The sequence below is a fragment of the Bos grunniens genome, chromosome 23 (genome assembly GCF_055505025.1).
Source record: "Bos grunniens cultivar Pamir isolate PY7600 chromosome 23, Bosgru_T2T1.0, whole genome shotgun sequence".
NCBI classification, from domain to species: Eukaryota; Metazoa; Chordata; class Mammalia; order Artiodactyla; family Bovidae; genus Bos; species Bos grunniens.
Window position 1 is genome coordinate 12,595,628 of NC_141187.1, and position 142,390 is coordinate 12,738,017.

Here is a 142,390-nt window from a genome sequence, read left to right on the forward strand (position 1 = left end):
TCTCAACCTGTGAACTGGGAATGGGATTTGAAGATGCTGGGCCCAGCAGAATCATGTTCTGTGGGAGAGGTGGCTGATAAGTCATTTCTAGAAGCAGTCGTGACAGTGGCGCTTGCAGGATGGTCCCTGGTCAAGGGCATCTGCCATATAAGCTCTGGTGTGTGTGCCCAGGCTGGGGGCAGTAGTGGCTATAGAACCACCAAACTGGCTCTGTGGCACAATTTTGGGTGTTACTACTAGCTGTAGCTGCTAAACCTCTTTCTGATACATCCTTGTAATCCTTTCAATATATTCTTTTTCTAATTACTGTACCCAGCAGTCATTTCTGTGGCATACACCTGAGTCAGAAGACTGGCACAGCCTGGTCCAGCCGTGCCTTAGTCCTGTGAGCTGGCCTGTATCCTTCCAAAACATTTTCTTTTGGTTTGAGTTGGCTGCATCAGGTTCTATTACTTGTGTAGGTGGCAGATGTGATGGGGAAGAGTCTGAGCTTCGAGTCTACCTTTTACTTGCTCTGTGACCGTTAGCCAGTTACCCAACTTCTGTGGGTCTCAGTTGTTGTTGTTCAATCGCTTAGTTGGGTCTGACTCTTTGCGACCCCCTGGACTGCAGCATGCCAGGCCTGCCTGTCCATCACCAACTCCCGGAGCCTGCTCAGACTGATGCCCATTAAGTTGGTGATGCTGTCTAACCATTTCATCCTCTGCTGCCCCCTTCTCTTGCCTTCAATCTTTCCCAGCATCAGGGTCTTTTCAAATGAGTCAGCTCTTTGCATCAGGTGGCCAAAGTACTGGAGCTTCAACTTCAGCATCTGTCCTTCCAGTGAATATTCAGGGTTGATTTCCTTTAGGATTGACTGGTTTGATCCCCTTGTTGGCCAAGGGACTCCCAAGAGTCTTCTCCAACACCACAGTTCTAAAGCATCAGTTCTTTGGCCTTCAGCCTTCTTTATGGTCCAACTCTCACATCCATACATGACCACTTAAAACCATAGCAGTGACTATGATGTCTCTGCTATGTGATGTCTCTGCTTTTTAATACACTAAGTTTGCCATAGCTTTTCTTACAAGGAGCAAGCATCTTTTAATTTCACAGCTGCACATGCCATCTGCAGTGATTTTGGAGCCAAAAAAAATAAGGTCTGTCACTGTTTCCATTGTTTCCCTATCTATTTGCCATGAAGTGATGGGACTGGATGCCATGATCTCCGTTTTTTGAATGCTGAGTTTTAAGCCAGCTTTTTCACTCTCCTATTTCACCTTCATCAAGAGGCTCTTTAGTTCCTCTTCACTTTCTGCCGTAAGTGTTGTGTCATCTGCGTATCTGAGGTTACTGATATTTCTCCCAGAAATCTTGATTCTAGCTTCTGCTTCATCCAGCCTGGCATTTCCCATGATGTACTCTGCATAGGAGTTAAATAAGCAGGGTGACAATATACAACCTTGATGTAGTCCTTTCCCAATTTGCAACCAGTCCATTGTTCCCTGTCTGATTCTAACTGTTGCTTCTTGACCTGCATACAGGTTTCTCAGGAGGCAGGTAAGGTGGTCTGGTATTCCCATCTCTTTAAGAATTTTCCACAGTTTGTTGTGATCCACACAGTTAAAGTCTTAGCATAGTCAATGAAGCGGAAGTCTCAGTTACTAGCTCTGAAAGATAAGAGGGCACTTCCTTCTGACCTGCTCTGATTATAGGATTTGGGTGACCTCTCCCTCAAAGGTCTGTGCTGAGTATGAGGGATAGCTTGAACTGCTCATTGTTGATGCCACCCCTCCCCCCTGCCTGTGGAAGGTTCTCTCTCTCTGTCTTTTCTTTTAAATTTTATCTTGGCTGTGCTGGGTCTCTGTTGTGGAACACAGGCTTTCTCTGGCATGATCAGGCTCAGGAGCTGTGGGTTATGGGCCTTGTTGCCTCCTGGCGTGTGGGATCTTAATTCCCTGACCAGGGATGGACCCCCATGTCCCCAACATTGAAAGGTGGATTCTTAACCACCGGACCACCAGGGAGATCCCTGGAAGCTTCTATTTTAAGTTCATAACCACTCTAACTTCCAGATGTTCAAGCTGGTTTTAGAAAAGGCAGAGGAACCAGAGATCAAATTGCCAGCATCTGCTGGATCATGGAAAAAGCAAGAAAGTTCCAGAAAAACATCTATTTCTGCTTTATTGACTATGACAAAGCCTTTGACTGTGTGGATCACAATAAACTGTGGAAAATTCTTCAAGAGATGGGAATACCAGACCACCTGACCTGCCTCTTGAGAAACCTATATGCAGGTCAGGAAGCAACAGTTAGAACTGGACATGGAACGACAGACTGGTTCCAAATAGGAAAAGGAGTACGTCAAGACTGTATATTGTCACCCTGCTTATTTAACTTATATGCAGAGTACATCATGAGAAATGCTGGGCTGGAAGAAGCACAAGCTGGAATCAAGATTGCCGAGAGAAATATCAATAACCTCAGATATGCAGATGACACCACCCTTATGGCAGAAAGTGAAGAGGAACTCAAAAGCCTCTTGATGAAAGTGGAAGAGGAGAGTGAAAAAGTTGGCTTAAAGCTCAACATTCAGAAAACTAAGATCATGGCATCCACTCCTATGGTAATGTTTGTGGCTGTGCTTGCTGTGTTGGCTTGTCAGCCAAGGCAGAAAAGGTTCATTGGGCCTATTTGCCTAATCCACCTTCTTTCCAGCCTGTTGATTGGATGAATGAGCCCATTCATATTTTTGTTAATGATGCTCTTCTTTTGGGCGGGGCTTCTATCTATCCTGATAATGTTAAAACAGTGGTCAGCACTCCCTTCAATTTTTAAGGCGTGTTCATTTATCCACCTATTTGCTTTGCCATACCTTCCTCCTTACAAGGATCATCTCCGGTTTTGAATGGACACGTTCAGATCAGATCAGATCAGTTGCTCAGGATGCGTTAGCACTTCTTTAAACATCATGGTTACTGATTCTCCGAGAGAGCGATGGCAAGAGAGACTTTTGGTCTTTACAGCTGCTGATGCCGGGAGCGCAAGAAAGACTATTTGATGCCTTAAAAAATGCAGCCCCTCATTTAAAGGACTATCTGAGCTGTGCACTCCCCACTCCGGAGTCTGATGAACAAGGACTCCAGGTCTGCGAAAGCATAAGCAGAACTTCTGGCTTTCCTCGTTGGAAAAAATGCTTGTATGCCCTAAGGTCACCTATTCCCATTGTTGCCACCAGACATTTTCTGACCGAATGGGGGTGCCCCTATCTTTCGAATCAATGATGGGGCTTGATTTATGTAGAACCTTATAGGTCCACATGGAATAATTCATTTCTCCCTATGCCTTTAGTAATTACTAGGTGGCATGCTAATGGATGGGTTCCTCCTTTAGTGAGCTTCAATGGAACGGGTCCCATGCAGTCTGAGTTATGGAAAGCATTGGCTGCTATGGCACCTGTGATTTTACATAGACCTTTAAAAGAACAAAGATACATTGTACGGGCCTGTGTACATTCTCCCTAAGCCTTTTTATTGGCCAAAAATCGGAGTGATTTGGAAGTTTCTGAAGGAGAAACTGTCTACAATGTTATATGTGTGAATTGTTCTATATCAAATTATGTTGATGGGAATGATTATAATAATTATAAGGCTGTGATGATTGTAAAACAACCACCATATTTGATGGTTCCTGTAAAATTAGAGGGATAATGGTTTGATGATTATGCATTGAAAATTTTATATGAAAAAAAAAGAAAGTTTTATATGAATTTAATGGCTTAATTTCTCGACCTAAGAGATTCATTGCAGCTCTGGTTGTGGGAATAACTGCCTTGATTGCCATAATTGCATCAGTCACGGTTTCTGCTGTTGTCCTGTCAAAAGAAGTACATAAGGCCTCATTTGTCGATCAGCTGTCCAAAAATGTCTCCGTAGCTCTTACTACACAGGAAATTATAGATAAGAAAATAGAAAATAAGGTCAGTGCTTTAGAAGAAGCAGTTCTACTTATGGGGCAAGAAATTACAAACTTAAAAATTAAATTATCCTTAAGATGCCATGCTGAATTTAAAATGGATGTGCGTTACCCCTCTACAAGTGAATGAGTCCATGCACTCTTGGGAATGCATTAGGAATCATATTTTAGGCATCTGGAATCATTCAGATTTTAGTATTATTTCTAAGTTACATCTTAGATATTTCTTAGATATTTCTAAGTTACATCAGGATATTCAGAATATGAAGCAGGCAGAGTCTGACTTTTCCTCTCAGTGGCTTTCTAATTCCCTCTTTGAAAATCTGAAGGGGTATCTTTCCCATGGATCCTTTTCTACAATAATGATTAATGCAGCCATGTGCTTATGCCTGTTAGTTCTGATTTGTGTAATAGCCCCGTGCCTTTTCAGAATACTCAACCGAAGAGTTTCTGCTCTATCTACTGAATTTCATACCTATGCTCTAAAAAATAAAAAAGGGGGAGATGTCGGGAGCCGCGTTAGGCATTACTGACAAAATGGAGGCACAGCCCCAGCCCCCTCTCCTCATTCCACAGGCACGGTCCTGGGATGAAGGAGTTAGGCCTTGTGATTCTGACTTGTTTTGTCCTTTCCTCGGCTGAGTTGACTGAAAAGAATATTAAGGTGCTTATTGTTTTTGAGAGGAGCTTAAGAAGGCACAAAGCCTTCTGCAGCTGTGCTCAGAGAATAATTCATAAAGTTAATCACTGACATTTGTTCAAGGACTGTTGCAAAAGACTGTTCCAGGGTAAGCACGCAGGCCGCAGCTTGAGGTCATGGGAGGGATTGCTATCTGAAGCTCATTTGTGAGAAAAGCATTTATGGCAAAGGAGTTTGCTGAATTTAGGGCTTAGGTATAATTAAAATAGATAGAAGCTAAAGATTTAAGGATTGCTGTAATGTTAGCATATTCTACTATCAGATCAGATCAGATCAGTCGCTCAGTCGTGTCCGACTCTTTGCAACCCCATGAATCGCAGCACACCAGGCCTCCCTGTCCATCATCAACTCCTGGAGTTCACTGAGACTCACGTCCATCAAGTCAGTGATGCCATCCAGCCATCTCATCCTCTGTCGTTCCCTTCTCCTCCTGCCCCCAATCCCTCCCACCATCAGAGTCTTTTCCAATGAGTCAACTCTTTGCATGAAGTGGCCAAAGTACTGGAGTTTCAGCTTTAGCATCATTCCTTCCAAAGAAATCCCAGGGCTGATCTCCTTCAGAATGGACTGGATGGATCTCCTTGCAGTCCAAGGGACTCTCAAGAGTCTTCTCCAACACCACAGTTCAAAAGCATCGATTCTTTGGCGCTCAGCCTTCTTCACAGTCCAACTCTCACATCCATACGTGACCACAGGAAAAACCATAGCCTTGACTAGACGAACCTTTGTTGGCAAAGTAATGTCTCTGCTTTTGAATATGCTATCTAGGTTGGTCATAACTTTCCTTCCAAGGAGTAAGCGTCTTTTAATTTCATGGCTGCAGTCACCATCTGTAGTGATTTTGGAGCCCCCAAAAAATAAAGTCTGACACTGTTTCCACTGTTTCCCCATCTATTTCCCATGAAGTGATGGGACCAGATGCCATGATCTTCGTTTTCTGAATGTTGAGCTTTAAGCCAACTTCTTCACTCTCCACTTTCACTTTCATCAAGAGGTTTTTAGTTCCTCTATCACTTTCTGCCATAAGGGTGGTGTCATCTGCATATCTGAGGTTATTGATATTTCTCTCGGCAATCTTGATTCCAGCTTGTGCTTCTTCCAGCCCAGCGTTTCTCATGATGTACTCTGCATATAAGTTAAATAAACAAGGTGACAATATACAGCCTTGATGAACTCCTTTTCCTATTTGGAACCAGTCTGTTGTTCTATGTCCAGTTCTAACTATTGCTTCCTGACCTGCATATAGGTTTCTCAAGAGGCAGGTCAGGTGGTCTGGTATTCCCATCTCTTGAATTTTCCACAGTTTATTGTGATCCACACAGTCAAAGGCTTTGTCATAGTCAATAAAGCAGAAGTAGATGTTTTTCTGGAACTCTCTTGCTTTTTCGATGATCCAGCAGATGTTGGCAATTTGATCTCTGGTTCCTCTGCCTTTTCTAAAACCAGCTTGAACATCAGGAAGTTCACGGTTCACATATTGCTGAAGCCTGGCTTGGAGAATTTTGAGCATTACTAGCGTGTGAGATGAGTGCAGTTGTGTGGTAGTTTGAGCATTCTTTGTCATTGCCTTTCTTTGGGATTGGAATGAAAACTGACCTTTTCCAGTCCTGTGGCCACTGCTGAGTTTTCCAAATTTGCTGGCATATTGAGGGCAGCACTTTCACAGCATCATCCTTTAGGATTTGAAACAGCTCAACTGGAATTCCATCACCTCCACTAGCTTAGTTCGTAGTGATGCTTTCTAAGGCCCACTTGACTTCACATTCCAGGATATCTGGCTCTAGGTCAGTGATCACACCATCGTGATTATCTGGGTCCTGAAGATCTTTTTTGTACAGCTCTTCTGTGTATTCTTGCCATCTCTTCTTAATATCTTCTGCTTCTGTTAGGTCCATACCATTTCTGTCCTTTATCGAGCTCATCTTTGCATGAAATGTTCCTTTGGTATCTCTGATTTTCTTGAAGAGATCCCTAGTCTTTCCCATTCTGTTGTTTTCCTCTATTTCTTTGCATTGATCGCTGAAGAAGGCTTTCTTATCTCTTCTTGCTATTCTTTGGAACTATGCATTATAGCTTATAGAAATTAGGGACTTTAGAGATATTATTAGCTAGAATCCCTTTCTAAGAAATAGTGAGCTTAGGATACTAGGGGCAAACAGGACTTAGAAAGATAAGAAATAAACTGAGGAATGTGGTATGCAGCCCAGACATTAGCATGAGTTACAGTGTATTCACAAGGACACATGAGAAAAAGTAGATAAGAAAATCGCTGAGGCAGAAACTCCTTTTGAGGGGCAACAATGATTTATGGAGACAACAAATCTGGGTCAGTGGGAACTGAAAATATCAAACCTCTGACCTAATGCTTTTGTAAAAGTATAAAAGAGGATCATAAGCTTGAAATAAAGAGGCAGTCCAAGGAAACTGAGAGGCTGCCTCAGTTTCTCGCTGACACCGCTCACCCCTTCAGGTTGAATCCCTGGCTGCTGGAGCTGGACTCCGGCAGGTCCCATCACTTCATGGGAAATAGATGGGGAAACAGTGGAAACAGTGTCAGACTTTATTTTGGGGGGCTCCAAAATCACTACAGATGGTGACTGCAGCCATGAAAATAAAAGATGCTTACTCCTTGGAAGGAAAGTTATGACCAACCTAGATAGCATATTCAAAAGCAGAGACATTACTTTGCCAACAAAGGTTCGTCTAGTCAAGGCTATGGTTTTTCCAGTGGTCACGTATGGATGTGAGAGTTGGACTGTGAAGAAGGCTGAGCGCCGAAGAATCGATGCTTTTGAACTGTGGTGTTGGAGAAGACTCTTGAGAGTCCCTTGGACTGCAAGGAGATCCATCCAGTCCATTCTGAAGGAGATCAGCCCTGGGATTTCTTTGGAAGGAATGATGCTAAAGCTGAAACTCCAGTACTTTGGCCACCTGATGCGAAGAGTTGACTCATTGGAAAAGACTCTGATGGTGGGAGGGATTGAGGGCAGGAGGAGAAGGGGACGACAGAGGATGAGATGGCTGGATGGCATCACCGACTCGATGGACGTGAGTTTGAGTGAACTCCGGGAGTTGATGATGGACAGGGAGGCCTGGTGTGCTGCGATTCATGGGGTCGCAAAGAGTCGGACACGACTGAGCGACTGAACTGAACTGAACATTATAAAGCAAATAGATTTATCACCTCTTCTCTTCCATTCATCATCTTCCCTTCAAAAACACTGGGTGAGACTGGGACAGTGGACATTCTGGAAGTTAAAGGCGATGAGAGACTAAGGGGAATGGAAGGAACTTCCTAAAAGTTCAAGAGGAGAGACATATGTGTCCTTAATGTTATCCTCTTGCATATGGCTTCTTACAAGGAGCTTCCTCAGCCAACATACTTCGCATCTTAAATGCCAGGTCCTGGGACAGAGTGCACCATGCTCAGCCCTTCCTCTTCGCTTCTCAAAATCCTTCGATGAGCTTTCTAAATAAGTGCCTAGTCTTTGCTCTTTTCTGTTCTAATCCATGCCCCATACCTTATCCCAAGGTGGCTTTCTAAAGTATACATGAGGTCATGTATTGGCCCCGTGTGTCTCTTTGAGTCATGGGCAAATGAATTACATTCTCCAAGCCTCAGTTTTCTCATCCATAAAATAAGGATGGTAATACCTATGTCATGGGGGTTGTTGTGAAGACTAAAAGAAATGGTAAGTATGTAGCCTGGAGCGTAGTGCCTGGAACACAGCAAGAGTTCCTGCGTTAGCTATTGCTATTACTACCGTTATTGCCCGGGGTACACAGCTGTCTGGTCCAGTGGTCGTGAGCGCTCACCAGGGAGTCAGACACAGCTGGCTTACTATTCATATGAGCTTGGGAAAGTCAGGTTACCTCTCCTCATTTCCTTTCCATGAAATGAGGATAATAAAAATCCTTCCACTCAGGGTTTCTGTGAGGGTGAAATGAGATAGTATATGCATTTCAGAATTAGGTTAGGCTAATAGAGGGCCCTAAACAAGCCATTACCCCTACCCCCATAAATGCTGAAGGGAGGCTCAGTTGTTACTAAGGACTCAAGTTCTTCCTATCTCTATCCTTCACCATCCTTGAGGGTTGCCTAGGAGCCCATGATAGCAAAAGTTTTAAGACTTCCTGGAATTTCCACCCAACAACTTCTAATTACACATCATTGGCCAGCATGTAGTATAAAGTCACATCTAGCTGCAAGGGAAACAAGCATTAAAGTTTTTCAGCTGGACAAATTGCCACTCAGAATGAAATAGTGTTCCTCAAGTCATTTTACCAACAACTATATAAATGAGCTTGGAGGTAGATCTTCCAGCCCAGTCAAGCCTTCAGATGGCCAATGGCTTGACTTCAACCTCATGAGAAACCTGTATTACTGAGCTAAGTTGGCTCCTAGATGCCTCACCCTCAGAAGTGGTGTGAGATTGTGTTGTTTTAAGCTACTAAACATTGGGGCAATTTGTTATGTAGCAATCAATAACTAATACAATTGACAACAAGCCACAGAATATTAGATTATCTTTGTCACCAATAGAAACCATAGCTGTTTAAATATATTTAAGTTGCTGTAGATATTTTAAAATATTATTTCTACTCATCCTTCCTTCAGAATTACAGTATTATTAGATATACTATTAGATAATACACCATTTCCTTTAGGAGTCATTCAATCGTAAAGGAAATCAACCTTGAATATTTACGGAAGGACTGATGCTGAAGCTTTAGCTCTAATACTTTGGCCACCTGATGCAAACAGCTGACTCACTGGACAAATACCCTAATGCTGGGAAAGACTGAGGGCAGGAGGAAAAGGGGGCAACAGAGGATGAGATGGTTGGATGGCATCATCTACTCAATGGACATGAGTTTGAGCAAGCTCCAGGAGATAGTAAAGAACATGGAAGTCTGGCATGTTGCAGTTTATGGGATCAGAAAGAGTTGGACACAACTTAGTGACTGAACAATGACAACAATACATGATTACGGTCTTGTGTTTTTGTGTTATGTAGTTGGCCAGCTACTGGGCAACTCTGGACCTAGGGATCAATGTGTTTCTCACACTGATAACTCTGATATCTTTGTTGCTTTTGAGGAATTTCTATCAAAAATTATTTGTTGATCAAACAAGATCAAACAGAGGAGGTAAGTTGTTTCCATTGTTGGTTCAGGTTTTGCAAACCAGATAGTCCAAATGAGAATCCTTCACCCCACTCCAGTGCTCTTGCCTGGAAAATCCCATGGACGGAGGAGCCTGGTAGGCTGCAGTCCACAGGGTCGCTAAGAGTCAGACACGACTGAGCGACTTCACTTGCACTTTTCACCTTCATGCATTGGAGAAGGAAATGGCAACCCACTCCAGTGTTCTTGCCTGGAGAATCCCAGGGACGGGGGAGCCTGGTGGGCTGCCGTCTATGGGGTCGCACAGAGTCGGACACGACTGAAGTGACGTAGCAGCAGCAACACTCCATAAGGCAGCTTGGCCTTTGGTAATGTGAGCAAGTGTGCAGTCAAGAAGTGTGTTGTTTTCAAACCTGTCTAATGGTTGAAGTAACTGCTACTGGATATTATGTAAGATAATTTAGTAGTGTTAACACAATATAGGCCACGTATAGAGTTACACATTCTGCAAGTAGCACAGGTGCTTTTTTGCACTGTAAACTCTCTTTGTACATTGTCTGTGTTTTGAAGTAAAGGTATAAACGAACACATAGTATTTGTACAGGCTGTATTTGCATATTAATTTTCCTTAGAAAATACTGAGAGGTCTTTTGTTTATTTGTTTGGCCTATCTGTGTGGCTTGTGGGATCTTAGTTCTCTGACCGTGGATCAAACCAGTGCCCCCCGTAGTGGAAGCTCAGAGTCCTAACCACTGGACCACCAAGGAATTTCCTTGAGCATTTAAGGAAACTGGAGGCAAGATGTTCAGGTATGGCCAAGTGAAGAGATCGGCATCTCATTTACCCCAAAAGAAACTGGGACAAAAGCAATAGTTGACATAAAGAAAAAAGTGACAAAACACCCATTTCATTTCCCCAGAAGCCAAACAAAATCATACAACAATCTGAGAAGCATTTATGCTTGAAAAACTGCTGAACTTCAGGTAAGAATAGTGGGAATCTGTGGTTTTCTGGCCTGAGGCTGCTCCATCACTCTCTCCCTCAGCTATTTGATACAGAGGTTCTGAATTTTAAGACAGTCAGGACCAGCACCTTCTCTGCTCTGGTCAGCGGGGACAGAGGATAGTGATCAAAAACACCCAACAGTGTTGTTGATGAAGGGACAGTCTCATCAGTGGCTCTACCAGTGGCTCTACCATCTTAAGGTTGTAGCCTTGGTTGGGGCAAGCTTCCAGGATGAAGCTGCATGCGTGCACAGAGATAAGAGAGGGCCCGATCAGCTACATGCTCCTGGCCAACCCTGAAGTTTTGTGTATGTGCAGAGGAAATATAGAAGGGCATAACAATAAGTAAAAGCTGGATAAGAGTGAAAGTTCAGTTCAGTTCAGTTGCTCAGTCGTATCCGACTCTTTGCAACCCCATGAATTGCAGCATGCCAGGCCTCCCTGTCCATCACCAACTCCTGGATTTCACCCAAACTCTTGTCCATCAAGTTGGTGATGCCATCCAGCCATCTCATCCTCTGTCGTCCCCTTCTCCTCCTGCCCCTAATCCCTCCCAGCATCAGAGTCTTTTCCAGTGAGTCAACTCTTCGCATCAGGTGGCCAAAGTATTGGAGTTTCAGCTTTAGCATCAGTCCTTCCAATGAACACCCAGGACTGATCTCCTTTAGGATGGACTGGTTGGATCTCCTTGCTGTCCAAGGGACTCTCAAGAGTCTTCTCCAACACCACACTTCAAAAGCATCAATTCTTTGGCACTCAGCTTTCTTCACAGTCCAACTCTCCCATCCATACATGACCACTGGAAAAACCATAGCCTTGACTAGACGGACTTTTGTTGGCAAAGTAATGTCTTTGCTTTTGAATATGCTATCTAGGTTGGTCATAATTTTAAGAGTGAAAATGGTGGCCTAAACTATGAATACACTCCCCCCCATACACAGACCTGTCAGTAGAGGACAGAAGATTGTTTAGTGGCTTGAGGTGGTTGGACAAAAGCTCTGTTTGATCAGTGGCTAGTCACTCAGTTGTGAAGTACATGAGGTAAGTACTTCAGGAAGACAGAAATAAAAATAACTAAAAAATGACAGAAGTTGTAGCTGTATTCTGCTGGAGAGACAGATTTCATGGATTTAGCCCAGACAAGTTACTAGTCAGAGAAACAATAAACAGATAAACAAATAGAAATAACAGTAACCTGCAGGGGGGAATTAGAATTCAGACTCACTACAAGATATCTAAAATGTCCAATTTACAACAAGAACAGCAACAACAAATTATAAGACACACAAAGAAATGGAAATGTATGACCCATACTTGGAAAAGAACAGTTAATATAAATTGACTCTGAGTGACTATTGATACTGAATTTAGCAGACAACGACTTCAAAGAGGCTATTATAAGGATGTTCAAAGAACTAAAGGAAATTATATTTAAAGAATTCAAAGCAATTATGATCACAATGAATCAATAATAGAGATTTTCAATAAGGAGATAGAAATAATAGAACCCAAGGATATTCTGGAGTTGAAGAATACAGTAACAGCTCAAAATAATCTATAAAACCAATGCAATCCCTATCCAAATGCCAACAACATTAATTTTTTTTTTTTGCAGAAACAGAAATATCTATCCTAAAATTCATATGGAATCTCTAGCAATCAAAACGGTGTGGTGCTGGCATAAAGACAGACATATCAACCAACGGAATAGAATAGAGCAGTGGTGTCTAACATTTTTGACACGAGGGATGAGTTTCATGAAAAACATTTTTTCCATGGAATGAGGGGGATATGGTTCAGGCGGTGATGTGAACTATGGGGAGTGGCAGATGAAGCTTTGTTCACTTGCCTGCCACTCACCTCCCACTGTGTGGTCCCGTTCCTAACAGACTTCAAAACAGTACTGGTCTGTGGCCCAGGGATTGGGGACCCCTGCAATAGAGAACCCAGAAATAAACCCATATGGTCAAGTGACTTAAAAAATTTTTTTTCTTTTAATTGTTGGCTGCATCGCACAGCATGTGGGATCTTAGTTTCCTGACCAGGGATTGAACCCCTGTCCCCCAAAGTGGAAGCATGGAGTCTTAACCATTGGATCACCAGGGAAGTCTCCATGGTCAAGTGATTGTAAATGATTTTTGACAAAGATGCAAGGACCTCAACGAGAAAAGGACAGTCTTCTGAACAAGTGGTGTTGGAAGGCTTCCCTGGTGGTCCAGTGATTAAGAATCTACCTTGCAATGCAAGGGACACCAATTTGATCCCTGGTCTGGGAAGACCCCACATGCCATGGGGCAACTAAGCCTGTGTGCCACAACTACTGAGCCTGTGCTTGGGAGCCCAGGAGCCACAGATACTGATCCCACGTGCTACAACTACTGAAGCCCACGCAGCTAGAGTCCGTGCTCCACTGAGAGAAGCCACTGCAATGAGAAGCCCACACACGTACCTAGAGAGTAGCCCCCACGTCCTGCAACTAGAGAAAGCCCACGTGCAGCAATAAGACTCACCACAGCCAAAAAAATAAAAATAAATAAATAAATCTTAAAAAAAAAACAAGTGGTGTTGGCAAAACTGAATATCCATACGCAAGAAGAGGAGGTTGGACCTTTACATCACCTACAACAAAGGACTCAAAATGGATTCAAGACCTAAGTGGAAGAGTAAAACTATAAAACTCAAAATATTACAATATAGGAGAGAATCTTCATGCCATTATACCTGGCAATAATTATTTGGATATGATGTCAGAAATACAGGCAACAAAAGAGAAAATAGATAAATTGGACTTCATCACAATTAAAAACTTGAGCTTTTTTACAACGGGTTTGCTGCCAGGACACATGTGTCGTGAAAACCACCATTAAACCTAAGCAAAAATGGGAAAGGAAAAGACCCATATCAACATCGTTGTCATTGGGCATGTAGATTCAGGAAAGTCCACCACGACTGGCCATCGGATCTACAAATGTGGCGGGATCGACAACAGAACAGTTGAAAAGTTCAAGAAGGAGGCTGCCGAGATGGGAAAGCGCTCCTTGAAATATGCCTGGGTCTTGGACAAACTTAAAGCCCAACGTGAGCATGGTATCACCACTGATATCTCCCTGTGGAAGTTTGAGACCAGCAAGTACTATGTTACCATCATTGATGCCCCAGGACACAGAGACTTCATCAAAAACATGATCACAGGCGCATCCCAGGCTGACTGTGCTGTCCTGATTGTTGCTGCTGGTGCTGGTGAATTTTAAGCCGGTATCTGCAAGAACGCACAGACCCGTGAGCATGCCCTTCTGGCTTACACTCTGGGTGTGAAACAACTAATTGTTGGAGTTAACAAAATGGATTCCACTGAGCCACCCTACAGCCAGAAGAGATACGAGGAAATTGTTAAGGAAGTCAGCACCTACATTAAGAAAATCGGCTACAACCCCGACACAGTAGCATCTGTGCCAGTTTCTGGATGGGGTGGTGACAACGTGCTGGAGCCAAGTGCTAACACGTCGTGGTTCAAGGGACGGAAAGCCACCCGAAAGGACGGCAGTGCCAGTGGAACCACCCTGCTTGAAGCTCTGGATTGCATCCTGCCAGCAACTCGCCCAGCTGACAAACCCTTGCATTTCCCCTTCCAGGATGTCTGTAAAATCAGTGGTATTGGTACTGTCCCTGTGGGTCGTGTGGAGACTGGTGTTCTCAAACCTGGCATGGTGGTCACCTTTGCTCCAGTCAATGTGGCAACTGAAGTGAAGTCTGTAGAAATGCACCATGAAGCACTGAGTGAAGCCCTTCCTGGGGATAATGTGGGCTTCAATGTCAAGAATGTGTCTGTCAAAGATGTTCGCTGTGGCAATGTGGCTGGTGGCAGCAACAATGACCCAGCAATGGAAGCAGCTGGCTTCACAGCTCGGGCGCTTATTTTGAACCATCCGGGCCAAATCAGTGCTGGATATGCACCTGTGCTGGATTGTCACACAGCTCACATTGCCTGCAAGTTTGCTGAGTTGAACGAGAAGACTGATCATCGTTCTGGGAGAAAGCTGGAAGATGGCCCTAAATTCTTGAAATCTGGTGATGCTGCCATCATTGATATGGTTCCTGGCAAGCCCATGTGTGTCGAGAGCTTCTCTGACTGTCCTCCCCTGGGCCATTTTGCTGTGCGTGATATGAGACAGACAGTCGCTGTGGTGTCAAAGCAGTGGACAAGAAGGCACCTGGAGCTGGCAAGGTCACCAAGTCTGCCCAGAAAGCTCAGAAGGCTAAATGAATACTATCCCCAATAACTGCCACCTCAGTCTTAATCAGCAGTGAAAGAACGATCTCAGACAGTTTGTCTCAATTGGCCATTTAAGTTTAATAGTAAAAGACCGGTTAATGACAACAATGCATCGTAAAACCTTCAGAAAGAAAGGAGAATGTTTTTGTGGACCCTATGTTTTGTGTGTGGCAGTTTAAGTTATTAGTTTTTAAAATCACTACTTTTTAATGAAAACAACTTGACCAAAAATCTGTTACAAACTTTGAGACCCATTAAAAAAAGTTCAGTGAGAAACCTGTGTCTTCTTTTGGTCAACATTGTAACTCCCTATAGTACTACTTTGGTAAGAGTTGCTCATAACCTATTTCTGGTGAAACAATTTTTGATTTATAGGTTTGTATTTCTAGGGTGGAGCTCAAGGTTTGTTAACCTTGTGTTGAGAACGCATCTGTTTTAATCACATCTTAAGCATTGGTGCAACACTTTCTAAGTTAGGACAGATGAGCAAAGAGTAACTGTGTTTTATATGTAAGCTAGTTTGTAAGGTCCGGAGAAGGCGATGGCACCCCACTCCAGTACTCTTGCCTGGAAAATCCCATGGACGGAGGAGCCTGTTAGGCTGCAATCCATGGGGTCGCTAAGAGTCAGACACGACTGAGAGACTTCACTTTCACTTTTCACTTTCATGCATTGGAGAAGGAAATGGCAGCCCACTCCAGTGTTCTTGCCTGGAGAATCCCAGGGACGGGGGAGCCTGGTGGGCTGCCGTCTATGGGGTCGCACAGAGTTGGACACGGCTGAGGTGACTTAGCTTAGCATAGCATAATTTATAAGGTCAGATTCTATGGTATAAGAGCTCCCATTGCATATAAAATTTTGTATGGTTACATAAATAATGAGTAAATCTATGTCATTTAGTTTCCCAGTTATGAGGATGTGCATTCACATTTATAATATTAAATAGTTAATCTAAAATGTGAGGCTTAAACAGTATTGAGTACTGCCCTGCTGGAGTTAATTGTATACAGATTCTAGGAAATTAAAAGATGCCAGAAGCTAAAAAAAAAAAAAAAAAAATTAAAAAATGTAATTCATCAAAGGATGAAAAGGTGGCCTGTGGAATGAGAGAAAATATTTGCAAATCATATATCTAATGAAGAATTAGTATCTGGAATATATAAAGAGCTCCCATAATTCAGTAAAACCCCCAAAGACCCACCGAAAAATGGGCAAAGGACTTCAATAGGCATTTCTCCAAAGAAGATATGTAAATGACTCATAAGCACATGAAAAGATGCTCAACATCACTAATCATTGTGAGTCACTCAGTCCCTCAGTCGTGGCCGACCCTTTGTTAGCCCATGCTCTGTAGCCCTCCAGGCTCCTCTGTCCATGGAATTCTCCAGGCAAGAACACTGGAGTGGGGAGCCATTCCCTTCTCCAAGGGATCTTCCTGACCAAGGGATCAAACCTGGATCTCCTGCATTGCAGGCAGATTCTTTTACTGTTTGAGCCACCAGGGAAGCCCCCAGTCATTAGGAAAATGCAAATAAAAACTATAATGAGATTGCAGTGTCACTTCATTATCACCCCCATTAAGATAGATATTATGAAAAAAAAAAAAAACCCACTAAAAATCCCCAGAAAATAACAAGTGTTGGTGGAGATGTGGAGAAATTGGAACCTTTGTGCATTGATAGTGGGGATGTAAAATGGTGCAGCTGCTATGGAAAATACTATGGCATTTTCTAAAAATATCAAGTATAGAATTAGCATATGATCCAGTAATTCCATTTCTGGATATATACCCAAGAGAATTGAAAGCAGGGACACAAGCAGATACTTGTATACTCATTTTCCAAGAAATCTATTCATGATAACCAAAAGGTAGAAGCAATGTAAGCACCCACTGATGGATTAATGAATAATCAAAATGTGATATATATATATATCACATTTTGATTATATATATATTTGATTATATATATATATAATGGAATATTATTCAACCTTAAAAAGGAAGGAAATTCTGACACATGCTACAACATGGATGAACTTTGAAGACATTATGCTAAGCAAAGAGAGTCACAAAAGGACAAATATTGTATGATTCCACTTATATGCAATACTTAGAATACAAGTTCATACAGATAGAAAGAAGTATGGTGGTTTCCAAGGACTAAGGGGAGAGGAGGAATAGGAGTTATTGTTTAATGATAACAATTTTGGGAGGATGAAAATGTTCTAGAGATGAATAGTGGTGAAGGTTGCACAACAATATGAATGTACTTAATGCCACTGAATTATATACCTTTAGAAATGGTAAATTATATGTAATATATGAGTTACCTGGAGAAGGCAATGGCACCCCACTCCAGTACTCTTGCCTGGAAAATCCCATGGATGGAGGAGCCTGGTAGGCTGCAGTCCATGGGGTCGCTAAGAGTCAGACACGACTGAGCGACTTCACTTTCACTTTTCACTTTCATGCATTGGAGAAGGACATGGCAACCCGCTCCAGTGCTCTTGCCTGGAGAATCCCAGGGATGGTGGAGCCTGATGGGCTGCCGTCTGTGGGGTAGCACAAGGTCAGACATGACTGAAGCAACTTAGCAACAGCAGCAGCAGATATGAGTTACCACAAAAAGTATAATAACCAAATGAAAAATTCATTAGAGGGGCTTAGCAGCAGATTCTAGATGGCAGGAAAAAGAATCATTGAACTCAAATATAAATTCATAGAAATTACCCAATCTGAAGTTTTTTTTTTTAACTGAAAACAATAATCGGTGGTCAAAGACCTGTGGGAGAACATCCTACAGACATTAGACATACAACATGTGTCTAATGGTTGTATCCAAAGGGGAGTTGAGAGAATAAGGGGCAGAACTTTTTTTAAATAATGGGCATAAACTTCCCAAATCTGATGAAAACATGAATCTATATATCCAAGAATGCAACAAACCTTAAGTAAGATTAATACAAAGAGATCCACTCTTAGACACATCCTAGTCTAGTGTTCAAAGACAAAGAGAAAATCTGAAAGTAGCAAGAGAAAAATGACCCCACATAAAGAGAGCATTAATTAATACAACTGTTGGCTGAATCTCATCCAAAACAAGGGAGAAAACAGTGGGTTGACATATGCAGCGTGCTGAATGAAGAATTCTATATCCAGCAAAACTGTCCTTCAAAAACGAAACCAAAATAAAGACAATACTAGGTAAAAACAGGAAGCATTGCTATGCTCTGTTATAAGATAGACTAAAGGAAATAATTTAGGCTGAAAGGAAATGATACCAGAAAATGACCCAAATCCATAGCTAAAAATGAGGAGCACCAGAATTTGTGCATACGTGGGTTAATATGAAAGACTGTATTTTTCCTTCTTTTCTTAACTATCCTAAAAACCACAAGATTATAACACTGTATTACTATGTGATATATATGATAAAAACTTTGTGAGAAAATTGTGAATGATGTAAAAAAAATAAGAACCAGTATTTCTAGGAAGGGACAGAAAACCGTTCAAGACAGTGTGCAACAATTATAATTTCACAACTACTAAATGCTCAAACTACCGCACAATTGCTCTTATCTCACACACTAGTAAAGTAATGCTCAAAATTCTCCAAGCCAGGCTTCAGCAATACGTGAACCGTGAACTTCCTGATGTTCAAGCTGGTTTTAGAAAAGGCAGAGGAACCAGAGATCAAATTGCCAATATCCACTGGATCATGGAAACAGCAAGAGAGTTCCAGAAAAACATCTATTTCTGCTTTACTGACTATGACAAAGCCTTTGACTATGTGGATCACAATAAACTGTGGAAAATTCTTCAAGAGCTGGGAATACCAGACCGCCTGACCTGCCTCTTGAGAAATCTGTATGCAGGTCAGGAAGCAACAGTTAGAACTGGACATGGAACAACAGACTGGTTCCAAATAGGAAAAGGAGTACGTCAAGGCTGTATATTGTCACCCTGCTTATTTAAGTTCTATGCAGAGTACATCATGAGAAACGCTGGACTGCAGGAAACACAAGCTGGAATCAAGATTGCCAGGAGAAATATCAATAACCTCAGATATGCAGATGACACCACCCTTATGGCAGAAAGTGAAGAGGAACTCAAAAGCCTCTTGATGAAAGTGAAAGTGGAGAGTGAAAAAGTTGGCTTAAAGCTCAACATTCAGAAAACGAAGATCATGGCATCCGGTCCCATCACTTCCTGGGAAATAGATGGGGAAACAGCGTCAGACTTTATTTTTTTGGGCTCCAAAATCACTGGAGATGGTGACTGCAGCCATGAAATTAAAAGACGCTTACTCCTTGGAAGGAAAGTTATGACCAACCTAGATAGCATATTCAAAAGCAGACATTACTTTGCCAACAAAGGTCCGTCTAGTCAAGGCTATGCTTTTTCCTGTGGTCATGTATGGATGTGAGAGTTGGACTGTGAAGAAGGCTGAGCGCCAAAGAATCGATGCTTTTGAACTGTGGTGTTGGAGAAGACTCTTGAGAGTCCCTTGGACTGCAAGGAGATCCAACCAGTCCATTCTGAAGGAGATCAGCCCTGGGATTTCTTTGGAAGGAATGATGCTGAAGCTGAAACTCCAGTACTTTGGCCACCTGATGCGAAGAGTTGACTCATTGGAAAAGACTCTGATGGTGGGAGGGATTGGGGGCAGGAGGAGAAGGGGACGACAGAGGATGAGATGGCTGGATGGCATCACTGACTCGATGGACATGAGTCTGAGTGAACTCCAGGAGTTGGTGATGGACAGGGAGGCCTGGTGTTCTGCGATTCATGGGGTCGCAAAGGGTCAGACACGGCTGAGCGACAGAACTGAACTGAACTGAAAGCCCTCATGCCCTAGAGCCTGTGCCCCTCAACAAGAATTGTTGTTGTTCACTCAGTCATGTCCAACTTTTGCTACCCGAGGGACTGCAGCACACCAGGTTTCCCTGTCCTTCACCATCTTCTGGAGTTGAAACCACCGTAATGAGAAGCCAGCACACTGAAACTAGAGAAGGCCTGTACACAGCAATGAAGACCCAGCTAAAAATAAATAAATATTTAATTAAAAAAAGATAGGGGCAGCCAAGAAACCACCCTAGTCAAGATTAAAGGACCAGAGAAGCGTATCAAGACTAGGAAATGACTACCTGAGATTGTTGCTGTTCACTTGCTCAGTCTTGTCCTACTCTGCGACCCCATGGACTGCAGCACACCAGGCTTCCCTGTTCTTCACCATCTCCAGGAGCTTACTCAAACTCATGTCCATTGATTTGGTGATGCCATCCAACCATCTCATCCTCTGTCATCCCCTTCTCCTTGTGCCTTCCATCTTTCCCAGCATCAGGGTCTTTTCCAATGAGTCGGCTCTTCACATCAGGTGGCCAAAGTATTGGAGCTTCAGGTTCAGCATCAGTCCTTCCAATGAATATTCAGGGTTGATTTCCTTTAGGACGGACTGTAGTCCATCTCCTTTTGATCTCCTTGTAGTCCAAGGGACTCTCTTAAAGGGACCAGAGAAGTTTATCAAGATTAGGAAATGGTCACCTGAGATTAATAAGGCTACGAGGCTCCTCCATCCATGGGATTGTAGATTGAGACTGTAAACCCTGCTTACACCCTAATCTTGTTACAGAGCCCACCTCCGAACCACTGTTATAAAACCCTTCATCATATCCTCTGGGGTTGAGACATAGCAGAAGCCTCCCTTGCCGGGCAAAGCAATGAAGTTATCCTTTTCTACTTCATCTAAAACTCTGTCTCCGGGATTTGATTCAGGACCAGTGATAGATAGGCCAAGCTTTCGGTAACAAAACCCTCTGACACTAGCAAGTAGGTCTGGCTCAGTCTCCTGTGGGGTCACTGCTCCTTTCCCCCGGGTCCTGGTGTGCACAGGAGTTTGTGTGTGCCCTCCAAGAGTGGAGTCTCTGTTTCCTCCAGTCCTGTGTAAGTCTTGTAATCAAATCCCACTGACCTTCAAAGTCACATTCTCTGGGGATTCCTACTCCTCCTGCCATCTCACTGTGGCTTCTCCTTTGTTTTTGGAAGTGTGGTATCTCTTTTGGTGGGTTCCAGCGTCTTCCTGTTAATGGTTGTTTAGCAGCTGTGATTTCACTGCTCCCATGAGAAGAGGTGGGTACGTGTCCTTCTACTCTGCCGTCTTGAACCAATCTCTCAATTTTTGAGCTACTACTGTATAATCTGTGTCCCAGGATTAAAAGTCATTAACGGTGATGAAACCAGATAAAGTGTAAAACTTGCCATCTTCTACAACTTACTACACATATTTCTTGAACATCATTTTACTTAACACACAAATTACTTGTTTATCTATAGTTCATAAAAGCAATTTATTTAAAAACCACACAAAAATTCTTTCAAAAAATGTCACTTGGAGCATTAAAATAAATAACAATAGTAATGTATAATGATCTAATGCTATTATAACCACATACATATATACATGCATACACTAGGGAGGAGGAAAACTTGCAATAGAATGCCGACCATTGAAGTCAGAAAGAATGATGGAGTTAGAAGGCTACCATTTAGTAGATTATACAGTGAAAATTGATTTGGGCAGGAGTCATCCTCAAAAGCTAAAACTTGTTGGTAAAGGTTTGATGAGGAACAGAACATGCAGATAGTTTCAAAATACTTGTTAATGGAAAATGAAGAAATAGTAATGTCATGGTACAGAAACTTAGACACCCCCTTAAACAGCTGAACAGGTGGTCAACATTACTGTCACTAGTAATGGTACAGAGAGACATCATGCCCCTCCCCTGCCATAAGAGGAACACAATATCATTTCTATACTCTCCTTGCCAAGAGTACCTGATTCCAGTTTAATCATGAGGAAACATTATATTCCAATTTGGGGGCATTTCACGAAACAGCTTTTAAAAAATGTCAAGGTTATAAACTAGAAACTTTTAGAAACTGTTCCAGATTAAAGAGAATTAAAGAGACATTACATAATTTGATGTATGATACTGGTTAGGTCCCTGGACCAGAAAAAAATTTCCAGCTTATTGAGGTATCATTGACAAATTAAATTTCAGCTATTTAAAGTGTGCAGTGTGATGATTTATGTGTGCATTGTGAATGAGTTGCCCTCCCCATGAAGTTAACACATCTGTCCCCTCATATATTTACCCTCTTATTTTTGGTGAAAAAATTTTAGTTTTACTGTTTTGGCAGATTTCAATTATACAATATAATATTATCAACTATAGTCACCATGTTATACATTAGATCCCCGGACCTTATCATATTAAAAATGGCAGTTTGCGTACACTTTTACCAACCTCTGCTTATATTCCCCACCCCACACCTCCCAGCCCCTGGCAATCACTTTTCTACTCTCTGTTTCCATGAGATAGACCGCCCCCCAACCCCCAGATTCCTGATATAAGTAATACCATATAGTATTTCTCTTTGTCTATCTGGCTTATTTCACTTAGCATGACGCCTTCTAGTTATACCTATGTTGCTGCAAATGACAGGATTTCTTTATCCCATTATGTAAGTAAATACCACATTTTCTATCTTTTTTTTTAAACTTTTTATTTTGATTTGGAGTACAGCTGATTAACAATGTTGTGATAGTTTCAGGTGAACAGCAAAGGGACTCAGCCATACACATACATGTATCCATTCTTCCCCAAACTCCCCTCCCATCCAGGCTGCTACATAACTTTGTACTCAGTTTCATGTTCTATATAGTAGGTGTTTGTTGGTTATCCATTTTAAATATAACAGTGTGTACATGTCCATCCCAAACTCCCTAACTATCCCTTCCCCCTAGCAATGATAAGTTTGTTCTCTAATATACCACATTTTCTTTACTCATTTATCCAAAAAATTATTTACTACAAAGTACATTATGGGACAATTGATGAAATATAAATAAGATCTGGAGATTAAAATATCGTATCAGTGTTAACTTCCTGATTTTGATAATTATACTATGGTTAAGGAAGAGACTATCCTTATTCTTGTGACATAAACACTTAAGTATTTAGGGATCAAGAGGTATCATGCCTATATAATTTACTTCAAATGGTTCATAAAAACAATGTGTTTATATTGTTTTCAATTGTTCAGTCACTAAGTCCTGTCCAACTATCCCACCCCATGGACTGCTGCATGCCAGACTTCCCTGTCCCTCACTATCTCCCGGAGTTTGCCCAAGTTCATGTCCATTGAATTAGTGATGCCATCCAGCCATCTCATCCTCTGTAACCCTCTTCTCCTTTTGCCTTCAGTCTTTCTCACAGAAAGGGTCAGGGTCTTTTCCAGTAAGTCGGCTCTTTGCATCAGTGGCCAACATATTGGAATTTAGTTTCAGAATCAGTCCTTCCAATGAATAGTCAGGGTTGATTTCCTGTAGGATTGACTGGTTTGATTTCCTTGCAGTCTAAGGGACTATCACATCTTCTCTAGCACCACAGTTCGAAAGCATCAGTTCTGCACTCAACCTTCCTTACACTCCGACTCTCACATCTGTACATGACTACTGGAAAAACCATAGCTTTGATTATAGGGACTTTTTTGGCAAAGTGCTGTCTCTGCTTTTTAATACGCTGTCTAGGTGTGGCATACCTTTCCTTTCAAGGAATAAGTGTCTTTTAATTTCATGGCTGCAGGCACCGTTAGCAGTGATTTTGGAGCCCAAGAAAATAAAATCTGCCACTGCTTCCACTTTTTTCCCTTATATTTGCCATGAAGTGATGGGACCAGATACCATGATCTTAGTCTTTTTATTGTTGAATTTCAAGCCAGCTATTTTTCACAAAGCCAGTTTAAAATGAAATGTCAAGGAAAAGTAATTGATGATGACAGCCTTGTATTATATTGTTTTACTTGAATTATCCAATGTGTTAGAACACAAATGGTGTGTGTGCATGTGTAAAAATGAATGTGAACTGAAGTGTAATGTAAGCAAAATTGAAAGAGCATCTTACATTTTCCCAGCCTAAAAGGGCATCTAAGCAAGATGCGGCTCTCAATGTCACCAGCTTCCTCTTTTTGTATCCTGTACTCATACTGATGTCATCAAGGAAGAATTCTTATCTTGTGAGTCCTTTTGGAAACTACAAAGGCTATGAACATTTTGAAAAAAGTAAACATATTGTTTACCAAATAAAACTTTTGGGAAGAAAACTTTGTATTCTGCACAGACGGAGCCCCTGAGATGCTTGGTAAAGCATCTCATTTTACTACTTTCATAAGAAGGGAAACTCTTCACATCACTCATTATCTTTCTACTTAGACAAGCACTGGCAAAAAAATTTTTCTAACAGCCCTCAAAAAGAGGTTTTGTCAATAGTCATAAATGCCATCAACTTTATCAGAGGCAGATCTTTGAGTCAAATGCATTTAAAATTTTTTTGTAAAGAGATGAGAGCAAAATATAAATTCCTTCTGTACCACATGGAAGTTTGCTGGTTTTCATAAAGATATGCCTTCAAGCACATTTTCAAACTAAGGGCAGAAGTTTTACTGGAACAGAAAGTTTAAAAACAAAGAAGGAAAAGAAAATCCACTCTTGGGACATTATGAGAGTTTTGCTTTTCATGTATGGCTTACCTGACATATACTTTTGATCATGTGAATGAGTTAAACCTTTCAATTCAATGTTATGAGGTCAATGTTATAAATGCTTCCTAAAAAATTAAAAAAACATTTTCAGTTAAGTGATTAATAAGGAAGAAACTGGAAGATATGCTTTTCTAAGACGGAGTTGTAATATACAATTCTGTCAAATTTCTTTGGAAAGAGAAATCTGCAAATTTCTAGAACACTTTAGAAGTCTTTCAAAAGTTATTTCTATCTTATGGCTTCTAAGTCGAACCACAGATATGCAGTCCATTTCTTTCTTAAATAAACTGAATCAAAGAGATTAAGATGTTGATCTAACCAAAGATGAATTCATTCATCTTAGAACAAAAAACTACAATTGAAGTTTTAACTCAAACATACTGGAAGAATTCTAGTATTCCTTGAAAAAGCATTATTCTTGCCTTGATTCAAAAAATTGTTGGTTTCATTCCATTTGCAAAAATAAATCTTTTAAAAAATATTTAATTTCATTTTTATTTATTTGGGTGCACCAGGTCTTAGTTGCGGCATGCAGATCTTTGGTCTTCACTGCATCACGCAGGAGTTTTCGTTGCAGTTTGTGAAGTCTTAGTTGCGGCTTGTGGGACCTAGTTCCCTGACCAGAAATGCAACTCAGGCCTCTTGCATTGGGAGCATGGAGTCTTAGCCAACTGGACCACCAGGGAAGTCCTTTCCCATTTTTTTTTTTTTAAATCTTTGGTCCGTTATCTCATTTCTTTTCCCACACTTGACCTGTTCTAGAACCCTCCCCAACATGCGTGCACAACTTTTTGCTAATATGGATTCCACCACAGAAACCTGTAGGGGGTTTGCCCACACTTACTATGGGGTGGCGCCCCCTCCCTTTTTGACCCCTAAGGAGCCTTACTGCCCATGTGCAGACAGGGAAGTCTTCCTTGATTTCAGGAGAGGTCATTTTATCTCCTTATTTCAGCACAGCTCAGCTTCTGTCCTTGGAGTGTCTGGGGAAAGCAAAACTTCAATTTTACTCCAGTTGAAAAACACCAGCTGTCCAGCCGAGGGGCCCATCCATCTCCTACCTCAGTGCCATTCACTGGAAAAAGAGCAGGCTTATGGGAGAACACATGCTAGTAAAGTAATGCTCAAAATTCTCCAAGCCAGGCTTCAGCAATACGTGAACCGTGAACTTCCTGATGTTCAAGCTGGTTTTAGAAAAGGCAGAGGAACCAGAGATCAAATTGCCAATATCCACTGGATCATGGAAACAGCAAGAGAGTTCCAGAAAAACATCTATTTCTGCTTTACTGACTATGACAAAGCCTTTGACTGTGTGGATCACAATAAACTGTGGAAAATTCTGAAAGAGATGGGAATACCAGACCACCTGACCTGCCTCTTGAGAAATCTGTATGCAGGTCAGGAAGCAACAGTTAGAACTGGACATGGAACAACAGACTGGTTCCAAATAGGAAAAGGAGTACGTCAAGGCTGTATATTGTCACCCTGCTTATTTAACTTCTATGCAGAGTACATCATGAGAAACGCTGGGCTGGAAGAAACACAAGCTGGAATCAAGATTGCTGGGAGAAATATCAATAACCTCAGATATGCAGATGACACCACCCTTATGGCAGAAAGTGAAGAGGAACTCAAAAGCCTCTTGATGAAAGTGAAAGTGGAGAGTGAAAAAGTTGGCTTAAAGCTCAACATTCAGAAAACAAAGATCATGGCATCCGGTCCCATCACTTCCTGGGAAATAGATGGGGAAAGAGTGGAAAGTGTCAGACTTTATTTTTTTGGGGCTCCAAAATCACTGCAAATGGTGACTGCAGCCATGAAATTAAAAGAATTACTCCTTGGAAGGAAAGTTATGACCAACCTAGATAGCATATTCAAAAGCAAACACATTACTTTGCCAACAAAAGTTCGTCTAGTCAAGGCTATGGTTTTTCCTGAGGTCATGTATGGATGTGAGAGTTGGACTGTGAAGAAGGTTGAGCGCCGAAGAACTGATGCTTTTGAACTGTGGTGTTGGAGAAGACTCTTGAGAGTCCCTTGGACTGCAAGGAGATCCAACCAGTCCATTCTGAAGGAGATCAGCCCTGGGATTTCTTTGGAAGGAATGATGCTGAAGCTGAAACTCCAGTACTTTGGCCACCTGATGCGAAGAGTTGACTCATTGGAAAAGACTCTGATGGTGGGAGGGATTGGGGGCAGGAGGAGAAGGGGACGACAGAGGATGAGATGGCTGGATGGCATCACTGACTCGATGGACGTGAGTCTGGGTGAACTCCGGGAGTTGGTGATGGACAGGGAGGCCTGGCGTGCTGCGATTCATGGGGTCGCGAAGTCGGACACGACTGAGCAACTGAACTGAACTGAAGGTCAGACTTGAGTTTATGGGTGTGAAGTTGTTGCAGGCCCATTCTGACTCCATGTTGGAGGTGTTTCTTAGACTTGCTTTTCATTGCTTTTGTTATTATAATCACTTGTAAGCCCTGCCTCAGAGAATCCTGCTCCTCTGCCTGACTGTTAAAGCGCCTTTGTTCAGAGCCCTGTCCACCTGTAGATGGCAAGATGTGAGAAATTAACACATCCCCTGCCTGAGACTCTGTATTCTAGGAGATCTTTGCAAGATCAATGGCCTTTTTACTTTGTTTTCCTCACATCCCCCCCCATAGCTGATCTATTAAAAAAAACCTGGCAAGATAGTTATTTTGAGATATAGTCTGTCAGCTTCTCAGTCAATCAGCTCTCAGAATGAAGTTGTATTCCTTGCCTCAAGCCCTGGTCTCCAGTCATTGGCCTGTCCCGGGAGAGCAGAACAAGCTTGGACTCCAGGAACAAGGTGACACCGAGGACGCTCAGCAAACTTCTGGCCCCATTGGTCTGAAGATCAGAAGAGGAGTTGGCAAGGGAAGCCCTATGTGTCCATACGGTAAGAGGCCATAGACAGCTCTCCTTCTTTCTTCCAGATTTTACTTCAGTATATGTAGAGGTTGCACTGTTTCTCTATGTTGGAGATAACAGCAGTGAACAACAAGGTTGGGTGTATGTGCCTTCAAACCATTTTATCTTTTACCTCTCTAAACTTGTTCTTAATCTGTAAAATTAAAACAATTGATTGAGAGAGGAGTTGATGTGATGCCACTTTGCCTTTTCTGTTTTCCACGTTTGTTTCTCGTCCTCTAGTGCCAGAAAACAAGAGACCTGGTTGCTCTCGATTTTATAGTCCTTCCGCGTCGGGTCTTCTGCGCAGGCGCCCTGGACAGGCCCGGGGCAGGGTGGGGCTGAGGCGGCCCCGAAGCCGAGCAGGTCTTCCCCGGGGCCAGGGCCCGCGAGGGGTGGGGGAAGCCGGCTGCCCTGACGTCATCAGGCTGCGCAGCCCGCAGGGCGGGACCCGAGCGCGACTAGGCGGCCCGCGGACCGGGGCGGGCTAGTGGGGAAGCGAAACTGAGGGAGGAGGCGGCGGCTCTGGCAGCGGCTGGGCCAGGCCTGGTGGCGGCGGCATCGGCGGCCTGACCGCCCCCCCTCTCCGCTCCTTGGCAGGTCGCCCTCTTCCCTCAGCGTGAGTGCCGACGCGCGGCCCCGGGTGGGGGGGCGGCGAGCGGGCGGGCACGCGGGGCTCAGCATCCTCACGTCCGCCGCCGCCGCCTCGGCCCCCGCGCTGGCGGTCGTGACCCCTGCCGCCCCTTCTCTCTCCCCTCCTCCCTTATATCCCCCATCTCTTCCCCCGCGCCCTGTCTCCAGTCCACCAGCCGCTGCTGACACACGTCTCTGCGCACATATTCTTCACACACTCACGTTGTCTACAAATGAGAAGGCTGGCCGGGAGGGACGCGAGCTCATCTCTTGCTTCTTGCTTCTTGTGGCGGTGCGAAACCCAGGCCTGGGGAGATAGAGAGGGGATCTGAACCCCTTCCCTGGGAGAGCAGCGAGTCGAAGAGTTCCCTGCCAGGGCACATTCTTTTGGATGTGTAGGTCACTTGAGCTGTGGTCGGTTGGCTGCGCGGCCTTCCCCTCTCGGGCCTCAGTTCCTTGCAGTGGCAAAGGAAAAGAGGGTTGGATGAGGTGGTTTGGAAGGTCCAGATCTAGGATGTGTAGGGGCGGAGCACCAGCATCTCCTGCCTTTCGCACACTATTTCCACTCCTTTTCCTGCATCCATCTCACACAGTTCTTGAGTTTCCTGTGCTTCCAGCCTCCCCCAGACGTGCTAGGAATCAGAGGGCCCTTTTTGCTTAGGTTATGGGCCTTGGAGGTGGTGGTGGTTGCGGGGGCGGGGAGGGGGCGGATTTTTAAGACCGTACTTTAAAGTTAAATGTAGCTCAGCCTGGTTTTGTTTTCTGTTTGTTCAGCTTCTCCTGTTCTTCCTTCTTAGGATAGCTCCTGCCTGTGCCTAGTTAAGAGGCTGCCGCCTTAGAAAGGAGGAGATTGTGTGTGGGGTTGGCTGGCTCATCCTTGAGCTAGAGAGAAGTGACACGTGATTCATGTTTGAATCATGAGGGATCAGTGATATCTTTGGATTTCAGCACTGCTGCCCTGGCCCATGCTGTTCGCCTGCTCTTGTGTCCCTGCAGCTCCCCTTCCCCAAGCAGTTGCAGGCCAGCTGAGCACCCAAGTGTTTGCTCTTATTTTTGAGTACTTTCTCTTTTCTGAGTCCTCTTATAGCCACTGTGTTTTCACCTACTCTTGTTTTTCAATTTAATCACTCCTTGAGGAATGATTTCAGGAATCTCATTATTACTTCATTCCATCTCATTTCCCCGCCTCATGTTTGCCTCTCATGCTTACCCATGGGCATGGATGATGGTGACACCGTGCCTCGCCTCCTTCCATTCTCTTTTTCTGGAGGCGGGTTCTTGCTCTTCAAATTTCTGCTTTGTGCCTGAGCCCTGTGATACGATGTCTGGCCCTGCTGACTTTCCCACTCTTCCATTTTTTCAGTCAAGTCAACCACTGCTTCCATTCCTTACTCCATTTAAAAGCTTTCCCAATCCCCCCATGTTTTCAAACATCCTGAAGTAAACCAAAAACCAGTTTTTGTATCATACTGTGTAATCTCTTAATTTTCCTGGTGAAATAATGCGATGGAGTAGCCTTTCTGGTGTAGTCTTTTCACCTTGAAAATATTTGTTGATATTCATTAGGTTTCATGATTAATTTCTAGTGTACCTTATCATCACACGTGTCCCTTGTTGCATCAAAACTATAGACTAGCAAGTACCTAACGCCTTTTTTTCCCTTGTGGCTTGTGGAGTTGATCCATGACTTTTTAGTATTTGACACCAGTGGCCCAGAGACCTCTGGGTCGGTGAGCACCACATTTTCCAGTCAAACTGACAGCTCTTATTGAAAACCAGAGCTTGGCTAGCCTTCCTGGGTATCATTCTGAGGAAGAAGCTGTTCAAGCACTGGCACTGGGAGCTGTTTGGAGTTGCCAGCTTTCATCCCATTAATGGTTTACTCTCTGGAATTCCCTGCTGTGATCCTAGTGTCTCTGACCAGGGCAGCTGACTATCTGGATTTATGGTTGCAGTAACAATGAAGAGGAGAAATGATTCAGAATGCACTGCCCCTCTCAAGAAACAGAAGAAAAGAGTTGCTGAGCTTGCCCTGAGCCTCAGCTCCACATCTGATGATGAGCCTCCTTCCTCTGTCAATCATGCAGCAAAAGGTAAGCCTGCCTCTGGTCAGAGACCACTGACCATCTGGCTGCTTGAATCCCTGATGCCTCAGTTGGGCAGAATACAGCCCACTGCCCCATGAGGAAAATTCGGCAAATTCTACCGAGATGTATCGGCTGTAGACTTTCTCTTTTGCCATTCTCCTGTTGGAGGTTGGGAATGTGTTATAACTAAAATGCTGGCCTTTCTACAGGCGTGCCTTGGTTCTGTTGTGGTCCTCCAGTGAGTGGCACTCTTTGCTGCCTTCAGCCAGGTAGACATAGTGGTGAGCCTTGAGTGCCCCTTGCTCTCAGCTGTTAGTGATCCTGGGGCTCTTTCACAGGGCTGGACTCTTTGCTGTGGTGATCTGGCTTAATTTCCCTCAGGTTTTTGCATTCTGTTTTCTCAGTTCCCTTGGCAGTTATGGTCAGAAACACCCGAAGGAATTGGAGCATCCCTGTGTTCGCTGTTTGCATTAAGCTTTAAGGATTTCACTGATCTGGTTGAACCTAGCATTTTACTTTGCTTATTTTCTAGGGTGACAGATGTTCACAGTTTCCACAGGTGCTTTCTGTGGAGCTTTCTGTCTTGGAGCTTGCCTGAAATACCAAACAATTAGAAGTAGCTCTGTTTGCATTTTCCTTGAATTGCCAGCTGTATTAATTTCCTAACAGTACCGTGAAGTACGTAGCTTAAAACAACAGAAATATATTCTCCAGACTTCTGGAAGCCAGAAGTGTAAAACGAAGGTTACGGCAGGGCCATGCTGCCTCCCAAGGCTTTAAGAAAGAATCCTGCCCTGCCTGTCTTCATTTCTGCTAGTTGCTGGCGATTCCTGGTGTTCTTGCAGCAGCGTAACTCCAGTCTTTGCCTCTGTGTGTGTCTGTGTTCAAATTTCCCTTTTCTTAGGAGGGATAGCAGTCATTGGATGAGGGCCCACCCTAATCCAGTATGACCTCATCTTAATTTGATTACATCTGCAGAGACCCTGTTTCCAAATGCCATGTTCCCAGTGCTGGGTGGATATGACGTTTTGGACACCCAATACCCCCAGCAGTCTTGCATTTTGTATCCTGTGCTGGATCAGTGGTAAATTGGAATGAAATTTGGTGACTGATTGGTGACTGAAATAGTGTAAAGCATTCCCTTGAGGGTGATAGAAAAAAATACAGTTTATTCTCAAGAGGCTGGCTAATTGAAGGGCGGTAACTCATCAGGTGTACTGAATTGCTGGTCCAGAAGGGAGGAACTTGACAGACCTTGCAGACAGCTAATGAAGCATTTGGTGTGGCCATGATCCCCGCTAGATAAGAGACTCTTCTTATAACCTTCTGTGTGGGGATAGGTGCGGCTTTAAAGTTGTCACAATGGATTTTAGGGTGGGTGGGAAAGGGTTTATGTCATTGAGGTTGCTAATTTGGGAAGGCAAAAATATATTGGGTGAGTCGGTTCTGGCAAGTGTTGAGGAAGGGAATTTTGCTTATCACCTGGGATTTGAGCAACTTGAAGGTAGAATCTTCAGTCTTGAGCAGGAGAAATGGCCTGCAAGGGAGAAGGGGAGTGTGTGCCTAGGGGAATACTTAGGTGGTGGAGATATCTGGTCCTAAGTGAATCTCAAGGGACATTTGCTCTCAAATGTCTCTTTATCTCCCAGGAGATAAAGGTGTATACTTAAGACTCTTTCAAGGGAACCAGTCTAATTTAAATTTCAAGCTTTTAAAAATGTAACTGTGGAGATTATCCCCCCTCCCTCCCATTCTCCCACAAACTCCCCTTAATTCTGGCAAATGGCTTTAACCTTTTCAGAAGTAGTACCATATGACTCAGTCAGGTTTGACTGTTCCTGTTGTGTGTACAGAATGGAAATCTAGAGGTGGCCAGTACATTGTATATGTCTGGCAATAGGCTGTTTGGTCCCTTTGACTGGCAGAAAAATGAAGCAGAAGCAAACACTGTTAACTTCCCGGGTCAGCTAGTTTTAGGGAGGGGCAGCTCCACAGAGGGAGAAGGCAATGGCACCCACTCCAGTACTCTTGCCTGGAGAATCCGGTGGACGGAGGAGCCTGGTGGGCTGCAGTCCATGCGGTCGCTAAGAGTCAGACACGACTGAGCGACTTCACTTTCACTTTTCACTTTCATGCATTGGAGGAGGAAATGGCAACCCACTCCAGTGTTCTTGCCTGAAGAATCCCAGGGACGGGGGAGCCTGGTGGGCTGCCATCTATGGGGTCGCACAGAGTCGGACACGACTGAAGGGACTTAGCAGCAGCAGCAGCTGCTCCACAGAAGGCTCTGAGGATGAGGGTCTGGTGTCTTCATCAGCAAGACTGCTGTCTGTGCCCCTCCCCCTGAAGCCCCATGCCTGGCATGGAATAAATGGCACAGTAAGTGGGGACGACAGAGGATGAGATGGTTGGATGGCATCACCGACTCAATGGACATGAATTTGAGTAAACTCCGGGAGTTGGTGATGGACAGGGAGGCCTGGCGTGCTGCAGTTCATGGGGTCACAAAGAGTCGGACATGACTGAGCGACTGAACTGAACTAAAATATTTACTGAATAGAACTGATGGAAGGCAACAGGGGTATCTTTTCTAAGAGCCTTAAAATGCTTCACCTCTTTGATTGTGCCACCCCTCCTCCAGTCTGCAGAGGATCATTTCATTAAGTGCCTTGCGTCTCTGTCATCTCCTTCTGTGGTGACTTCTCTCAGGCATCCCCTAGACAGTGTGCTCCGGTAGTTTTCTGTCTCCCCAGAAACTGCATATCTGCTGAGAGCTCTGTGTGACTTTGCTGCTCAGCACACTGCATTAAAGCAGATGTGTTTCCTCTCCAGCCACTGCTACCTGGACACACTGTTGAATAGATGATTGAAAAATGCTCTTTAGGGAGTGCAGATAGAAAAACAAAACATGAGTAGTTGCTGTGTCTGTCTGTCTGGGCCTTGTTTGTGCTTCCTTTGCTAGATCAATGTGGTGACTCATTAATAGGTCTATTTAGTTTAATCAGTTTGTTTATTTTGCATTATTGACAGGGTAGCTGCATTGCCAGTCTGAGACTGACATCTGACCAGACTAAAGAAGAAAAGGGATGTTGTCATGGCCACTGGGTCATCGTGTGTTCTTTTGAGTATTTTAAGAGGAGTTTGAAGGCATTTTCAAGCCTAAATATACTCTTGGAAATTAAGCAAGGAGCGGCAGATGGCAGTCATTTTGTTCTTTTTGGTTGTTTGTCACAGGATAGGTTGGTCTAGACCCCGAGACGATTTCCTTTTCTCCTCAGCTGCACATCCCGTGTGGGCTCCCAGCCCTCCCACAGCGTGTTGCTCTGGAAGTTGCCGGGCTCCTTCAGCCGAAAGTGCCTTCTCTCCACCAGGTTTTAATTCTTCCCTAAATAGGCTCTTTTCCCTGAAACACCATCGTTTTCCTGTCAGCCCAGATTCATGACCTTAATCAAAAACTTCCTTTATCGGTATCTGTTTAAATTGCTCTAACGAGTTACCATTTGTCCGGCATGAAGGAGAAATTGAGTCTCTAAACAGGAATGAGTGTGCTCCGCAGCAGTGGTTGGGCAGGATGTGGTGTTTATTGCATCTTGTAGTTTATTCTGCATCTGTGTGCTGCTCGCCGTGGCCGTTCGTGGTCAGCACTGCCCCGCCTTGTGTGTGGTCACTCTCGTTTTTAATCCTGATGTGTTTGACCTACTGTTCTATTGTGAACAATTCTGTCAGTAGCTGGGCTCTCCGGTAGGTTTTAGAAGGGAAGCTCCTGGGGTGTAAATGGGAATGCCACCCAGCTTTGGCAAGTTCTTAATGAAACTCATGATTTTAATAGACCAACCTTATTACTCCTGTTAATTTATATCCTCATTATAAGATTGTCTGCTCGATATTTGCTAATTCTTATCAGTCTTGGGAGGCTAAACTTCCTCTTTAGCTCTTGCTGCAGCAGAGACAGGTGTCTTCTTTTCATCTGAAAAGAGTGGCCGTGGCAGTCTGTGGCCATCAAGACTGTTCCAGGGCACTTGGCTTCAATGGTGTCAGGCTAAGAACAGGCTTTAAATAGCACATGAAATGGAGAAATAAGGCTTATGTGCTAATCCAGCACACTTCTCCATCTCACAAAGAAAAGCCTAGTCGGATATTTTAGCTCCCGTCAGCCTCATTCTCAGACCCTGGGCGGGACAGCTGTACTCTCGGTGACACCTTGGAAAGAGGAATGGAGTGGAAAGATCTTTGTGCAAGAGTCCAGTCCAGGAGTATTGCACCTGAGCCACCAAGGATTTGCCCAGTGAGCCTCGCACCCACATTTGGTTCTCTCTGTCATTTTGGTCCAAAAATGTTACGAAGACAAAACAAAAGATCTCTCTCTCTCTGGGATCTGATGGTGGCAGCAACCCTACATGCCCAGGAATGGTAATCATATTTTTGATGGGTGCCCACTGATGGATCCTTAAGCAAACCTAACAGCCTGGCAGCTCCCTAGAGCTGGATCAAGGGCACATTGTCCTGTGAGAAGGATACCAAGCTTTCCTAACCTTTGTATAGACAGATGTGTGAGTCTCCAGATAGCTGGTGAAAGAAATAACAACTGATGTAACATGCTAAGTTCTAGGCTAGTCCGGTGGCAGGATCCCTGGGCTTCCCTGAGAAACTTTAGGGCTGTGCCCAGGGAGCTGCCCCCTACTGAGCAGTACAGGTTAGAGTCAGGAGCAACTGAGGAGAAAGACGCTGCACCTTGGGAAGCACAGCTCTTCAGCGCGTGGGAGCTCTGTTGAGCGCACATCTCTCCTCTGCATGGGCGATGAGAGGCCCAGGCTTAGTCTTGAGCTACTCAGGTCTTTTCCCTCATATGTGCTGTCCTCTGAAGATTACTCTGGAAACAAATTCTGCACAAGGCTTATTGAATGAGACTTTATTTCTTTATCGTTTTTTTTTCTTTCTTAAACCCTAATTTTGAAACTAATATATTCTTATTTCTCACACAGAAAATGCAGGAAAGGCAAGACAGAAAATAAATATCACCATACCTCTCAGTTTCCATGGTTACTCATTGTTAACGTTCTGGGTCTGTCCTTCTGAGTAGCACTCTGTGATGTGTGCCACATTGGCCCATGTAAGCACATCGGCTCCTTGTTGAGGGAATTGGAGGGTCACCTTAAGAGGATGAAGGCCAATTTGGTGCCTCTCATTCAGGGATTGTCTCAGCCAACATTCCTCCTCAGAAGCCAGAATTTTGGTTTTAAGTTTATTCTGATTTTTTCACACATGCTGACCTGTTTTTCTTTTGCAGAACGTCATATATACTGAAAAACGCATATTTATCTTAGCTGTTGGATTTTTAAGCTCTCTGGGAGTAGGACTGATACTTTTGGATAGTACTCCATTGTATACAACATGGACCGTTTATAAAAACAGGTCCTGAACCAAAGTTGTTGCCTGATGTATTAAACAGTATAAGGTGTCCTTTTTTGGCCTTGGTACAGGGTGCTAAAGAGTAGTCCAAGGGGACACAGTTCTCTGTTAGGATATAGATCTTCCATCTTCATGCTTAAATTGTTTGTTGAACCTTAAAAAAATTTTTTAAGACTTCATTTTATTTTTTTTAGAGCGTTTGTTTCACAACAAAATTGAAAGTAGAAAGGGACCTCCTACACCCCTGCCCCTGTGTGTACAGCCTCCTCCATTAGCAACATCTGTCTCTGGAGTGCTGTATTTGTTAAAATTGATGAACCTATGCTGATACAACATTACGGTTCACTCTTGATGTTGCACACTCTGTGTATTTGGACAAATACTAGATTGGTGCAAACGTAATTGCAGTTTTTGTATTGTTGAAATTTGCCATTTGATACTGGAATACATTCTTAATGAATGTGATATTATACGTCATTTTAATGCACATTTCTCGCCTTTTTTTGTTTTTTTTTTCCTGCTAATGTCTTTTTACTTTCTGTTTATCTTTACTTTTTGGACTATGGAAATGATGTTAGATGAAAAGCAAATTTGAGCCATTTTCTTGAGCTTGAAGTCATAAAGCAGTGGCGCCAATTTGCAACATCAACAACTCATTTGGCCTAGAAACTGCTAGTGAACGTACAGTGCAGTGGTAGTTCAAGAAGTTGTGCAAAGGAGACGAGCTTTGAAGATGAGGATCATAGTGGCTGGCCATTGAAAATTGATAATGACATCTGAGAACAGTCATCAACGCTGATCCTCTTACAACTACACAAGTTGTCAAAGAACCTAGCGTCCACCATTCTATGGTCATTTGGTATTTGAAGCAAATTGGAAAGGTACAAAAGCTCGGTGAGTGAGTGCCTCATGAGCTGACAGCAAATCAAAAAAATTGTCATTTTGAAGTGTCATCTTCTCTTATTCTATGCAACAGCAATGAACCATTTCTTGATCAGATTGTGATGTATGATGAAAAATGGATTTTATATGACAGCGATAACCAACTCAGTGGTTGGACTGAGAAGCTCTAAAGCACTTCCCAAAGCCAAACTGCATCCAAAAAAATCTCATAGTCACTGTTAAGTGGTCTGCTGCCCATCTGATCTACTACAGCTTTCTGAATCCCAGTGAAACCATTATATCTGAGAAGTATGCTCAGCAAATCAATGAAATGCACTGAAAACTGCAACGCTTGCAATCAGTGTTGGTCAACAGAAGGGGCCCAGTGCTTCTCCATGACAACACCTGACCATATGTCACACAACCAACGATTCAAAAGTTGAACACATTGGGCTACCAAGTTTTGCCTCATCCACCATACCCCTTCTTCAAGCATCTCAATGACTTTTTGCAGGGAAAATGCTTCCACAACCAGTGGGAGGCAGAAAATGCTTTGCAAGAGTTTGTTGAACCCCAAACATGGATTTTTATGCTACAGGAATAAACCAACTTACTTCTTATTGGCAAAAATGTGTTGATTGTAATGGTTCGTATTTTGATGAATAAAGATGTGTCTGCAGATGGTGACTGCAGCCATGAAATTAAAAGACGCTTACTCCTTGGAAGGAAAGTTATGACCAACCTATATAGCATATTCAAAAGCAGACACATTACTTTGCCAACAAAGGTTCATCTAGTCAAGGCTATGGTTTTTCCTGTGGTCACATATGGATGTGAGAGTTGGACTGTGAAGAAAGCTGAGCGCTGAAGAATTGATGCTTTTGAACTGTGGTGTTGAACTGTCGTGTTGAACTCTTGAGAGTCCCTTGGACTGCAAGGAGATCCATCCAGTCCATTCCGAAGGAGATCAGCCCTGGGATTTCTTTGGAAGGAATGATGCTGAAGCTGAAACTCCAGTACTTTGGCCACCTCATGCAAAGAGTTGACTCATTGGAAAAGACTCTGACGCTGGGAGGGATTGGGGGCAGGAGGAGAAGGGGACGACAGAGGATGAGATGGCTGGATGGCATCACTGACTCGATGGACGTGAGTCTGGGTGAACTCCAGGAGTTGGTGATGGACAGGGAGGCCTGGTGTGCTGCGATTCATGGGGTCACAAAGAGTTGGACACGACTGAGCGACTGAACTGAACTGAGCCTAGTTAATAATGGTTTTAAAATTCACAATCCAATACCATAATCACTTTTGCCCCAACCTAATATGTAATGACATGTATCCTTCCCTGTATTTCTGGGGGCTGGATGTCTTACACCACATGTTTGAGGTATTGTAAGAGGGAATGTCCTAAGGAGTTGTACACTCACTAGATGCTTAGCAGAGATGACAACTGGGTGCCAGTTCTTTAAATTCACTACAGTGAGTACCTAGTTTATTTGTTTTAATGCAAAGCCTCAGTTCAAGTGTTAGAGATAGAAGGTTAATTGTGGCACAGTCTTTGCTCCCTAGGAGTGACTGTGTCCAGTGGGGTGGCATGTGGCAACTGTCTCTCAGGCAGTGTGATGAATGCTGTGCTAATGGTGTGAATACTGGTGCTGTTGGAGCTCTGTGGAAGGGAAAGTCAGGCCTTTGTGCTAGGGAAGACTTTGCTCTTCTCTGAATGTCAACCCTTTGCGAATCCGTGTTCTCACAAGGAGATGGATGGATCAGTGCAGACAGGCTTTAGAATTAGAATGTAATCCTCAAGTTATGAATATCTGTATAAAGCCCATTTTGAGTGTATAGAGAATTTTTTTTAAATGGCTGTCTTTTGTGCCTTTCCTCAAATGCTTCCCACAAGCAGCCAAACTTTGAGTCAACGTCTCTTCTCAAGGACCTCCTTTCTTTCTTAAAAGAATTGTGCTATGTTGCTAAGTTAGGGTTTTTTTTTTTAACATTTATTTAAAATTTTGATAGCTAATATATTCACATGGTTCATAAATCAAGAAATATAAAAAGATAGCCACTATAAACTCTAGTGATATAAAAATAGAAATCAGGCTTCACTTTTTCCACTTGTTCCAAGGAATCGTTTTGGTATTCTTCTCTCTGCCTCAACCGCACATGTATGGCTAATCACTTTTATTGGTCTTGTATATCTTGCCTTCCAAAAGCTCTTTTTGTAATTACAAGAAATAAAAATTTTATTCTATTTTATTCTTATTGTCCTTTTTGAGAACATTAAAGTTAGGATGCCATGCTCATGGATATGGTCTCAGTCTTCTGTTATCCAGTTGACAGTGTTTCTTGGTGGTCTCATCATTTCAATACATGGAGTGGAGGTTCCCAAGTTTTCTTGGTTCTTGACACTCTTAGTGTTGCCTTAACTTTTTTCACTATGCCTTTAAAATAACAAAAGAAATACCTAACAGGTTTGTTAGTATTTAGGTCTAAATAGCAAGCATTTATATCCTAATAACTACCAGATGTTTGCAAGAATAATATTCATAAATTGAAGAAACTAAAAAACTTCATTCTTTTAAAAAATTTTTATTGTGAGCTGCACTGGATCTTCGTTGCTGCTTGCAGGTTTTCTCTAGTTGTGACGTGTAGGAGCTACTCTTCCTTGCAGTGCAAGGGCTTTTCCCTGCAGTGGCTTCTCTCGTTGCAGAGCACAGGCTCTGGGATGAAGGGGCTTAGTTTTCCGGCACCATGTGGAATTTTCCCAGATCAGAAATTGAACCTGTGACCCTGCATTGGCAGAGGGAGTTTTAACTACTATTCCACCAAAGAACAAGCACAGTTGCCTATTAATGAGGTTTGTGTACTCCTGAGCACTGTACAGCTTCTTTAACCTTGGGATCAGGTTGAACACTGCCACTGTAATTTCCTGTTCTGCATTCCTCCTGGCTTGTGGTTTATACCATTTTCAGTGGTAATATGCAGAAATTGTTTTACCAGATTTTTTTTTCTTTGCTCACTCTGTGCACCATGGAAGATCTGCATTCCCTGATCAGGGATCGAACCCCCGCCCCCTGCAGTGGAAGCATGGAGTCTTAACCACTGGACCACCAAAGAAGCCCCCTGTTTAACTGATCTTTGAGATAGAATTTATTTCCAAATTTGCGTGGGTTTGCCTAAGAAACGACTTGAATAAAACTGTATTGGGTTGGGATATCTTATTCTTTTTTTTTGGCCATGCCATGCAGCTTGCTGGATCTTAGTTCCCTGACCAGGGATCTAAAGGACCTGGCAATGAAAGCACTGAGTCCTAACTACTAGATTGCCAGGGAATTCCTTAAAATCTAAGAGATTCACATATCTATCAAAGAGAAGGAAAGATGCAGTTATAGTGATTATCTAGACTGTGGCTTATCCCACCTTTGGCCGGGAGACAAGTAACCCACCACTTCTAGTAGCTGCTGAGGTGGGTCTTATTTGGAGTCTTTTGGCAACAAAATTGCTAACAAATGAGCTAATGGCTTGACTCCCCCAGGCCGGCAGCTCCCTCCTGGAGTCTTTAGTTGCAGCTCCTCTACTCCCCGCCTCAGTTCAGCTTGGACCCCGGTCTTCTCTCTCCTCCTCCTCTTCCTTTCCTGTCCCCACCTCCCCCTTCACTTCTTCCTTTCTCTTCACCCACTTTGAGTCTGTGAGCCAGCTCTTTGAGGCTGTGCTGTAGACACCCCCCTCTCAGCCACAAGTTTGAAGGGCCATGAAAACAGAAAGCTAGGTTAGACAATCGCAAACTAGTAGTCCCCATGATAGAATTGTTGAAAATGAAAACAGGTATCAGTGTTTAGAAAGGGATGTTCAACTAATAAATAGCAGCAGAAATAATAATCATATTGTTAATAAATTTTTTATTTGACACTGCACTCCCAAATATATTTTTTCACTTAATCTTCAAACAACTCTATGAGGAAGGTATCATCCCAGTTTTGTAAGAGATGGGAAAGGAAAACTGGATTTTGAACTCCCATTGTGTGTCAGATACCCTTAGGAGCCTTCAGTGGCCTTGCCCAAGATTACACAGTTTAGACGAGGGAGAGAATACATTTGACCTGGGTCACTTAATGAACTGTGTGTGTGCAATGCATATACCGAACACTAGTTGTATAAATGAAACTTGAACTTTTAGAGGCTATATTGTGCCATAAACACACTAAAACATTTTCTTTTTTTCTTTTCTAGCATCTGCCACCAGCCTTAGTGGGTCTGACAGCGAGACTGAGGGGAAGCAACGCAGCTCGGACTCTTTCGACGATGCATTCAAAGCAGACTCTCTTGTGGAGGGAACTTCCTCCCGCTACTCCATGTATAACAGTGTGTCCCAGAAGCTCATGGTATGTCAGCACTTGGGTTGGGTTTCTAAAGCTCTACCAGCAGAATGAGAGGAGGGAAACTGTTGGTAGGAGAAGCAGCAAAGCGAGGGCGTAAGTTTTCCCTCTGCTTCCCAGCTGCTGTAGTTCAGTAGAGAGGGCGTGACCCCTTCCTGATACATGTATCACATTGAATCATCCCTGGGAAGCGGCTGTTCAGGCCTGCTTCTCCTGTCCAGAGCTGGGGCAGCCTTTGGTCTCCTTAGTAGTGAGTTCTTATGAGCAGATGTGAGCACACAGATGTGTGTTGGTGGATAAGGGGGCTTCATGCTGAAATTTTTACTCTAGTGAGTGATCTTAAAAAAAAAAAAAAAAGACTAAAATCCTGCTCACTCCCAGGTTCCTAAATGGGAGTAGAGCTGTCTTCTGTGTTAACTTCCAAAGGAGGGCCCAGTTTTCCTTTCCAGCTTTGGTACCCTGTTGATATACCACAGGAGGAAGGTGGAAGAAAAGACTTGCATACTTCTCTTACCAGACTTTAGTATATGTGCAAAGGTCAGGGAAATCCAAGTTTGTCTTCTGTCTAGCTTCACAAATATAGTTGACGTCTCCATTTTCTGTTGGAGTCATTTGAGAATGAGAACTGCCACTTCTGAAGTCGTAGTCAGGATTCTGATTTGGGGGCCAAAAACTTTGGGAAAGTGGGAGATGGGAGGGTTGGTGACTCAGACTCCGACCTGGGGAAAGGTTTGTGGCTACTGTAGGAATTTCATCCAGCTGCTGAGCCTGCAGTGCCCCTTCCACAGGAAATACAGGCCTCTAGAGGAAACAGGTCTTTAGGGTTGGAGTTCTTTTATTAGACAAAGGTATGTGGGTTTGGGGTCTCTGGTTTTAGGGATATGTAACTGGGCCCAGGACTCTAGAGGTTAGTGTAAGCTTTTTAGTTAGTTGTGACGTTTAAAAAGATGTTTCTGTCCAGTCTTACAGTACCTTCCGTACCTCAGTTTTACATGAAGTGATTTTTCAATTAATCTCTTGATTAAGTGGGCTCCTACAAGCCCTCATTGTCCTTCCCTAGTAAGGCCATTTGACTGGTTAAGGGTAAGGTTTAGAAGTTGCCGCTGGAAGCAGTTCCATTTTAAATTATGTTCTCTTTATCAGCTCTGCTCTAGATTTACTTCTCACTTAATCAGACAAATTAGCTGGAAGGGTAGTTGTGCAAATGTCCAGTGAGATTCATTATGTACTCTTGGTGCCTTTAATTACAGCTATGAGGTCCTTCTCATTTATCCAACTTCTGGTTGCCCTAGACTTTCACCTCCAGAATAGACAGCCACGGGGCTCACAATCAAATTGCAGTTATTAGGCTAGAAGGAAAACTTTAGGCCTTACTCGTTTGTATTTCTCAATTTAATACAGTGTCTGACACAGTAGAAAGACTGAATAAATGTCTTATTTATGTAAGTGCTCCACTTCTGTTTGCTCATATAAATGCACCATTTACTTCTCTTTTTCAGGCCAAGATGGGCTTCAAGGAAGGTGAAGGATTGGGTAAATACAGCCAGGGTCGGAAGGACATCGTTGAGGCCTCTAATCAGAAAGGTCGACGAGGCTTGGGTCTGACACTGCAAGGCTTTGACCAAGAGCTGAATGTGAACTGGCGAGATGAGCCAGAGGTACCTGTGTAGCGAGGAGATGGAAGGCCATTTATGTCTTTATGAAACCATATTAACAAACCAGAAGTCCCCAGAGGCAGTATGATCAGGGTGGTTGGTGGGGATTGGAACTACTTACATGGAAGATATGGGGGTGTCCAAAATGGAAAAGAGGAGCCTGGGGGAGATACGGTGGGATATGGATTTGTTTCCTGTTGCTTCATATAAGACTGGGTCTAAGACCAGTGGGTAGAAGATACAGAAAGGCAGAGTGTGTCTCTCACAAAGAACTTGTATAAATAGATACAGCTTTTCACCAGTGATGAACATGCCTAAGGAGGTAGTGAGCGCCCTCTGCTGAAAGGATTCATGTGAGCCAAATGAGGGCCACTCTCCTACTGTGTGAGTAAAAGATCAGGTGCCCGCCAAGGTCCTTGCACCTCCTCAGGTTTATGATATCCTGATATTAAATAGGTGTTTGTTTATGCCAAATAGCTTTTCTCTTGTGGGTTTATTCTGCTTATCTCCTTGGGTGTGAGTTTGTTTTAATCCTGAATATCTAAAGAGATTCCCTTTTGATGGCATAGATAATGTTGAGATTTTATTTTTATTCATTTACTTATGCCCTACCTTAGTCCACAGAGGATTTGAAGTGGGTATAATAAAAGTACCTAAAAATAATGGTAAAATGTTACCATTATAGAGTTGAAACTAGAGAAGATAAAACACAAATGCCTAGCCTATACAGTTGGTGTAAGTTGAGCTTCAGATGTTGCTCTGAACTCTGTAAAATTGATATTTTATTTGTCTCCCTGGTGTTCCAGTTCAGCAAAGAAGTTCTGTGAACCTGTGCATGATAAAAGCCTAATAAAGTGTCAGAGTAAGACGCTAACAAACCAGGAGTTGCTGGATTCTGAGAGTGGTCCTGCTGTGTTGCCTTGTAGTTGTACGGAGACTCAACAATGCAAAATAGGCAAATATTTATAATTGGGGCTAGATGTAGGTTTCTACCTCCAAATTCCTTGGTACTTTCCATGTCCTCATTTATCTAAAGTGAGTGAAAAGTCCCTACCCTCTCAATGGGGCAGAATTAGAACTTTGCTAAACTTGGAATCTGAAATTGGCTCATAAAATCTGTTTTTAATAGAGACAGGCTGTTGAAGAAAAAGGGGGTTTTTTGGCCTTGTCACATAGCTTGTGAGATCTTAGTTCCCTGACTGGGGATTAAACCCTGGCCATGCCAATGAAAGCTCCAAGTCTTAACCACTAGACCACCAGGGAATTCCATGAATAATTTTTTTGAGGCAAGACTGACTTAATCACCATTTACCATAATTCACTTTTTTTCCTTAAAGATAATCTTTTGGTTAAGAGTTTGCCTCAACTATTTGTTGGTGGCCACTTCTTTGTGTGTGTGTGTGGTTGTGGTTGCTTTTTGTTTTTGTTTTAAAATTTAATTGTTTGCTTATTTTTGACCATGCCAGCTCATGTGGGATCTTAGTTTCCCAACTAGGAATTGAACCTGTGCCCCCTACAGTGGAAGCACAGCGTCTTAACCACCGGAGCATCAGGGAAGCCCCACCCCTTTAAGGTAGTTGGTCTGGGCGGCCTGAGGTGAACGTCCGACTCCTGGAGTCACCGCATGGAGAATGCTCCAGTGGCACCGCTGTCCAGGAATACGGAGTGTAAGGTGTGGAGCTTTAGACAGAGCTCACTTTGTAGGTAGCTGTGATGTTCACACTTCCGGGGGAGGTTGAATCTGCTGTTCCTCTCCAAAGGAGCATCCATATTGTGTATGAGCTTCTTTTTACAGGTTATAATTCACAACTTTTATACCTAAAGGGACTGGATTTGACCAGGAGGAGAAGCCATGATTCACTGCTAGATTCATTGACAAAGTTTTCAGTAATTTTTCTTTTAAACTTTTTCTCTGTTGATGGTAGTTGGCTTGCCCTCAAGACCTTGCATTGAGATACCATTTTATGCCTTTCAGAGCATGTAATATTACCTTTAATCTCATTGCTTCAATTCGCAATGCTGAATCTCTTCTCCACACTTGCTTGGAGGGAAAATGTGGAGCTGCCAATGCAGGTTAGCCACCTATTTAGGTTTTATAATCGTTGTCTCTTCAGCCCTGTGAACTTAGTTCTGGATGCACATTAGAATCACCTGGCGACCTCTAAAAAAATGTCCTTATACCCAATCCCTCTGAGACCAACAGAATCATATACTCTGAGGGTGGGGCCCAGGCATCAGTACTTTTTAAAAGGTCTACAGATAATCTTAGTGTGGCTAGGATGAAAACCACAGTTTTAGCTTGGTAAGGAAAGTGACTGAAAAATTAAGAGGAAGCAGCACTAGAGAAGCCAGTTTCTACTGTGTCTTGCAATAAAAGGCATCAGTAAGTGAGGCTTATTGCACTGTCTTCCTGATGTAATTACCTTATAGACTTATATTCTTCTCTCTGTCCCCACTGCTCTGACTATAGGCCACCTGAGTTAAAGACTATGTCTTTTTACCTCTGTGTACTGAGCTTTTAGTCCACAGTAGGTGTTCATCAAATAATACTGGAACAAATGAAAGAAACTTTGAAAGTTGGAGAAGTTTCTTAGAATTCAAACCAGAATTGGCCCTGGCCTTTAGAAGCTGAACTTCAGAAGTCTGGCTCCGTTTTTAGGTCTGACACTGCCGTTGGCCTCAGCTTCCTGGACACTTCTCACTCTGAGCCCCTCTTGATTGTTTTGGGGAAAGCCCTGGTGAGCTGGGGCTTGGCCCTGAGGGTCTGCCTTACCTGACTTGCTTGCCTCTCTTTTGTTTGTAGCCCAGTGCCTGTGAGCAGGTGTCATGGTTCCCAGAATGTACCACTGAAATTCCTGACACTCAGGAAATGAGCGATTGGATGGTTGTGGGGAAGGTAGGAGTTGCGGAAAATGTACTCTGAATTCTTGACACTTCTGACATTTCTCCTCCTCAAATCAGGTGTGTGTATCTGTATACTCACAGTTTAAGAAAAGTGTGAATTTGAGCTTTCTAGCAGGAATAAAGCTACGTCAAGAGGGTGTCAAGAGCTTCACGGATATGCCCCTGGAAGATGTGGCATGCTGGGCTTTTTTCCTCCTAGTCATTTACCTTGCAAGGCAGCACAAAATGCATAACTTCTGTCTTCCTCTTGGCTGCTTTTTAGAGTAGCTTATTATACACCTGTGTATATTCTGGTCACTACTGGGCACTGTTCCAGGTAGATAAAAAAGACTACCCCTGTCCTCAGAAAGGAATGAGAGAGTTGTTACAAAAGGAATTTGTTTATTCTCTTTCTGAAAAATTGTAAGAATTAAGTATATAGTTTTACCAGATCAGCATGTTCCAGAGAGCAGTTCTCAAAGTATAGGGACTTGAGGGATCTCCATGACCCTTTCAGAGGGTCTACAAGGTCAGTTATTTTCATAATTCTGAACAGTTATTTGCCTTTTTCATTCTCATTCTCTTGCAATTGTCCTGAGAAGTCTTCCAGAAGCTATGACACGTGACAGCACATGCTGAATGCACATGTGGGCAGGAGACTCTCTGTCTTGTGTAAGCTGGGTGCTGAGCTTTGCAAACAGGGAAAACAGTGCCACTCTTCCCAATCATTTTTTTCCGGAATATAGTTTCCGTACACATTTATTGATATTAATATAACATTTTAAACTTGGGCTTCCCTGGTGGCTCAGAGGTTAAAGCATCTGCCTGGAATGTCGGAGACCCGGGTTCAATCCCTGGGTTGGGAAGATCCCCTGGAGAAGGAAATGGCAACCCACTCCAGTACTCTTGCCTGGAGAATCCCATGGAGGGAGGAGCCTGGTAGGCTACAGTCCATGGGGTCGCAAAGAGTCGGACACGACTGAGTGTGTAAATATTTCTTACTAAATATTTAAACATCTCTGTTTTAATTTCTAATAATAAGGTATATAAATACACACACACACACATATACACGTCTATCTCCCACAGAAACAAAAGCTGTTCAGGATCCTCAGTGATCTTAAAGAGCGTAAAATCTGAGAATACCGAGTTTGAGCACCACTGATTTAGAGGCAGCCTCACTCGTACATGACGCTGAACTCAACATCCCCATGAGGCTCCCACGCCCTTGTTTTCTGTGACGCTGCCAAGTCAGTGCCTGAGGTCCTGCCTTCATACTCACCAAGGAGCAAGAGGCTTCCTGGCTAAAGGACAGCCTCTGTCATTTTGGGTGTTCCCAGATATCCCCCATCCTTCTGCCCCGCCACACTCTAGGGACAGACAGCTTGGGTGTCTCCTCCCTGTTTGCTTTTCTCAGCCTCAGCATTCACAAGTCTTGTATCCATATGGTGCTTTCGCGGGAGCCCCCAGGGGGCTGCTCCTTCTCGCAGCCGTCTGGAGCCGAGCCAGGGGGATTTAGGCTTTTCTCTTTCCCGTCCCTCAGGGGTTGATATTCTCTGGCAGGGACTCAAGCCCCCTTTTGCTCTGCTCACTCAGAACCCTAGATTCCCCCCAAATGCAGTCACATGTGGTCATTATGGATTGTTTTCTTCTTCCTGTAGAGAAAGATGATTATTGAAGATGAAACAGAGTTTTGTGGGGAAGGCCTGCTTCGCAGTGTGTTGAAGTGTAAGGTAAGGCCTCATGGCTAGAGCTGGCGCTGAAGATTTTGTGTGAGGGGCTGTGCTGGGTTTTTCTTATTCTTTTGAGTCGGTTGTGGGGAACCTGAAGTTTAGCTAAGATTTTTTTCCTGGAGAGCAGATGTCAGTTTGGCGTGTTTCTGTGAGCATCCTTTTTCCTGGTGACTCCCCTGCCCTGCAGTGTTGTTCTGTCCCTGTGGTCAGTAGCCAGGGAGGGAACCACTTAATTTCAGTGGGTGGGTTCATCGTAACCCTGAAGGGGGGCTGGCGTAGTGGAAGTTTTGGAATCATTGTTCAGTATCAGAGCTGAATTCAAATCCTAATTTTGCGGCTTTTTTTTCTTTGCTGAGTGACCTTGGACCATTTGCTTTAGCTTTTCTGAGTTTGAGTTTCCTTATCTTTAAATTGGGAAGAAAAAAATACTCCGTGTTGTTAGAGTTAAAAAAGATAGTCAGTGTTACTCTCCCCTTGACATCTTCTGACCTGACCTGACTTTGGTCAGGAGGTGCATTGCCTGGGGCAGGGTGAGCCGGGGAAACTGAGGAGAAAATGAGTGGGAGGAGAAGCAAGGCCTGAGACGAGCCTCACGGAGCTTATTTTTCTGGCAGGTAGAGAGTTGGAAATATCCTCAGGTAAAGTGGGGCTTTCTTTTTCCAGAGAGAATTAGAAGAAAGAGAAGGGTTCCTTGCTGGGAGGTAGGTGCCCTCAGAAAAGCCTGATCTTGGTTTGCCTACCCTCTTTCTGGGTACACCCTTCATAGCAAAACTCTGGTCCCTGCCGAGTTGCTGCTGGAGTGGAGAAGCAGGCTTGCAGCGAGGGTTAGCAGTGCCAGAAGGATTAATACCACTTACCATGTGGCAGGCACGTGCTTGCTTCCCTTCTATTTTGTGCCATTTTACAAGTGAGGTAGTTGAGAGGGAGAGTGATCGAGCTGCCTGTCTGGGGTCACACATCTGGTCATTTCAGAGCTGGGATGCAGCAGAGGCCTAGCTTTTCAGAGGGCTGTGAATCCGGCTCCTCAAGCTCCATCCTGAGGGTGATGCTGCTCACCTTGTGGTTCTGATTCTCTCCGGGCAGAGTGTGTTTGATGTTCTGGATGGGGAGGAGATGCGGCGAGCTCGGACCCGGGCCAATCCCTACGAGATGATCCGAGGAGTCTTCTTCCTCAACAGGTTTGCTGGCATTTCCCTCCCCTCCCCTCCCCCGATGCACACTGGTTGATGTTCCCATTTGAGCCTCAGCTCTCCCATCTGTCTGGTACTGAGTATGCTTTTCTGTCTTGCTTTGTTGCAGGGCAGCAATGAAGATGGCTAACATGGATTTTGTGTTCGATCGCATGTTTACAAATCCAAGGGACTCTTATGGGGTGAGAACAAGATTTTGCTTCTGAATTCATAGTGCTAAATAGGCTTCAGCTTCAGTGGCTCAGAAATTGCCATTTGTACAATGCTAGGAGAGTATTCCTGCTGGGTGATGGAGATGCATTTTGTGATGAGATATATTTTGTTTTGAGTTCTTCAGCTAGGGTTCCACAGTGCTTCCTGTGGTCCCAGGAGTGCCCTAGTAAGCAGTTATCTCTAGGGCTTCAGGCCCGGACTCCCAGCTCCCGACTCTGCAGAGCCTGCTCTTCACTCCAGGTGGAGGAGTGCAAGGCTTGCAGCAGTGGAGGAGGGGCATTCCTGACCAGATCAGCAGGTGTGGCCTGCATAGGCCAAGGGAGCAGGGAGGTGAGGGCACAAGTTAGTGCATAGGCCTCCCTGCTGCGCTGATTAAACATGTGTTTATCCAGCCCCTGCGTTGTGCCGGGCACAGTGCTACACACCAGGAATACATGGATGTGCTCCCTTTCCCCATGGTGCTAGGTTCTGGGCATTCTGGGGACCTGAGAGCAGGTAAGGGTGAGGGTTGGATGTGTGTAGAGCCTCTCCATGCTCGTTGACGTGTAGAGGCCAGTTGCCACCAGGAAGCTTGAGCCTGCCTCTTACAGGGTCGGGTGGAGTCTGAGTGCAGTCAGCCCTCTGTGTCTGTTGACTCTGCGATACAGAGGGCCGGCTGTACACCACCACTTTATGTAAAGGACTCAAGCATCTGCAGATTCTGGTATCTGTGGGGGGACCTGAAACCAATCCCCTGTCAATACTGAGGGACGACTGTGAGCAGTCCTTACAGTGAGTTAATGTTCCAGATTGAAACTTGTGACATCATCTGATTTGGTTGCTGCTGTTTCTGGTATGAGAGGGCAGTACTCTGGGAAATGTCTGAGTGTTGAATGAAATGTGGGCATCTGGGTTCTTTCACTGGTCTGTTTACAATCAGTATCATGTCTGAAGGTCGGGGGCAGGTAGGAAGTGCAGCATTTAGTCACAGGTGGTGTCACTCAGGGTCATACCTTCTTTGCATCTCAGCTACCTCATCTCTGAAATTAGCCCTACTAACCTGCCAGAGAACCAGGAGAACCAAGAGACTCTTAAGGTTTGTTCCAGCTCTAAAATCTGTGCCTTCAAATGTGGCCACTTTCCCTTTTTGCTTCTGTGAACAAGCTTCGTGTGGGATCCTAATTACAGGTGGTGGATCGGAATGATTTTCTACTTTACTACTCTCATTTTTCTGAACACAGACCCTCCATATGATAGAGAAAGAAAAAAGGACATTTCATTCTAGCTTTCCCTTCAGAGTTTCAAAGCATTTTCACCCTGTCCTAGAAGGTTCGTTCTCTGACAGTGCAGGGGCCAGGAGCCGGCTGTTCCCAGTCCAGTTTCTGCCTCACTCAGCCTCCTCCTGGTAGGCCCCGGATTATCCACTGCTTAAAGAAATTTGTTTTCCAAGTTCTTCACTGCTTCAGCTTCACCTGCCTGGTTGTCTCCTCCATGCTGGCAGAATGGCAGGTGGACCCCTCCAGCCTGTAGTTACTTCTCTCTCCCAGGTCTCCCTCCCACCTTACAGTACCAGCAAGCTGTACGAAACGGCTCTTGGAATTAGCATCTTGAGAAAATTACATTGATATAGTGTTGATTTAATTTTCTGAGCTCCGAATGATTTCCCTTAAATCCCTGCCTGGCAGAGGAACTCTGTCAGGTTGATGGGAAATCACAGCGTCATTTTGGGCTTTTGAATGTAAACGCCTCCAGCAGCTGGGATCTGGTTATTGTCTTTTGCTGTCAGGAAAATGAAGTAGGCATCAGGGTCGTACCATTCAGGTGGAGGGTGGAGATGTTACATAGGAAAAGGTGGCTGTGTTTGCGATGCTTCAGGCAGCTTCTTGACTTGCATTGATTGATAGTGGCCATGGAGAATTGTCCTTCCAGAGAAGTTCTTCTACGCTCCACTATAAAAGTGATTTCTCTTCAGCTCCTAGTGTTTGCTTCTGTCTGTTCACCCCTGTTTCCTCCCAAGGACTGGAGTGACCGCCAAGCCCAGCAGGCTTGTTGTGTTTAGAGCAGTCCTAGCAGACGTGGGAGTGGCAGAAGCCCCAGGCACACGCCCAGGTTTGCTAGAGTCTCAGTGGCTCTTGGATCAGGGAACTTAGAGTAAGAGTGCAGACAATGTGAAGCCTAGCAAAGTGTGAGGAGGTTGGAGATGGGAAGCTGGGGGGAGGCTCTTTGAGGTTTTTCAGCATGTTTCTGCTTCTACAGGTTGTGGTAAAAGGAAAAAAGAGGCTAGGGAAATAAAGAGATCATAAACAAGAATTGGAAGGGGCCAGGAAGAGAAGGGCGTTTAGATTCTTTGGGTATATGGAAGCGTATTATATATAAACGTTACATGAGGGACTTGTGTGCCTGCGGTTATCGTTGTGGTAAGAAAGCATTGGCTATGAAGCATAACAGGATACAAAAGCTGAATGTAGATCTTTAAGTTTCAGCGCTGTCTTAGAAGAAATTAGACAGCACTTACAAAGTCCCCGCTGCCTGTGGAGCACTGCGCCAGACTCTGCAGAGAGAAAAGGAGGGGAGGGACAAGGGCCTGCCTCTCAGGGAGCTGGCTGATCGAGTTGAACTTCGTGTCGTCTTAACATTTGTTCAGTATTGTACAGTTTTTAAGGGTCTTCGACATAAGGTACTTTGTTTAATCCTACAATAGCCTTAAGAAATAACCTACATTAGTTCCAGTTTGTCGTTGAGGAAGCTCAAGCTTAAAGACATAAATCGTGTTCTTGCCTTTGACTGCACAGTCAGTAAGTGGCAGAGGTGAGAACCCTGGCCGTCCTTTCTGTGAAAGGAGCGCTGGCCGCGGCCTGCGAGGGTGACACGTCTTGAAATTACAGAACAGATCATATTTATGCTGTCTTTTTGGAGGTGAGGTGCTTTCATTGATTCATTCTCCTTTCTTCTCACAGTCTTCTCACATGGAGAAGCTGGCGCCTGGGGCTAGGGCTTGGCCTGTGATGAGAAACAGTGTGTTCACTCTTTGCAGTGTGTGCAGGCCTTAAACTTGTGACGCCTGCCTCACTACCGCTTTGCAGCCTGGGAAGTGCTGCATAATATTCTTGGCGTATGCCATTAGGTCTTTTTTAGTGTGCAAATGAATACAATAAGAAAATATGAATAATTGATGGCTCAGGAACAAAGAATGTTAGGGTGGTGGAGCAGAGGGAAGGGAGAAGGAACTGATGTGGCCCAGCACACTGAGTGGGCTTGCCACAGGGTGATGAAGTGTATTTTTAGCTACAGTCCCTTTCTCCAGAGACTTTTTCTACTGTTGTGATCAAGCTAGATAACCATCATCAGATGCAGAGCCCTTGTCACCTCACAAGTGACTGGACTGTGAGCATTAGTATTTCCATTTCTTTCCTATAACTGTTTCCCCTGAAGCCTTCTGATCTTTATCTGGCAGTTAGAGAGCTCTGGACAAGCACCCAGCCGTGCCAGACTTTGAGGGAGAGAAGGCTGCGCTGTCGTAGCCCTTCCTGCTGGATGTTCATCAGGGTCCCCTGCGGTCACCCCTCTGGAGCTCAGCCTCTTGTCACCAGTGCAGATGGCACGTCTCTGCCCTGGAGGCTTGAGACAAGTGGAATTCACCCTTGAGGGCCCAGGTGTGTAGAAGAGAAGTGTAAACACAGTCTAGATCTGCATTCAGCATACATTAAATTTAATTAATTTGGCCAAGCTGTGCGGCTTGTGAGATCTCAGTTCAGGGATGGAACCTGGGCCACAGCAGTGAAAGCCCAGTATCCTAACCACTAGGCCGCCAGGGAACGCCCAGCGTTTTATATTAAGAATTTAAAGCCACTTAAGTGGCCAGAACTAATCATCAAATACAAATGATGATAGTGTAATTCAGTCATTCTTTAGGTGGCTGGGTGCTCTGATGGCTGCCTAGATCAGTGGCTCCTGTTCTCCCAATCTAACCAGCTTCCAGCTCTGCCCTGCGCAGGCCCTGGTCAGCAGAGGGGCAAAGGCAGGAGCGGGGGTGTGCAAAAAAGGAGGACGCACAGGGCACTGTGGGGTCTTGGATGGAGTCGTGGAACGAACGAGGGGTCTGGTGAGGTCTGAAGCATGTCTGGGCTGTAGTTCATAGAAATATACCCGTGATGTCAGTTTATTAATTTTTACAGCTGACCGTGTAAGATGTTACTAAAGCTGGGTGAAGGACATGTGCGAACGTTGTCCTCGCAACTTACCTGTACGTCTAAAATTATTCCATGATAAAAACTTAATTGGAGGGGAAAAAAAAGGTAGCGTCTAGGAGGAAGGGACAAAGGGACGCAGAGACTGTCATCTGGAAGGTGAGGCCCTGGGCTGGGAGGAAGTGATGTGAGAGCCCCTCAGACTCTGGTTGGACAGGAAGCCTGCGTCTCCTGCTCAGGCTGACGGGATGCTGACTAAGCAGTGCTGCAGACTGTGAACAGGTCGATTTGTGTCTCGGCGTTTCTCTTTCCCTGTCTGTCATGTGGGGGGCTAGAACATCTACCCCACTCGTTGGGACTTTCGTAAGGCAGGATATGGTGGGGAAAAGATGCTGAGAAATAAAACATGCACACTTGGGTGCCCATTAGGGTGTTTTATTAGGAGTCTGAGCTGGGTATGGTGGTGTGAAAGGCATCAGGGGTGTTTTGAGGTGGGGATGGGTGACTGAAGGCAGTGGTCTTAGAGGACACTTGCCTGGTGGTTGTGGCTCTGGCAGGAACTCTGCACTGTGCTTGCTGAAAGGCTTATTTTACTCCCCTGCTTTCTCTTTCCTGCTCCCCACTGAGGCATTTTTCCCCTCTTCCTCCCCTGGCTTCCACTTACCTCTGCAGAAGCCGCTGGTGAAGGACCGGGAAGCGGAGCTTCTGTACTTTGCCGACGTCTGTGCGGGCCCGGGCGGCTTCTCGGAGTACGTGCTGTGGAGGAAGAGGTGGCACGCCAAGGGCTTCGGGCTGACTCTGAAGGGCCCTCACGACTTCAAGCTGGAGGACTTCTACTCCGCTTCCAGCGAGCTCTTCGAGCCCTACTACGGTAGGGACACGGAGGAGGCCCCAGGGACCCAGAGGGACAAGTCTTATCAGGAGGAGTTACTGTCCACGTGCCATGTTTTCTGTCCCGGGGCTCTCAGCCTGGGGTTCCCAGCCCATGTCATGAGGTCTCAGTCTCCTTTTGACTATGCCTTTTACCCCAGGCCTGTGGGATCCAGGTTAACCCTCCAGTAGGCAAACTTGCAGCAGATCCATGTTAATTTCTCCTTCCTTCTCTGGTGGTGACAGGAGATAATAAAACTGTTTGATCTCTGGCTGAGAACTGGTAGGGTTATTAACAAATACAAACCCACACCCATCCCCAGCCTTGTATGCCAGATGCTCAGCAACCGCCTAGCAGTTCCCTCCACTCTGTCTTGCTTCTTGTGACTTGGCAGGAAATTCCAAGTCCTTTGTTAACAGAACTTACGAAGAAGTTGATATTGCTTCCTAAATGTAGGTGCTTTAAACACACGTTTGATCTTGAACATGAAGACCTGTTTCAGTTGATGGCTCACGGCTGGTTGACTCCTCTTGAGCTCTCCTCTACTGTAGCAGGGCCCTGTTTCTGCCTCCTGGCCCATCACTGCAGGGCAGCCTTGTGTGACGGGTCCTTCACTGAGCTGCTCCTCACAGAGCTCTTCTCCTGGGCCTTGAGGCCTGCCTGGTACCTGTGTTCACAGCCCTGGCGAGGTTGTGTCCCGCTGCCAGGGAGGCACAGGGCGGACGAGCTAAATGTGAACCTTGTGTCCTGTCTGTCAGGTGAGGGTGGGATCGATGGAGACGGAGACATCACCCGCCCGGAGAACATCAATGCTTTTAGGAATTTCGTCCTGGATAACACCGATCACAAGGGCGTCCACTTTCTGATGGCTGATGGGGTAGGTAACCTGCTCTTCATGGGGTGATGATGTATGTTTTTATTCTTTTTGTACATCTTTTCCATTTGTAACTTTGTCAAGGCTCTGCTGTTATGGTCATCTTTGCTTGGGGCAGGCGGATCTGCCCAGCTCACTTCCTCAACAGGCCTCTGGTGAGGGTGGAGGCCTGGTGAGGGGGCACCGTGACTAAGACGAACTCGGCAGAGCCGACAGGAAGGACGTTTCCATCGTTTGTCACCCAGGCGCTGCTCTTGGAGAGGCTGTCTGTACACGGCCACTCCTAAGCCTCAGGAGCAGCTGATAGGTGACCACGTAACCAAACGCAGCCACTCCATGTTAATTAAGACTCCATATTAAGACTCTGCAAGAGGCTGTGTCAGTGGCTGGGCTGAAGAAGATACTCAGGTTGCCCATTTCTTGGGCAGCTGCCTGAGGCGTAGAGGCACCCCTGCAGCTTTCTCCCCTAGTAATCTGACGCTGCCGGTAGTCTTCTCTGGACTACCAGAAAAGTTGTGAGCCACAGCTTCGTGTAGAGAGAGGTCAGAGAATGCGGCAGTTAATCCAGGGTCACATGGCCAGAGTTGCAAAAAGCTTCTGGAGCCCCCTGGGCAGCCTCTTAAGCAGTAGCTGTGTGGAGAGGGGAAGAAATGTTTAAGATGTCAGCACAGGAGCCGAGCGTGCCCTCAGTCCCCAAAGATTGGTGCCTAGCAGGGGACATCAGATAGGCTTGGGTGGAGGGAGGGGCCGCTTCCGCTGAGCCTGTCGGGGTCTGATACGCTGGGGAGGCAGCCGTGCAGGGCATCAGCTCGAGTGGCAAACTCAAGGATTGTCCCTCTGACTTAGCCAACATAGACTGGTGACCCACATGGGATTTTTTGTGTGTGTCTTTTTTCCCCTCTCCCTATAAACAGCTGTGCATTTTAAGAAGCATCTGTAAATCTGGAAGACATTACTGAACAGTTTTACTTCTGGAGACCAGGCTGGGGCCAGTTAAATGGAGGCCAGCCTCTTTGCTTCTCTTAATTATTGTGATAAAAATCACATAACATAAAATGTACTGTTGCAGCCATTTTTAAGTTTACAGTTCAGTTATGTTAATTATAATCATGCTTTCATGAAACAGATCTCCAAAACTTATTCCATTTTACAAAATTGAAATGCTATGCCCATTAAACAATAACTTGCCTCTTTTCCCATCATAGCCCCTGGCGTCCCTCACTCCCCTGTGAGCTTGGCTCTCTGCTCCTTGCTGGGATCTCACAGGGAGGGAGACCACTCCAAGAACAGCAACATACATTTTTCATACAAACAGCCTGCCCAGAGACTCTGCCAGCTGGAGGAAGAGGCTCCATGGTCCTGGGACAGGAGGGGGGGTTTTGTGAGTAAATCTGTGGTCAGCAGAGAAAGGAAGATTCTTGTGACTATCAGAGTTAGGCAGAGTTTCTCCTGTCACCAGACTGGGGCCTCTTCAGTGGTCAGCCCAGGACTGAGGGAGCCCATACAGATTTAGCCACACGTGCTCCCTGGGTCTCACTGGACTCACCAGGGCATTCAGTTTCCTGACTTGTAGTTGGCTTGTGACCAGCGTATTTTGCCTCTGTTCTGCCGTATCCTTCCCTTGGATTCCAGCATGAGTTTTAAAATTTTCTGGACCATCTCCTTGGAGGAGCAGATCCCCAGGAGCGATACAGCAGGAAAACAGCACTGGCTCAGTAGGCAGGCCTGGGTCCCAGGTGCTGTCTTTACCACAGGGAGCCATACGACCACGCCAGAGAATCTAAACACCAGACTGTATCTGTGTCAGTCAGCTGGTGGAGACCAGTGGAGACACCTGAAGAAGGTTCAGGGAAGATGAGGTCGGAGCACCCTTCAGTCCTCGTCACTTCTCTTTTCTGCTCTGATCCTTGCGTTCTCGTTTCAGGGTTTCTCAGTGGAGGGACAGGAGAACCTGCAGGAGATCCTCAGCAAACAGCTGCTGCTCTGTCAGTTCCTCATGGCGCTGTCTGTTGTCCGGACAGGTGACACTTTGCCGTCTCCCCACCCAGGACCCACCAGAGGCCCTGTTGTACAAGAACATGTGTTGGGGTTGGCTTGAAAGTTAGCTAATGGTCTGCTTGTATGAGATGACACATGGTGGAATGAGGACTTTAGGGGGGAAAGTGCTATGGAATCCCCAAAGTCCCCTCTACAACTCTTTCCCTTCTGTGGCCTGTGACTTTTAATGGGCCCAGGTATCTGGGCCCTGACTTTGTCATAGTCCCTGAGATGACACAACTCATTTCCTGGAGTGGAAGCTGCTGACTATCGTTGGTGTTTTCTCTTAACCTAGGAGGCCACTTTATCTGTAAAACCTTTGACCTCTTCACACCGTTCAGCGTGGGGCTCATCTACCTGCTGTACTGCTGCTTTGAACGAGTCTGTCTCTTTAAGCCGATTACCAGCCGTCCTGCCAACTCAGAGAGGTGAGGCTTTCCTCTCCCTTTGAATCGGACTAGTTGGCTAAATGTCAGAACAGGAAAACCTGGTGCATCTCTGGCATGAGCAACTCAAGCTACATTAAAAAACCCTGATTTAAAAAAGTGATTGGAGCCAAGAGGACTTGGATTTTCTTGGTTCTCTGACGTACTGTTCAGCCTCCGCCTCCTCCACCAACCTTGTTCACCACATTTTTGTGGGCGATCCTTGGCTTGGCCCAGGAGGGTGAAGGAGGCCAAGGAAGGGTTACCTGAAGGACAAGTGGGCCACAAACCAGAGTCACTGTGTGCATCCCAGATGGGACGCAGTGCCCGTGCATCTTGTGAGAGAAGAGGCAGCCAGTCCGAATTGCTAGGTGGCTTGTTAAAAACACAGATTTCTGGGCCCCATCCCTGGAGAGTCATTGCCCTTAGCAGACTTCCCCAGCTGATGGTGATTCAGCCAGCCTGGCACAGGGTAATTGGAAACTACTGCCATAGAGAGTAGAAACACAGCCCAACATAAGAAGGAAGGATTTGAGGTGAACTTTGCAGCACTCTGTTCTTGGTATGTAGACAGGGGTTTTGTGACTCAGCAGGAGGTTCAGGGAGGAGGAATTATACCGGGCAAGCTTGCTCAGTGGAGTGACAGGGTCTCTCCTCTCAGGTATGTGGTGTGCAAGGGCCTGAAGGTGGGCATAGACGAAGTGCGGGATTACCTCTTCTCAGTCAACATTAAACTCAACCAGCTGCGGAACACTGATTCTGACGTCAACCTTGTGGTCCCCTTGGAGGTGATCAAGGGAGACCATGAATTTACTGACTACATGATACGGTCCAACGAGGGGTAAGCAGACCAGTGTGTTTTTTCCTTCGTTTCTTTTTGTTGTTGTTGTTTGCTTGCATCCCCAGGGTATCAGGAAAGCCCTAGGGATGAAGAGAATGAAGAACTGAATGACTGGCTCTTGGTATCACTTTGTCCGTTTTGAAAAACTGGTAGCTGAGATCGGTTTGCTCGCTCCAGGGCTCCCTAGGACTTTGAGTACCTTGAGGACTTTCATCCTGCTCCCATGCCTTGTCAGAGGGCGGCTGGTGGGAGCCTGGCTGGCATAGCCCTGCCCGTGAGAGCCTGAGTATGATAGTGAAGCTAGAGGGCAGACTTGTTTTGTGTCCTTGGAGGAAGGAATAATCTCCCTTTAATTGTTTCCATTTGTAGAAGGCCATCATCGTTTGCTGTCCCATGAAGTCCCTTAGTTGGAAGCAAGAGATGGCTGGAAAGCAAGTATATAGCATGCTTTTGGAAGTTTCTGGTATCAAAACTTTTGCCAGACCATGAGCGTCTCAAATAGGCCATCTGAATGCTGGTTTTGTTTTTGTTTTAACCTTCATTAATTGTTTTCCCCTCCTTGTTAGTGGTGATAATTTAAAGTTGTGCCGGTTGGCTCAGTTTTCTAAGTGGGCAAACCTCATTGAACAGTTTTCTGAGGAAGCTTGGAGAGTTGTATAGTAGCAATGAATCAATAGAAGTGCTTGCTTAGGGGGCCAAACATGTACTGGAAAGGTAATTTCTAAGTGGAACCCCAAGTCTCCCAGAGAAGGTTGAATGTATGGGTGGCCCTAGGGAAACATAGGAGGAGAGGAAGTCTTTATCCATCTTCTCTCAGTATTTTAACTTTCCATTCTGTGGTACTGCTACATAAGCTCGCTCATCTTGATGTAAGAATTGGCACCAAGGTGGAGCCGGTACTAAGTTTCAGCGTGTTGTAGATGAGGAAGCAGGCCCAGGACCGGAAATCAGCAAAGCCAAGGCTTTGTCACAGTTCTGGACTTCTTTTTGTTGAGCCGTGCTGCAGTTTCATACGGGTGTGCGTGGATGCATGGCAGAACTGGTCTTCTCAGAGCTCCCAGTTGCAGAGTGTTTAAGCAGCCTGGTAAATTGATTTGTGTCTGGTATATTGGGGATGTTTTTCCCAATCTGTGGTTTGCCTATTCATTGTCTTAATGATGTCTTTTGATAAGCAGAAGTTAAAATTTTTTTGAGTCCATTTTTAAATTGTAAAATACACATAACAGAATTTATCATTTTAACTTTTTTTTTCATTTTAACCTTTTTTAAAATGTGAAATTTAGTGGCATTAAATATATTCACACTGTTCTGCAACCATCACCACAATGCATTTCCAGAGCTTTTTAATTATCCAAAGCGGAAACTCTCTACCCGGGAGATGACGACTCCTGTTCCCCCATCCCCAGCCACTGGCACCCTCTGTTATTTTCTCTCTGTGAACTTGCTTATTGCATGTACCTCATATAAGTGCATTCATACAGCATTTGTTCTTTTGCCTCTGGCTGTTTCACTTGGCATAATGCTTTTAAGATTCATCATGTTGTAGTATGTGTCAGGGTTTCATTCCTTTTTTAAGGCTAAGTAATAATCCATTATATGTGCATACTACATTTTGTTTATCCATTCAGCTGTTGAGAACATTTGGATCTTCCTCACGTTTCAGCTATTGAGAATAACGCTGCTGTGAATGTTGGTGTGAAAAGTAACTGTGTCCGTCCCTTCACTTCATCTGGGTATACATCTGGAAGTGGGATTGCTGCACTACTTTACATTCCGACCAGCAGTGCATCAGGGTTCCAACTTCTCCACGTCTTCACCAACACTTGTTATTTTTTGATTTTTTTTTTTCCCATAATAGCCATTCTAGTAGGTCTGAACTGGCTCTCATTGTAGTTTTGGTTTGCATTTCTCTAATGACTAATAATGTTGAATATATTTTCATATGCAAATTGGCTATTTGTATATCTTTTTTGAAGAAATATATTCAAGTCCTTGGCCCATTTTTTAAAAAATTTTATTTTTTATTGAAGATAATTGACTTACAGTATCATATTAGTTTTTGGTATACAGCATAATGATTTGATTTTTTTTTAAATTATTTATTTAGTTTCAGCTGTGCTGGGTCTTCATTGCTACACATGGGCTTTCCTCTAATTGCAGCGAGCAGAGGCTAATCGGGGTGCTCAGGCCTCTAGTTTCGGCGGCTTCTCTAGTTGTGGAGCACAGGCTCTAGGACTCTCAGGCCGCAATTGTGGCCCACAGGCTGAGTTGCCCCAAGGCATGTGGAATCTTCCCGGGCTGGGGATTGAACCCTTGTGCCCTGCATTGGCAGTTGGATTCTTAACCACTTGACTACCAGAAAGTCCGATTTGATATTTTTATACGTTAGAAAATGTTCACCAAAGTCTGCTTACCATCCATCACCATAAAAAGTTATTAAGATATTATTAACTGTATTCCCTGTACTGTACATTACATCCTGGTGACTTACCTATTTTATAACTTGAGGTCCGTACCTCTTAATCTCCCTCTGTCATTTCACTCATACTCCCCATTCCCCTCCCCTCTGGCAACCACCAGTTAGTTCTCTATATCCAAGAATCTGTTTCTTCTGTTAATGTTTGTTCATTTGTTTTGTTTTTAGATTCCACATATAAGTGAAGTTGTATAGTATGTATCTTTCTCCGACTTATTTTACTTAGCATAATACTGTCTAGGTCCATTCACATTGTTGTAAATGGCAAGATTTCATTCTTTTTTATAGCTCAGTAATATTCCTTTGTGTATATATATACTACATCTTCTTTGTTTATCTATTGATGGACACTTAGATTGCTTCCATATATTGGCTGTTGTAAACAATACTGAAGTGAACATTGGGATGCATATATCTTATTTTTGTCAGAAAAATAGCCAGAAATGGAATTGCTAGATCATATGGTAATTCTGGCTTCCTTGGTATACCGCTTAGCTGGTAAAGAATCCGCCTGCAATGCAGGAGACCCCAGTTTGATTCCTGGATTGGGAAGATCCCCTGGAGAAGGGATAGGCTGGTTACCCACTCCAGTATACTTTGGCTTCCCTTGTGGCTCAGACCTGCAAGGTTGGAGACCTGGATTCAATCCCTGGGTTGGGAAGATCCCCCGGAGGAGGGCATGGCAACCCACTGCAGGATTCTTGCCTGGAGAATCCCCATGGACAGAGGAGCCTGGTGGGCTGTAGTCCATAGGATTGCAAAGTCAGACATGACTGAAGTGACTAGCACATGGTAGTTCTATTTTTAATTTTTTGAGGAACCTTTATACTGTTTTCTATGGTAGCTGTACCAGTTTACATCCCTACCAACACTGCATGAGAGTTCCTTTTTCTCCATATCCTTGCCAACAGTTATTTGTTGTCTTTTTGGGATGGCTGGATGGCATCACCAACTCGATGGACATGAGTTTGAGTGAACTCCAGGAGTTGGTGATGGACAGGGAGGCCTGGCGTGCTGCGATTCATGGGGTCGCAAAGAGTCAGACATGACTGAGCGACTGAACTGAACTGATTCTGACAGGGGGAGGTGATATTGTGGTTTTGATTTGCATTTTCCTGATTAGATTAGTGATGTTGAACATCTTTTCATGTGTTTATTGACCATCTGTATGTCTTCCACAGAAAAATATTTAAATCCTCTGCCTATTCTTTAATCAGTTTTTTAAAACTATAGTTTAATCAAGTGTTTTTTAAGTTGAAATATAGTTGATTTCCAATGTTGTGTTAGTTTCTAGTGTACAGCAAAGTGATTCAGTTTATGTATGTATATGTTATTTTTCAGATTCTTTTCCGTTATTACAAGGTATTGAATATACTTGCCTGTGCTATAGAGTAGGACCTTATTGCTTATCTGTTTTATATGTAGCAGCTTGTATTTGGTAATCCCAAACTCCTGATTTATCACTCTCTGCCTCTTGCCCCTTGGTAACCATGTTTGTTTTCAGTGACTGTGAGTCAGTTTCTATTAGTCTATTTTGTAAATAAGTACCTGTGCATCATTTTTTTAGTTTCTACATCAAAGTAATATTGTGTGATATTTGTGTCTGTCTGACTTTCTTCACTTAGTATGATAATCTCTAGGTCCATTCATGTTGTTGCAAATAGCATTATTTCATTCTTCTTTAAAGTTGTCTACAGAGAATCCCTTGGTGTGGGAAGCCTCTCCCTTCCACGTGTTTTTTTTTTAATAATTAAAAAAATGTATTTATTTTTGGCTGTGCTAGGTCTTTGTTGTAGCGTGGGCTCTTCTCCTTGTGGTGAGGGGGGCTACTCTTCACTGCGGTGTGTGGGCTGCTTACTGCGGTGGCTACTCTTGTTGCAGAGCACAGGGCTCTGGGGCGTGCAGGCTTCCGTAGTTGCACAGGCTCCAGAGCACAGGCTTAGGAGCTGGGCGCATGGGCTTTGTTGCTCCGCAGGATTTGGGTTCTTCCTGGACCAGGGGTTGAATCCATATCTCCTGCATTGGTAGGCAGATTCTTTACTATTGAGCCACTGGGAAGCCCTATTGCATTCTTTTTTGTGACTGATACTGCATTATGTGTGTGTGTACGCACACACCACATCATCTTCATTTATCTATGTGTTTTTTTTATGTTGAGTTGTATGAGTTCTTTTTATGTTTTGTATTGTAACCCCTTATCAGATACATTGTTTGCAGCTATCTCCCTCCGGTTCAGTCTGCTGCCTTTTTGTTTTGTTGCTAGTCTCCTTTGCTGTGCAAAAGCTTTTTAGCTTTTGATGTAGTACCAACTGTTTAGTTTTTTGTTTCCCTTCTCTAAGGAAATATGTCCCCCCAAAATTGCTGAGACTGGTATCAAAGAGCATACTACCTGGGTTTTCTTCTGGAAGTTTTATGGTTTCAAGTATTACTTACATTTAAGCCTTAAATCCATTCTGGGTTTATTTTTGTATAAGGAGTGAGAAAGTAGGCCAGTTTTGATTCTTTCGCATGTAGCTCTCCGTTTTCCCAACGCCATTTATTGAAGAAGCTGTCTTTTCCCCGGTGTATATTCTTGCCTCCTTGGTCATAGCTTAATTGCCCATATTTCCTAGTTTGAAATTAGGGAGCATGACACTTCCAGCTTTGTTCTTCTTCTGAAGATTATTTTGGTTATTTGGGGTCTTTTATGGTTTCACACAGATTTTAGAATTATTTGTTCTAGTTCTGTAAAAATTGCCATTGGTATTTTGATAGGGTTTGCATTGACTGTAGATTGCCTTAGGTAGTGTGGTCATTTTAACAGTATTCTTCCGGTATCTTCCAGTATGTCTTTCCATTTGTTTTTGTTATCTTCAGTTTCTTGAATGAATCAGTGTCTTACAGTTTTATGAGTACATGTCTTTTACCTCTTGGTTTACCTCTTAAGTTAGATTTATTTGTAGGTATTTTATCTTTTTGATGCAGTTGTAAATGGTATTGTTTTCTTAATTTCTTTTTCTGATAGTTTGTTGTTAGTGTATGGAAATGCAGCAGATTTCAGTTTATTAATTTTGCCTTTTTTTTTTGCCGCACCTCATGGCATATGGGATCTTAGTTCCCCAACCATATGTCCCCAGGAGGAGCCCCAGTGGCCTCCTGTCTCAGGGAGGCTCTCTAATTTAAAGATCAGCGGGTGGGTCTCACCCAGACTCCTCTCAAATTACCATCTGAGTGCTGGGACTTGAGAGTATGTGAGAGTTTGCAGGTACCCCTTAGGGGTCTGTTTCCTACAGCCCTCCAGCTCTCTTCTGCGAAGTCCCTGGGTGGGGGTGTCCCATCCGGAGCTTGGATGCCTCAGTCCTTGGGGAGAACCCCTGCAGTTGTGGCTCTCTTTCCATTTGTGAGTTACCCACACAGGGTTTTGGGTGTTGTCTATACCTCATCTCTGCCCCTCCTACCCATCTCATGGTGATTTCTTCTTTATATCTGAAAAATCTTTTCTGCTAGTTTTCACATGGTTCTCATAGACAGCTGGTCCGTTCAGTTTAGTTCAGTCACTCAGTCATGTCCGACTCTTTGCAACCCCATGGACTGCAGCACACCAGGACTCCCTGTCTATCACCAACTCATGGATTTTACTCAAACTCATGCCCATTGAGTCCGTGATGCCATCCAGCCATCTCATCCTCTGTCATCCCCTTTTCCTCCTGCCTTCAATCTTTCCCAGCATCAGGGTCTTTTCAAATGAGTCAGCTCTTCACATCAGGTGGCCAACGTATTGGAGTTTTAGCTTCAGCATCAGTCCTTCCAATGAATACTAAGGACTGATTTCGTTTAGAATGGACTGGTTGGATCTCCTTGCAGTCCAAGGGACTCTCAAGAGTCTTTTCCAACACCATAGTTCAAAAGCATCAGTTCTTTGGCTCTCAGCTTTATTTATAGTCCAACTCTCACATCCATACGTGACTACTGGAAAAACCATAGCTTTGATGAGACGGACATATGTTGGCAAAGTAATGTCTCTGCTTTTTAATAAGCTGTCTAGGTTGGTCATAACTTTCCTTCCAAGGAGTAAGCATCTTTTAATTTTATGGCTGCAGTCACCATCTGTAGTGATTTTGGAGCCCAAAAACATAAAGTCTGCCACTGTTTCCCCATCTATTTGTCATGAAGTGATGGGACTGGATGCCATGATTTTTGTTTTCTGAATGTTGAGCTTTAAGCCAACTTTTTCACTCTCCTCTTTCACTTTCATCAAGAGGCTCTTTAGTTCTTCTTCACTTTCTGCCATAAGGGTGGTGTCATCTGCATATCTGAGGTTATTGATATTTCTCCTGGCAATCTTGATTCCAGCTTGTGCTTCTTCCAGCACAGCATCTCTCTTGATGTACTCTGCATAGAAGGTAAATAAGCAGGGTGACAATATACAGCCTTGACGTACTCCTTTTCCTATTTGGAACAGTCTGTTGTTCCATGTCCAGTTCTAACTGTTGCTTCCTGACCTGCATATAGGTTTCTCAAGAGGCAGGTCAGGTGGTCTGGTATTCCCATCTCTTGAAGAATTTTCCACAGTTTATTGTGATCCACACAGTCAAAGGCTTTGTCATAGTCAATAAAGCAGAAATAGATGCTTTTCTGGAACTCTCTTGCTTTTTCCATGACCCAGCGGATGTTGGCAATTTGATTTCTGGTTCCTCTGCCTTTTCTAAAACCAGCTTGAACATCTGAAAGTTCATGGTTCACATATTGCTGAAGCCTGGCTTGGAGAATTTTGAGCATTACTTTACTAGCATGTGAGATGAGTGCAATTGTGCAGTAGTTTGAGCATTCTTTGGCATTGCCTTTCTTTGGGATTGGAATGAAAACTGACCTTTTCCAGCCCTGTGGCTGCTGAGTTTTCCAAATGTGCTGGCATATTGAGTGCAGCACTTTCACCGCATCATCTTTTAGGATTTGAAAGAGCTCAACTGGAATTCCATCACCTCCACTAGCTTTGTTCGTAGTGATGCTTCCTAAGGTCTCCTGGACTTCACATTCCAGGATGTCTGGCTCTAGGTGAGTGATCACACCATCGTGATTATTTGGGTCGTGAAGATCTTTTTTGTACACTTCTTCTGTGTATTCTTGCCACCTCTTCTTAATATCTTCTGCTTCTGTTAGGTCCATACCATTTCTGTCCTTTATTGAGCCCATGTTTGCATGAAATGTTCCCTTGATATCTCTAATTTTCTTGTAAAAATCTCTAGTTTTTCCCATTCTATTGTTTTTCTCTATTTCTTTGCACTTACCTCTGAGGAAGCCTTTCTTATCTCTCCTTGCTCTTCTTTGGAACTCTGCATTCAAATGTGTGTCTTTCCTTTTCTCTTTGGCTTTTTGCTTCTCTTCTTTTCATAGCTATTTGTAAGGCCTCCTCAGATAGCCATTTTGCTTTTTTCATTTCTTTTCCATGGGGATGGTCTTGATCCCTGTCTCCTGTACAATGTCACGAACCTCTGTCCATAGTTCATCAGGAATTCTGTCTATCAGATCTAGTCCCTTAAATCTATTTCTCACTTCCACTGTATAATCATAAGGGATTAGATTTAAGTCATACCTGAATGGTCTAGTGGTTTTCCCTACTTTCTTCAATTTAAGTCTGAATTTGGCAATAAGGAGTTCATGATCTGTGCCATAGTCCTGGTCTTGTTTTTGTTGACTGTATAGAGCTTCTCCATCTTTGGCTGCAAAGAATATAATCAATCTGATTTTGGTGTTGACCATCTGGTGATGTCCATGTGTAGAGTCTTCTCTTGTATTGTTGGAAGAGGGTGTTTGCGATGATCAGTGTGTTCTCTTGGCAAAACTCTATGAGCCTTTGCCCTGCTTCATTCTGTACTCCAAGGCCAAATTTGCCTGTTACTCCAGGTGTTTCTTGACTTCCTACTTTTGCATTCCAGTCCCCTATAATGTAAAGGACATCTTTTTTGGGTGTTAGTTCTAAAAGATCTTGTAGGTCTTCATAGAACCGTTCAACTTCAGCTTCTTCAGCATTACTGGTTGGGGCATAGGCTTGGATCACCGTGTTATTGAATGGTTTGCCTTGGAAACGAACAGAGGTCATTCTGTCATTTTTGAGATTGCATCCAAGTACTGCATTTCGGACTCTTTTGTTGACCATGATGGCCACTCCATTTCTTCTGAGGGATTCCTGCCTGCAGTAGTAGATATAATGGTCATCTGAGTTAAATTCACCCATTCCAGTCCATCTTAGTTCGCTGATTCCTAGAATGTCGACATTCACTCTTGCCATCTCCTGTTTGACCACTTCCAATCTGCCTTGATTCGTGGACCTGACATTCTAGGCTCCTGTGCTGTAATTTTGGTGTCCCATGTGAAGAGGTGAGCTCAGGGTCTTACTGTGCCATCTTGACAGACCTGCCTTTGCCCATTGTTAAATTGATTTGCTTGATTTTTGTTGTTTAGTTATAGAAATTAATACATTCTGGGTATTAATTTCTTAATCAGATATATGATTAAAAATATCTTCTTGTATTCTGTGGGGTTTTGTTTTTTTTACTGTATTGATTATGCCCTTTGCACAGAAGTTTTATATTTTGATATAGTCCAGTTTATCTATTTTTTCTTTTATTGCCTGTGCTTCTGGTGTCATTCAAGAAATCCATCGCTAAATCCAGTGTGGTGAAGCTTTTCTCTGTGTTTTCTTTTGAGAGAAAGAAAAGTTTTATAGTTTTATTTCTTATGTTTAGGTCTTTGATCCATTTTGAATTGATTTTTGTAGGTAATGTGACGTAAGTGTCTAACTATTGTTTTGCATGTGGATATTGAGTTTTCCCAACATTTTTTGTTGAAGAGTATCTATATGCATTCCCCATGGAATAATCTTGGCACTCTTTTTGAAAATCATTTGATCATACATGTGAGGGTTTATTTCTGAGCTCTCTATTCTGTTCCATTGGTCTTGATGCCAGTACCATACTTTTTACTGTGGTGTTGTAGTAAGTTTTTTTGAACTCAGGATATGAGGCCCCCAGGTTTGTTCTTCATTTGCCGTATTGTTTTGGCTATTTGGGGTCCCCTGAGTTTCCATATGGTTTTTAGGATGAGTTTTTCTATTTCTGCAAAAAACTGCCATTGGGGTTTTGGTAGAGATTGCATTGAATCTGCAGATTGCTTTGGGGAGTGTTGTCATGTTAACAATATTAAGTGATCCAGTCCATGAACACAGCATGCCCTTCCATTCATTTATATCTCTTTTCATTTTTTTCAGCAGTGTTACACAGCTTTCAGTGTACAAGTCTTTCACTTCTTGATTTAATTTATTCCTCAGTATTTTATTCTTTTTGATGCTATTGTAGATGGAGTAGTTAACTTCATTTTCAGATTGTTGTTAGTGTGTAGAAATGTGACTGATTATTATAACAATTTTTTGTGAAATCTTTAGCATTTTTTGCATAAAAGATCATGTCATCTGCAAACTGAGATAATTTTACTTCTTCCTTTTCAGTTTGATTGCCAAGAAGTTTTAAATTTTGATGCTGAAATCCAATTTATCAATTTTTTATTTTTGTTGGTGATTCTTTCTCTAAAAAACTTTCACTGTACTAAAGTAATGAAAATACTCTGACTAGAGTATCAGTCAGAAGTTTCATCTAGAAGTTTTATTTAGGTTCTTTAATGTCTCTCAGCAGTTTAATAGTTTTCAGTATAGAGATGTTACACATCTTTTGTTAAATTTATTTCTAAGAATTTTATGGGTATGTAAATGGTGTTTTAAAATTTTCGTTTTCTAATTGTTCATTACTAGTTTATGGAAATACAATTGATTTTTGTATATGGACTACATATTTTGTGTGAATGCTTCATTTACTTATTAGTTCTAGTAGTTTGGTAGATTCCTTAAGATTTTTTACGTATATAACCATATCTTCTGCAAGTAAATAATTTTTTGCTTTCCTTTCCAATTTGAATGTCTTTTAATGTCCACTGACAGATGAATAGATAAATATATATGTTCCTTTATATATATATCTCTCTCTCTCTAAAGGAATTTAAAAAGGATTAATAAAGGGAAATTTATAGCATTTAAATATATATATTTGTTGTTGTTCATTCACTCGGTCATGTCTGACTCTGCAACCCCATGGACTGCAGCATGGCAGGCTTTCTTGTCCTTCACTGTCTCCCAGAGTTTGCTGAAACTCATGTCCATTGAGTTTGGATGCCATCCAACCATCTCACCAAAACTTCAAAAGACTGCACATTTATAGATTAATACCCCTCATGAGCCTATACAGAAAATCTTCCCTTCGTGTCTCGGTGGTAAAGAATCCACCTGCCAGTGGAGGAGACATAGGTTCAGGAAGAGCCCACAAGCCATGGAGCAACAGAGCAGGTGCACCCCAACTATAGAGCCTGTAGAGCCCAGGAGTCGCGACTGGAGGGCAGCCCCTGCTCTCCGGAGCCAGAGAGAAGCCTGCACAGCAGCAAAGACCCAGCACAACCAAAAATGTAAAGAAAACTGTTTAAAAATTAGTAAATCAAATATAGCAATGTATAAGAGTAATGCTTATGATCAACTGGAGTTTATCTAAAAATGCAAGATTTGTGTACCTTTTGAAAACTATTTTTTGTACTTCACTGTATTAAAGGAATAAAGAGGAAAAATAATATAATAATTTTGGTAGATACAGAAAGAATATTCAACAAAATTAAACATCTACTCATGATTAAAAACTCGCAAACTAGTCATGGGGATAAACTAGCCGTGGGGATAAACTAGCCATAGTGATAAACTAGTCATGGGGATAAACTAGCCGTGGGGGATAGACTAGTCATGGGGATAAACTAGCCGTGGGGGATAGACTAGTCATGGGGATAAACTAGCCGTGGGGGATAGACTAGTCATGGGGATAAACTAGCCATGGGGGATAAACTAGCCGTGGCGATAAACTTTGTCAGTGTGTCATGTGTCCTTTTTCCTCTGACTGCTTTCAAGATTTTCCCTTTATCTTTTGTCAGTTAATTTATGACACAGGAGGTAAGAATATACATTGGAGAAAAAAGAGTCTCTGTGTCTTTGTGTCTCTATGACAGCAAGTGATGCTGGAAAAACGGGTGGGTATATGTAAAAGAATGAAATTAAAACATTTTCTCATGCCATATACAAAAATAAACCCAAAATGGATTAAAGACCTACATGTAAGACCAGAAACCATAAATCTAGAAGAAAACAAGGGCAGAATACTCTGACATAGAGAGTAGAAATTTTAGAGGTGGAGAGATCAGGCCCTAAGGCAAAGAAAGCAAAAATAGAGAAATGAAACCTAATTAAAGTTAAAAACTTTTGCATAGCAAACGAAACCAACAGAATGAAGACAACCTACTGAATGGGAGGAAATATTTGCAAATGATAAGACTTATAAAGGGCTAATATGCAAAATATATAAATAATTCATATAATTCAATATCAATTAAAAAATGGGCAGAAGACGCGAATAGACATTTGTCCAAGGAAGACATATAGATGGCCAGCAGGTATATGAAAAAATGCTCAGCATCACTAATAATCACAGAAATGCAAATTAAATGTGATCACCTTGCACCTGTCAGAGTGGCCACCATCAAAAAGTCTACAGATAACACATATTGATGAGGAAGTGGAAGAAAGGAAACCCTAGTACACACTGAAATATTACAGTCATTAAAAAAAAAGAATGAAATTCTGCTATTTGCAACAATATGGATGGACCTAGAGCAGTGGATCTTAGTGAAATCAGTCAAACAGATAAGTTGTCATTATATGTGGAATCAAAAAAATGAATAATAAAACAAATTGCATGATAGATTTAGAGAACAAACTGTTGGGTTACCAGTGGGGAGAGGGAGGAGGGGAGGGGCGAGATGGGGGATTAAGAGGCACAAACTACTATGTGTGAAATATAAGCTACAGGGATACATAGCCAGTATTTTATAATACCTTTAAATAGAGTATAATATATAAAAATTTGATTTACTGTGTTGTATACCTGCAACTAACATTGTAAATCAACTATACTTCTGTCAATCAGCTAAATAAATAATACCATTTATTTCTAATATATTTTTAATTTCTAGAATTTTTGCTTTTGAAAAACACAGTTTTTATATATCTCTGCCAGTATTTTTCCATCTTTTAAAGTATATTATACCTTTTTCACTAGATGCTTTAACCTGTGTTTCAGTTATTTTCAAGGTCTGGTCTGATCATTTTAACATTTGGATCATCTCTTGGTCTTGTTCTATTGGACTATTTTCCCTCTCTTGTCAGTAGGTCACATTTTCTTGCTTTATCACATCTCACTTTTTAAATGAAAAAGCGTGTCTCTAACAGTCGTGGAGGCTAAGGTAGTAAGGGCGGCTCTTAGCGCAGGTGAGTCAGTTTAGTGTGTACTTGAACTAGGTCTGGTCTGTGTTGTTGCTTCATTCAGAATCAGTTCAGGGAGTTCCTGGTGGTCCCTCGGTTAGGACTCTAATTGAAAGGTTGCAGGTTTGGGGATCCCTGCTTGAGGAACTAAGATCCTACAAGCTGCACAGTGCAGCCAAAAAAATCATTTCACTACGGCTTTCAGGGTTTTTTTTTTTAAATAATTTATTTGGTTGCTCTGGGTCTTTGTTGCTGCTAGCGTGCTTTCTCTAGTTGTGGTGAGAGGGGGCTACTCTTTGTTGAGGTGCTCGGGCTTCTCATTGCGGCAGCTTCTCCTGTTGCAGAGCACGGCCTCTAGGCACATGGGTTTCCGTAGTTGCGACTCTGGAGGCTCTTCGGTGGTTATGGCGCAAGGTTTTAGCTGCTGTGTGGAATGTGGGATATTCCTGGGCTGGGGATCGAACCCATGTCCCCTGCATTGGCCAGTGGATTCTTATCCACTGTACCACAGGGAAGTGCTCAAATTTTTAAGAATGAGATCAGAACCTTCCTTTTGGCTGGGCTTGGGATCTGAGTGTCTGGAGGGTTTGACTCAGTTCTGCTTTACCCTAAGCCTTCATCAGATCCATGTAACTGTACCTTAAGGGTATGGTCGAAGGGGTTCTTTTTTGACTTTAACCCCTTCCCCAAACATAAGATGGCCACTGCTCTCTAAACTTCTCTGTCCTGATGACCATAAGCTGTCTTTTTTGGTAATCCTTCTGAGATAAAATCCTTTTCTTTTTTAATTCCAGCCACTGTAGTCTGCAGATCAAAGCTCTGGCCAAAATCCGTGCCTTTGTCCAAGACACGTGAGTGTTGCCCTTTCCAGAATCCACCTATTTCAACGGAAGATCTTTATGTTTTGTTCCCCACCCCCCAACCCCAAACCGAGCTCTTCACTTCATTTCTACGAACATTTAAAAATACCTACTTTTTTAATCTCATACTTTACCGTATCCTGTGAAGGATGCCAGAGAAGCATATGGCATGAACCTCGGCCTCAAAGGCTTTACTTTGTCTTTGGACAGATAAGAGTAACCCAGGCAAAGGATACGGGAAAAATTGTTACCAGTGCATCAGAGAATGTAGGGGGGCAGGTGTAGAAGATCTGATGTTCAGGGGACATAAAGAGTGATCAGGCTAGGAGAGGGAGGCCTGGTCAAGGAAAACCTCTGGTAGGGGGTGAGCGGGAGCTCGTCCAGCTTTCTCGGGCATGGCGACGTCCACGGGATGGACTTAATGTGGCCTGTGTCAGGGAAGGAACCAGTGTGTTCTGATGGGTACTTGGAAGAAGGGTGTTTGGGGACCCTGCCATCCAGGGTGGTCAGGAGGGTGGCTCCTCCCTTCCCTTTGTGGTTGAACAAGGAGATCATCTCGTTTCCCGTGCCCCTGTGCGCTCATCTCCCGGAGGCAGAGCCGTGTGAGTGTTACAAGCAGCTTGGGTAATGGCGGCTTGGCCTCATGTGCGCATGCACATGTTCCCTCACGCGACTCCCTCTCCCTGGGGTTCTGATGGGCGTGCAGGAGGTACACTCCTTGTTCAGAGGTTTCAGTCATTTACTGGCTTCATTTTCCCAGGACCCTGATCGAGCCTCGGCAGGCAGAGATCCGGAAAGAGTGCCTCCGGCTCTGGGGGGTGAGTGTCCCCCAACCCAGTTCTGCTCCAGGGCAGGGACGCTTTCGAGAAGACTGGGACCGACTCCCAGCCTGGCTGGCCCCCACAGCACTCAAGAGTTGGACGTCTCAGCACTGTTGGGAGTTACTTCCTTGGCTCTTTCACTCAAGTTTAGCCCCACAGACTGGTCACCAAGGACAAGGGTGGTGGGTAAACAGGCCTGTTTCCTGCTGGTGGTCCTGGGTAGCAGTATTGACCGCAGAGAGCCCCGAGAAAGGTAAATGGCTCTGAAGGAGTGTTACCACAAGGCCTGAAAGGGAGCAGTGACTGAATTGGCCACCTCAGCCCCCCTTTCCAGCTTCCTTGGGTGCCATTTCTTCTTGCCCAGTCTGAGCCTGTGTGTAGGCTCACACACAACCCTGATCAAAAGTGTGCTTGAAAACTGAAGTTCTTTGCTCTCTCGTTTCAGATCCCGGACCAGGCTCGAGTTGCTCCTTCTTCCACAGACCCAAAATCTAAGTTCTTCGAGCTCATCCAGGTAAGCTTGCTGTCTGGTGAAAATAAAGAGTTAGAGAGGCCTGGTAAGAGGTGGTATCACTGAGACCCCCAGGTGCCTGGCCTCCAGGGGGCTTGTGCAGGTACCACGTGGGCTTCAGGAGTGGGCTGAGACCTCCTACAGGCGGGACTTTTGGTGAGAGTGTTGAGTTCCCCCAGAGCCCACCAGGCTACCTGAAGATTCTTGGCCTGAGATGTGTTGTGATCAGCATTCCTGCTGCCCCAAGGGTGGTGCTGGCTCTTACTCCCCAGCAAGTTTAGGGTGCCATGTGCCTGCAGGGGAGGCATGAAGTGTGAGGTGATCTTAGGCCAGGAGCTGGTCAGAGGGGCAGGAGGGGCTGCCAGGAGAGCTCCATAATGGAGTGGCCCAGACCTAGGCTCTGTTTCTGGTGAGTGGTCTCTGGAATTCTGCCCTGTGTTTTCCTGCCACCTGAATTCTAGCTTTTCCCTGGGCTTCATTAAATCTGGCCCAAATCTTGAGTTGTTGTGCAAGTCAGGGACTGGAGAATGAGGTTCAAGATGGCCTCAAAAAAACAGCATGTGTAAATTTTTCTGAAACAGGTGGAGAGATCACCTAACTGCTTTCAAATCAACTGCTTGCAAGTCTTTGCTTTCAATTTTATTGAAGGGGAGGCTTTTATATTCGGGTGACATTTCCTTATAGCTCTGGTAAATCGATCTGTACTCAGGGACTCGGTGTTCTTTCCTTTTCCAGCCTCTTCTAATAGGTCCTAAAGGAACACTCCAAGTAGATGGAATTAGATCCCAGTTTGTTCCTGGTTAGGTAGAACAGGGGGCATGTTTCAGAGAGCAAGTGCTCCCTGTCCCCACCCGCCCCCCGCCCCCCAGCCTGCCCTAACCCTCTGCCCCCAATCCCCCAGGCGCCCGTACTGAGCGCCTGTCCCTTCCCCCAACCCAGCCATGTTTTCTCTGACCCGGGGCTGCAGGGCACTGAGATTGACATCTTCAGCTACAAGCCCACGCCGCTTACTGCCAAGACCCTGGAGAAGATCCGCCCAGTGCTCGACTACCGCTGCATGGTGTCTGGCAGCGAGCAGAAGTTCCTCATCGGCCTGGGGGTAAGTCTGCAGCTGGTTCCCTCCCCGGATTGGGTGGTGGAACCGTGCTGTCTGTGGGAATCTGGACAGCCGCCTGCCACACTTGGCGTGCGTTTGTTTGGCACTGAGGAGCTGGCGCTTTGACCCCAGGGAAGGTATTTCTTGAAACTTCCCTTCCTTTCCTCCTCTGAGTTACCCATGTGTCGTTCATTCTTGCACTTACTCGTGTGTTTGCTTGTTCACTTTGGTGCATTGCCGCCGGGAGCACTGCCTCCTCCTGGTGGCGTGGTGCCTCCTGGGCTAGGAAGACGGTCAGCAGGCTCGGCGGCTCCAGCCCTGGCAGCCGTGTCTTTGCAGCACTGCCCCGACCCCTGCCACCCCTGTCTCGCAGACACCACCTGTCCTTACTCTGGTGCCTTTGGAATCTAACATGAGGTGAGGGAAAGCCTCGGCAGTTCTGTATCTGAACTGGGTAGAGTCCTCACCGCTCTCCCCCCAACTCTGACTGGTCTTCCTGTGTAGTTTTCTCTCTTCCTCACTTCCTTTCTCTGTGTCCTCTCACATTTTATCTTTTTCTCTCTTCACTGTCTCTCTCTGCTCTGCTCTCTGGATCCTTCACTAAACCCTCCTCACACATACACCAAGCTGGATCTTGCCTGAGGGCCTCTGATCTTGGACTCAGGCCTCCTGAATGGTGCCTGAGCCTGTTCCCTGCGGCGGGACCAAGTCAGAGCACTCCTCTTCCGCCGAGGCAGCGGAGGACAACACTGTCCTCCTTGCGTAGGAAGTATCACCAGCTCCTTTCTCCAGACCTCTTCTGGCATTTCCAGCCCCATCAGCTTGGAGCCACCAACTGAAAGCCTTTTTGAGAACTGGCCTCTTACCGCTCAGTCCCTGTTCTGCCTGACGTAACCCTTTCTGTCTGCCCGTAGAAGTCTCAGATCTACACGTGGGATGGCCGCCAGTCAGACCGCTGGGTCAAGCTGGACCTGAAGACGGAGCTGCCGCGGGATACTCTGCTCTCTGTGGAGATTGTCCACGAGCTGAAAGGGGAGGTCAGAGGTGGTTCTGCTCGCGTGTTGTGGCTCTGCCATCTAGGGAACTGAGGCACAGCTGGGCTTGGCCCTTCACTGCCTCCCGCCACACACACCCCGAGTTAACTGGGTTACACTCTGTGTGGTTGTTGGCAGGGCCCAGGGCCCAACGAAGGCTTTGTAAGTATTCCTCTTCCAATAGTTGCTTTAAGCCACAGTATGTTCAGGTAGGAAGGCTCACAGTCTCCTTCTGTGCAGGAAATCTTGATCATCTCTGGGTAGCAAAGGCCCTAGTCAACCTGCTGTGTAGTTTTTAGATATTGTTACTGACCAAGGATTCCTTGGGAAAGAAGCAAGTTGTTATTTCCCTTGAGCTTTGGGTATTACCACTACACACATAACTTTCAGAACAGTCAGTGGGAACAGAGGGCCAGAGTGGGAAGCCAGCTCCTCCCAGAGCACCATGGCGGCAGTCTCACCGGGTCTGAGCTTTAAGGGGGCTGGTCCAGGACCTCAGATCTCTTGTCTGCTCAGAAGCCTGGGCCAGTCTGTGGCCAAGCATCAACTGGGAGGGAGGTGAGAGAAATGTGTTTAGAGCACCTCCCTTCCCCCAGCTCTAGGTAGAACGGAGGCCAGCAGGCCACATTGGGTGGAGTGGGCCCCAGGCCACTGCCTGGCAGGGTGGGCAGTGTCCTTGTCCTTCTAGGGGAAGGCCCAGCGGAAGATAAGTGCGATCCACATCCTCGATGTCCTCGTGCTGAACGGCAGCGACGTGCGGGAGCAGCACTTCAACCAACGGTCTGACGGGGGCCCTGGGGGACAGAGGGGGAGGTGGGCCAGGGCGGCGCTATGGCAGTGGCCTCTGTGGCTTGGCTCCTCACTCAGGTCTTCTCTGCTTAAGAACATCCTTAGTTTCCCTCTTCTAATGGTAGCTGGTTCCAAGGGCAGGGTGAGAAGTTGATGTTGGCACTTTCATTCACCAGGGCTCACCCTTGATTTCATAAATACCAGTGCACTCCACTTTGCTGCTGTTTAGATCAGGAGAGATGTTTGCTTTAAGGCTGAGCAAGAGGGTGACCTTATGGGGAGAGGGAGGGTCTTCTCCCCTGAAGAATGTGTTTTGTGCTTGGTGGCCCCACCTAAGTCAGTTCACCTGGGTCCCCAGTTCCCACTTTCATTCATGGACGGATGCTAATCAGTTGTTTAAAGGGAGTTACAGAACACCCTTAAACTGCCATGCCGCTGACATCACTCCTAAGTTGGCTCATCTGAGTGGGTGCACTGTGGGATCAGTGGTTTGGGGTGAAAGCGCAGACATTTACAATAAAGATGATACTTGAAGTTCTGCTGGAGGTGACTGAGCACAGCCAAAGTTACACTTGAGGAAAACCAACCAAGATGTAGTAAATTAGAGGTCAGAATCCAGAGAGGGGGAGTGGGCCTCCCTGAAGACGTTGGTGGAGAAGGGCAGGAGGGGGCCTCCAGGGGCACGCGGGTGCCGCCTCTTAGAGCAGCTTTGCTGCAGATTCAGGAATGTCCTCCCACTGGTGCCATGAAGATGCTCTGGGGGCAGGGGTCCAGGTAGAGGTACCCTTACTTGCCTCTGAGAGACTCTGTTGGATTGTAGGATTCAGCTTGCTGAGAAATTTGTGAAAGCTGTTTCCAAGCCCAGTCGGCCTGACATGAATCCCATCAGGTGAGCCTATCACCTCTCCCCCCATATCCTCCTCCCCCGTTGCTTCTTTCTGGTTAGTACCTGCCCCCCTACCCTGTGAGGTGGGAGAGGGCTCAGTGGAGGCCAGGCCAGGCCAGCGTTAGAGGTCAGACCACCCTGATGAGTGATGTGCTTGGGGGTCCTGGAGAGGTGCCTGCTTGCCCTGGAGTATCTCCCTGTCCCACCTGTCACAGCAGGCCAACCTCCAGCAGAGAGAGTCATTGCTTGGGGTTCAGGTGTCCTCATTTCAGATACACGTGCTTCTGAGGGCGCTGATGCACCTGTGAACCACACATCCATGCTTGGGTATCATTAGCATATCAATCCTGGCCTTTTCATTTTTTTCAGGTAAGAAGAGGGTGCTGAGGGAATGGGAGTTTTTGAATGTGATAAAGAGAAGGGTGGTTTGAGGTAATGGGATCCTTGGTGCATGGGAAGAAGGCCACGGATTGTTGCCATGTGAGGTGATATGAAAGGTGCAGACCTTGTGGGAGGCAAGGAGGATAAGAACAGTCAGCAGATAGACGGAGAACAGACTTTTCCAGTCTGGGCTGAGGTCTGATGTTATTATCTTTGGGGTTTCGTGTGTCTACAGACTGAAAAAATAATTTTCATTATTCTTTTTAATACAAATTTACTTAGAATTAAATCCAGTAGTAAGAATGCACTTTATAGAAATCTTCTGAAAGTCTAAAAAAGCAATTTCCTCTCATGCTTTAAAATGTCCTGTCTGCCAGGTCCTGAGAAGCCGCTTCAGGGACCCTGTCTGTGTTGTGTGGGGTCTGGTTGCTCAGTCTCTGGGCACCTTACCCAGTAATGGCTCCAGAGGTGTGCTCAGCGGCCCTCAGGGCTGGGGGGCTGGGTAAAGGGTCTCTTCACCTGTGATGGAAGTAGGCCTGTTAGGACGATTTGGAAGTAACTCTGCTACCCGAAGGCCTAAAGTCCATGCAGACAGACCTGGACAAGAGCCTGGCCCTTAGTGTCCTGGCCTCTAGTGATGGGGACGTGGGGCTGGAACACTGACAGGGACATCGCTTCCAGACCTTCCTCTCCCTCCCTCTCGCCCTCCTCAGCCATGGCTCTGCTCCCCAGTTGCCCTGGGCCAGGCTCCAGGGTGCTTGGCAGCTGTGAACCCTAGGGCTTGTCTGTGGAGGCAATGCCAGGCTGCGGTCCTTGTTCTTGGTGGTCTGGGTGGTGCAGGGCCTGCAGGAGCAGCCTCCTGCCTCCCCCTGCTGCCCAGACAGGTGCCCCGGGAAGCCCTCGTCATCTCTGCACCTCTCTCCACAGGGTGAAGGAGGTGTACCGGCTGGAGGAGATGGAGAAGATTTTTGTTAGGTGCGTGGCTTAGCCAGGGAGCTCAGGATTTGGGAGGAGTTGGGGTGGGGTGCGTGGCAGCGTCCAGGACTCCTCCTCTGCTTTTCTGTAGAGATGAGTTGGGGGCGCGGTGCCGAGTGGCCCCACGGCTCCTCTAACTCCCCCTCCTTTGTCTGCATGGCTGCCTGGCAGCCAGAGGCCCCTGGCTGAGCTGATTCAGCACCGTCAGGAGGGGGGTAGGGCGGGTGCGAGTCAGGCAGAAATACGGGCTCATTGATGCTGTAACAGTTACGAGTGTCCCCACGAGAGGCAGAGTGCAAGCTGCCTCAGCACTGTAAATCCAAGCCCCTGGTGCCGAGAGGGGTTGAGCCTGGGGGTTGGAGGGGCTAGGTGCCTCCTCGTGCTCTCAGCCGTTGTGCGGGGGGCTTGGATCTGGGGGTCTCTTCCTGGGTGTGCCCACCGGGCCACTGGAGCCAGACCTGGTCTCACTGCTCCCAAATTAACTCTTTAGTGGCTACGCTGACACCATGGCTGGTGAGCCGAAGGCCCCGTGGCACTTGGGGTTTCACATCTCACCCCAGCTGGTATCACCCTGACACCCCGCAAACAGCAGCAACATAGCAGAGGCATGTGCCATTCCCCTGCCTCCCCTGCTCAGTTGGGAGTTCAGAGGCTGAGTTCTAAACCCAGCACCCCACTGTGTGACCTGGAGCAACTCATGTCTCTGCCTCAGTCTCTTTTATGTTGAGCCGAGATTCAAGTATTGGGTTGGCTGGTTTTGACATTAGTCAGAGATTAACATCAGGACTGACTCTCTCACACACTTCCTGTTTGCACGCCTGCTTGGGAAAATCAAGGCTAGAAATGAAGATCATTAAGGGCTCCAGTGGCACACCGAAGCTCAGCTACACAGGGCGGGACGACCGGCACTTCGTGCCCACCGGCCTCTACATCGTCAGGACGGTGAATGGTGGGTGATGAGCCCCTCCCTGACCCCCTCCCTCAGCCAGGGCGACTGGCCCACACCTCGCCTGGGCCAGAGCTCAGGGCTTCCTACTGAGGTGGGCAGAGCCAGGTGTATTGAGGGGGACTGCCTTCCCTGAGCTCGTGCGTCTTTGGTGGTCCTGGGGGTTGGGCTGGGGCTGGAGAGTGGGGCCCAACTTGTACATATGGTGTCCTTATGGCAGGAGAAGGGCCTTCCTCACGGGCAGTGGCAGATCCAGAAAGACAGACTGGCCATTTATATCTCCTGTTGAGTCTTCTTCCCTCTGGCTAACAGAATCCTGTCCCCTCTGCCAGCCCTGGTGGGAGGTGGGGCTGCTGAGTAGTCGTCGTCTTCGGCGTCCTCCAGGAGCCACTCTGGGCTGATGATGAGGGCTGTGTCCTCCCAGGCTGTTCTCTGCTGCTGTCTGGGGGAGAGGGCATGGAGGAGCCAGGGAGGAAGGCTGACTCATCCCTCAAGGGTCTTGTGTGTCCTTTCTGAGCCTTTGTCCCCTTCCTCCCATCAGAGCCATGGACGATGGGATTCAGCAAAAGCTTCAAGAGGAAGTTCTTCTATAACAAGAAAACCAAGAACTCTACCTTTGACCTCCCTGCAGATGCCATTGCTCCATTTCAGTAAGTAGGCCTCCTCCAGGCCTGCCCCCTCAGCAGCCCCAGGAACTCCTACCAGGATGCCAGCTCTTGGGGCACACCTGCGCCCTGAGACTCACTGCTGCCCAGGCAGGGGCCTCCCCCGTGGGTGGGATGGTGGTCTCTGCAGGGTGTGTCTGGGACTGGGCGGTGAGCCCAGGGAGAGGAGGGTGATGTCAGGACTGGCTGTGAAGGTTGGGTGGGCATCCTGAGTGTGAAGGGCTGACCCTGGCACAGGCACGTGGCAAGGCCCACAGCCTTGTGTTTGCCAGACTCTTGGTCATAGGTTTCAACAGCAGCAGTAGCTCTAATGCGCCTGTAATTAGTGTCACCACACTAATACTGTTCAGTTAGAGCAGCAGAGACAGATAAGCCCCGAATATCAGTAATGGGAGGATCCAGTAGGATGCCGTTAGCAGTAGAAGCTATGTGTTGTTGGAAAAGCGGGCTCCGGAAGGCGGGAGGAGTGGGGTTACTGGGTATGTTTTGGCTGCCAGACGGAATCGTTCCTGTCACAGGTGTCAGGTTGGTGGGGGTCTCTTGGTCCTGTTCCCCTGGATGCAGCCTCTGACCTCCTCTCTCCCCCCAGCATCTGCTACTATGGCCGGCTCTTCTGGGAGTGGGGGGATGGCATCCGTGTGCACGAATCCCAGAAGCCCCAGGACCCAGACAAGCTGTCCAAGGAGGACGTCCTCTCCTTCATCCAGACGCACAGCGCCTGAGGGCCTGGGGCGTGCCCACCCTGCCCAGCGCCCTGTCGTTCGGAGCCTGGCCTTGAGGGCGGTGGCCCCCTCCTGCTCCTCTGAAGAGCTCAGTTGGAGCCTTTAGAGGACACATGTTCCTTCTGTGGGACACTCTGAACTTTCCTCCCTGGAGCACTGCCTGGGAACTGTCTCCCCTGCCAGGACAGGACTCCGTCAGCTCCTGCAGCAGGTCAAGGTCAGGGCCCAGGGCACCTGGGGCCAGCGGGGGACGTGTCAGGGGCAGCAGGGCTCAGCTGTTCTCCTGTAGCACACACTCACTTTTCTGAGTTCTGTGCATTGTCCGAGGGCGCCTGTGCCCCTGCCTTGCCCAGCTTTTTATTGGGCAAACTCCGAGAGGGGAGGCCCACTGTTGTGAGCTGGCTGGAGCAGCTGCTATATAAATCAAAGTTTTGTTTTCTTGAACTTGTTCTGTTTTGATGCCAAGTTGGAGAAGACTGCCTCCTCCCCTGCCCTGCCCTGGTCTTCCCAGCCCACACCTCTGACCATCCTGCAGGCCGGGAAGGGAAGCATGTGGACCCCGTCTGATACTACATAGGATGCAGGTGGCATGTCTGGGAGTGGGTGTGACTGCTTCCTGGGGTTGTAGAGTCTGTCTGTGCCCCAGCCCTCTCAGTGTAAACCCTGGGCAGCTCTAGAAGGGGAGGAAGCAGTCTTGAAGAGCTGCATTTTCTGTGGCCAGCAGTGGTGGCCCCCTGTAACAGGGTCCTCCAGGGCTGGGTGGCACCCAGTCCTCTGGTGATCATGGCACTCCTGGTTGCCCCAGACACCTTGCCACCCTCCCCGCTCCTTTGTTTTCTTCCCCAACAGGAGGCACAGTTGCTTTTGTTTGTCCTTATGTGGTCACTCCACGTCCTCTATATCTTGGCGGGCGGAGGGGGAAGCTGGGCAGTAGCTTTGGGTGGGGGAGGGAACCTGTGGTGGTTTTTAATGGGAAATACCTCTCGGAGATGCTCACGGGCTCCCTAGGGCCCCATCCGTGTACTAAACTGGTTTCCATGGAGATAGAGGGCACGGAGGCTTCCCATGAGGTTGGAATCGACTCCACCTCAGGGGTCTCCAGCCCGCATCCAGCCCCTCCCCCCAGGTTGTCAGCAGCACCGCTGAGATGCTGTATTTCCACCCAATTCTGGGTATCCGTGTGTCTTGCAGAACCTTGGATCATTAAAGACATATTTTTAACGCCTGTGTGGTTCTGTGCTGGGGCTGCTGTGTGTCCTCTGTGCTTTGTGGTCTGGGGCTGGGAGCTGAAGGGGAGGAAGCTCGTCTCAGTGAAGTGGGGAGAAGGGGCTGGTTTAATCAGCGCCGTGTCCGAGCTCAGGGCTCCCAGGGCTGCTGCTTGCTGCCCAAGAGGGGCCCAAGGAAGAGTCAGAAAATGCTGTGGCTCCTGTGAGAAGCAGGGGTTGGAGAATGAGAGACCCCGCAGCCCAGGAGGCCCCTCCCCCTCATGTGAATCACTCAGCTACTCCCAGTGGCACCGTGACAACCCGGGATCAGTCTGTGCGACTAAAATAACAGAGGCGTCAGACCAATTAGTGCCACTAGATGGGGAGGGAGCCATGGCTCTGCATCTGCACTGGAGGCCGCGGGTGCCTTTCCCTCTCTGCTGTAGGCGCATTCTCCGTCCTGTCACCCAGCAGGTCCTCCCCTAGAGCCTTCTGCCTACACACTGCTTGGGTGGGTCCTTCACGTTCCACGGCCTGAGCACCCAGGCAGTGCCTTTCCCGGCTTTTCTGACTTAACTGGTGTGATCTCGGCTCCCAAGCCCCTGCATCCTTCTGCTTGCCCTGCTTGGCCTTGCTCCAGCCTCCGGCGCCTATGCTGGAGAGGCTGTGAGCAGGGGCGGGGTGGTCTGCGTTTGCCCCTCCTGCAAACTCTGCCAGGTTTCCTGGCCACTCACCCTGAGCCTGTCTGGTCGTGACTGTGGCCCTGGCTGCCCACTGGCTCTGCCACACCTCACCAGGCCTGCTGCCTCTTGAAGATACTGGATTAACTCTGCCCTCCAGTGGGACCACCACACAAGCACGAGTCCCCAGGCTGCACTTTTTCTGCTGTGATCACAGGCAGGCGCCAATTGGGGTGCCAGACCGTGTCTGGAGGGCACAGGGACAAGTGGTGCCAGGTCGGCCTCAGCCCAGCAGCCCAAGCTCTCGATGTGGCTCCCACTGAGGTTCTGCCTGAGCAGGTGCTTTGTCACCGCCTTATTCCCCACCTGGGTTGGGGGCTTACCTTCACAGCCCCTTTCCTCCCTTGAATCCTGAATGCCACCCTACTGCCATGGGGTCATGACATTTTCTCGGCACACAGGTTCTTTATTGCCTTTCCCCTGGGCTAAGCCAGCACGAAGTCCTTCTGGAGCCCCAAGCCCACAGCGGGAATGGGAGGTGAGAGGGGCCAGGCCAATATGAAGCCCTGCTCCAATGTCTGGGTCAGGGAGAAACAGCCTTGTACTTTGGTCCTCTTGAGGCTCGAAGGGCCTGCTTAGCTATGATCACGGAGCTGAGGGGAAGCCAGGGCTGACCGGAGAAATCGCAGCCTCACAGGGCCCAGTAGGCGTAGATGACGGTCAGCAGGAGGAAGATGGCCACAGACAGCAGCATGTTCTTGCGGTTCTCCTGCCGAAGCAACTTCAGCTCCTTCTCTGGGAGGAAAAAAGGTGGTGGACAGGTGTCCTCGATCAGCACAGATCCTCAAAACCTTGTGGCTGTAGCTGCTGGGCCCAAAAAAGCCCCAACCCCCAATGCTGCTCAACTGTTTCTCTCCAAATGCAGCCGAAGACAGCACGTGTGGGAGGCACCAAAAGGGCTACGCCTGAGCCCAGCGAGGTGGCGCGGCCTCCCCAGGAGGGTCCTCCGGCTCGTCCCTGGGTGGCCCCGTGGCGCCCCTCCCTCCAGGGCGTCTTATCTGGTCAAGCAGAGACTGAGGGCAGCTGGGCCCCCCTTGGGGAGCAGGCAAAAGGTAGGGCCACACAAGCAGTGCTCCAGTCTGCCCTCTGCTGGATGCCCAGCTAAGCAGGAACTAGTGATGGTGAGCGGAGGCCGTCTGTGCTCACGGGGTGGTCAGGCTGCCTCTGGAGGATGCCAGCCCAGCTGATCCACAGCCATGCTGTGTCCTTTCATGACACAGAGGTGGCTGGTACTCTGTGAGGGCTAAACTGAGTGATAAATGCTACAATTTTGTGTGAAAACTGCCAGCTTTGAGGGGGGAACTGAGGTCTCATCTCTCCCTCTGTGAGGGAGTGGGGATATGTGCAAACCAGCCTTGGGCAGGCCAGACAGGACCCGGGCAGGGGTATGTGACACGCACCGTGCTTACGGTGTTCGTTCAAATTCCTCAGGGAGGTTCCCTGCCGTATAAACTACTCTAGGGCTGATTCTGGGCCAGCTCTGGCCCCCCAGGGTGACTAGAACAGAGCCCGAGGAGCCTCTGCAGACCCTTTACCTCCCAGGCCACTGGGCAGGGCGGCAGCGGGGTGGTGGGGGGCAGCGGCCACCCTCCAGCTCTGGGCCCGGTGTGGGCTCCCCCTGGCTCGGCACCCGGCACCCAGAAGATGGCAGCATCGCTTCACCCACAGCAGCCCTTCACGGCACCCACGTGGGAGGTTCATTGTCCATCCTGGACCCCAAAGACCCTACTACCATCGTTCCCATCGCAAGGTTTTCCTGGGAGGGAATGGAGGTCTGCAAGGAGAGGGCCAGAACAGGCCTCCCAAGTCAGGGGAGTGGGAGGGATCTCAGCCTGGCTCCAACCACCCCCTTGATCCCAAGGGGGAGAACAGATCCTCTGGCCTCTCCGTCCCCCTTGGAACAGAAGAGCAACCCTGCTCCTCTCCTAGGCTGCTGGGCCTTCAGTGGAGTCCTGTGGCCTCCTGAGGGCTGGCCCCCTCCCGAAGTGCACCCTTGACCCCCATCACTTTGTGGGCTCCCCAGGCTGTCTGCCTGTTCCTGATCCTGGGACTGGAGGGTGGGGCTGGCAATGGGAAGGAGCTTTCTTACCATAGTTGGAGGCTTTGTTCATCAGGCTGCTTTTCTCCTTCTCCAGAGACCTCCTGTGAGGGGGGAAGGTCAAAATAGCTCAAGCTTTTTTCCCACCCAAGGGGCAGCGGGTGCGCCAGGGCAGGGTGGACAAGAGGAAAAAGGGCCCAGGTCTCTGGAGGCAGGGGGAGGTGAGGGGTGGAATTTGAAGGTCAGGACCCAGGGACAGATACGAAGGGGTGGGGGCCGTGGGGAGGGGCATCACCTGGCCTCTGAGCTCAGCTCCACCCCACAGAGCCTGGAGTTCACGACTTCCAGGTCTCTCCGACATTGTGACAGCTGCTTCTCCAGCCCATCGATCTGAAAGACACAGCACACCCAGCAGGTAGAGATGGGTGGCAGACTCTTACAGTTTTCAAGACAGCTGGGATCCTGGGATGAGGAGGAAGGAGTCTCTAGGAGTCTTAGGACAGCATCCACACCCCGAATCCACGCTTTGCTGTCCTCTGTGTCCACATGGTGCAGCCTGAGCCCTGTGAATGTTGCTCAGGGTTTCTGAGCTGCCCTGACCCACCGGGCCAAACATGGGATGGGGCAGACAGGAGCAGCCCCTCAGTCAGCTGTGTCCCCAGCTGGGCCCCACAGCAGGAACAACCAGAGCCCTGAATGTGGCAAGTTCTGCTACACAGGCAGATCCTAGAATGAATGAGGTGATACGGGCAGCCTCTGCCTTTCCAAAGCACTCCATGCGTGATTAGACGTCTAGGGGCCAAAAAGCAGAGGCATTTCTTCACATTGGTACACTTCATTTTAAAATAACCCAAGTTGTAATAATACACATTTTCCCATGAGATTCAATAAAAATTACTAAAAGTACGGATTAAAAGTTTCTGACTTAGTTTTTGTGCAAAAGCATTGACCAGCATCAAGGTAGCTGTAATGTGTGGTAAAATAGCTAAGCTCCTGAAAGGCTACATGCCAAAGGTGCCCGTTCTCCCATTTATTTTGATTATAGTTTCAGAGACGTGTTCTTGGGGAAATAATCTGAATTATGGGGACATGCTTTATGAAGTACTAGACTGGATCGTCCAAGGTCCTGGTGTCACGCATTTGGCTTTCAAAGTTCACCTGTGTCCATCTGTGTCCAGGTGTCTTATCGGCCACCTCTTTGGGTCTGGGCCTGCTGCTGCTTGCCCTGCTGGTGGAGCCTAGACTGCAGTCGGTGGGAGTTCAGGGGGCCCTGTGTCCCTCACAGCAGCTGACTGAACAGTGCCCTGGGTCCAGCTCATGCTTGATTTTCCGTATGACCTCACTCACTGTTACCACAACCGGGGGAGGGATAGCAAATACCACTTCGATTTCACAAATGGGAGACTGGGTCCCCTAGATAGGAGGACTTTACTGAGAAGTCAAAGTAGAACGCCCCTCTCCTTAAAGGTCTCAGCCAGCTCTCTGCTCCAGTCCTTTCTGGAGTGGCCCCTGTACAGATGGAAATCAATGACCGTGCAGACCAATTCCAGCATCCCTAGTGTTCTGGGGACAGTGTCAGAGTTGCCCTTGAAGACTCTGGGCCTTCAGCCCCTCCTCCTGGCCCGTACCCACCCTGGTCCTTCTGGGTCAGCCTCTTTCCCTTGTCCCAACGCTCAGCCCAAATGACACACCACCTACCCCCTTCCCTGCAGCCCCAGCTGCCACCAACTCCAGCTCTGGAAGCAAGGCTCTGTGGGAGGGAGCCACTGCAGAGCCTTGAGTTAATTGCTTGGTTAATTGTGTCATTTCCTGCTGCTGCTGCTACTGCTAAGTCGCTTCAGTCGTGTCCGACTCTGTGCGACCCCATAGACAGCAGCCCACCAGGCTCCCCCGTCCCTGGGATTCTCCAGGCAAGAACACTGGAGTGGGTTGCCATTTCCTTCTCCAGTGCATGAAAGTGAAGAGTGAAAGTGAAGTCGCACCGTGTGTCCGACTCTTAGCGACCCCATGGACTGCAGCCTACCAGGCTCCTCAGTCCATGGGATTTTCCAGGCAAGAGTACTGGAGTGGTTGCCACTGCCTTCTCCGTATTTCCTGCTAGTGGGTACCAAAGGGAGGGCTGTCCTGGGAACAGCCCTAGCCAGGAGATGGGCCTTTGCCTGGGGAGGCCAAAGGCTGTCTTGAACACTCGCTGTAGGGAAACCAGCGCCGGGGAGCCAGGCTCGGGGAACGGAAACAGCCTGATGTGAAGGTTAGTGGGGACGGAGCCAAGAGGAACAGGTGACAGGCTGCCGTGAGGCCCGCCCTTCACAGCAGCACCCTTGACACACACAGCCGCCCCTCAGGCCCTAAGACTTGTGGTTTCCATTTCCTGGTGCAGAAACCAAAATCAAGGCACCAAATGCTATGCTGGGTCCCACACAAAGCTTAATTCTTGCTGTGCTCTCTCCTCCATGAGGCCTTTTCTGCGGCCCTTGGCTGGAGAGGTACTGCCTCCTTCCCTGGGCAGATGAGCCAATCCTTCTCTCATGAAGCCAAGCGCATATTATGTCATCCAGCTGTGGGTGTCCAAACCTCATCTTGCCAAACTGTGGGAGCCCCTTGGGTAGATGATATAAATCTGCAGCCCAGGGTCACACCTAGCCTAGATCAACCCACTCCACTTATGTGTGTGATGCCTGGCCTCTAAGGAAGGCTGACTGTATACCTCCTACCCTAGAAGGCGTGGTGGCCATCTGTCTCCTCTGTGGCCACTACAAAGCCTGCCCTGCTGCAGTCCCTGTGTTTGTAGCCATGGAGGAATGAGCGGGGCTAGGTCTCATTTAGCACCTGGAGTCTGAAACCCTCCCCTGATGCCCACAGAAGCGGAAAGAAGCTAGAGAAGCAGTGGTACACGCACGAGATTATACACTTTGTGGACCACCCATGCAAGTATTAGCGCTAGGTTAGATTTCTCCCTGCCACCCTTTGGCCAGGCCCTGGTGTGCATGTCATTTTGTGGAGGAATTTCGGGGCTTTCCATCCCTAAATACCTCTACAAGGCTACCGGGGGCCAGGAACTCATCATGCTAAGCAAAATCTTTAAATTGAGGTTGGCAAACCACAAGTGGGCACACCAGTCTGCTGTGACGCTCTAGGCAGGGCCTGTGGAGCTGGCGGCTGGAGGCCTTTATCTCAACGAGCCCAATTTATCTGCAGTTCCATGAATACCCCACTTTCACTTACCACTTTTTAATGAGCATAAACAGACTAACACAAATCAAGGTTTTAGGGACTCAAGTTCTAACCTCCCTCCATGAATATTTATGGCCTGCTGCAGCTCTCTCTGATTCCCTTCTAAACATCAAATTCTCCTTTAAACCCAGCTGCCTGCTGTGGGCAGAGCGAGGGCAGTCTGGGGCCGGCGGGAGGCTCTTCAGCAGGCCCCAGACCCATCCTCAGAAGGTGCCCCCCGCAGTCCAACACCCTGCAGCACTTGCTGAAGCAGAAGCCGGTTCTCAAGCAGCCATAATAATGGGTGCAAAAGTTCTAGTAACCTGGGGACTTCACTGCTGGTTCAGTGATTAAGAATCTGCCTGCCAATGCAGGGACATGCGTTTGATCCCTGGTCTGGGAAGATTCCACGTGACATGGGGCAACTGAGCCACTGCAATAAGAAGCCAGCACATCGAAACAAAGAGTAGCCCTTGCTTATTGCAACGAAGACCCAGGAAGTAGAGCCAAAAGTAAGTACATTTTCTGGTGGCTCCTGGCTGCCAATCAGGCGTGGAGGGAGGGTCAAGATGCGTCTTTTACGTTGTGACCGGGGTCAGGGAGTCATGGCCACAGAGCAGAGCCAGCCCAGCAAGATGGAACCTGAAATACGGGCGGGCACCCAGGAAACAGACCTAAAATAAGCCTCTAGTTGGCTTTTCAGACAACAGTGACAAGCACGTAGGTAACACGCTTCGCAGATTCCCCCAAATCTATAGTCTTTGATCAGCCTCCTCTCTGCCACCAGGCTGAAGGCAACAGAGGACAGGACAGCCAGGACCAGGACAGAAAACACGGGTTAGGACCAGAATAAGGAGACAAATGTCAAGAAGATTCTGGAAGCATAAGGGTCAGAGCTGGACAAGCAGTTGGAAGACCAAGTGCGCGGAGGCCTGAAGCTATAGTTCCTGAGAAGTGTGGTAACAGGGAGTATGGGCTGTACTCCGGCGACTCGCCAGTCACCTGCTACGTCTAGGTGACTTCCTTAATTCTGTGCCTCAGTTTACTCGAGTATAAAACAAAGGTAATAATGCTTCCTATTTCCAAGAGTTGTGAAGATGATACAAAGCAATACACGTAAGGTATTAATATTAGAACAGTGCCTCACACACACAGTGAAGGTTTAACAAGTGTTTGCTATCATTATTAAAGAATGGTTTTCAACTAGATCTTTAGGGAATAAAAAGAAAATTGAGTTAATTTGTGGCAAGAGTAAGAGGAGCAAGAAACAGGGGTGTGAAATGGAGCGAACTCCCCGTTGGTCACTGGCTGGCAGCAGCCGGAGGGGGGCCCCTCGGCTCAGGTACAGCCGTCCCGTCCACGGAGGGTCAGCAGGGCCTGCAGGGCGGCCATCAGAACAGTCATGCCTCCAGACCGGCCTCCCCAGCCGGCTTGGGATGCGGCACATGGGATTTTATGACCCGGCCCTGGATGAACCTGGGGTGGTCTGGAGCTGGTGCCATGTTGTAAAGTTTGGGCCTGGTGGAAGCAGAGGTCAAGAGGCCAAGAGCAGCGGCTAGGGGCAGAACAGACTCAAGCGTGGTCTGAGCCCCAGCGGGCATCTGAGAAGATGCAGAACAGCAGGTGGGGGCTGGGGGCTGGCAGCTGGCGCCCAGGTTCCCTGAAGCTGCGGCTCTCTGGGGCCAGGTGCTCAGCTAAACTGGGAGCAGGAACGCAAAGCCCAGGACTTCAGGTAGAAAGAGGCTCCATCAGAGATCCAACCAACTCCGACGGGAAGGGAAGATAACACTCTGGAGGCCAGGGAGGCTCCCGGGACTCCTGCCCAACAGGCTAGAGAGCAGGCATTCGGCAGGAGGAGCGTGGCTGCCCCACTGGTTCAGTTCTGGGACTTCCCTGGAGCAGTCTGCTGGCTGTGACTCTCACAGGTACAGGAACAGCTACGGTGGGCACTGAGGCAGGCCCTCACTCAGGCTGTGTGGGAGCAGAGAGTGGATGCCCCTGGCGGACAGTAACACGGACGAGAGAAGTGTCCATGCATTACGTTTAAACTCAGAAGACCAAGTGTGTTTTAATACAGGGGCATGAAGAGTGTGTCTCAGGCCGTAGGCAGAGCATGGCCGCACAGGGGCCCAAGCAATCAGTGAGGCCGTGGTGTGAGCCCCGCACCACTGCTTGCCTTCTGGCACGCCACACAAGCACCCGCTAGGTGTTGTGTACACTTGTGTGCAAGCAGCTCAGGGGGCCGGGAAACAGGTGGTGAACAGGCAGCCTGTCCTGACAGTAAAGTGTGCTCTTGACCCCAAGACCAGCAGTGGCTAAAACCTACCCATGGAGACTGCCAGTCTGAGCCGTGTGGGGAGGAAGGAGGAGGAGACAGGCAGGGAGCATCTCTCAAGGAGTGGGGAACTGAGGGCCCCGGGGGAGGTCCTGGAGACGGGAGCCAGAAAGTCTATACTGTGTTGGCCAGAGAGTTTGCTCAGGTTTTTGTGTACCATCTTATGAAAAGATCTGGACGAACTTTCTGGCCAACTCAATACTTTAACCAGAAAGGCCCACGAGGGATTCCTCCAATCAGAACGGGAACTGCTGCCCTTCTTACCCAAGCTGGGGCTAGGGGACTGGAGGCTGGGCAGTGGCTCAGAGAGTGGGCAGAGGAGCAGGCTCAGTGGGGAAAAGTGTAAGACCAAGGATTCTCCCCAGAGGCGGGGGTGTTTCCTACAGCAGATCTCGGAGTTCTGAAGGCAGACGCTAAGGTCAGAACAGGCCCCAGCCCCAGCCGAGTGAGGCCACTGCTCCTGCTGGCTGGCATCGGGGCCAGGGCCCCTCCGTCAGAAGCAGCTCTGGGCTCCCTGCAGGCAGTTCAGTATTAAGCAAAACCGCCTCTGCCGCCTGACTTGGGGAATAACACCCTATCCTCACAGCTTTAGGGAAGTCTCCCTGGGGTCCTATATGCCATAAAACTACTGTGTTAAGAGAAACTGTAAAATTCTCCCAGAATCCCCAGGGGGCATCTTTTCAGGAGTGTGGAGCCTCCTGGTACTGAAGTGGCCCCTTTGGGGGCAGGGAAGGATAAGCACTCAGCATCCTGGTCAGGCCAAGCCCACGGGCGGCCATTTCCAGGTCTGCTAACAAGCACAAGCTGCAGGCTGTGGCTCTCCCACTGAAGATTCTCCTACTGAAGGTGCTGAATGGTGCTCCCAGAAACATGCCGACAGCCCGGGAGGTGGCCCCCACCCACTTCCTAAGGAGCCGCTGTCTAGGGCCAGACTTTCTTCTGGAAAAGGGCAGAGGCACACTTGGGGCTTGGCGCTGCCAGGCAAGCCACTGTGCTTTCCGGTTTTAGGAAGTCGTTTCCAGTCTTGCTGGCCTTGCTCTTGGGAGCTTCTGGGCTATGAGTGACAGGGGCTGAGAATGAGTTAAGGGGTCAAGCAGTGGTCACGGGACATATCCTACCCCGGCCTGGCCAGATCCTTCCTGTACCAAGATCCAGTAACGAGCACGGTGTCGAGGGACCTGAGCCCAAGCCAAATCATGGACTTACATGTGTCTGGATGGCAGCGCACCAGTCAGAGCAGCCTCTGGAAGCCCAAGGTCCACAGTAATACCGGCAAGAGCCAGCACTTTGGGGGCAGGCACTGCTCTAAACGCCTCACATGGCTCCCTCACAGGACGCTCACAATAACCCTGGGCGGTGAGGAGAAGTGTCAGTACCCACATCCTGCAGATGAGGAAACCTGGGCCACGGGGATGAAGTAACCTGTCCAGGGTCACACAGCCGGTACCCGAGGGGGTGGTGGTGGGAGTCAGCACTGTGAGCCACCAGCCCAGGGGGACACGCAGAGCCACCAGCCTGGAGCCACTTTCAGCTCTTAGGCGAAACCTCCACTTACACCCTGGGCCAGTCTGTGGGCAGCTTCCCACATGCTCCCCAATGTCTGCATCAACTCTGCAAGAAAGGGACCTTCCCCTTTTTACAGAGGAGCAAACTCCTGTGTGTTTATGCAAACCCATCTAGGTCACAGCACTGGGAAGTGGCAGAATTGGGGTCTGAATCGGTGTTTTTCTGCTTCAGAGCTCATGCTCTTTCCACCACTTCAAGCTCTTTCACCAAAATCCCTCATGAAAACATTCATGACAAAGAAGGGTTCTGTGGAACAAAATCATTACACATCCCAGTTGAAGCCCATCTAAGCTTGTTGATCTGGCTTTAACAGATTCTCTGTTCTGAATAATCTTGTACAAGGGCTTTGCTTGGTTTCTGTCCACATAACAGATACTCGCTGTGAGGGAAGAACCTGACTGAAATCTGTTTGCCTGGAGACAGTGAGATGGGAGCCCAGCATGTCCTCACACTGAAGGCAATTATTACCTTCCAACTCTGAGCTTCAGACATCCGAGGCACCCTCCCCCAAACGACCTATGCTGCCAAAGCACCCTGACAAAGCGCACAGAACAAATACGTGTCTGAGAAGGAAAAAGGTGGGCTAGTTGGGCCTGAAAACCTCTTCTTTCCCCATAGCCTTTCTTCTTACTTGTTAACAATCCACAGCCTGAAGAGTGGGGTCAACTGTTTCATCTCCAGCCCCAGCAGTCCAGGAACTGGATTTTTGGAAACCCACTCATTCTCACACGTCAGGGAAGCCCCAGGACGTTTATTATGATGGGGAGAGAAGCCAGCCCGCCAGCACAGATGGTCTCCGGCTTCCCATCTGGGGCCTGGAAGCCACACAGCCAACTCACGTGGGGGTCACGGGCCCTGATTTTCCAGGGGACCAGCCTCAAACCCCAGAGGACGGATTACCCTGATAGCCCCTAAGGGATGTTTTCCGTGGAGGAGGCTCTTTTGTTTTCTGAGGGTAGAAAACAGAAACCTCCATCACGGCTCCCAAATCATCAGAAGTTTCTCTGCTAGGCTGGGCAGACGACAGCAAACCCATCCAGTTTGTAATCAATGAACAAGTTTCAGGAAAAGCAGAGAGCTAAGGGGCTGGTCATTTCTCTGGAGAGTCACTCCCTGCCCCAGGTCAGGAACTTGGGGGCCCGGCTGAAGCCCTCACGAGCTCTGAAGCCTTCTGAGACCCCCTGGCCTTTGAGCAGCTCACAAGCAGAGCCATGTCAGTCTGCGCCTGGAGCCTTCAGTCGTCCCTGGGCCAGAACACCTGAGCTTTGTTTTCTCTTCTTGCCCCCAATATATAGTTTTTGATAAATTAGCAAAAGCCTCTTCATCGCTGAAAGGCTCAGAGCCCTTTTTAAGAATTGGCATCTACCCCGCGCCTTATGAATTCATTAATTAAGATGCTGGCAAACAGCCACTTCCACACACGCTGACATCCAGCCGCGTTAGGTAATGAGGTTTTAGTCTCCTGACCCCCGTCAAGTGGAGTGGAGCCAGACACAGGCTACCCAAGAGAAATCACCTGCCCAATGGCAACCTGTCGCTTGTGCCTGGCAGCAGGTGAGGCTTATTTAATGGTCAGTCGCCCTTGAACTGTGTCCACAGGCCTCAAGCCTGCCTCAAGCCTTTCTCCAAGCCCCTGGCTGGGCGGCAGCCAGCAAGGCGGTGTCCAGATGCCTGCTCCACTGTGGGCTCCTGACCTCTGACCGATGAACCAGTCAACTGGGCCCAGAAGTCAAGAGGTGAGGGTTCAATGCCTCCTCTAGCCTCTCAAGGCCGATTCAGTAAATATTTATTGATGGCCCACTAGGCTGCTTCTAACCTTTGTCTTAGAAAGCTGGTAGGTTCGCACCAGCCTTGTACACAGCCTGTTTCGGAACCGAGACGGTCTTCAGCCACACTCAGTGCTGCTGCCTCTCACTGCCCTCAGGGAGTTCACAGCGGGGGCTGACATCACACAAACACAAGTGTCCAGGCTCCTCTCCTCCTAGTGCTCATCCTGCCTTGGTCAATTTTTCCTCTCATCCTACCACCTGTCTTTCACCATCACTGATCCTGGCCTCTTTCTCTGATAAGAATTCCAGTGAATTTTAAATGACTACCACTCACTTTTATTCCCTCTAGTAGATACTGTTAGTTGGTCAACACAACATTGATTCCCAGCCCCTCCTCCTTTGTGTGCCACCATAGAAGTTAGAAAAGCTCAAAGATACTTTTCCAGCCTCAATGCAGCCAAAAGTTGTCATGTTCCAGTTCTAAGCAAAGAGATGATCCAGAAGTCAGCTGGGAGACTCCCAAGAGAGCTTATGCTTCACTGACAAAAAGGACAAAGAGTGTTATAGTTCCTTTTTCTTTTCCTCCCTGACTTAAAGTTGAATATGATGACTGGGGCTGTGGCAGCTATCTTGTGAACAGAGGAAACAGCTAAGAAAACGCAGAAACACCAGCCCTGACATAGCTAACCTTTTGAACTAAAGTCAGTAGCTACCTCCCTCCAAATTTCTTGTGATGGGGGAAAAAAAGTGTATTCTTGTTTTTTTAGGTCACTGAGGTCAGTTTTCTGTAACTTGTAGCTTAAAAGTTTTCCAAACTGATAGATTTTTTGTACTGGGCACCAGATCCAACTCTCTAAATGTCAGCCAAGACACTGCACATCTGTTAAGACTATTGAAACATTTAAAGACACCAAGGTGAATGGTCCAGTTGTGGTGGGAAAGTACAATGACCAAATAACAGGTCATTACTATCAGAAATTAAAAAACTAATAGGTTTTATGTGAGCCAAAATCCTATCCATTGAGACTGAAACGCAAGCTTTCCCTCAGGCAGAATCCTTCTATCAGTTTAGAAGGAAATACAATCTTTCCCTCCTCCCACACAATTTGAAAATCAGTACCAGAGGTGGCGATTTCTCATCTGAATTATAATTCTCTCGTTATTCAGAATAAAACTTGGTAGCCAGTTTTTCCCCAAATCTGAGATCTCACAAGGTGGCACATGAGTTGGATAAAAAGGCTTTGAAAGGAGCCACAAGTGGGGGAGGGTGAGAGATGCCTTAATGTCCTGGGAGGTGACTGTCCAGTCCAGCTGGCCCGAGCCAGCCCTCAGGGGGAGCGCTGCCTGCTCAGTAACTGCTTCATTACAGCAAGTGGAGACTGTCTGCAGGTGCTGAAATCACTCACTTGTGGGGGTTTTACCGTACTCGTCAGATTAACAAACATTTTTTATTAAATCACCACTTCATTGGCTCGGAGCACATGACTTTTAATAACAGGACAATATCTGCTGCTCCTGAACACCAGAGCACATTCAATACTCAGATCTGCAGGGGGCAAAGGAGGAGCAAGGTGAGGAGATAGCCAGAAGCCAAGTTTTTTCTCACGCGCACAGTTGCAGAGCTCAAACCTTAGAATATCCAAACAAAAGTAACCTAATCATCAAGATGACCAGTGTAAATACTTATATTGACATTGACAGGTTAATAAAAAAACAGGCAAAACTGATTGGTATAAGGCACTAGGAGAGCAGGCACATCACCATATTCAAAACACTTTTAAAACTCACATCAGGGACTTCCCTGGTGCTCCAGTGGCTAAGAATTCATGCTCCCAATATAGGGAGCCCAGGTTCCATCTTGGTCAGGGAACTAGATCCCACATGCTGGAATTTAAAAAAAAAAACCCACTTGTCAAAAGAAAGACCCAAAGTAAGATCCCAGCTGTCACAAGTAAGCAGCCAAAACAAAGAAAGTAAATAAAAATATGAAAAAAGGAAAGGTATTATCACAAATAAATAAAACCCATATCAGACAAACAAAAGATATCTATGAACATCTATGATCTATATGTGGACCATAGTCACTGAGTCTGCAAGCCCTGGTGATGTTCAATCCTTCATGTTACCAATGAGGAAACTATAAAGTCCAAACTTACTTACAATGGAAGGATGGCTACCAATGAGAAAGCCTTGTTTATTGACTATCCATTGTGTGTCACACATGCTCCTTTACAAACACTCTCTCATTTAATCCTCAAAACTACCCTGTGAGGTAAGATGCAGTCTGCTGAGGAGACAGGCTGTCCAGTAAAATACACTTACTTCTTCTTCCACAGAAATGGAGCCCTAGTTGGGCACATGGTCTCCTAGGTGATGAATGTATTTACGAGCCACCCCTTACAGGCCTTGCATCTTAGCTGCAATCTTTGCCAATGGGGAGAGGGCACTTTGGGCCCAGTACTCTTAAGACACTGAGTGTACTTCCTCCACTCTATCTTTCCTGTCAGAGAACACTTCAGTGTGGTGCAACCTAGCTTCATTCATGAGGTGACAACAAGGCTCTGGGGGACAGCAGAACCACAAGACCAAAGGAATATGGCAGAACCACTACTGTCCTGGTACCCTAGACCGGGAGTTGGCAAACAATGGCCTGTGGGTCAAATACGGTCCACGACTTGTTTCTGTAAATAAAAGTTTTATTGGATGTATGACTTGCTTTTGTAAATAAAGTTTTATTGGAACACTCATTAGTTTACATACTGCCTATGGCTGCTTTTTGTGCTAAGTATAGTTTTTGGTTATTTTTTAGTATAGCTGAGTCTCATTATTTTGGTAGTTATGTTCTATAAAGTTGCCAACAAAAAATTAGCAAATACTGAACCAAGTTAGGTTCCAGAGAGCCTCCGGTCACAACACTTTTATCAGCTGATCAATACAAAACCCTGTGTGCTTGTGTCTAAAGAGACCTTATTTAATATATACTGTTGTTTAATTAACATTGAACGCACATCCAACAGCACATTATATAATGATGCCTGAGAAAGCTACTCTCACACACACATTTTCTCCATAAGGCATGGCTCAGCCTTCTTGCACTTTGGAAAACTGAACAGCACTTCAGGCCTACACTTGAGGGCCATTTTAAACTGCAAAATCACCAACCAAAAGCACAACAATGCAGGAAACTTGGCACTAAATAGACCAGAAAAAGGACACTAGTTCATAGCTCACAGAAGAGTTGAAAAATAAAGACACACTATTGCCTTGTTTGACTGTAACTGGACACGTGTGCCTCAGGTGAATCAAATCTCAATGCTTTCAGTCAGTTTGGTAATTACTACTGAACCGTTTCAAGTATTGATTTGGGGGTTACAAGCACATTTTAGCAAGTAGACAAATGCACAATACATAATCTGTGAACAACGAGGGTTAACTGTAGTTGCAATAGAGACTATATGGCCCATAAAGCCGAAAACATTTACTATCTGATCCTTTATAAACAAACAAAACCCCGAATTTTGGGATTTCTGTTACAGCAGCTTATCATGTCCTAATATAGGCTATAAAGTCTAGGCTTTTCCCATTTCAGAGTGCCATCTCATTTTAGCACCTATATTTGATTTTATTGTGTGTTAGTTACTCAGTCGTGTCTGACCCCATGGACTGTATCCCGCCAGGCTCCTCTGTCCGTGGAATTATCTAGGCAAGTATACTGGAGTGAGTCATCATTTCCTTCTCCAGCGGATCTTCCCGACTCAGGGATTGAACTGTCTTCCCAAAGTTTGTTCGTGTTTTTCCACATCTTACAGAAACACTCGAATGAAATTTTTGGTCATCCCAATGCAAGAAGATTCCATCAACCTTGTTCCCTACCGAGTAGGCCAATATTTCTCAAGCGGTGGTACTAAAACCTCCTGCATTAAGCATGGGTGGAGCTTGTTAAAAATACAGATACTTTGTTAAGAATACACACCCAAGTTCTACTGAATTACCTGGGATGGGGGAGAATTCAACTCCCCATTTTTAACAAGGCAGATGATCCTCAATGCATTCTTAAGACTGAGAACCACTGAACTGGGACTAAGTTCAAGAAGACAAGTGCCCAGTATATTTCCTGCAACTGCTGAAAGGCTGATCTAAGGGAACCATAAACCGGGAGAAACAAGATGCAGCAGAAGGCAAACCACCTGTGCTTGAATTTGGGCACCTCAACCATTTCCACTCCGGCTCTACTTGAAACTTGTTTCCCCATCTGTAAAAATCTCACAGGCTTGTAGTGAGGATTAACCAGGAATGCAAATAAAGTAACAAATAGCACTTGCTCAATAGGCATCAATTTTCTCTCCCTTCCTTATGCAGTTTTTTTAAGCTCTTTGAGAACACCATTCCCGAATCCTCTACAGATTCTCACAAAGTACTTTTCAAGCTCCATGCTTCAGTACCCCAGAAGAAAAATTCCCCATCTCAGGCCACCAGTGATATACTAAACAGTATGGGGTCCCTGACCTTCGGGGGTCCCCTCATCTACAGATTTCTACCCCTTGGGGATCCCCCTTACTTCCGAGTACCCGCCCCCTTTGGGTTCCCCCTTTCACTTAAACGTTTCCTCTCAGGGCCTCCAAATTTCCGTACCGCGCCCTCTTTGGGGCTCCCCTTACCCGCGAGTCTCTTCCCCTCTGGAAGTCCCCTCACCTTCTGTTCCCACCTCTCGTGACCCCTCGGGCCCTGCAACCTTCGATTCTCCCAGCGGGCCGTCTCTCACCCTCGCGTCCCTCTCCCAAACCCACGTCGCCCTCATCTCCTCCTCTTACTCCTTCCTCCAACCAGTAGCCCGGCCGACCCACCATCCGCCGCGGGGAGAAGTTCACGACATGCTGCAGCCCCCGTTTCTCCCCTCACCTCTAAAGCAACGCCCAGATTCTCCCGCTTCTTTTTAGTCATGTTACTCGACGGGTTCCCGGAGTCATTATTGGACGCGCCCACTGGTGGCGCCACGCATGTGCAAAGTCTCGTGCTTCTCCCTCATTGGCCGCCGAGGTGGCGGGAGGCGGGACTAACGGCGGTCGCCATCTAACTGAGGGGCGTGGCCAGCTTGGTGCGGCCATGTTTGTGAGGGGCAACCTTTCTTTGTGGCCTTAGCGTCGAAGGCGGTGGGGAGAGAGTACCTGGATTGGTCCGGAAGGAACAATGCCCCGCCCAGGGGTGGAGCTATGCCTTTCCTTACTTACCCAAAGCCACTTTACAGCACAAGAGACGCTATTTTTTCACCACATCGTCATCTGTGTCCTTCAAGCTTTTAGGGACCACTTTGCGCTGTTTGGGGAAGTCAGTTCCCATCCCTTCAATTCTGTCATTTCTTCACTATGGACCTTCAAGACCATACTGAAGCACTGCCTCACCTCGAAGCCCCATCTTGAGCCCCTTGGCCCTTTGGGAACTGACAATGATCTGTTGTTATTCATCCTTTTCGTCTTGTTCTTATTTTTCTTGTTTTATTGTAACAGCCTACAAACGTCACAGAAGACTTTTAAGTGAAAAGCAGCTTCCTTTATCCTACCACTCAGTGCAGTTCCTGCCTTTGTTTCCGTGTATTCTGGTCCGGGCTTGGTCTCAGACATTATATTTTACGCTGTTGTAGTCCTATCATACCTCCCCCTGGTGGGTCAAACGGTAAAGAATTTGCCTGCAGTGCAGGAGACCCGGGTTCAATCCCTGGGCCTGGAAGGTCCCCTGGAGAAGGAATTGGCAACCTACTCCAGCACCCTTGCCTGGAGACTTTCATGGACGGAGGAGCCTGGCAGGCTACAGTTCTTGGGATTACAAAGAGTTGGACTCGAGCGACTGACTTTCACTTTTCACTTTCAGTCTTGTCCATAGAGTATGCTGCAGACCCATGTCCTTTGAAATGCTTTGACTGGGATCCAATTTTGTCTGGTAACCCAGTTACCCATATAACCGAAACTAATGTTCCCTAATAAACACCTTTACCACCTATGATGCACTCAAATGTCTTCTAATCCAGTCTGTTCAACTGAAAAAAGCTAGTGGCAGGAGACCTATTAAGTTTATTTCATGACTCATTAATGGATATTTGAAATAGACATTTTCCCATGTGCTTTTTTTAAAGCTTAAAAAAAAATTTTTTTTAATTTATATTCATTTTTGGCTAGACTGGGTCTTTGTTGCTGAGCACAGGATTTCTCTAGTTATAGTGCACAGGCTTCTCATTGCATTGGTTTCTCCTGTTACAGAGCACAGGCTTCAGGGTGTGTAGGCTTCAGTAATTGTGGCACGTGGGTTTAGTTGCCCCATGGCATGTGGAATCTTCCTGGACCAGGAGTCAAACCCGCCCCTCCCCCTACTTGCCCCACTGTGTCCCCTGCATTGGCAGGGGGATTCTTAACCAGTGAACCACCAGGGAAGTCCCATTTCCCCATGTTTTGAAATCAACATTTGCAGTGGGGTATATTGCCACCAAGTGAACGCATCTTATTCTTGTATTATTTTATAGGATGTTACCACCAAATTATGCTAAAGCAATTATCTTAGTGTACATAGCTCTGTCCTTTTGAATTATTTCTTTAAGATAAATTCACACAAGTGGAATTATTGGGTCAAAGAGTATGAGAACAGCATTGCAGCTTCTTATTTTCTGACCAGTTATCTCTCTGTTTGAGTCTGTGTTTCTGTGTGTGAATAATAACCTTGACAGTGTTTGGGGGGAAAAGTCTTTTCAGATCTGTTTTCTCTTCTTGATAGAGTCACTGAATGATGGAGCTGGAGGGAACCTGAGATACCATCTCATCTGGCTGCCTGACTGAGGCCCACAGCAGGAAAGTGTAGTAAATTCTATCTGAACAGGAAGCAGGCTGTTGAGCAGTTGTTTAGTGCAGTTCTTAGCTTAACACTCAGCCCAGGAAAAACTTACTCTAGAACACTGTCCATCAACTGTCAATCAACAGCATTTACTGTCAGAACACTCTTCATAGCTTTGGTTCTGATCCCAGAAAAACCAGACTCTCTGCTTCCCAATTATCATAGGCACAGGCCCAGGGGAGGTGAGAAGAGAAGGAAAAACACTGTGTTCTTTTAAAAGTGATTCCTTCTGCGTTTGTTTGGCACCAAGAAAAAGCCGTGGGTATGCTTCATGTCAGTCCCTTGTCTCTCTTCCCCACTCCCGGTGAACTGATGGGTGAGCTGTCATCCTTCTCCCCAGTGAGCCTTGGATTTTCCAAACCAGAGCCTGTCCCACGTACCTGCTAATGGGACAAAATGCCTGAATTGAAGCTGGAATGAGAGCCTACGTGGGTTGTAGTAAAAGGGGGAATTTTGGAGTGAGGCTGACTTGGATTCCAGTCCCAGCTCTGCCACTTAGCTGTGGTGTGATTTGGGGCAAAACACTTAAACTCGCTGAGCCTTGATTCCCATGACTATAAAATAAGCTCGTCATGCCAGACTTATAGGGTTGTTGTGAGAAATACTAAGTGGTTGATACTGTGGTTTGTGAGTGACCAGGAGAGATAGCAAGACTAAGGCACCTGCTTCCAGCTTTTCATTATGGGGTTTTGCTTAGCAGTTGTTGCCATTCATATTTTTTGCTATTATTTTGATACTAGTTTCTGTCAACTTTGATATTATTGTAAACCATCTGCTGTTAGGAGTTTTGGGCCAATATTGGTTTATTTCCTGTTACTAAGGATGTGTCATTTACTGCAAAATGCAGCCACTCACATACACTCTATTCAGAGAGGAGACGCCCTCTTCACCTCTCTACTCATCCTTCCTACTGAGATCAACTGTGGGTTTCACGTGCCCAGACATTGCAGACGGGTGCTGGGGAGATTGAAAGAACCCCAGGTAACCCACTGAGATCCTTTCACCCCATGGTATGTTCAAAGACCAGCTTTGATTCCCATGGGGGCTGTTTGTTGAGCCTAATGCAGCTTGGCCTGGCTTTGTGCCGGAAATTCTGTCCATATGCAGATGGATTACCGTTGGCCAGCTGTCTGTCTGTCTTTGTTCTCCAGTGAGCGTCCTGAACTGTCTATTTGGGAATTTTGTAGCTAATTTTTAAGGGAAATCAAGCAGCACACTGGCAAACAGGAGAACTGGATTCACTCTTGGCCAGGTCAGGTTCTCACTTTCTGACCTTGGGCAAGTCAAGCCTCTTCTTTGGCTCTCAATTTTCTTGTCTATGAAATGGGCACACTGGGGAGACTAGACAGCTTAGACACCGTAGGATTATGTTTTTAACGGCCTTGTTATTTGTAAAGTGCCCAGATAAAAGGCACCCTCGTTGATTGTAAGGTGGACATATAAAATAAGAAGCAATCATTACCCTCAAGATATCATCAATCTAGTTAGAGAGACAGACTGACAACATGAAATAGTGAATGCCAGACAACATATAATTAAAAGCCAGCTGTTTGGTACTTACTGTTGATACATTAGGAGCTCAGGGTAAAAAAAGAATGCCATGCATATTCGGGGTGGCTTTGTGGAGGCTATGGGTCTTGGAGGATAAACGAGATTGGGTAAGTTGAAGATGGGACAGGGCACTCCAGGTGGGAACCCAAGGATTTCCTGTGCAGGGGGTGCCCTTTTCAACCCTGCACAAAAGCACTGTATTGGCTAGCCCCAGCCCTGGCAAATTTGTCATGGAGACCCCTAAGTCTATTCTTCCATCCCAGCCCCATCGTGGGCTTGCTGGACCCAGAGGGCCCAGGCCTGGACCCCTACCACTGCCCTAAGGGCACCTTCTCAGAGCAGGAGTGGGGGAGATTGAAATCTTTCATTGTCAGAAGTATCACAGGCAGGAAATGAAGAATTTCGTAGGTGGTTAAAAATACAGTGGAGGCTGATTTATGTTTGAATTTTGTTCCAGGACAGGAGATTATAGCCCAGGTTCTGAGGCAAAGGCAGCCGTGTCTTTATAGCCTGCTTGGATCAGTTTTATGTCTTAGTGATTTTTATACGTTTCAGCTAAGCCAAGATGCTCGAACTGTTTTGTCCCACACTTCACGGGGGAACTCATGTACCACTCCTGCACCTAACCTCATTTTCCCATAAATAGAAAAAAAAAAGCAAAATAGATGAAAAAAAGGTTTTTGCTTTCTACCTAGTTGGTATCCAGTGATGTTAGCTCAATTAAACCAAATCGTAAATAGATGATGAACCCACCTGACACCCTGAAGCAGATGTCAGGGGGCATCTCGAAAATAAAAGGACAGGAATCTAAATATTTGTTGAATATGGAGACCAGTCCTTCCATAATATTTTTAAAAACTAATTTATTTATTTTTGGCTAGGCTGGGTCTTCGTTGCTGAACGCAGGCTTCCTCTAGTTGTGGTGCGCAGGCTCCAGGGTGAGCAGGCTTCAGCAGTTGTGGCAAAGGGGTTAGTTGCCCTTCAGCAGGTTGAATCTTCCCTGACCAGGGATCTAACCTGTGTCCTCTGCATTGGCAGGTGGATTCTTTTTTTTTTTTTTTTTCTTTGGCTTTAGTAAGCGGACCACGCTTACTAAAGTTGCCGGGAGACTCCGGAAGTGCGCGTCACTCCGGCAGGTGGATTCTTAACCACGGGATTACCAGGGAATTCCATAATGTTTTCTTGATAAGAAGAGATTTCTATCAGATATTAGCATCAAGATAGGCTATGTGCCCTTCCTGGCATGCTAATAGGATTTTACCTCATGGCTACTGTACCTTTGGTAACTGATTATACATCCACTATTTCGCTCACAACGAAGCTCAGATCTGAACTTGTTCAGGGATTTTGAGCATAGATTTTCATGTACTAGCATTCTCCTTGGCTTTATTTTCTTTTTCTACCCTTGCTTTCCCTTTGTTCTATCACTTTATCTATTTTTATCCCACTGTATTGTGTACATTTTGGTAAACTACCTCAAATCCTTTTTTAGAATACAAAGGAAAATAAATAAATCAATAAATACATCCTGTGTTTGTAAATATGGCACTTTGTTCTTTCTAAGGCAAATTTTCACATCCATTAGCTCTGTGGTCCTCACACAGCTCTGTAAGGAAGGTTGGGCAGGCTCGGTCACCCTCCCTTTGCAGACAAGGAATCTGAGGTACATCCATGGATAAATGGCCTGTAGGAGAGGACAGACCCTCTCCTCCATCCCTAAAGAAGATGGCCTGAACCCTTCTGAAGAAGGAGATGGGAATATGGAACTGATAGCCCACTAGGTGACTTTTTACTAGTAGGTGTGGATTGAGAAAGAGGAAAAGTTGGAAGGGACACAAATTGGGGTGACCATTGGCTTCAGAGATTCCTCCAGACTCCATATCTGTGCTGCCATCTCTACCGCCCCCCTCCTTTTGATAACAAGTCCACTCCCACTGGTCACATGGGGGGCCATGTAGCTCCCTGAGCAGGGTAGCCAGTCATAGAATCATATGCTCTTGGCCACAGTGATTGGTTCAGAGGAGAGAGCTCATGACTCAGGTTTGGCCAATAGGAGAGCTTCACTGAGGTTTTTAATCTCTAGCTGGGAAATGAAACCTCGTCTCAGTTTTGGTTGCAGAGCTGTGACCCTGGAACTGCCGCTAGTTGTGCTGCCTTCCATGAAAGAAGTTCCTGTGGAGTATGAGGTGAGGCAGGCGGAGTGCACAAAGCAGCAGCTAGTGAGAGACTGTGAGAGAGACGGTGCCTTGTGGGTGTTTGGACCTGAGGTTCCAGTTGCCTTGCCCTTGCCTCTCCCGGGATGGAGGCCAACAAGGATGGAGGCCAACACATCCTCCCTTTTGAGTACACCAGTTTGAGCTGTGTTTCTCTCACTTACTGCCCAGAAATTTCTTATTTCATATAATTTGTAGACTGAGTGTTTTTGTTTGCTTTTTCTGGGAGAACCCTGAAGTTCTGCTTCTCTGGATGTTCATACATCTGGATACTCAATGTTTAAATTTCAGTGTTTAGCTTCTGCGAGGGAGCTTGGGCCCTGGGAAGTAAGAATAATAATTACCAGCACACTGTCAGGTGTCTATCACTGGAACATAGACAGAGGCAGTAGAGACTGGTGGTTCAAGGCATGGCAACTGACTCGGCTGCTCACCAACTGTACGACCTTGAACAAGTTACTTAACCTCTGAGTCTCAGTTGCCTCATCTGTAAAATGAGGATAAAATAAATAGTAGGTATCTCATAAAATTCTTGTGAAGATTATATAACATAATCCATTTCAGCACATAATGCTGTGCCTCATACCTCATTGTGCTGTGCTTGGTTGCTCAGTCATGTCCGACTGTTTGTGACCCCGTGGTCTATGGCTGGCCAGTCTCCTCTGTCCATGGGGATTCTCCAGGCAAGAATCCTGGAGTGGGTTACCATGCCCTCTTCTAGGGGATCTTCCCAACTCAGGTATCAAACCTAGGTCTCCTGCATTGCAGGCGGATTCTTTATCAGCTGAACTACCAGGGTAGCCCTCATACCTCATTAGCACACCATAAATGTGGTTCAAGTATTTTGGACAATTTTACATGTACTATGCCTTGAGAACTCCTATGAATGAAGCAGAACAAATATTCTCATATCTGTTTGGCTGATGAAGACTCTGATGTTTGGAGGGGTTAAGTGATCCATTCATATCACCTAATAAGTGGAAGAGTCTGAGGACTTCCCTGGTGATCCAGTGGCTAAGAATCCACCTTGCAGTGCAGGGGATGCATATTTAATTCCTGGTTAGGGAACTAAGATGCCACATGCTGTGGAGCAACTAAGCCGCCATACCACAGCTACTGAGCCCACATGCCACAACTAGAGAGTCTGTGTGCCACAGCGAAAGATTTTGCATGATGCAATGAAGATTTTGTGTGCTGCAACTAAGACTCTTCACAGCCAAATAAATAAATAAATATTAAAAAAAAATAAGTGGAGGAGTCTGGATTCTAGCTCTTGGAGTCAAATCCAGGGTTCTCGCCTTTGGATTTTGTTACCAAATGGCTCTGTGCTGGCTATTCTCAGGAAGCCAGTTTAGCAGCTTGTAAAGGGCACTATCTCTCCAGGGACAAGGTCCTTTAAAGAAGCCAAATTCTGTCCAGAAGACAGCTTGCTGAGGACAGAGGATTGGCACTGGAAAGATGCCCAGAGAAAAGATTGCTTAAGTTGGCTTCCCTGGTCACCTTCAGCACGTGCTTATCTGCACTCCTCTTCCTCTTCTTCCTCCCTGGCAGCTCCCAGCACCCGCATATCTCACATATAAGAATTCTACAAGACAGACACTACAAGAATCAGAAAGTAACGTAGAGGTCATTCGAGTCCATTCATTTATTCAACAAACATTCGTTAAACATCTACTATGTGTGAGGCATAGTAGATGTCATGGTGAACAAGATACAGATCAAATCTCTCATTTTACAAGTGAGAAAAACTGAGTCCCAGGAAGGAAGATGGCTTCCCTAAAGTCTACAGTGAGTTAGTAATTTTGTTAGACACCTAGAGCTATCTGCCTAGTTCATAGCAGCCCTTCTTTTCTGAAGTTTATGTGGTTTCACCTTCCTTGTCACAGTGGATTGGGCCAGAAAAGATAACAATCAGATACTTGACAGAAGCTGGGCCAATCAGATTTCACCTCCCAGAAATCTGACCCTGAAATGTGATGCTGTTCTCAGCCCAGAGAGAAAGGGACAGAATGAATGCATGGTCATATCCACGGTCCGTCTCTTGGATCAACCCGTGGGTGTTCTATCAGCACTGCCCATTTTTTATATCTTCCCTCTTTGTTTGGGAAATTTTGAAATTATTGGTTTTTTTTTTTTCTTCTTGCAACAAAAAATAACGTGAACTAAGACTGTGGCTGAACTTGGATTAAAACCTGTCTCCTGGCTCCCAGACCTGTGTTCTTTCTCTCACACTGAATGGCAACGGAGATGCTTCCCAAGGAGTTCTCAGAACTCTGGCTTTTGGGTATGCCACACAAAACCATACCATCCAAAGGCGTTCTCACGGTTCAGAGAAGGGGTTTCTGGGATGTGTCTAGTCCCTTGATCTCTAGAGCAATTTCCTTGGGGGTGTGTGTGAAGGTTTCCAGAACAGCAGGAGAGGATGGTGATTAAAAGTTCAGGCACTGAGGCCAGACTGTCTGAGTTCAAATCAATCCTGGTCTCCACTCATTAGCTGTGTACCTTGGGCAAATCACTTTTCTCAGTTTCCTTCTCTGATATTCACCCTCATGGGGTTATCATAGGATTCCATATATGTATAGAGTACTTGGAATAGTGTGCAAGAAATGCTAGTTATTTACTATGCAAGCAACCTGTTTTTTTAGATTCTATTTGCTCACAAAACATTCCTAGACCCTTAGGGTTTAGCTTTCACTCACTTCTCTAGCTACTGCTATTCCCTTGAGATCCACCTTGGTCGGATCACATTTTTAGCATAAAAACAAGTAGCATTCAAAGCCCAAGTCAGATACCACATGAAGAGTAATCAGTTTCTGACCTTTTACACACCTTGATGTGTGTGTTGTACCTGTGATGAGTTGTTATCTCAGCTCATACTCTCCCCTGGGACAGGAGCTGACCAGACTGATTAAAGTTTCTCATCAAACCTTCATTCAACAATTATTTATAAAGTGCCTATTGCAGAAGGGAATGGCAAACCACTTCAGTATTCTTGCCTTGAGAACCCCATGAACAGTATGAAAAGGCAAAATGATAGGATACTGAAAGAGGAACTCCCCAGGTCGGTAAGTGCCCAATATGCTACTGGAGATTAGTGGAAAAATAACTCCAGAAAGAATGAAGGGATGGAGCCAAAGCAAAAACAATACCGAGTTGTGGATGTGACTGGTGATAGAAGCAAGGTCCAATGCTGTAAAGAGCAATATTGCATAGGAACCTGGAATGTTAGGTCCATGAATCAAGGCAAATTGGAAGTGGTCAAACAGGAGATGGCAAGAGTGAACATCAACATTCTAGGAATCAGCAAACTAAAATGGACTGGAATGGGTGAGAATTTAACTCAGATGACCATTATATCTACTACTGTGGGCAGGAATCCCTTAGAAGAAATGGAGTGGCCATCATGGTCAACAAAAGAGTCTGAAACGCAGTACTTGGATGCAATCTCAAAAATGACAGAATGATCTCTGTTCGTTTCCAAGGCAAACCATTCAATATCACAGTAATCCAAGTCTATGCCCCAACCAGTAACGCTGAAGAAGCTGAAGACCTACAAGACCTTTTAGAACTAACACCCAAAAAAGATGTCCTTTACATTATAGGGGACTGGAATGCAAAAGTAGGAAGTCAAGAAACACCTGGAGTAACAGGCAAATTTGGCCTTGGAGTATGGAATGAAGCAGGGCAAAGGCTAATAGAGTTTTGCCAAGAAAATGCACTGGTCATAGCAAACACCCTCTTCCAACAACACAAGAGAAGACTCTACATATGGACATCACCAGATGGTCAACACTGAAATCAGATTGATTATATTCTTTGCAGCCAAAGATGGAGAAGCTGTATACAGTGAGCAAAAACAAGACCGGGAGCTGACTGTGGCTCAGATCATGAACTCTTTATTGCCAAATTCAGACTTAAATTGAAGAAAGTAGGGAAAACCACTAGACCATTCAGGTATGACCTAAATCAAATCCCTTATGATTATACAGTGGAAGTGAGAAATAGATTTAAGGGCCTAGATCTGATAGAGTGCCTGATGAACTATGGACGGAGGTTTGTGCCATTGTACAGGAGACAGGGATCAAGACCATCCCCATGGAAAAGAAATGCAAAAAAGCAAAATGGCTGTCTGAGGAGGCCTTACAAATAGCTGTGAAAAGAAGAGAAGCAAAAAGCAAAGGAGAAAAGGAAAGATATAAGCATCTGAATGCAGAGTTCCAAAGAATAGCAAGGAGAGATAAGAAAGCCTTCTTCAGAGATCAATGCAAAGAAATAGAGGAAAACAACAGAATGGGAAAGACTAGAGATCTCTTCATGAAAATTAGAGATACCAAGACAACGTTTCATGCAAAGATGGGCTCAATAAAGGACAGAAATTGTATGGACCTAACAGAAGCAGAAGATATTAAGAAGAGGTGGCAAGAATACACAGAAGAACTGTACAAAAAAGATCTTCATGACCCAGATAATCAATGATGGTGTGATCACTCACCTAGAGCCAGATATCCTGGAATGTGAAGTCAAGTGGGCCTTAGAAAGCATCACTACGAACAAAGCTAGTGGAGGTGATGGAATTCCAGTTGAGCTATTTCAAATCCTGGAAGATAATGCTGTGAAAGTGCTGCACTCAATATGCCAGCAAATTTGGAAAACTCAGCAGTGGCCACAGGACTGGAAAAGGGCAGTTTTCATTCCAATCCCAAAGAAAGGCAATGCCAAAGAATGCTCAAACTACCACACAATTGCACTCATCTCACAAGCTAGTAAAGTAATGCTCAAAATTCTCCAAGCCAGGCTTCAGCAATACATGAACCGTGAACTTCCAGATGTTCAAGTTGGTTTTAGAAAAGGCAGAGGAACCAGAGATCAAATTGCCAACATCCGCTGGATCATCAAAAAAGCAAGAGAGTTCCAGAAAAACATATATTTCTGCTTTATTGACTATGCCAAAGCCTTTGACTGTGTGGATCACAATAAACTGTGGAAAATTCTTCAAGAGATGGGAATACCAGACCACTTGACCTGCCTCTTGAGAAACCTATATGCAGGTCAGGAAGCAACAGTTAGAACTGGACATGGAACAACAGACTGGTTCCAAATAGGAAAAGGAGTACTTCAAGGCTATATACTGTCCCCCTGCTTATTTAACTTCTATGCAGAGTACATCATGAGAAATGCTGTGCTGGAAGAAGCACAAGCTGGAATCAAGATTGCCAGGAGAAATATCAATAACCTCAGATATGCAGATGACACCACCCTTATGGCAGAAAGTGAAGAGGAACTCAAAAGCCTCTTGATGAAAGTGGAAGAGGAGAGTGAAAAAGTTGGCTTAAAGCTCAACATTCAGAAAACGAAGATCATGGCATCTGGTCCCACCACTTCATGGCAAATAGATGGGGAAAGAGTGGAAACAGTGTCAGACTTTATTTTTTTGGGCTCCAAAATCACTGCAGATGGTGATTGCAGTCATGAAATTAAAAGACGCTTACTCCTTGGAAGGAAAGTTATGACCAACCTAGATAGCATATTCAAAAGCAGACACATTACTTTGCCACCAAAGGTCCGGCTAGTCAAGGCTATGGCTTTTCCAGTGGTCATGTATGGATGTGAGAGTTGGACTGTGAAGAAGGCTGAGCACTGAAGCATTGATGCTTTTGAACTGTGGTGTTGGAGAAGACTCTTGAGAGTCCCTTGGACTGCAAGGAAATCCAACCAGTCCATTCCGAAGGAGATCAGCCCTGGGATTTCTTTGGAAGGACTGATGCTGAAGCTGTACCTCCAGTACTTTGGCCACCTGATGCGAAGAGTTGACTCATTGGAAAAGACTCTGATGGTGGGAGGGATTGGGGGCAGGAGGAGAAGGGGACGACAGAGGATGAGATGGCTGGATGGCATCACCGACTCCATGGACATGAGTTTAAGTAAACTCTAGGAGTTGGTGATGGACAGGGAGGCCTGGCGTGCTGCGATTCATAGGGTTGCAAAGAGTCAGACACGACTGAGTGACTGAACTGAACTGGTTATGTTCTGAGCTCTATACTGGGGCTGGGGGACACAGGATCACTGTGTGGTGACAGGCTAAAAGATAAATACAATGCCATGCTCCAAAACTGTGAGAGAGTCACGCTTAAGGAGCTATGGATTGAGACTCCTCTAGTGGTCCAGTGGTTAGGACTCTGCATTTCCAATGCAGGGGGCACAATTCAATCCCTGGTCCAGAAACTAAAATCCCATGTGTCTTGCAGCAGAAGGAGCTATGGATTTGTTGAGAATGTTGGGCTTAGTTCACACTGGGGAGTTAGGGAAGGAGGCTCAGAGAAAAGGAAAGATGAGTAAGAGTTAGACAGGGAATACAATTTCACACCCATCAGATTAGCAGACATCTGACAAAACCAAGCACTGACAAGGATGTGGAATCATGGAAACTCTGATACACCCCTGGTGGAGTGTAAGTTGACACAAAACTATGGAAAACAAATCAGCATTAACTAAAAAAGTTGAAGGTGCGTCAGTTGACATATTACAATCGTGTACTTTGTTGTAATAGCAAAGATTTGAAAACAGTTTAAATGTCCATTGTATTAATCAGCCACTGCTGTAATCATACTGTGTAACAAACAGTTCTCAGTGACTTACAACAACAAACATTTACTTCCTTTTTTGGGAGAGGAGTCAAGTCATTTGCTTTTTACATGAAAACAGAAAATTGGGAGAGGGAGAACAAGAGGCGAACCAGCCAGCCGCTTAGATTTTTCTGCAGTTGAAAAGGGGCAGCTGGCTTTAAGACAGGAATTGGGTCCCCACAGCAACCTGGTGACTAGACCAGAAGCAATTTATCAAAGCACCATTTTCTATCAAATGTTATCCCAAGCTAAGCAGGTTAAGGTTACGTTGGAAAGTATCACTGTCTGGGAGTATTTTTCTTAAGAGCACAGAGATGAGATGACAGGCAGCGAGTCAGCAGCAAGGTGAGCAGCGAGAGCCAGGCTAACCTAGGAGCAGAGGATCAATTCATGAGGAGCGAGCGGGTTCACTTGACATAGTCAGAAGCAGTGGGGAGTTCACAGCCCTTGTTGTCCATGGAGGGCTTCACGTGGGAGACGAAGCAGTCGGCTTGTTCCCGAGTCAGGTCCTGGTACAGCTCCTCCCTTGGTCACAGAAGGCTTCCCTTCGAAGCTTCTCAGTCTCCCTTCTCGTTCTCACAGCTGATCATGAAGGTCAAGTACTCGTGCAGGGTGATGTGGCTGTCCCTGTTTGGATCCACAGTGTCCAGAATGGCCTCGAACACGGCGTTGGGCTCTCCTTCCTTCATCGTGGGCGGGTCATAGCCCAGGGAGTGCTCCTTGCCCACAGGATTTCAGGTTAGCCGGGGTGAGTCTGCCCAGCTTTGCCCCGGCTCTCTGTGCTCTCATTTGGGGACTGAGGCTGAAGGAGGAACAGTGTGCTGGGAGCAAGCTCTTCTCATGACAAATGGCAGGACTGCAAGAGGCCAAATTAAATCATTTAAAATGATGCTTGCATCACATTCGATAGCATTCTATTGGTTAAATTCCATTAGGCCAAACTCAAAGTTAATGGGGTAGGATAGGTTCTCCATCCACTCTACATGGCAAAGGATGTGCATGTATAGTTTTATGTAGTCATGAATGCAAGAGTTGGGAAAATAATTCAATTACTTATATCAATCAGCAGAAAAAAGATCAATAAATTGCAGTGTATCATACAATGAAAAATTATACAGCAATGATGATCTAAAGCAGGGATTAGCAAAATACACCCAATCCAGCCTGCTTTTTGATTTGTTTGTTTTTGTAATTACGGTTTTTGTAATTACAGTTGTATAGGAACACAGTCACATTTGCCCATCTACATATTGTCTATGGCTTTTTTCACATTATAGTGGCAGAATTGAGTAGTTGCAGCAGATTGTTCAGCCCACAAAGTTTAAAATTTTATTATCTTTCTCTTCCAGAAAAGTTTTCTGACCTCTGATCTAGAGCTACACACATCAACATGGATAAATCTCACAAACATAATGTTTGAAAAAAACAAGTTGCAGAGGAACATAAACCATATGATACTATTTCCCTAAAGTTTTAAAACATGCAAAATATTCAAAATAATACTATATATTGCTTCACTACTCAAACATATGCTGTTTAAATAGCAAACATCAAAAGCAGGCTGAGGGGCTTCCCTGGTGGCTCAGTGGTAAAGTATCTGCCTGCCAATCAGGACACACGAGTTCCATTCCTGATCCCAGAAGATTCCACATGCCACGGAGCAACTAAGCCCATGTGCCTCCACTACTGAGCCTGTGCGCTACAGCCGGGAACCACAGTACTGAAGTCTGAGTGCCCTAGAGCCTATTCAGCAACAAGAGAAGCCCCTGCAGTGAGAGGCCTGTGTACCGCAGCTAGAGAGTAGCTTCTGCCCACCGCAACTGGAGAAAAAGCCCTCGCAGCAACGAAGACCCAGCACAGCCGAAAGTAAATAAATAAGTAGAATTATTTTAAAAAGTAGATTTATTAAAAAGAAGAAAAAAGCAGACTAGGGACTTCCCTTGGAGAAGGCAATGGCACCCCACTCCAGTACTCTTGCCTGGAAAATTCCATGGGCAGAGGAGCCTGGTAGGCTGCAGTCCATGGGGTCTCGAAGAGTCAGACACCACTGAGCGACTTCACTTTCACTTTCATGCATTGGAGAAGGAAATGGCAACCCACTCCGGTGTTCTTGCCTGGAAAATCCCAGGGATGGGGGAGCCTGGTGGGCTGCCGTCTATGGGGTCGCACAGAGTCTGACACGACTGAAGTGATTTAGCAGTAGCAGCAGCAGGGATTTCCCTGGCAGTCCAGTGGTTAAGACTTCGCACTTAAAAAAAAAAAAAAGCAGGCTAGTGATTATCTCCATAACTGGGGAGGTGGATGTGACTGGGGAGAAGTGCCCAGGGGGTTTCTACTGTGTTGGTAATATTTTGTTTCTTAAGCTGAATGATGGTGCTCATATAAGGGTATTCATTTTATTATGATTTACACCTTTTGTGTAGGTCTTAAATATCTCATAAAAGGAAAAAAAAAAGAGGGGAGAACAGAAGATGGGTGAAGACCGTTCTAAGGAGTCTGATTCCTTACCAAAGTAGAGAGGAGTTCTTGGGCAGGTCTGAGCGTAAATGGCATTGCAATCAGATTCGTGTTTTAGAAGCATCAGCTGGTTGCATTGTAGAGGACAGTGGGAGCAGGGCTTCCCCACAACATCTTGCCCCCCAGGTGCCTCGCTTGCCTCACTTTACTGCCAGCCCTGGTCTGGAAGCGGGTGAAACTGCAAGCAGGGACCTGGTTAAGCAGGGATGGCAGGGCCCCAGGGCCTGAGCCGAAGCAATCACACGGGGATGGGAAGGGGTGACATCTTGAAGACCTAGGAAGGGGGTGATTAAAGAGGGAATATGGGACTTCCCTGGTAGTCGAGAGATTAAGAAATCTCCTACCAATGCAAAGGACATGGATTCTAGCCCCGGTCTGGGAGGATTCCACATGCCCTGGGGCAACTAAACCCATGTGACACGACGACTCCACACACCCTGGAGCCTGTGCTCCACAAGAGATGTCACTGCAATGAGAAGCGCACTACAACTAGAGAAAGCTCACACGCAACAACGAAGACCCAGCGCAGGCAAAACGAGGAGAAGAGGGAACGTGGAGAGTAAGGGGGTAGAGTCCAGGAAGCCACCCACCTTTCTGCCTCAGACCGATGGATGGCCTTGCCGTTTGCTGCAGGAGAGCCAACAGCAGAGTGGCAGAGTTTGGAAGAACACTGGTGAGTTCTGTGGAGCAGTGGCCCTGAGCGCTGGGCTCCAGGGTGCGGCTGGAAGGATGATAGATGAAGTGGGAGGACGGGCAGGTGGTGGAAGGAGCCTGAAGTGGTGTGTTTTCTTTGTGCTGCAACAGGGGCGCAGTGGGAGCTGGGATGGACGTGGCAGACACTGTCCATCGCCTATCCCACAGCATTCCTTCTCCTTTGCTGCTGCTGCTGCTACTGCTAAGTCACTTCAGTCGTGTCTGACTCTGTGTGACCCTATAGACGGCAGCCCACTAGGCTCCTCTGTCCCTGGGATTCTCCAGGCAAGAATACTGGAGCGGGTTGCCATTTCCTTCTCCAATGCATGAAAATGAAAAGTGAAAGTGAAGTCGCTCAGTCGTGCCCGACTCTTAGTGACCTCCTGGACTGCAGCCTACCAGGCTCCTCTGTCCATGGGATTTTCCAGGCAAGAGTACTGGAGTGGGGGAGAGCTCTATCAGGAGTCAATGTGCTTAGCCACCAGGTGAATCATGATTGGTGCAAATCCATGACGACCATCCATCTCCCTCTTCTAGTAATTGGCTTAGGGGTAGGCATGTGGCCTCATTAAGGCAATGAGACATGAAAAGTAATATGCAGGGACTTCTAGGAAATTCTCTTCCTCTGTAAGAGACCTATGTGAGAAGAAAGTCATCCTCTCTTCTTACACTGAAAAGTGAAAGTGAAGTTGCTCAGTCATGTCCGACTCTTTGAGACCCCATGGACTGCAGCCCACCGGGCTCCTCCGTCCATGGGATTTTCCAGGCAAGAATACTGGAGTGGGTTGCCATTTCCTTCTCCAGGAGATCTCTCCAATCCAGGGATTGAACTCGGGTCTCCCACATTGCAAGCAGATACTTTACCATCTGAGCCACCAGGGAAGTCCACCCACATTTTTCTCCATCTGACCCCTTCAGTTCTACTTGGGAAGCTGTTGAGAATGTATCCGAGGCTTGGAACTGCTGCAGGCACCTCGTGTCATGAGGAGACATAATTGAGGATGGCAGGATGGAAAAACAGGAGGAGCACAGGGAGCACCCCATGCCCTGCCTCCCTCTTGGCTGTTGTTAGTGTTCCAGGCTCCTGCTTCTACCAGGTGACTCCTCTCACCTGGAATTCTGACTTTTCCAGAGGTGCCTTCCCAAGCCCAATTTCCCCCTGCTCAGAATTCCTTGGTGGCTCAGATGGTAAAGAACATGTCTGCAACGCGAGAGACCTGGGTTCAGTCCCTGGGTCAGGAAGATCCCCTGGAGAAGGCAATGGCAACCCACTCCAGTCTTCTTGCCTGGAGAATCCCAAGGACAGAGGAGCCTGGCGGGCTACAGTGCAAGGGTCACAAAGAGTCGGACACGACTGAAGTGACAGTATGGACTGTAGCCACCAGGCTCCTCTGTCCTTGGGATTCTCCAGGCAAGAAGACTGGAGTGGGTTGCCATTGCCTCCTCCAGGGGATCTTCCTGACCCAGGGATCAAACCTGAGTCTCTTCGGCAAGTTCTTTAACACTAGGGCCACCTGAGAGGCTACAGTCCATGGGGTCACAAAGAGTCGGACATGACTGGGGGACAATATTTCTTTCAGAATTCCGTGTACTACCTTGAAACTCTGCCTGACCCTAGCCCAGAGTTCTCCCGTTGTTTCACGTCAGTGTTTGATTTCCCACCCCCTCCTTCTCTCCAGGAGCCCACAAGGCAGTGCGCCAGTTAAGATGTTCAGTAAACCCTTAGGGGACGAGGGAAAGGTCCTGTCATTTCAACTAGATGCATTTAAAGACGAGTACTCCTTTTGGGTATTCCATAAAACGGCACGTGCCTGCCATCCCCCGTCTCTTCTGGTGAGGAACATACGCTTCCCCAAGTGTTGTCACACTCACTTCTCCAAAAACCCCAGGAAGTGGGTGCTGTTATTGCCACTTTCCAGAGGAGGACACTGCGATCCAGAGAAATACGGGATCCTGCCTGGAGCTACAGTTAGACGCGGGCAGAGCCGGGTCTGAGGATTCTGAGTTTTCCCAGGGGTGAGGGAGAGAACCCCTCCTCTTTCACTCAGCCCCGCACTGCCCCCCTGCTGCTCCGGAGGAAGCGAGAACCTGGTCTGTGTGTTTTGCGGTGAACAAAGGCTCGGGAGCTCTTCCTAAATGGCTTTGCTGGAGGCAACTGTGTTTTTATCTACGGCCTCCTGTCTCCCTCGCCTCCTCTCTTTGAGGTTGTAAGGAATCAGAGAGCAGGAGCACCCCTCCTTCCACCACCTGCCTGGATTCCCTTTGGCGGTGATGAGGCTGGAGCCTGGGGTGAGCCACATCATGGCTTAGCTAGCTGCCTGCCCGGATCTGCCTGCGGGGATGTGAGTTTACAGCGCCCGGCTCCCTGGCCCGGGTGACTGCTGCTTCTCTGGACGCCTGCGAGGGCTCCTTTGCCCACTGGCTTCCAGCTAGGCTTCAGGAATGGAGGCAGTGAGGATGGGGAATCTATTACCCCAGCTTCCTCCCCGCAAGGTCACGGGCTGGCCACGTCCCTCTGCCCACGGTTCCCCACCAGCCTTCCCTCCACTGCAGCTCTCTCCGGGGCTCCCCACACTCGCCGGCCCTGGGTACTGAAGCACCCCTTATCAGCTTCCCTAAGTCTTGCCTACACACCTTTGCAAACAAGCTCTTTATTAAACTCTCCTCATGTCATTCGGGGTGAGGCAGTCATTTCATTGTTCTGAAGACACTGAACTAATCAAGTAGCAGCCACTTGAGAAACAGCTGAATCCCCAGCAGGAAATGGCGGGAACTGAGAGAGAAGGCCAGTTGAGCAGAAGGGCGCTGCCATCACCCCCGACCATCAGTCTCCGAGAGGGTGGGACCCCCAGTGAGCTGTGAGTGGTAGTCCAGTCGACTCCACCTGCGCAGCAGATTATCTGAATGCCTGCTGCTTCCAAGCCTGGAGAAGACGGCTTCCATGGGACCAGATCCACAAATAGGCACCATGCTGTGCAGCAAACAGTGATCTCCAAATATCTTGATCACACACCCCTGTGGGTAAAACATTTTTGAGGATGTGTCTGTATATCAGTCAGGGTCCCAGCAGGAAACAGATGTCCTGTTTAATTTAGGGTAATTCAAGCAAGTTTATTTACCTGCGTGTGTGCTAAGTCGCTTCAGTCGTGTCTGACTCTTTGTGACCCCATGGACTGTAGCCTGCCAGGCTCCTCTGTCCATGGGATTCTCCAGGCAAGAATCCTGGAGTGGGTTGCCGTGCCCTCCTCCAGGGGATCTTCCCAAGCCAGGGATCGAACCTAAGTCTCTTCTGTGTCCTGCACTGGCAGGCAGGTTCTTTACCGCTAGTGGCACCTGCGAAGCCCCAGAACCTCTTTATAAAGCTGTGGGTGTAGAGAAGCTACAAGGGGTGGTGCAGAGCTGTGACTGCTCCTCAGTCCACAGGGGAGGGGAGAGAGTGGAGCACCCAGACGTGGAGGGACACAGCCACCTGGGGTGGCCCTGCAGGGAGGGAGCCGTGGGAATAAAGTCCCTGACTGCACTTTCTTCTTCCCATTAAGTCTCCCATTAGCCAAATCCTCCCTGACACCCTAGGGCAGGGATTCTCAGGACCGGGTGAAGGTGGGCTGAGGGGACAAGCAGGAAATAGTAAGTTCATAACCCCAGCAAATGTAAGTTTATTTATTAATAAATTCTAAACACACACAACTGAGCTAATGTATATTATAGAGTACATACAAGAGGGCAAATTGAAAAGAATAAGATGCAAGAGATAGAAGTAGAGCCCCAAAAGATTATTTCATGCCCCCATGGAGTGTAGGCTCCCTGCTGTGATGCAGCCTGTGTGGAGGACCAGTGTCCCTGAAGGAACATTCTGGGGTGATGGAAATGTGTAAAAACTGATCAAGCTGGACACTTAGAGACAAGTGCCTTTGCCTGCATGTAAGTCACACACACACACCCACGCACACATACATCTGGGCCCAGTGGGCCCCCAGTTTTCTCCAGTTTGCTCAGGAGTCCAGAGTGGCCTGTTGTTCCAGGGTTTTCTTCTCCTCTCACTCGTGTCCCCGGTTCCCCACGCTGCTGAAGTGGCCTGGCCCGGGCACCTCCCTCTGGCAAAGGCCGACACCTTGTTCTCTCGGGTAATAATAGAGTCGCGCTTACAGGGCTCTCGCTGGGAACTGGGAGCTGCTCCAGCCACTTAATATGCATTAACTCCTTTAACCCCCACAACAACCCTCAGAACACTGATGCTATTTTTACCTTCTTTTTCCAAACGGAGAAGTGACACAAGGAGGATGAAAAGTGGAAGAGATTCACCGCAGGCCACACGGCTAGGAAGGGGCAGAATCGGGGTGTGGCCCCAGGGTCTGAGCTCTGGCGCCAGGCTGTGGGGCTTCTCTTAGGTATTCCCTGGGGCCGGGAAGGAAGTGGACCCGGCCTGTGCCCCTGGAGCTGGTCTCTTTCTCTCTCTCACTGTCTCCAACTCCCTTCTCTCTTCCTCTCACGTGCTGACGGTGGTCATGTGGGAGGCTTGGCGGTGGGGTGACACTTGACAGCAAGTGGCCTGAGAAGCCGGAGTCGGGGCCTGGGGCAGGGCCCTCTGCACGTCCACCCAGCCTGCAAGAGGGAGTGGTGCATGTCTGCCCCAGCCTCGCCCTCCAGTCAGCGGGCCTCCACTTCTCCGTCCCTGGCTGCCTCCCGACCTATGCCCCCAGCCAATATCCCCTCCCCACCCTCTGCAATGCACTCTGGCCCCCAGCCTAGCTGGCCTTCCAGGCCCAGTTGAAATCTACCCTCCCTCTAGAACAGCAGTCCCCAACCTTTTTAGCACCAGGGACCAGTTTTGTGAAAGACAATTTTCCCATGGAAAACTGGTTGTTTGTGTATGTGTGATGGTTTGGGGATGATTTATTGTGCACTTTATTTCTATGGTTATTATATCAGCTCCACCTCAGATCATCAGGCACTAGATCCCAGAGTCAGTGGACCATTGCTCTAGGGAGTATCTATCTCCCCGCCCTGCCCACATGAGCCCACCTTTTGAATTTGAGAGCCAGGCTTCCCTTTCCACTGCCAGCTCAGAGAGGGTAGGAACCACATCTGTCCTGCTCACTGTCACCAGCTGGACACCTTCCTCAAAGGGGCTTGGCACAGAGAGGCACCCGGGGATTGTTTGAAGCAGCAAAGGAATGGAGGGATGTTTGTGAGTCCTGATGTTGTTCTGTGGGCCATCAGCAGGTCATCAGAGGTTTTTCGGCACGTGCATTTCATGATCAGAATTCTCCAGGTGTCCCGGGCTGTTTGGGGAGGGGAGGCACTGTCCCCTGTTTCTGAAATGTGCTTGCTGAGAGCTGTGGCAGCTTGACAGGACCCCCTTCCCGATGGCCAGAAAGGAAATGGTGGGCCCAGGCTCCTTTGCCGTGAGAGCCTTGGGCAGCCAGACAGGGCAGGGCCGAGGGCCGGCTCCACTGACTGGGGGCACCATCTGCGCCCACCCGCCAGAGGATCCTGCCTGTGTGGGGCCTCGCGACAGCCTCGTGCCAGAAAGCCCTGGGTAACTGAACTCTATTGCCTCACAAGAGAGGTCATTTCCCTCCCCGACTTCCAAGCCTTTACCGGAGCTGTTTCCTTGTCCCTTAACTCTGTTGGTATTGAAGTCTGGGCAGCCTGACAGCCCTGGCAGACAGCCCAGAGGCCAGCGCCCCAGGCAGACACTCTCTCTCTCTTCTTATTCAGCTTCAGCGGCCTCGCTGCGATTGGGTGGCATTTGTGAGCACAAAAGAGAGGACGCAGGCATTCAGGAGGCCCTTTCAGAAAAGGCGCCGCAGGCCTCCTGGCTGGAGATTCTCCTGAGGTCCGGTTGGGTCTATTTTCAGCCACCAGGCACTTCTGTTTGCATCTGACCCTGGCCCCTGGGCCTCTGCATGCCGGAGGGTGTGGAGAGGTGGAGGGGGCTGGCAGGGAGGTTTCTGCCAGGGTCTCCCTGCCTGGAGGATCAGATGCTGGCTGCCCAGAGCTGAGGGGATGATGGGGGTGGCATCCACAGAGATCAGTTCCCTACTGGCCTCCCTCGACCCGCCAGACCCACTCAGAAGTGCACAGAAGCAGCTACGAGGTTGCTACTGCCGTGTAGCTGCGAGTCAGCGATAAAGGGCCAACTCCCCTAATTGGTGCCTCGTGTGATTCGGGGCTCCTTTGTCACCCACATCATCATTCCTGGTACCCAGATCAAAGCTCCTGCCAGCGGTGCACCGAGCCCTGCTCTCGGCAGGAAAGAGCGAACTGGAGCAAGTGAGGATGAAAGATGATGCTGAGGATGGAAAGGCGTTTTCGGTGACAACAGCCTACAGCTCCCTGCTGGCCCCTGCCCCCTAACCTTGCTTCTAGTCCTGGGACCCATGGGGGGCTTTGAAAATTCCACCAAGAAATGGTGCCCCGGTTCCCGGCATCCCCTGTGGCTGTCTGTTGTTGATTTGAAATCTGTTCGCCCAGGAGTCCCAGTCCGGCTCAGCAGACAGCAGTATATGCTTATTAATTTGTTTATTGATTTACTGGGCTGTACTTGGGGCTTCTCCTGGGAAGAAATCCAGACATGCGGGCTACCCAGCATCCAGCCATCAGTCAGACTTGAGTTTGGACTTTAAGATGTCGCAGGGCCTGGAGCCGGTGGGCCTCAGGCCAGCACAACGTCCTGGAAGCGTTGAGGGGATGGGCAGTGGGGTGCTGGAAGGCTGAGGCCAGTTGCTGAAGAGCTGGGCTGACCACAGGGACGGAAGCATGCTGTGCTCGATGGGGATGGCGCCCCATGGGGTTGTGCATCATGGCCTCTGCCTGTGGAGAGGTTATTACAGAATCGTGGCCAAAGGGAAGGAAGCCCACATCTCCATCTCGGAAAAGGCCCTCCTCCAGCTGAGCAGTATTTAAGAGACCTCCTTCCCAGAGGCAGGGGATGCAGGAGAACCAGTCCAAGGTCTTTGGTGCCCGAAGGCGCTCAGATTCATGTTTTAGGAAGGGTTTTCTGAACGTGCCCGGACTGAGTAAGGCAAGGGGTGTTTCTAGCAACAATTCGCTCAGCTCTTGCATAATAATACATTTTAAAAAACCTCTGAGGACGTCTGTGGCTTTGTCGCCTTTTCAAGGCATATGTTGACTACAGATTGTGGGAGCAGGATGGGAGGGGGAGGGGAGCTTCTGAGGGAAGAGGCAGCTGCGTCTGAACAGAATTCTGTCATGGAGAGAAAGATCTCTGACTGAGGACTTGGAAGAGTCAGGCCACTGTGGGTGTGGGCTTGGGCGTCATGCGGACCAGGGGCGGTTCTCGGTGCTGTCATTTATGAGCTGAGCAAAGCCAGGCAAGTTACTTAGCATTTCTGTGCCTTGTCTCATCTGTAAAATGATGGTAAGTGTGTCAACCTCATGGGATTGATGGGAGGGTAAAAATAAGATAACATACGTGCATGGGTGCTTAGTCGCTCAGTCGTGTCCGGCTCTTTGCGACCCCATGGACTGTAGCCCTCCAGACTTCTCAGTACATGGAGTTCTCCAGGCAAGAATACTGGCATGGGTTGCCATTCTCTTCTCCAGGGGATCTTCCCAACCCAGGGACTGAACCTGGGTCTCCTGCATTGCTGATGGATTCTTTACTGTGTGAGCCACTGGGGAAACCCCAAGATAACATGAGAAACACACTAATATATGGATGATGGTTATCTCCTTATTATAGACACAGGATTAGAGATGTGAAGCTTCCTGATGGAAATCTTTCCTCTAAAATGAAAGGAGGACCCTGCCTGAATGAATCTGGGGTCCCCTTTTCAGATGTGCCCTTTTCTTTGGCTGCTCTGGGCTTTCTCTCTGCTCCCTGGAGCCCCTTCAATTCTCTTTCCCTAAGGACCAAGATCAAAATCTCCTGGTATTGTTAGGGGAACCACTATCCAAAACAGCCCGCCCTGTCCAGGCACCACAGTAACCCCCTGCATCAGTTAAGGAATGCAACACTAACAAGCTACCACCAACTGGAAGAATTCGAGGAAAGTCGAAAGGAGATAGGAGCCATCAGTCCATATGTCCTACCAACCTCCCAGAGTCCTTCGTTACTGGGATCCATCTTGGTTAAGTGATGGGCACACCACTTGGGAAGACCTGGATCGGAATGATTGGCCAGAGACAACCTGGAAACTCACTCCATCACCAGAAAACCCGAGACTGTGAACCGTGTGGCAGAGCAGTTCTCCTGGGCTCCCTTACCCTCCTGCCCTCCGCCTGGGTGCTCCTTCCCAGTAAAGTTTCTTGCTTTGTCAGCACTTATGTCTCTTTGGACAATTCATTTCTGAGTGTTAGACAAGAGCCCACTGCAACAGTATTGCTGTAAGCCAGCCAGGCACTAATATTGCCCACAGACGATACCAAATGGGGGGAAAGGGGTCAGGGTAGGTAGATGGAAAGGGCTGAGAGTATCTTCTGCAAAGCCATGTTCCTGTGAGAGTGCAGAGGGGCTCAGGAGGGCACCAGGCTGAGAAGTCCACTGCTCAGCCTCCAATCCAAGCCCCATCGTTCCCTGCTGTGAAGCCTGGGGCCAGAGGTTTAATCTCCCTGTGCCTGGGTTCTGCATCTGCGAAAAGAGATTATGAGAGTACTTGTCTCACACAAGTTGTGTGAGGTTAAGCCACCCGGGTGGCACTAGTTGTAAAGAACCCGCCTGCCAATGAAGAAGCCATAACAGATGCAGGTTCGATCCCTGGATTGGGAAGATCCCCTGGAGGAAGGCATGGCAGCCCACTCCAGTATTCTTGCCTGGAAAGTTCCATAGACAGAGGAGCCTGGGGTGAGCACAGGAGCCTGGGGTGACCACAGTCCATGTGGTCACAAAGAGTCAGACACAACTGAAGCAACTGTGCCCGCATGCATACACGTTACACACTAGGCATCTGTGCCCAGCTTCCAAGCCTTCATCCACACAAGGATGAAAACATCCGTAACTCATCTTCCTTCCTTCATGGTTCCTATCCCATTCCTGTGCACGCTGTGCTCAGACTGCACCAGATCAGCCCTGTTCAGTCACGGCCTCTTTGACTTTGCACTTGCTGTGCCTCAGCCAGGAACGCCCTTCCTCCCAGCCTTGGCTTGTCCAAGTCCTTCTCGCCACATTCACCCCTCCCCCGCCACATCCCACCATCTTGAAAACTCCTCCCCATTCCATGGATCTCAGTGTAGGTGTCACTCCCTCCAGGAAGCCTTCTTGGATCCCCTTCCCTGACATCCCCCTCCCAGTTGGGCCTGGTCCTCCCTCCTCTGAGGCTTTTCCTACAGTATATTGTGCAGAGCCATCATCACCACACTTGGCAGAGTAGGTCTATTTCCTTCTGTGCTACACCCAGCTGACTGAGTTTCCAGTGATGGAGTCAGTATCAGTTAGGACTGAGATGGTCTGCAGGTGATAGCAAACTCCCAAATATTGGCCTATGCATTAGGAGTTTTTGGAGTTCAAGGCTCATAGGAAAGCTCTGCTCCATATGGTCCTCTGGGACTCAGGCTTCCACTGTCCTGTGGCTCCATGATGGGCGGCTCTCATGACCAAGTTCTCCTCACAGTCTAACATGGCTGCTCCTATTCCAGCGATTACATCACTTTCCAGTCGACTGGAGCAAGAGTGAATATCAGCTATCTCTTAAGGAGAATTCTGGAAGCCATCATTTGACATCTCCCTTTACACTGTATACCTCAGAATTTAGTCACCGGGCTTTCTAGCTGCAAGGGAGTCTGGGAAATGTAGTCTTTATTCTGTTCGACTATGTGACCAGCCAAAAGTTCCAGGAGTAGGGAGGAAGGGAAGGACGGAAGGACGATAACTAGCAACCTCTGCCACAGGGCCCTGGCCTCCTTCATCCCTGTGTTGTGCCCCTGCCAGTGAGCACTCAGTGCTTGTGGATAGACTTGTGTAGACAGTCCCAGTGTGTGTTTGCCTCTTCCATCAGAGTGGATGTGTGGCAGCCTCTGATTGGTGCATGTGTTGTTCCCCCATCCCCCCTTCACTCATTCACACACTCTTGTTGATGCCTCCTGTGTGCTGGGTGTTATCCTAGGTGCCAGGCTAAAGCAGTGAATAAAAGGCACACACGTCTGTACCTTTCTGAGCTTGCATCCCAGTGGCGTCTGTGGTGGTATGAAGCATTGTGTTTAATGCTTTCTTAAGATTAACTCGCTTGAAAGGGTACTCTATTAGTCATCTCTATTTTACAGGTGGGGAAGCTGAGGCATGGAAAGGTTACATGACTTGTAGAGGTCATACAGTAGAAGAGACAGAGCTGAGGTTTAAACCCAGGGAGTCTGGCTTCAGAGCCTGTCCCCTCAGCCTCTACTAGATGTGGTCGCTCAGCGTTTCTTACACGATGCTGCTCTTCCTGCTCATGCTGTGCTGTGTCCTGCTTTCTGCACTGAACTGTGTCACAGATATTTTCCCGTAATTTTTGTAATCACCATTCGTGGTGGCCACACGGGGGAGGGTGGGGAAGAACAGCTGTGATCAATGTGGGTGGAGGGGGAGAACGGGGTTGTGGTCCCTGTGAGGGAGGGCTTAATGGGAGAGGAGGATTTGAGCTGAACCTCAAGAAGTAGTAAAAATTAAACTCATACACACAAGAGATGGAGAAGGGGCAGGAGGGCAAGGCCACCAGCTTGAGCCACAGAGACTGGACCGAGCTCCCACATGCCAGGTGTGCTGTGAAGCCGGGCTTAACTAGGCTTATTGGACGGGAGTAAGCAATGGTGCTGGAGAAGCCTGACAATGGAGAGACGTGGACGAGCAGTAGAGGTATTTGAACTTTATTCTGTAAGCCAGGGAAGATAGCTCTTCAGCACGAGTGCCTCTAACCTGCCTCCATTCACAGCAGATATTTACTAGTCAATCACTGCACTCTCCCTGCTGAAACTGACAGCGGCCTTAAAGTCCTTTTCAACCCAAAGCTTCAGGCAGTCACTGCCTACTTAGTTGCTGTGGGTGAATGGGAGCCACTGCATGTTCTTGGGCAGGAGAATGAGTGTTAGAATATATTCTGTAGTCCTGGAGACTGCAGGGCTGCTTGCCCTGACCCCAAGCAGCCGTGAGTCACAGCTGTGGTGGGACCGGGGCCTGGGAAGACCACAGGACAGTGGGGATGCTGCCTTCACCCCTGTAAACCCACCGAGCCTCGCTTGCACCCCTGGGGAGAGGACCCAGCTTTTCTTATCACGGAAACTGAGCAGAGAGAGAGAGAGAAGCTGTCACACTAGTCAGGCGAGATAGAATTCTGAATGAGGCCCTGGTTGGCTGCCCCCACCCCTCTGAGAAAGAGCGGAGGCCAGGTCAGGGCTGGATGGGTGCCACCAGCAACCCAGATTCTAATTTCATGAGTTTAAAGGCACCTTTAAAATGCATAGAGAGGTGAACAAAACTCATCTGTCATGGTTTTCAGAGTGAGAGGGATCCATCCATCCACCACAAATATATATGTGTGTGTATGTGTATATATATATATATATTTTTTTTTTTCTTTCCCAAAAGTAAGTATCGATTCTCGGTGATTGTAAACAGGTCGTAAGAATGCTCGCAGGCATCCCACCCTCTGATTTCAACCATGCAGATGTGACTCTGAGATGACATTCCTCCTGTGGTTCTCGTTTGTCATTGCTGGTGCCTGTGTGTGTGTGTGGTGTAGTGGGTTGGTGAGAAGCACAAGATCTAGAAAGGTAGGGATAAAAGGGAATCATTCTGTCCGCCCAAGCTACTGTGGGCACTGAATGCAGATGTTTGTTGTGGGTCTTGCAAGCCGGTGGATGGAAAAGGAGCTCCATCATGCCTGCAGTGGGCAGTGGAAGGTCCCCCGCTTTGTATGCTCCCAGGCCCCCACCCCACCTCCAGGCTGCAAGTTTATCCCTGGCTGGGGAGGCTTGTTGATAACCCAACTCCCTGGCGAGCACCAAGTCCGTGAGCAGCTGAGAGATATGTTTATTTCCTTTTAATGTTGTTCAGAGTTCAATTTACCCAGTGGCACACTAGTAAATAAATAAGAAAACCAAACCTTTGACAGGGGAAAATATGGAGTTTTCCTCCTACATTCCTGAGTAATTTCTCAAAACTTTTGTGACTCACGAGGGCCTTCAGTGTTTGGCTAAAAGAGGGGAAAAAAAAGAAGAAAAAGAAAACCATCTCGTTTCTTATATATTTGTCAACAGCTTTACAGCAAGTGGAGAATATTCTGTATAATGTGGTCCCATGCACCATCTGAGCTGACTCCAGGTTTCCTGGGTTCTGTGGCTGTGTCTGAAGCTAAGGACGTGTAACCTGTATAATTGCATCTCTGTAAGGGGGGCCGTTTTCTACTTCCCAGAACACATTACCCACCAAAATCTCCTGACACTTATCTCCCAGGCCTCCAAGATCTGGCTGTTGGGGGTGGGGAGTTATTGCACAAAACTCATTCAAAGGCTCCAGCTTAGAACACAGAGGCAGTGAGAAAAAAAAAAAGGCAAATGAGGGAGAAGCTGTTACAGATGAATGAGGCAGTAGGAGGTGAGACCAGGGAGGTGAGAATGACAACTCTGCATTCTGCTACGTGTTTAGCTGGAAGACTTTGAGACCCTATGGTGCCAGGCATTCGGCAAGGCACAAGGGGAGGAGGCGAAAGAAACAGCAACAACACACTCATGGCGATGGTAATGATAACGGGGCTGTTTACTGAGCATTTACTCAGTACTGTGCTGAGCACATTATCTCAGGGTTGAGTGGCCAACCCAAGCTCCTTGTTCTTGGGGCGTTTACCATCTGGTGGGGGTGGGGGGAGTGGGGGGAGTGGGGAGCAGGGTCAGCTGACTACTGGAAATCCAAGGAGAACCCTGGTCTTGAAGGATAGTTGGGAAAACCCCCAACTGAGGAATTTTTTGCAAATTTTGAAATTTGGGGCTCTGATTGATGTTAGAAGCCTTAGTCTTATCGATTTGAGGGACTAAGGGCTGAAGTTACCAGGAACCTGGCAGTTTAGGTTTCCATGGGAGAGCTTGCCAAATTTAGCACAGATGGGATGGGCAGAGGGGTGAGGGAGGTGGGGGCTGGTGAGGGAGAGGAGGGGACGTTCAGGGAACAGAGAAAGGCAGGGGGCAGAATTACTAGGGTGTGAGGTGAATAAGGCTGCAACAAGCAGATGAAGGCTGAGGGACTTGGAATTCCCCAGCCCAAGGCACTGAGCTGAGAAGGAGGGAGATGAGGGCTGTTGGTTGGCTGGCTGGGAGCTGGGATGAGTGGTAACAGGTCTTCTGCAGCCTGAAAGGAATCAATGGAGGCAACTGAGTGAAATTGCTCCTTCAGTTTCAGGACAAAGTTTGAAGACATGCCTCCCAAGGAGGGAGAGGGGAAAGAGGGGCTGTGAGTGGAATCCAGGGGGCAGTGGATGGAAGGAGATGGTGGGTAAACGGCTGTCCTCAGTGGGTTCTCCTGTCTCGGGCGTGGGCGGAAGGTAAGCACTGAAGGGCGATGCTGGGAGCTGTCCAGTCTCCAGTTCTGAAATGGATTCCTGGAACTAGCATTTTTTTGGTCACAGGAGCTGACAGCCTCCTATCCCAGTGGGTTCTCAAAGTGCAGTCCCCAGACCAGCAGCATCAGTACCCCTGGAAAGTAGCTAGCAGTGCACATTCCCAGGCCCCACTCCAGAGTGAATGCATCAGAATCAGTGGCGGGAGGCTGCGTGCAGTAGCAATCTGTTTTAAACAAGGGCTCAGTGGTTTCTGATGCCACTCAATTTGGAGAACCACTGCTCTAACCAGTAGCTTTTCCTGTTCCCAATCCCAGACCCCTAGTCCATACCTCTAGGGACAATCCTGTATGCAGCTCTACCATGCCACTTGCCACCCTGCCTTTAAAGCATGTCTGTGCTCATTTTGTCTCCGGCTGAACTCCATGAGGGGAGGGTAATGTCCTGCTTAACTCTGAACCACCAGTGCCTGGCGCACAGTAGGTGTGCAGTAAATGTTGTCAATGAATTGATGGAAGGATGGATGGATGAATTCCGGAAAGGCAGCTACCGTGACCTTTTAAAATCTAAATAAGGTTGTGGGGACTTCCCTGGTGGTCCAGCAGTTAAGATTCTGCACTTCCACTGTAGGGCCCATGGGTTTGGTCCCTGGTTGGGGAACTAAGATTTCACATGCTGCAGCCAGGAAAAAAAAAAAAAATATATATATATATACACATATATATACATATACATATATATATATATGTATATATATAAGTTTGTGTCACTTTCTTGCTTAAAGTCTTCCAGGGGCTGCCAGTGCATTTAGGATGAAATCTAACTTCTTTCCCTGGCCCACAAGGCCTATTGGTCTGGACCTGTGGCCTTGCCTCTCTGATTTATCCTGCCATCCCCCTCAGCCACTATCGCATACCCCAAGCTCATTCCTGTCTCAAAGACTTTTTAAGGCTGTGCCCTCAACCTGAAGTGCTGGTGCCCAGAAGGTCACACAATGGGCTTTCTCTCATTTCTCAAGCTTGGCTCAGATGACACCTTCTCAGAGAGGCCTTCCCTGACCACTCCTCCCTCCTCATTCCTTTACCTTGTTGTTTGGTTGTTTTATTGGTTGGTTTTTCTCTTTATAGCACTAGAACAGATTTCAAAGATGTATGGGGAAGGATTTGTCTCTATCATTTCCAAATTTCCCTCCATATAAAAGAGGATCATTCTTTATATAGACAATTGATATTGCCTCCATTTCAAAAACTTTCTATATTTATTTAGATTTACATTAAAATCACTGTGTGTACTTAGCAAACCCAGCTTCAAGGCCAGTTCCCTTATAATTATCTTGCTGCCTCTAAATCCCTTTAGATGGGGTTTCTGAAACAGCCATGGGCCAAGCCCTTTTAATCCCACCATGGTAAGAGTTACGGACTAAGATGACCCCTGTAACTTGAGGTGTTCCATTGAGCTAAAAGAAAAGTGAGCCACCCAAAGAAGATACAGAGACTATGGGTGAAAACTTCAGCACATTCAGAGAAATGAGGGAAGGATGCATTCTTTGGGACTGGGGTACAAGTTTCGATATAGCTAGTCAGAGAAGGCTTCTTGCATAACTGAATATTTGGGTTGCATGCAGAAGATTTTAAAGGGATGAAGACGACTAAGATAACCGTGATAATATTCTGTTTAACGCTTGACTCCATGCCAAGTACTGTTCTAAAAACCCATATTCACTACTGTTTACAAGAACCCTATGAGGAGGATGCTATTTTCACTCCCTCCCATTTTACAGATGTAGAAACTGAGGTACAGAAAGGTGATGTCATCTCTCCAAGGTACCCAGCTAATAAGAGGTCGATCAAGGAAATCCAGTTTGCATCTCAGCCATCACACTCTCCTGTCTCTCCATTAAAGACGTCAGCAGCCCTTCAGGTTTCTCTACAGCTTCTCAAGCCTGTCCCCATACTCTAGCTGGTTCTGAGGGCCTATGAGGTAGCCAGGGCAGGTGTTTCATCTCCATTTTGAGATGAGGGTGCTAAAGTCGATGAGGTTAAGCAAACCACCCCAGGCCCCACCAAAAAGAAGAGGCATAAGCGGGACCACAGCCAGCAAGCCCAGCCCAGGGAAGAGAGGGCATTTGGGAAATGACATTGAGAGCCAGCAGGCAGGGAACGGTCTTGCTTCTTTCCCCAGCCCACCCTCTCCCAGCCGTAAGATATATATAGCTCCAACGGAGAAATGAATCGTGTGTTTGCAGCCCCTTCTGCAGATCCATCACGGAGCTGCGTTCGGTGCAGATTTTGCAAACAGCTTGAGATTACTGAATTAATTAGAATAAAATTAATCAAAACACCCACCACAAAGGAACCTGAGCATGCGGAGTGTGACTTTGGTGAGAGAGGAGGCGCAGCAGAGAGATGGCACCAGGGGCTGGACTGGCTGTCCGCCCAGAGCCCACTGGGGCAGGCAAGGAGCCGCTGGGCGGGGCGCAGACTCCTGCTGGCACTCTGCCAGGCCCCCCAGCCCCCACTTCTGCACTCTGGGTCTCAAAAAGGAGAAGACTCTGCCCTTTCTGTCCAAGCTGTTCAATCTGTAGGGATGGAAGCTTGGATCCTGTCGGAATGTTCAAGGTAATAAATGAGAAGGAGGTGAGCAGGCAGGGATAAAGCAACTAATTACAGGTCAGAATACCTGGGGTCTCTGAGCATTATCATCCCAGTTTACTAGGATGGATGATTTCGATTTTACTCACCTCTTTCAGCCCTTGCTGTTCGGTCGCTTAGTCGTATCTGACTTTTTGCGACCCCATTGACTGCAGCATGCCAGGCTTCCTGGTCTTCCCCTATTTCCCGGAGTTTGCTCAAACTCATGTCCATTGAGTCAGTGACCATTTCATCCAACCATCTCATCCTCTGTCGTCCCCTGCTCCTCCTGCCTTCAATCTTTCCCAGCATCAGGGTCTTTTCCAGTGAGTTGGCTCTTCGCATCAGGTGCCCAAAGTATCGGCGCTTTAATTCTTGTAAGTTGTATACAATAGTGAGAGAGCTATAAAATAGAGCTTGCACCCTCAGCCAGACTGAGTTTAAAGCTCAACTCTCCTACCCACTAGCTGTGACCTCAAGCACTTACTGGCTGCATAATCCCACTTAGCCTTAGTTTCCCCATCTGTCAAATGGGGGTAAAAAATAGTGCCTCCCTTATGGGGCCCATGATACAGTAATTACCATGTAAGTGCAAGCTATTCTTAGATCTAACCACTCACGAGGCCCTGTCCATCTTCCTTCAACTTGGCTTCACATTTCCTCTATCTCCCTGCTACCATTGTCTCAGGCAGGCCTTCATCGCTCCATTCATTCATTCATTCCATAAGCATTTGTGGAGCTCCCACTATGTGCCTGACACTGGACCAGAGCCAGCCACTGCCTTGGGGCATTTCTCACCTAGCAAAGGGGGTGTGGATGCACCTGGTCAAACTCCGCGGGGATCAGGGAATGCGTCACAGAGACCTTTCAAGCCCAGGAAAGGCATTCCAGCCAGAGGAACAGCACGTGCCAAGCATTGCCACCAGGCTCAGTGTCCTCAAACATAAATTTGATAGAAATCATGTCCTGGTTCATAACCTATAATCAGCCCTATTCACTCACAGCAGTTCATGCCATAGTGCATGTAAAGCCCTCTGCTTGGGTTTCATGCTTCTTGCAAATCTGCTTCCACTTACCCTCAAGCTTTTTGACTCCTAGCACCCCGCTTCAGCTGGGGACTGTAAGATGAAAGGGTTATTGTGGAACCTATGGTTATGCGTATGCAGCAGGTGCTTAATAAATGAGCCCCCCTCTCCTCCTCACTGCCACACTAAGTTGCTTGGTCAGCTCCTCTTGGTTTAAGTGTGTGCAGGAGGCAGCACCGTGCAGCGTTCAGAGTGAGGAGCCCCAGTTTGGGGGTCAGCAGAGCAATTTCTAGTCCTGGCCTTTTTTTTTTTTAATTTATTTTTCACACCTTGCAGCATGTGGGTTCTTAGCAGGGATCCCGTGCCTCCCTGCAGTGGAAGCATAGAATCTTAACCATTGGACTGCCAGGGAAGTCCCTGAAAAACAGTTTTGTAATCCTTTCTGCCTCTGATCTTTTCTCTGGCTACTGAAGAACATGTCTCACACCTCTCGGGGACTTGGCTGTTGCCCCGCCCCCACAGTGCCTCAGCCTCCTACGTGGCGGCGTTAGTGGTAAAGAATCCGTCTGCTAAAACAGGAGATGCAAGAGATGTGGATTTGATCCCTGGGTCAGGAAGATTCTCCTGGAGAAGGAAATGGTAACCCACTCCTGTACTCTTTCCTGGGAAATCTTATGGACAGAGGAGCCTGGTGGGCTACAGTCCATGGGGTTGCAAAGAGCTGGACACGACTGAGCACCACAGTGCCTAGAAAAGTTGGTGTCACATGATAGGCACTAAACAGGGAGTCTCTAAGAGCCTCCTGGGAGCAGCTAAAGCCCAGACTTTGGAGGCACACTGAGAAATTTCGAATCTGACTCTGCCACTTACTGGCTGTATGGAACTGGGAAAGCTTCTCAGTCTCTTTGAGCTCCAACACTTGGTTCAACTGAATGAATGGTGGTTCTAAGAGTAACCACCTCATACTGTTACTGGGAGGGTTAAATAAGATAACAAATGTAAAGCACTTAGCCTAGAGCCTGGCAGGTAATACTGCTCAAAGTTTTGTGTTTTTTTTGGGGGGGAGGTGATCTTGGGCAAAACTGAATCTCTCTCAATTTTCTCATCAGACACGGATAATCATGCCACCCTCCCCAGCTGTCATGAGGGCAAAGTCAACAATGTCCGTACACACTTGGCACAGTTAGCCCTCTGCAGGGCACACAACTGGTGGGAGTTTAAGTGACTGGAGGTCAGTTGGGCAACATCTTTCGAAATTACAAGTATATATATGTACCTCTCATCCCAGCAATCCCACATCTAGCTATTTTTCCTATAGATACACTTCCAAGTGTGCAACTAAACACAGGTACAAGGTTTGTATTAGCAAGTGATCAAGGATAACTCAAAATAACCATCCAGTGGGGACTGGTTAAATTGGTTATGAGACGTAAATGCTTATGGAATACTAGACAACTGTAAAAGGGAATGAGGAAGGTCTTCACATACCCCTGTAGAAGAATCTCCAAGACAAATTGTTTTGGAGGGAAAAAGAACAATGTGCTGTAACGCCTACATATGTGTGCCTGTCTATCCATACATAGAACATCTCTGGAAGGAGCCACAGTAAATCAGCAGCAGCGGCTGTTGTCTCCAGGGAGGGAAAGAAGGGTGCAGAGAAGGAAGGAAGGCTTTTGTGAATGTGGAGCTGTGTGCCTATAAAAGCCATTGGTAAGTAGAAAGCCTGACTCAGCACAGCAGGAACCGTAACAAGCCCAAGTCTGAAGTGAGGCCCTCTGCCAGGGGTGACTGTGAGGCATGGCTCCCTCTGTCTCAGGCATATGGCCCATTGCTCTTGCTGACAGTGCACACTTCCAGAGGCCAAGACAGGGGCTTGGTTGGAGGCCCAGAAGGACAGGGCCCTCTCAGGACTGGCAATGTTTGAGTACCACCCTGGCACCTTGGGAGGCCACTGTCCTCCAAGGGTCCCTACATGTTTGCACTTAAACTGAGGCAGTGGTACCAAGAGCCTGATTGCTCTGCCCAGGACTGCAGACCCCAGGGCTCTGTGGGCATCTGTGTGATTGGAAAAGAGTCCTTGGGTGGCCTCTCAAGTCTGCCAGGGAGGCAGTTTCACAGACAGCCTGGTTCTGCACCCCTTTTCCCTTCCTGGAGTGAAGGAGCTGCCGCCGCCCTGGCTCTGAAGGAATGAGGTGTCCACTGTGAAACAGGATTCAGCCCCTCAGAAGGAGAGGAGGGAGGAAGGTGGAGATGTATAAGCCAAGGGGTTCAATTTCCAGCTGGGCCACATGCCTACTGTGTGATCTTGGGCAGGGCACGGAGCCTCCGTGGGCCTCAGTTTCCATATCTGTGACATGGAATGACCACACTCACTTCACAAGCTTGTTGCAATGAGCGAAGGTCCTGTCTTTGCACTAGCACAGAGTAACAACTGAGGCCAGGATCTGAGTGGAGTCGTTTATTTGGTGGGTGATCTTGAGAAGCACTGGACAAGGGAGACAGGGAAGGTGGAAATCCAACAAAGGTTGCATTGAAGAGTAGTTACCACCCAGTCTGGGAGACTGTGTAGAATAAGCCTTGGTTATCTCAACAAGGGCCAAGCTTGCCTGGGTATGTATACGCAAATGCCTTAAGATCACTGGTTAAAGGTTTCTCTGGGCACTTAAACTGCTTGCACTTCTAGCCTGCCTGGAGCTCAGGGCAAGCAGACTGGGAGGGGGTGAGTGGGTGGAGAAAGCTGTCAGGCACAGAGACACAGGTGCTTGGAGCTGGAGCAAGTCCAAGTGCTACACATGGGATTAGAGAGTGTTGAGGGCATGTGGCAGGGGCACCAGTCTCTCTGTCACAAGGGGTTTCACATGTGCTTGGCACTGTTTTAAGCACTCTTCAAATATGAACTCATTTAATTCTTATTGCAATCCAGTGAAGCCTGGTGTGCTGCAGTCCATGGGGGTCGCAAAGAGTCAGACACAACTTAGCTACGGAACAACAACAACAATTCAGTGAAGTCGATGAAAACACCAAGGCACAGAAAGGTTAAGTAACTTGCTCAAGTTCCCCCAGCTAGAAGGGGGAGCCAAGATTTAAACTGAAGAAGTCTGGCTTATTAGGTCTAAAGGGACCTTCGGCTCCCTTGGTGGCTAAGACGGTAAAGAATCTGCTTGCAATGCGGGAGACCTGGATTCGATCCCTGGGTTGGGAAGATCCCCAGGAAGAGGGCATGGCAACACACTCCAGTACTCTTGCCTGGAGAATCCCCATGGACAGAGGAGCCTGGTGGGCTGCAGTCCATGGGGATGCAGAGTCAGACACAACTAAACAACTATGCACATACAGCATTTAAAGGGACCTTAGAGACCACTTAGGTCAACCCCTTCCATTTTAGGAATGAGAAAACCAGAGGGGAGAAGCCATTTGTCCAAAGTCACACAGCTAGATGTGACCAGAACAGAAACTTGAACCCACCCCCCCCATGCCCCCCCCCACCCCCCCGGCCTCTGCCAACCACCACCTTCTTAACCTTAGCCCTTTCTCCTCTGGGCTGTCAGGTGGGGCCAGCGGCAGGTGAGAGGGGTGGTGGAAGTTGGCCTTCTGCAGAATACTGGGTGCTGCAGTGCGGAAGCCAGGGGGGCCATTCATCGGCTGGTAAGGCGGGCATGGCAAAATCAGATTAGATCTTTAGGATGCATGCTTGGAATCTCAAAATCAGTAAAGGAATCAGAACCCAGAGGAGGCGTGTGTCGCTTGTCCCTGCTTTTTAACCCCAGGCTGGCATCAAAGAGGAAAAGATGAGCTGGGCTCACTAGGGTGTGAAATTTCTTTTTTGTCTCCTGAGGTGGGGAGGGAGAGATGAGAAATTGCGATGAGCCCCGTGTGTAATTAAAGGCTCCAGAATTTCTTGAGGATTATGTTGCTCAAAGAGACAGAGGCGGGTATTGCTGGGCCCTGGCTGATGTGCCTTTAGACAGACTAAGAGAGGTAAGGAAGCATGGTGGGGCGGGTGTGTGTGTGCACGCGTGTGCACACGCTTCTATGCATGCTTGGACTGAGAGGAAATCATAACCAACAAGTAAATTAACCCTTACAGCTTCACACTTTTCAGAGAAGTCAGAACAAGGATGAGCCGTCCTTGCCTGGAGACAGCCTTCTAGAATCTTCAACCTTGAGTTGCCAAACTGTCAGTGGGCTGCCATAGACACAACTGGCACAAGAAGGGTTACTATTTCCCAATTTGCCTAGGACTGTTCTAATTTGGGGCATCCCTGGTGGCTCAGACAGCAAATAATCTGCCTGCAATGCAGGAGACCTGTGTTCTATCCCTGGGCTGGGAAGATCCTCTGGAGAAAGGAATGGCTACTCACTCCAGTATTCTTACCTGGAGAACTCCATGGATCAAATCCTGGGAACCACCTCAGTTCCAGACAGATCACAATGGTTGGTCAGCCCAGGCATAGCCCTTCTATTCCCACCCCTGGTAAGACTGGGCCTGTGGGGCCTGGAGAAGGGCAGGGTCATGCACAAGTGCCAGCCACCCAGCCAGGTGTCCAAACCCGCTTCCAACTCTTGTCTTTGGAATCAAAGACTGCTCCCTCAAATCAGGTCACACTCCAATTAGGGGCCCTTCCTGCTCTGGAAAGGGGGCCCCCGATTCTCTTCTGGGCCTGTTGAGCCTGGCTGGCCAGGCTGCGTGCCTGGGAAGGAGCCTGGTAAAGGGACACGGAGGATAGGGCCTGAGGCCAAGCTGTGAGCACAGTGCAACCTGGAAAAGTGCCTTTCCCTCCCTGGGCTCTGTTTCAAATGAAGAAGTTAGACTGGAGGTCTCTTTTTATTTTTCTTTTCTTTCTTTTTTTTTTTTGGAAAAAGATTTATATTGAAATTGTGAAAGTAAATGCAATCATTTTTGAAAAAAATCGAACAAAACAAAAATTTCAAAGTGAGAGGTTAAAGTCCCTCTCTCCTCCTTATCCCATGGGACAGCCATTAACAGTCTTTTTTCCTTCTCAGACATTTTCTCCGCATAGGCAAGCCTGTGAGTATATATAGCCTTTATTTAAAATGTAACACAAATGAGATATTTCGCTATATGCTATGCTGCAACTTGCTTTTTCTATTGAACAATATATCCTGGACATCTTTCCTCACACACAAATCTCCTTCTTTCTTGCTGGGCTGTGGAACCTTCTGCTGTCAGAATGCCCCAGGGCTTGTTTAATCAGAACCGCTGGTTTCTAGGGCCCTCCTGGCTCCCAAGTTCACAGCCCAGGCAAGAGAAACAACCAGGGGGGCGGGATGGGGTTGGGGACGATCAGCAGAGTGTCAGTTCCAGAAAGCTTGCCATCTGTCACATCTCTTCACTGGGAGATGAAAATGATTCCGAGAGGGGTGAGGAGTAGACAGAACTCCTGGGCGCCGAGAGTAAGGGGTGGGGTGGAGAGCTCCTGAAAACGGAAAACAGCCCCTCCAACACCGAGTTGGGGCCACAGACACAAGGCTCTCGGCTAACGCAATGTGACAGAGCTGCAGGGCCCAATAAGTTTTTCCATTTCTTTGTCTTTCCTGAGAGAAGCTCATGATTATCACCTTCCAGGTCACCGGGAGCCGAGCTCAGAGGGACAGCACAGCTCCGAGCGCTTCCAACTGGCTCCCATCAAGAAGTTAGAAGGGAGCCTGCAAATGCATTTCCTGTTATCATCTCTCTAGCCCAGAAAGACTTCCCCTTACGGGGCTGGGGGAGGGCAGGCGGGCGGCAGGCCCCTGGGAAGACCTGGGCAGGAATATTAATGCCGGAACGACTCCCTAGCGCCGCGGCGGTCCTGGGAGGGTCTGGTTGCTGCGCAGCCCGCGGGAGGGACGGATCCGATGGCTCGCGGCAGGGGCACCCCGAGTCTAGTGAAAAACCATCTCCTTGTTCTGGGCTGGACACCCCCAACACACTGCCTGGGCCTTGCTCGACCACCCGGGAGGCCCTCCTAAGCGCGATCGGCGACATCGCTTTATTCCTGGCGGGTGCATCCGTCTCGCTGGGTCTAGATAGATAATACAATCTCTCTGCCCACACCCCATTTGCTAGGAGACAGCCTGGGCTTCTGAATTTTTTATGGCCTCACTTAGCTTGGAGGAAATCCAGAGGTCAAAGCCGGAGCAGACGCTCCAGTCACCTTGGCCGTCCGGGCGCGCAGCCTTGCCGAAACGGGCTCACCCACGGGGCCCTAAATTACGGCGATTACACTGCAATTCGCGGCGCGATATTACTTTGATACACTACCTGCTGCAGCCGGCGCTGGGAGGCGTGCATTATTTACCAGGAGGCTGCCCGCGCCGTGCACCAGAGCCGCCAGCGCTCCGCGGGGTCTTTCCCGTCCCCGCAGCCCCGCCCCCGCTCGCCCGGTGCGGGGTCTGGGGTGGGAGCGGAGTGGAGCAGCCACCCTGGCTCCGCGTGACCCTTTCCTGACCGCAGTACAGGCCAGGAGAGGGACCAGTGGCAGCTGGCGATGAGGTTGGGGGTGGGTGGGTGGGGAGAAGTGCCGAGCCTGCGGCTTCTCGTGCTCCGAAAGAAAGAAACCTTTGGTCCCTCTTAGCCGTCCTAGGAGAGCCCTTCTCCGGAGCGTCCAGGGAACCCCCGCCGAGGGCTCGCCCAGAACGCGCAGCTGGCTCCCCGAGGCTGGCTAACTGCAGCGGCCGGATTAACCCTCCTCGGCCAGACTCAGCGATACGGCTGTGCCCGCCAGTGTCGGGGACGCAGGGACAGCAGGCTTCGCCCCTTCCTAGGTCCCTGGAAGCTGAGTCGGCTGCAGCCCAGGCCGGTTTTCATCCTCGCTGAACGCCGGGGTTGGCCCGGGTAGGGACCGGGTTGGGCAGGCGGCCTCCTTCCGGCTCCCCCCATTATGGCTAGGCATCAGCATCTAGATTGCAGGTTTCTTCTGCTTGTATCCAAAGCGGTCCTTAAGGGAGATGGATTTCTGATTGAAATCCAGTCAATTGGCGCCGAGGCTGGCAGGGCGCAGCGTGAGCGCTCTTCTGGGGAAATTGCCCTGGGTCGGGGGTGTGCTTGTTGGCGGGGAAAAGACAGGAGCCGGGAGCCCTGCTCACAGCCCTGCTCTGGAGCCTGTGAACAAGCTCCGGTTGGTTGGTATCTGTGCAAGTCCCCTACAGAGAATCTGCGCTGCCTTTCCAGCTCCTTGGGATTGATGGAGCCGGAAGTCTTCCGTGGGAACCTCCAGAGGTCAGTGCATCCGGTCTCTGGCACCCAGTGTGTGGTTAATGAACCCGAGGAGGGGACCAGAGTTGGTTAACTGGAGGTGTCTGCTCTGTGGGCTGAAGGAGGATAGTCTGCTGTGAGTCCTGGTGGTTGATCTGTCCAGTTGTGGATCAGTGCTAACATCCTAGTTCCTGCTCTCTAGAATTTAGGAGAGGTCATTGTTCCCTGTAGAACATGCCCAGTTTAGGACATAAGTGGTGGAGGGTGGGGAGCTGCCCCCTGCCCTGCGAAGAGTGCCTGGGGTCCTTGTTATCTGCTTCCCCTCCTGGATGGTGACCCCCACTTCCACCCTGGCCTTTCTTTCCCATCAGGAAGCCCTGGGAAGGCGTCTCTGACCCCCACATCTCTCCCCAGCATCCAGAAAGTCCTTAATGTCCATGCTTTAGACTCCAGGTTAAACCTCTCCCTCTTACAGAGACTGACTTAAAATGCAAATTCTCCTGGGTGGGTGAATATACTTTGAATCTCCACTGCCTTCCAGTGGAGGAGTTCACCGGCCCTTCAGGAGCAGCTGGAGGAACTGGATGTGGAAGGGCTCCTGGGAGGAAGCCTGCGGGCTGGGGAAGGTGAAGGGTGACTGGTGCCCATACTCCACAGTTGCTTGGGAGAGAACATGGCTATGAGAGGAAATGTGAAGACTGGAGTAGATTCCAGAAATGTCAGGAGATCATTCTGTCTGCTCTTCCCAGGCCGGCAGAGAACATGTAATACATACTGTCTCTGTCCACTTTGGAACCTGAGAGGAACATATTTTTAAAAGGAATCCCAGCTACTGCAGGAACAGGTGGAGCTGTGGGGGCAGCTGAGAGCAGGAGAAAGGGCACTGGCTTTCGAGCTCTAGGGCTTTGCCGCAGCCCTGCCCCTGTGTGGTTTTGTGACTGTGGGCAAGTCACTCCCTGCCCTGACGCTGGTTCCCTGGTGAAGAGTGAGTGGGTCCCAGGGAGCGCTGGGTGAGTCGAGGCCTCGGTGCCCCCTGCAGGTGAGGATAGAACACTACCCTGGTTGGCAAGGAAGACTTATTTTTCTACTTATTTATCTGTTCAGCCGGTCTGTTCCCGGCAGTCTTGCAAGCCTACAACAGCCACCACTGTGTTCATCCTTCTCTGATGCATTTGATTGCCTGATTAATGTATTGAGTGGCTTCTTTGGTTAGAGCTGGTCCCTGTGTCCTCCAGCTTCCCTGGTGGCTCAGACTGTAAAGCGTCTGCCTGCAATGCAGGAGACCTGGGTTCGATCCCTGGGTTGGGAAGATCGCCTGGAGAAGGAAATGGCAACCCATTCCAGTACTCTTGCTTGGAAAAATCCCATGGACGAAGGAGCCTGGTGGGCTACAGTCCACCAGGAGTTAAAAAGAATCGGACACGACTGAGCGACTTCCCTTCACTTCCCTGTGTCCTCCTGCTCATCTCCTCTGGCCCCTCCCTGAGGTTATCAGGAGGAGCCCTGCTGCAGGGTTGGGGGTGGTGAGAGTAGAACCTCCACCATCACTGACTGCCTCTTGGGCTTGGAAAGAATCTTAAAGGCCCCCTGGCCCAGCAGCCACCAGGTGCTTCCGGACCCTCCTCAGAAGTTTCACTTCTCCTCTTAGGAGGCTCACTATTTCTCACTGATTCACTCTTAGAAAGGTCATCCTTTTCTGGAACCAAAGTCCAGTCCCCTGAGTCACCTCCCTTTAATTCTAGCTCTTCTTCTTGGGAATAGCACAGAAGGAGTGGATTCTACAGGATTCATAGGACAGCCCCTCTAATAGTTCAGGGCGGCTATCTTGTCCATACCACACCCTGTATTCTCAGGGTTAAACCTGCCTGGCCTCCTCACACTGCCACTTCCAAGTCCCTTCACAATCTTAGCTCTGACTAGATTTGATGACACTTCCAGCCTGGTGGCAGAGCCCCTGGTCTTCAGGGAGCTTCCAGTCTGGGAGATAGTCTTCTTACAACCCCAACAATGAATAACAAATTTGCATAGATAATTTGAGACTGTTGGATTTCCAACTGGTGTGGCTGTTGGTCTAGAAATTTCCTCAGCGGTGAATGGGTTTAGTCATTGGCCAGGGAGAACAATTTTCCAATTCCCCCTGAAAAACTGTTCTGCCTTTCTCCAAGTGCTCCCACTGTCCCCTGGGAGGGATAAAGGAACTGGGGGAGAGAATGCTCTTCAATTCTCCCCTCCCTCATACAGCCATCATGGTGGGGTGGGGACCCCACTGGCTTTGGTGCCACAAAGATTTGGGGTCAGTGGGCCTGGGACCTTGGAGAAACCTCCTCAGCATCTGAGATGCCAGTGTTCCACTATTTTTCCTGATTCCTAGAAGATGTTCCTGGAGGGGCCGGTCTGCCCCAGCACAGAGTGGGCCCTCCGTGTGGACTCCTCCTCCACCCGCCTGCAGCTCTTAATTTATTATTAACTCTGGAACTGACTTTGAAATTATGGGGGAGCATGTTGTTTCCTTCCTTGGCATCTCTTATGGTCCCCGAGGGGAGGCGAGCTGAGAGCGCCAGATACACAAATATGCTGTGAAAACCCTGTGGATTTGTGGTTCTAGCAAGGGGAAGGAAATTAGCTGTAATAAGCCGCTGCCGCCTCACTCGAAAGCCGTCACCGCAGACCCTCAGAGGGGCCCCTGCCCCCCTTCCTCTGTTCCCTTCACTTCCCCGCCACCTGTCTGGAGACCTCGGTCTTCAGGTTCCCCCTGCAGGACAGCAACCTCCCCCCAACCCAGTCCCACGACATCACTGATGGGGATTATCAATATCCCCGGGGCCTGTGGGGAGAAGGAGGCGAGGCCACGGGCACACAAAGAAAACGGTCCCTGGCCTCTCCCTGAGCGATTAGCTTGAATGGTGGTAGGACAAGCAGGTGGTAGTCAATTTTCATTCTCCTAGAATTACTGGAAGGGAGAGGGTTATTTGGAAGTTTCTGAGAAGTAAAAGGGATTCATTGGCCCCCACATAAAAGGATCAGTAGGCGTCTGGCCTTTCCTTTTTCCTCTCCCAAGTAGAACCAAGGGCTAAAACTCATAAGTGACTACCCCGCAGTGGCAGCTTCACTTAGGCAGAAAATAGACCCCAACTGTGGCTGGGATGATGGAGGGAGCTGGTCCTGGCCCTCAGCTGGCTAACCAGTTGGCCCACCGTGATCTGGGCTCTGCCTTCCTCTCTGGCTTGTGGTGCAAAGGACAGGACTGAGTCATGTGGCAGATGTTATGTTCATGGCACTGAGCAGGTTAGGTTCGCCTGCTAATTTGCTGTGTGACCGCTGATGAGTCACCTGACCTCTCTGGGCTTCTCTTTTTTCATATATAAAAGAAGAACATTGGTGAGATGAGCATGGCATTCCTGGGATGCAGAAGTAATCACGGTGGATCACACTGTGACTCAAACATACTTTCTGCTGGGCCCACCAGCCAAAGTGCTGTCTGCTGAAGCTTCACACTGATCCTGTAAAAGGAGAATTTTACATCCAATGGGACAGTCATGATTTTTCACTACTAACAGCTATCTTTGTGATTTAAAACCTTGTCAATAAAATTTGATTCCTAGCAATATTGTTATATCTTTTTACTTTAACATTTACTAAGATTTTTTTTCCCCCTCTTGGAGATACAGCCAGATGTAAGGGTGATGAGTGTAGCTCAGGATACTGACCTCTTACTTGACTATGAACCTTGGCTCTGTCACTTACCAGCTATGTGACTTTCAGCATGATCCTAACCACTCTGTGCTTCAGTTTCCTCATCTATAAGGAGGAGAACATGATATATCATAAGTTTGTGATCTGAAGGGCTTAGAACAGTGTCTGGAGCATAATAAAGGCATATTCAATAAATATGGGGATTATAATTGCAATGCAGAGTGCCTTTAAACATTTCTCAGGAAAGGTGTGCTCTTTGTTTTCATCATGCTGGGTTCTGAATCTTTGCTGTAGTGATCAGTTAGAAACACAACTTCTAAAATCCTGAGAAGAACTGATTTTTAAGGTATGCTTCCAGCGAGAGTGTTGGGCGGTGGGGGGTGTGTTCCTGGTTAACAGAATATCCTGGTTAACTGATAGGAGCTGTTCCTTTTAGTTTCATTCCCTTTGTAGTTGAAAAATTTATCTGAAATGCACAGACCTCTTTCCTTGCTTTAGCCAGCAGGGTAATTAATAACCCGTTCTGTGGAGGCCTCGAGGTATTGTTGGTAAGAGTCCTGGCTAGGCTGGGGGAAGGCTGGCAAGTCTGTTCTGCCTCCACCCCTGGTTT

General features: G+C 47.2%; 2 protein-coding genes and 1 pseudogene across 9 annotated transcripts; 2 read left to right on the forward strand and 1 right to left on the reverse strand.

Annotated features, from left to right (window-relative positions):
* Positions 1-12,390: 12,390 nt before the first annotated feature.
* Positions 12,391-15,049, forward strand: LOC147346715 (elongation factor 1-alpha 1 pseudogene; annotated as a pseudogene). Its single transcript, XR_015153149.1, has one exon. The product of XR_015153149.1 is annotated as an elongation factor 1-alpha 1 pseudogene (transcript).
* A 13,033-nt stretch (positions 15,050-28,082) lies between these two features.
* CMTR1 (cap methyltransferase 1) lies at positions 28,083-81,629 on the forward strand. 3 transcript variants are annotated; one of them, XM_086371477.1, is made up of 24 exons: positions 28,083-28,212; positions 30,151-30,319; positions 40,832-40,983; positions 42,477-42,635; positions 45,436-45,528; positions 47,177-47,248; positions 48,332-48,426; positions 48,548-48,620; positions 53,490-53,688; positions 54,447-54,565; positions 56,487-56,583; positions 56,895-57,027; positions 57,686-57,865; positions 71,517-71,573; positions 72,343-72,400; positions 72,849-72,917; positions 73,882-74,013; positions 74,925-75,047; positions 75,733-75,824; positions 76,654-76,722; positions 78,028-78,075; positions 78,912-79,024; positions 79,563-79,671; positions 80,276-81,629. In XM_086371477.1, exons 2-24 carry the CDS (start codon positions 30,172-30,174, stop codon positions 80,406-80,408), a joined length of 2,523 nt encoding a protein of 840 aa, XP_086227603.1. In that variant the 5' UTR covers positions 28,083-28,212; positions 30,151-30,171; the 3' UTR covers positions 80,409-81,629. The 3 variants fall into 3 exon arrangements, with proteins under 3 accessions (XP_086227603.1, XP_086227604.1, XP_086227605.1); XM_086371478.1 differs by having other exon boundaries at positions 30,182-30,319; XM_086371479.1 differs by lacking the exons at positions 28,083-28,212; positions 30,151-30,319; positions 40,832-40,983; positions 42,477-42,635 and adding an exon at positions 44,099-44,304.
* Positions 81,630-82,738: 1,109 nt separating this feature from the next.
* Positions 82,739-98,261, reverse strand: CCDC167 (coiled-coil domain containing 167). Of its 5 annotated transcripts, none has more exons than XM_086371515.1 (4): positions 98,174-98,261; positions 84,687-84,781; positions 84,443-84,495; positions 82,739-83,083 (listed from the first exon to the last, which is right to left on the reverse strand). In XM_086371515.1, the coding sequence occupies exons 1-4, from the start codon at positions 98,213-98,215 to the stop codon at positions 82,929-82,931; spliced, it is 345 nt and encodes a 114-aa protein (XP_086227641.1). In that variant the 5' UTR covers positions 98,216-98,261; the 3' UTR covers positions 82,739-82,928. The 5 variants fall into 5 exon arrangements, with proteins under 5 accessions (XP_086227641.1, XP_086227643.1, XP_086227645.1 ...); XM_086371517.1 differs by having other exon boundaries at positions 82,739-83,088; XM_086371519.1 differs by having other exon boundaries at positions 82,739-83,088; positions 98,119-98,261.
* Between the last annotated feature and the right edge of the window lie 44,129 nt (positions 98,262-142,390).

Coding starts and splice junctions, on each gene's coding strand:
- CCDC167 (XM_086371515.1), bottom strand. CDS start 98,215: ATGACTAAAAAGAAGCGGGAGAATCTGGGCGTTGCTTTAGAG. Junction 84,782..98,173: donor ATCTGGGCGTTGCTTTAGAG/GTGAGGGGAGAA, acceptor TGTGTCTTTCAG/ATCGATGGGCTGGAGAAGCA. Junction 83,084..84,442: donor GAACAAAGCCTCCAACTATG/GTAAGAAAGCTC, acceptor CTCCCAGAGAAG/GAGCTGAAGTTGCTTCGGCA.
- CMTR1 (XM_086371477.1), top strand. CDS start 30,172: ATGGTTGCAGTAACAATGAAGAGGAGAAATGATTCAGAATGCACTGCC. Junction 40,984..42,476: donor GTGTGTCCCAGAAGCTCATG/GTATGTCAGCAC, acceptor TCTCTTTTTCAG/GCCAAGATGGGCTTCAAGGA. Junction 71,574..72,342: donor CGTGCCTTTGTCCAAGACAC/GTGAGTGTTGCC, acceptor TCATTTTCCCAG/GACCCTGATCGAGCCTCGGC.